At 43.0% G+C, this 121,896-nt stretch overlaps 2 protein-coding genes across 2 annotated transcripts; one reads left to right on the top strand and one right to left on the bottom strand.

Moving 5' to 3' along the window:
* Nucleotides 1-882: 882 nt before the first annotated feature.
* ptgis (prostaglandin I2 (prostacyclin) synthase) lies at nucleotides 883-15,361 on the bottom strand. The gene is made up of 10 exons (XM_038970647.1): nucleotides 15,219-15,361; nucleotides 14,469-14,592; nucleotides 12,211-12,386; nucleotides 11,792-11,938; nucleotides 11,433-11,560; nucleotides 10,747-10,934; nucleotides 7,941-8,106; nucleotides 5,572-5,753; nucleotides 2,568-2,719; nucleotides 883-1,305 (listed from the first exon to the last, which is right to left on the bottom strand). Exons 1-10 carry the CDS (start codon nucleotides 15,287-15,289, stop codon nucleotides 1,155-1,157), a joined length of 1,485 nt encoding a protein of 494 aa, XP_038826575.1. The 5' UTR covers nucleotides 15,290-15,361; the 3' UTR covers nucleotides 883-1,154.
* A 17,098-nt stretch (nucleotides 15,362-32,459) lies between these two features.
* LOC120021596 (SLIT-ROBO Rho GTPase-activating protein 3-like) lies at nucleotides 32,460-85,237 on the top strand. Its single transcript, XM_038965398.1, has 22 exons — nucleotides 32,460-32,531; nucleotides 43,078-43,129; nucleotides 46,756-46,951; nucleotides 50,051-50,213; nucleotides 52,119-52,181; nucleotides 54,804-54,989; nucleotides 55,319-55,447; nucleotides 56,108-56,329; nucleotides 58,419-58,520; nucleotides 60,074-60,271; nucleotides 62,649-62,733; nucleotides 71,171-71,198; nucleotides 72,653-72,755; nucleotides 74,887-74,947; nucleotides 75,283-75,360; nucleotides 75,900-76,034; nucleotides 76,228-76,333; nucleotides 78,038-78,265; nucleotides 78,472-78,726; nucleotides 81,589-81,762; nucleotides 82,014-82,329; nucleotides 83,298-85,237. The coding sequence occupies exons 1-22, from the start codon at nucleotides 32,460-32,462 to the stop codon at nucleotides 83,793-83,795; spliced, it is 3,450 nt and encodes a 1,149-aa protein (XP_038821326.1). The 3' UTR covers nucleotides 83,796-85,237.
* Nucleotides 85,238-121,896: the final 36,659 nt, after the last annotated feature.

Genomic DNA, 121,896 nt, shown 5'->3' with positions numbered 1-121,896 from the left:
CTATTCATGTAGAGCAGGCCTATATGACTGTATTAAAAACAATGATATTAAATAAATAACAACAGCAAGTGAACCATCTAGCAATACTTGCTTTATAAAGGAAACCAACAAATAGAACCTGTTATTTGACTATTCGGAACAAGCCTCCCACATACCTTAACTTCAGGCTGGCTCATCCGACGGCAGCGAGAGGCAGATATGAAAACATTCAATCGAAGAGGAAAAAGGAAGAAACGTCATTGGTTAATTAGCCTATTCCTGGGAACGGTTTCTGACCCATTCGGTTTCAAGCGGTGTTGCCTCGGTGGCACGTTGGATCTCCTCCGCCTTGGACGTGGTTAGATAAGGGATCCTATACACTGATTTAGTCCGCCTACCATGTTACCCGCCCACTTTACTGAAAATAATCAACAATTATGTATATTGTGAATGCACACGGTTTTCTGCTCCGGGGTCTTCCCCCGTCCGCTGTCTGTGAGAAGGGCGGCGCGACTGGTAGCTGCGCAGGTGGATCCGTAGCGCGGCAGGCAGCTTCATCGCCCGGCTTCACGTTAAGGCGTTTAACCCTTACATTACAGGACTAAGGACATGCAATCTTATTCGCCACAATACACCATGTTGTTTTCCACAAAAATAGCGCCACATGGAGTACTAATTCCCTCCCAATTCATCCAGACAGATATAATGTAACTGCACTGAATTCTATCATCTAAACCCCCCTCATTCTCGTCGTGCTTCAAAGCCTATTTGTTGTCATGTGTGCACTTCGCCATATGGGTAAGGTTATGATGATGTGCAGTTCATTCAAGGCATTTGGTCTTGAGAGACAAGCAACACAAGCAAGTAATTCAGATACATTATTTATTATTCAGAGATATACAGTACAAGTGATATAGTTTGAATGTAAAAACAATATTAAAAAAAACTATAAATAAAAACATGAAACTGATTTGTATTGAGTGCAGTCAGTGTCAGGAGGATGTAGGAGGAAGTCATGTCCTAGCCTGGTCCCAGATTTGGTTGTGCTGTCTTGCCAACTCCTAATGCCATTGTCATGCCAAACATGGCTGTACAGCACAAACAGATCTGGGACCAGGCTAATCATGTCCTAGTTCTAGTGCAGGATGCAGGAGTCAGAGGTTAGGGGTCGTGTCCTAGTGCAGAGTCTTGAGTCTGTAGCGGACCTCCAGGTCTCCGTCGGGCTGGAGCATCCCGAAACCATAGCGACTGGGATTGACCGGAGGGACGATGGCGGTTGGGTCACACAGCTCCAGGTCTAGCCGGGAGAGGACCATGAACACAAACCTGAGAATCACATAGAAGGAGAGTAAGGTTAGTTAAGTCAATCCTCTTGACCCCCATTGGGAGTATAGGACGTCTAGCATGGCTCTGGAGGCACGAAGAACACTAGCTAGCAGAAAAATAATGACAGGTGACCTCATATTATATAACTGTCTGTAACAATATCAATCACCCAGCATGCATTGAAAGGGTTAAAGAATAATGTACACAATGCCTGCAGAAATACATCTGGATGTAGTCGGCCATGTAATACACTATTTGCATATCACACATATGGTAAAGCCTAGAGGTTGCGAGCACATACTGTATGTGCACAGCTGTTCCACCATCTTCCCATATTATCATCTGGCCTCTTACTCTCACTGTGGATAACTAGGATTTTACCTTTGAACTACAGATATCTGGCACAGAAAGACACTGACATTTGTAATGTGATTTTCTTCAAGGACCCTCTACCCCTCTACTGCTGTACATACAGTACATACCAGATGAGGCTAGTGTTAACCTAGTCAAGGGCTTTATGATCAGTTGACGATTGGAATCAGGTGTGCTAGCTCTAGAATAGTTCAAATACATGGAATGGCTGGGCGCCCCCGAGGCAAGGTTTGAAAACCACTGCCTTAGGCTATGTTTGTAGCGTGTAGTATATCATATGAACAACTAAGAAAATCCACTTCTCAGATCATCCCTTTATCTATATTGATCGTTCTGTCTGCTTAGCTGTTCTGTTGTATGGTATCTCTATTGAGTTAAAATGTTGGCTTGAATTATTGAAATGGCCGTTAACGACTGTGAGTGTGTGCTACAGTAATGGTACATGTCTCAGAGGACAGGCTCATTGTAATGGCTGGAATGGAATCAATGGCACGGAGTCCAACAGGGGTTTCCATGTGTTTGATGTGCTTGGTACCATTCCATTGATTCCATTCCAGCCATGGCAATAAGCCCATCCTCCTATAGCTCCTCCCACCAGGAGATGTTTGAAAGCAACTGGCCTAAGGCAGCGATCTTCAGGTGATTGTAAATGCCTCATGAATCATTAATACCTTGCTAATGAACTGATTCATTGGGGGAAACGATGTATGAACAACGTTGGGTGGTTTAGATGTACTTAGGTGAAAGGTAGCCTAATTGTGCTGTCTTGCCAACTCCTATGGTCATTGTCACGTGACAATAACAACAGAAGTTAGCAAGACAACACAAACAGAAGTGGGACCAGGCTATGTGTGAGGGAAAACAGGTGGAGAATGTCATATCACACTCACTGTTTGATGCCACTGACTGCAAAGTTTCTCCCTACACACATGTTGTTGCCTGCACCCCATGGCATGGTGTAATACTTTAGTCTCTCCCCGCCCTTATAGAACTTCTTCTTTTCTGTCCCGTCTGCATTTAGGAAGCGGTCATATTGAAATGTCTGTAAAGCAGAGAAGAAGAAAAAACTCAAGTTATTGTGATAGATAGATGCCACAGTACATTAAGTAGCTCCAGTGATGCTGCATACAAACACACACACACACACACACACACACACACACACACACACACACACACACACACACACACACACACACACACACACACACACACACACACACACACACACACACACACACACACACACACACACACACACACACACACATTACAGCCTTTAACCAGCTAATCCCCATGGGATCTCCTTTCTTAGCCCTTTAACCTTTCCATCATGTAATCCTGGCGCCATTTAAACACTGCGTAGTACAACACTGTGTATGACACACGCACTCACACCAGATGAGGCTGGTGGAAGGAGCTATAGAAGGACGGGCTCTTTGTAATGGCTGGAATGGATTAAATGGAACGGTATCAAACACATACGGAAACCACATGTTTGACTCTGTTCTGTTGATTCCATTCCAGCCATTACATTACAATGAGCCCTCCTATAGCGTCATTCTATTCAAATCATTCTATTTGAGTCATTCTATTCAAATCATTCCATTAGAGTCGTTCTATTAGAGTCGTTCTATTTGAGTCATTGTATTAGAGTCATTCTATTAGAGTCGTTCTATTAGAGTCGTTCTATTTGAGTCATTGTATTAGAGTCATTCTATTAGAGTCGTTCTATTAGAGTCGTTCTATTAGATTCGTTCTATTAGAGTCATTCTATTAGAGTCATTCTACTAGAGTCATTCTATTAGAGTCATTGTATTTGAGTCATTGTATTTGAGTCATTCTATTTGAGTCATTGTATTTGAGTCATTGTATTTGAGTCATTGTATTTGAGTCATTGTATTTGAGTCATTGTATTAGAGTCATTCTATTTGAGTCATTGTATTAGAGTCATTCTATTTGAGACATTCTATTTGAGACATTCTATTAGAGTCATTCTATTAGAGTCATTCTATTTGAGTCATTCTATTAGAGTCATTGTATTAGAGTCATTGTATTAGAGTCATTCTATTAGAGTCATTGTATTAGAGTCATTCTATTAGAGTCATTCTATTAGAGTCATTGTATTAGCTCAGCAGACAAAGCTTGATTCAGTAGTACTATACTCAGTACTCAGTACTCAGTACTATACTCAGAAACACTTTCACCCTCACCATGTTTGTGTATTTTTTTATATATTTTTATTTTATTTAACAAGGCAAGTCAGTTAAGAAAAACATATTATTTTCCAATAAGAGTATTTACTTAATTCAACAGATTGCTGTAATGTATTGTATTGAGAGGTTGTTTCAAGTTTTAATGTCACATGCACAAGTACAATGAAATGCCTGTCTTGCAAGCTCCAAACTCAACAATGCAGTAATCAATATCAATAGCAATGGTCCCCATGCCTGAATGCCAAGCGTCACGTCTGGAGGAAACCTGGCACCATCTCTACGGTGAAGCATGGTGGTGACAGCATCATGCTATGGGGATGTTTTTCAGTGGCAGAGACTGGGAGACTAGTCAGGATCGACGGAAAGATGAACGGAGCAAAGTACAGAGAGATCCTTGAGGACCTCAGACTGGGGCGAAGGTTCACCTTCCAACAGGACAACGACCCTAAATACACAGCCAAGACAACGCAGGAGTGGCTTTGGGACAAGTCTCTAAATGTCCTTGAATGGCCCAGCCAGAGCCCGGAAATGAACATCTCTGGAGAGGCCTGAAAATAGCTGTGCAGCGACGCTCCCCATCCAACCTGACAGAGCTTGAGAGGATCTGCAGAGAAGAATGGGAGAAACCCCCCAAATACAGGTGTGCCAAGCTTGTAGCATCATACGCAAGAAGACTCTGGGCTATAATCGCTGCCAAAGGTGTTTCAACAAAGTACTGAGTAAACGGTCTGAATACTTATGTAAATGTAATATTCCCGTTTGTTTTGTTGTAAAACTTGTTCTTGCTTTGTCATTATGGGGTATTTTGTATAGATTGATGAGGGAAAAACTATTGAATCCATTTCTGAATAAGGCTGTAACATAACAAATGGCTTCCTGCCATCCAGGACCTCTATACCTGTTGGCATTTATAAAATTGTACCGTAACTTCCTGTTTCCATTACAGCCGTCTTGATTTTTTAAAATGTGTTTGCTCGCATGAAAACTTTGGATGGAAACGTAGTTAGTGTAGTATTAAAAATTGCAAGGTCGAACAAAATCACACAATAAATAAAAATAAGAAATAAGAATAACAGGAGAAAGTAAGTAAGCGTCAGTTCCACTACCATATTGACAATGTGCAGGAATACTGGAGTGATAAGAGGTAGATATGTATAGGGGTAAGGTGACTAGGCAACAGGATATATAATAAACAGAGCAGCAGCATCCTAAATTATGAATGTATGTGAGTGTGTGCGTGTGTGTGTAGAGTCAGTATAAATGTGTGTGCATGTTATGTTTGTGTTGGAGTGTCAGTGTCAGTGTCAGTGTGCATGAGTGTATATATTCCTGTGAGTGTGCATAGAGACAGTGCAAAAATAAAAATACAATGGTCAATTCAGATAGTCTGTGTGGCCATTTTGTTAGCTAACTATCAGTCTTATGGCTGGGATAGAAGCTGTTCAGGAGCCTGTTGGTGTCAGACTTCCTGTGCAGAAGCAGAGAGAACAGTCTATGGCTTGTAGGCACACATTCGTAAAAGCTTTTGTCCTAGGTGCTGGATTAGACTGAACAGTAATCTAAATCTAAAAGAAATCTGTACACTGGCATGCTGTACACTGGCAGGTGTTCCATTTATTCAGACAATATTTCAACACCAACTGGGTCTTTGTCAGGTAACAGTATTGTGTTGTATTACCTGTGGATCGTGGTGTATCTGGGGGTCCATCTGAGGGCTGAGGAAGGGGAACATACACACCCTGTCCCCCTGTCTGAGGTCATATGCCTGTCCACTGGCCAGACGAAGGGTCTTGTCCTGGACCACCTCTCTGGTGATGATGGCAGCAGCAGTCAGACGCAGGGTCTCACTCAGAACACTGTCTGTGATTGGAGGGAGGAACAATACGTATGATGTCAGAAGGGGTGGCTGCCGGGTGCATGTGAATAATCCTGTGAATAATCATTCACCTTCAATAATCATGATCATTACCCTTGTCCCAGATCTGTTTGTGTTGTAAAGCCAACTCCAATGGTTGACAGCAGGTCAACATTCACAAGGTTGCAGGGCCAGATGGATTACCAGGACGTGTACTCCGAGCATACGCTGACCAACTGGCAATTGTCTTCACTGACATTTTCAACCTCTCCCTGTCTGAGTCTGTAATACCAACATGTTTCAAGCAGACCACCATAGTCCCTGTGCCCAAGAACACTAAGGTAACCTGCCTAAACAACTACCGACCCATAGCACTCACATCTGTAGCCATGAAGTGCTTTGAAAGGCTGGTAATGGCTCAAATCAACACCATTATCCCAGAAACCCTAGACCCACTCCAATTTGAATACCGCCCCAACAGATCCACAGATGACGCAATCTCTATTGCACTCCACACTGCCCTTTCACACCTGGACAAAAGGAAAACCTATGTGAGAATGCTATTCGTTGCTCAGCGTTCAACACCATACTGCCCTCAAAGAAGCTCATCACTAAGCTAAGGACCCTGGGACTAAACACCTCCCTCTGCAATTAGATCCTGGATTTCCTGACAGGCCGCCCCCAGGTGGTAAGGGTAGGTAGCAACACATCCGCCACGCTGATCCTCAACACGAGGGCCCCTCAGGGGTGCCTGCTCAGTCCCATCCTGTACTCCCTGTTCACTCATGACTGCACGGCCAGGCACGACTCCAACACCATCATTAAGTTTGCCAATGACACGACAGTGGTAGGCCTGATCACCGACAACGATGAGAAAGCCTATTGGGAGGAGGTCAGAGACCTGACTGTGTGGCGCCAGGACAACAACCTCTCCCTCAATGTGATCAAGACAAAGAAGATTATTGTGGACTACAGGAAAAGGAGGACTGAGCACGCCCCCGTTCGAATCTACGGGGCTGTAGTGGAGCAGGTTGAGAGCTTCAAGTTCCTTGGTGTCCACATCACCAACAAACTAACATGGTCCAAGCACACCTAGACAGTCGTAAAGAGGGCACAACAAAACCTATTCCCCCTCAGGAGACTGAAAATATTTGGCATGGGTCCTCAGATCCTCAAAAGGTTCTACAGCTACACCATCGAGAGCACCCTGGTGGGTTGCATCACTGCCTGGTATGGCAACTGCTCGGCCTCCGACCACAAGGCACTACAGAGGGTAGTGCATACGGCCCAGTACATCCTGCCATCCAGGACCTCTATACCAGGAGGTGTCAGAGCAAGGCTCTAAGATTTGTCAAAGACTCCAGCCACCCTAGTCATAGACTGTTCTCTCTGCTACAGCACGGCAAGTGGTACCGGAGCGCCAAGTCTAGGTCCAAGAGGCTTCTAAACAGCTTTTACCCCTAAGCCATAAGACTCCTGAACATCTAATCAAATGGCTACCCAGACTATTTTCAGTACCCCCCCTCTTTTACGCTGCAGCTACTCTCTGTTATTATCTATGCATAGTCACCTTAATAACTCTACCTACAAGTACATATTACCTCAATTACCTCGACTAACCAGTGCCCCCGCACATTGACTCTGTACCGGTACCCCATGTATATAGCCTCGCTATTGCTATTTTACTGCTGCTCTATAATTATTTGATATTTTATTTCTTTTTTCTTTTTTTGTTAAAACTGCATTGTTGGTTAAGGGCTTGTAAGTAAGCATTTCACTGTCAGGTCTACTACACCTGTTGTATTCGCTGCATGTGCCAAATAACATTTGATTTGATTTGAACAGCCATAGGCGTTATATAGCACAAACTGATCTGCCACCAGACTACACAATCATAAAACTATAGGTATGTCCTTCTGGAATGCTATGGATCACAAGAATATGTTCTAATATCACCCTGTGGCAAGCAAACTTTAACCTTATCAACCACAGCAAAAAAAAAAATATTTATCAATCTTTACTCATTCAGCTCTCTGAATCTTCCCTTTTTTCACTTTGTTATTCCACACAGTTCACACGAGCTTCAGTTCAATATTTCACTGTATGTCTTTGGCTGGACAGGCAGAGCCTTGAGAGCCCTGAGGTGGAAGAGAGTGTGAGTGAGTAATAGAGGAGGTTGCTTGAGCTCTTACCGAACACAGGTGTGCTGTGGTGCTCCAGTGTGTCCAGAGGGTGTCGCTGTAGAGAGCAGTCCTCCTGTAGACGCAGGCCTCTGATCTCCTTCCTCACAGCTCTCATGGCCTCGGGGTGCGTGAGCAGGAAACTCAGAAGCCAGAAGGCAGCAGGCCCAGCGTTACCCTGGAATGAAACAACACAACATAGACTCACAGTCAGTTCAGAAATGGTTTTGCAGTTCCAGAGTATGTAGTCAAAGACAGTGAACGCGTTACCGAGCATGGAGAGGTAGATACCTTGCAGTTATAGACAAATCCACAACAGGTACTGTACAGTGTGAACACGCTGCAAGAAGCCCCCAGGGGAAAATGGAAGAAGGTTTAGATACATCTAAATCTCTCTTTTTTTTCTCTTTCTTTCAGTCTCACTTTACTTTTATTTTCTCTATTTTTTTTATCCCACCCTGCATCATGATACTGCTGTACTGTACTGTAGTGATCTGAGGAGCAGTGAGGAGCCATCAGAGCTGTCAGGGCTGTGTAGACAGGGCGTAGACATCTGTCTGAACCTGTCAGCCAGTAATTGCTGTGGGCTCAGGGAGCTTCTCTCCTCACCCCCTTGCAGGCCAGGTCTTCACTGATCGACTGACAACCAGGGCTAATGCAAGATGAAGACCAGGTCCAATGGATCTCTGGTTGACTCACTGGCCTGTCCCGTCACAGATCCGTTACGACAGACACTAGGCTACACAAACTGTGTGAGGCTTCATCTCTTGTTGTCCCAGTTTGCTGTAGGGGTTACAGTCGAAGTGTTGCAGTAGAAATAGTCATTTCAAATGCTGCACGTTCTTACCAACACTGTATAGTTTTGTTATCAGATTGAGACACTTTGAATTGCCATTGAATTCACTATTAGACGTGTACACGGTAAGGAACTTTACCTCCTCCTCCACTCCTCTGAGTGTGTATTCGTACACTGTGTATTGGTGTAGTTGTGTTGAAAGCAAAGCCGCAGTCAGGTGTGTGATGGACTGAATGTGACACAGGCTCCCTGGGGTCCATCATAGGCATATTGACATTGGACTGGAGCCTCACTGACAGGCTGGTTCAGAGATTCACTGGACTGTGGAACTGCCTCCACCCCAATCCCCAACAACACACACAGAGCCAGAAACATAAAGTTCTCATAACTTTCTTGCAATATCTAGCGATTGTGTCTGTTGTATGAGAGTTTGTTGTATGTAGACAGCATGGAACTGCATTTGGAATGTTTGACTTCAGTGACATCTCTGATTCACTCAGTATTGTATTGTTACTGAGGAAGCCTACAGTACCTCTGTACGACTGGTGGTGACAGAGACAACAACCAGAAGATATTCTTCGTGGCACTTCCTTATACTCAGCCTCAGTTCTAATATGTTTCAGTGGTGATTGGTTCTGTCTGATTGTCTGTGACTGGAACAGTGAGTCTCTGTTCCAGAAAAGACATTAATAAGCAGGGAACAGTGATGCTAAGGGACTAGCTGTCCTCTCCTATCCCAGCCTGGCAGGTGAGCCAAGGTCCCCAGAGGGAGAGGCTCCATCTTGGCGAAGGACTCTCTACCCGCTCCCCTGGTCTGATTGTGCCGACTAGGCCTCCAGTGCTCCAGGCTGAAAGTAGCAGCCAAAGTCCCAGAGGGAGCAGAGAAGGCCTGGTACAGATGACACCTGTGGCTCTATTATTTTCTGAGGCTGGTGGTGAAGGCAGGTACCAGACAGACAGACATTACACTAGCTCCCCCATCTGGCCACACAGTGCAACAGCAGCTCATTCATAACAATTTGTTGGGATTGGTTTGTGACAGGAAGCCACAAGGAGCCTGCTATTAAACCGCCTCTGGAGCTCATAAATATAGAGTTAGATAATGCTTCATTGCTGTGATCTATATTGGATTTTGACATCAATATTCATTGATGTCTATTGCAGATGATACATCTAAATCAGTGGAGGCTGCTTAAGGGAGGACTGCTCATGATAATGGCCGGACTGGAGAAATGGAATGGCATCAAACACATGGAAACCATGTGTTTCATGTATTTGATAGCATACCACTTCCTTCTAAATCGTCCTACAATTTGTGTACTGTAGACCTAACGTTTGATCTAATTCTGAAATTAGACAGGTTGGTTTGGGCGACCCGCCAACTCTTCTTTTTTCAATAATGTTCTGGAATGTGTGGACCCATTGTCCCAGATCAGTTTACACAGAACTCCAAACAAGCCCAGGTGCCATGAAAACACATTCATAGAAACTCATGTCACATTCCTAACAATCATTACTTCTCACATAATGACATAACAAGTCAACTGTGCCAACAAGGAAGTCATGAGTCACTGGGAGAGAAGAATCCTGTGAACTTATTCATGCCAGGGCCACAGGTCTCAAAGAGGACACAGGAAGAGAAGGTATGAGAGTGACATCCAGGTGTGGCAGAACACTGTGAAAGCATTGGTCTTGGTTCTCTGTAATGTTGTGTGTGTGTGTGTGTGTGTGTGTGTGTGTGTGTGTGTGTGTGTGTGTGTGTGTGTGTGTGTGTGTGTGTGTGCGTGTGTGCGTGTGTGTGTGTGTGTGTGTGTGTGTGTGTGTGCGTGTGTGTGCATGTGTGTGTATGCTTGTGTGCCTGTGCTTGTGTGCCTGTGCTTGCATGTGCTTTTTGTGTGTGAATTTGTATGCTTGTGTGTGTGTGTGTGTGTGTGTGTGTGTGTGTGCATGCTCTTGCATGCTCTTACATGCTCTTGCATCTGTGCGTGTGCGTGTGAGTGTGTTCTTGTCTTTCCCACTCACCTGGGTGACCCAGAGCTGAAGCAGCATGGCTCGTCTCTGCATCTCCGTGTCCACTCCTTCCGTCTGTAGATGGCTGAGGTAACTCTGCTGCCAGGAGCTGCTCTCTGACCCCTTTCCTCTGCTCAGCCACGCTGGGGACAGCAGCTCCCACAGTCTCTCCTGGGACAGGCTTGCTGTCCTCTTCTCCTCTAGCAACATAGAGAGAGAGACAGGTTAGAGAGGAAAGATCACCCAGAGAGAGACAGGTACACTCTTAGAAAAAAAGGGTTCAAAAGGGTTCTTCAGCTGTCCCCATAGGAGAACCCTTTTTGATTCCAGTTAGAACCCTTTTTGGTTCCAGGTAGAACTCTTTAGGGTTCCATGTAGAACCCTCTGTGGAAAGGGTTTTACATGGAACCCAAAAGGCTTCTACCTGGAACTAAACGGGTTCTACCTGGAACCATAAAGGTTATTCAAAGGGTTATCCTATGGGGGCAGCCGAAGAACCCTTTTAGGTTCTAGATAGCACCAGAGTGACAGGTACACCGAGACACAGGCACACACAGAGACATGCACACGAACACAGAGAAACAGGTACAGAGAGACAGAAACGTATTGTATGAATAGATCCATTCCGTATTGATATAAGTGACGTACGACCACGTGCATTAGATGAAACTCGAAACTCGGTGTACGTGTAAATGTACCTTGCTTGAGGGTTGAACGAGCCAGTTTGGCGAGGAGACCATCAAACGTGCGGAACTCTTTGTAGACAGTAGCGAGTGCGGTGACGTCGTTGCTGTTCTCTGCACCGAACAGTGTGAGATACCCAGCCCTACGAGGACAGAAAGAAGCATTAACTCTAGGGTAAGAGTACGTCTTCCCTCTTGTGTAAGAGTTATGCAATTTTCTCCAGGTGTGATACTGTCATTTGAGCCTAAATCCACCCCTGGGCCAGTGACCCAGAGAAATGTCTGATGTAACCTGAAGAGCAGGATGACTGTTAAACACACAAACAGTAGCTGGCCAGTCCAGACAGAATTTGGTTCTAGGTTCTGGCTCTTACCCGAAGAGCAAGCTGTAACAGAGGCTGAAGAGGCCATCCTGCCTCCAGTCTGCTGGGCTACAGCTCCTCTCCTCATCCCGTAGCAGTGTCTGGAGGTGGAGGTGCATGGTGCTGCTTAATCTGGCCAGGCTAGGGCCCTGGAAGTGCCTGGACAGGGATTTTATGGAGAGGTCGAATTATTGCTACAACATGTTACCTCAGAGAATTAAATGAATTTTCAAGTAATCTATTCTGGTGGAAAATGATGTCTCATTACAATACCATATACAGTAATAGAAAAGAATAGAATAGAAACGGTATGGTCCTTGACAAGGACAGGTAGATGCAGCGGAATTGGATTAAGATGGCGTGTGTGGACAGGTGTGGATGTGTGTGAAGTCAGGCGTGAGGTCATGTGGATACAAGTCTAGAACACCTACTGTTCCATCCAGGCCCTCTCTGTGTCTGGGTTGTGATTGGGTAGTCTCAGGCTGAAGATCTTTTGCATCAGGACCTGGGCGTAGCGACTGAAGTCCAGAGAGACTGTGTCATCGAGGACCGCGTCATAGGAGTTAGGATCCAGCAGCACAGTGATGTAACGACCACAAACACGCACCTGGGAGACATTATTTGAAACGTTAAAGCCACGGCCATGTCTGTACACGTCTGTCGTAGTCACAATGCACATTACAAGTGTTTGAGATTGTTTGAGAAAGCAAAATGAGTAGTGAGTAGGAGATGCACATAGCACTACTCTACAAAGACGAAAGAAGCTTTTGAAAAAGAACCTATCCAGGTTCACAGCAACCCTTTCTATCTCAGTAACAAAGATATAAAGAATGTGTTGAAGATTGATGAGGTACTCAGGTACAGATACAGTATAGGATTGGCTGCTAGAATCTTGACTTAGAACCAAAGAAATTGATCATATTACTCCAGTGCTAGCCTCTCTACACTGGCTTCCTGTTAAGGCAAGGGCTGATTTCAAGGTTTTACTGCTAACCTACAAAGCATTACATGGGCTTGCTCCTACCTATCTTTCCGATTTGGTCCTGCCGTACATACCTACACGTACGCTACGGTCACAAGACGCAGGCCTCCTTACTGTCCCTAGAATTTCTAAGCAAACAGCTGGAGGCAGGGCTTTCTCCTACAGAGCTCCATTTTTATGGAATGGTCTGCCTATCCATGTGAGAGACGCAGACTCGGTCTCAACCTTTAAGTCTTTATTGAAGACTCATCTCTACAGTAGGTCCTATGATTGAGTGTAGTCTGGCCCAGGAGTGTGAAGGTGACGGAAAGGCACTGGAGCAACGAACCGCCCTTGCTGTCTCTGCCTGGCCGGTTCCCCTCTCTGCACTGGGATTCTCTGCCTCTAACCCTATTACAGGGGCTGAGTCACTGGCTTACTGGTGCTCTTCCATGCCGTTCCTATTAGGGGTGCGTCACTTGAGTGGGTTGAGTCACTGACGTGATCTTCCTGTCCGGGTTGGCGCCCCCCCTTGGGTTGTGCCATGGCGGAGATCTTTGTGGGCTATACTCGGCCTTGTCTCAGGATGGAAAGTTGGTGGTTGAAGATATCCCTCTAGTGGTGTAGGTAGCAGTGCTTTGGCAAAGTGGGTGGGGTTATATCCTGCCTGTTTGGCCCTGTCCGGGGGTATCGTCGGACGGGGCCACAGTGTCTCCCGACCCCTCCTGTCTCAGCCTCCAGTATTTATGCTGCAGTAGTTTATGTGTCAGGATGGAGTATTTCTCCTGTCTTATCCGGTGTCCTGTGTGAATTTAAGTATGCTCTCTCTAATTCTCTCTCTTTTTCTCTCTTTCTCTTTTTCTCTATTTCTTTCTTTCTTTCTCTCTCTCTATCGGAGGACATGAGCCGTAGGACCATGCCTCAGGACTACCTGGACTGATGACTCCTTGCTGTCCCCAGTACACCTGGCCGTGCTGCTGCTCCATTTTCAACTGTTCTGCCTGTGGCTATGGAACCCTGACCTTTTCACCAGACGTGCTACCTGTCCCAGACCTGCTGTTAACTCTCTAGAGACAGCAGGAGCGGTAGACATACTCTGAATGATCGGCTATGAAAAGCCAACTGACATTTACTCCTGAGGTGCTGACCTGTTGCACCCTCGACATCCACTGTGATTATTATTATTTGACCCTACTGGTCACCTATGAACATTTGAACATCTTGGCCATGTTCTGTTATAATCTCCACCCAGCACAGCCAAAAGAGAACTGGCCACCCCTCATAGCCTGGTTCCTCTCTAGGTTTCTTCCTAGGTTCTGGCCTTTCTAGGGAGTTTTTCCCAGCCACCATGCTCTTACACCTGCATTGCTTGCTGTTTGGGGTTTTAGGCTGGGTTTCTGTACAGCACTTTATGACATCAGCTGATGTACGAAGGGCTTTATAAATAAATTTGATTGATTGATCTCAATTTGATCACCCTGTTGCAGACAAACTTTCTTGCGATGCAGAATTGTTTTAACTTGTAGTGTATTTGAGGTTTAAAAAGGCTCGTAATTTTCACTTTGAAATGTTGGACTTGTGTTTGTTTCCCTTTGGAAAAATCTATCAACCCCTACAAAATTGTCCATGAATTATAATTCACATAATTTACATTTCCTGTTGCTGCATGGGATATTTTTCTGCTTTAGCAAACTGGCTTGTACACAAAAATGCATCGAGAACTCCTACCGTAAAAATGTCACCATGTTTTTGTTTCATCCGTGTTAGAAACTTTGCAGCATCTTTTCCAAACTCCAGGGCATGACCCAGCCACGGAATGAAGCCTTTGTCTAATGGTGGTTCATTTTTCTGTCTGGTGGAAACAGACGGACAGACAGACAGCAGACAGACAGACAGTTGTCAACCAAGATGAACACTGTTCAATAGAAGGAGTTAAATCACTTCATCTCCCAAACTAAACCAACTGGTTGTAGCGCCACAGTTGGCATAAGGACATGCCCTTAAGCAGTCAACTGTGTGAGCTGATGTGTGCAGACATAAAGTAGGCTAGTAATACACTGTGGAAATGGGAAATAGGGCATAATCAATGTGTACCATATAAGAAATGGTCTGTGTTTGAATGGTCTAGGGAAAGGTTATATGAAGAATTGGATAATCCACGTTAATGGTCTAGCCTGCACTTTCAGCGATGCTGTATGTTCAGTAAGGCATTTTTTACCCTGACATTTTTTTCATTAATTGATTTCTGTATAGAAAGTACATTTCTTTGTAAATTATTAAGTAAACAGTATGTGAGACGTTGGTTAATCTTTTCACCAAAATGTTCAATATCAGAGAGAGAAACTAAATTATAGCAAACGACATTGACTTCATCCTTGAAATATTGTAGGCTTATTCTTTTTAAACTCAAATAACGTCATTGATTTACAATGTATTGTTCTACAATCCGAATGAAAAAGAAATATGAAGAACATTTACCTTGAGCGGGAAGAGTAAAGAATGACGAGAGCGAGCAGACCATTGAGCAGTAAAAATATAGTCCATAACATTTTACCCGTTAAAGAGAGAGCTTGACAGTGAAATGAGTTCCTCTGGAGCTGTGGGCTTTATTGTCAAGTGGCTGCCCTACAGTAGATCCGAGGTGTGGGTTGGAGATGGGTGGGGTTTGTGACAGGTGTGTGTCATCTTAGATTCTCTCTGTCACAGAACAGACACTGGAGCTCTGCCAACAAGTTTTCTGCATGACAAAAAGGGAACTGAAATTAAAATCTCAAGAAGAGTTTCTCAATCACGATTTTTTTGTACATTTTAATATTTTTTAAGAAGGCTTTGGTCCTTCTCTGCAGTTATTCCTAACAGAAAAGTTCCTTGATTTAAGCATCTCCACACTTTAGTGTGTGAAAAATGGGAATTCAAAGTCCTCTATGAGTGTTTCTCAATTATTTTCTTTATGAAATCCCAGTTAGTCCTATAATTATTGGTCTTTGGTCTTTCTATTGCACTTGTTCCTGATAACGAAACTAGCCAATCTGAAGCATCTCTCCTCTGTTGACTTATTCTGTTGAACAGGCTACATATAGTACATAGTCTCACTCGGTCACCAGAGTAAGAACATTCCATTGGAATGAGAGAACCTAAGTAAATGGACTCTTCTTACTGTTGTAGAGATCTTGTAAAGACATGCCTCCCTCTCTACTCGTCTGTTTACCTCCCCCCCCCCCCCCCCCCCTCATTTTCAGCAATCAATCTTTGCAGCAAGGATTTCCACTGTCTTGACAACAGAGTTGTTTCCTGTCAGTTATTTCCTGTCTGTTTGACAAATGGATGTTTATTTCGTTCACACCTTGTTGATGATTAAGCTGGCATTGAACACCACACCAACCACCGGCGTTTATTTTTGTCACATGCATGTTGATTAAACTGACATCCCACACAAAATGGAACTAGCACTGTTAAAATTACGCAATAATGAATTTCCCCAGAAATGTTTACCACCACAGCTATTCACCATAGAAACGTACCTACAGGTGTAGAATCTTAATTTGAGCCAGTTTGCTACAGCAGGAAAATGATCCTGCAGCAACATGAATGTGAAATAATAATGGACATTTTTTGTAGGGGTTAATACATTTTTCTTAAGGACAAATCAAGTCTGACATTTTAAAGTGGAAATGACAATCGTTAAAAGCTTTTTTAAACCTTGAATACACAACAAGTTTTCATTTCCTGCAATGCAGGAACATTCCAAGAAACAAAATAGTGATCAAATTAAGATGGTTCATCTGTAGTTTCACTTCCCTAGTACACTTGCAGGTTTGTGACAAATTTATATCTGTTTGCATATAGGCCTAATCCTGCTAACTACTCAGCAGTATAAACATGGACACGTCTACTCAACTCAAACACACATATAGATGAGTTTGAATATGTGAAAGCCAACAATATTTACATAGAGTGGGAGAAATCCTCTTTAGACTTCTTGGCTGAGGTTCTGTATTCTGCTGAGTGTACTGTGGTGTGTACTGCGGTATGTACTGTGGTATGTTCTGCCACTGGGATGTGTGCTGTGTGCATTTGTCATGGAGATGTTCCCACATGAAGCATATTCCGTGAGTGTATTCTCCCCTCAGCAGAGGGCTGACTGATAATGGCTGGCTATGTAAGCACATACAGCACTGACATACAGTAGGCCACTGTGAAATGACTTGCTTTTTATCCACATCAATAATTTCCCCAAATCAATATCAGGAAATCAATTACATACGCTGATGAAAAACATGTGCATGATAAAGACTACTGTATGTAGAGGGAAGTAAGGGATTCATAGATAGCCTAAACCTATAGCAAGGCAGGGACTTAGACATGTGATAATACGATGATATAATAGTCTACTATTCCCACAAGACAACACCCCATTTCTTTGTTCTTTGGAGCAACCACAGCAAACGCTGACATTGCAAAAAGTACACTGGGATTATAAAATGTTATATTTTTAGAACTTCTTATTTTTGGAACATCTTCAAACAGTCGAGTCAATGAAGCACTAATACAATAGGGAGAGCTTTTTAAAATGTAACCGAGTTGACTTTGAGGCTGGTTGCCACTGAGACGTATTATTACACTTTGCTAAGAGGCCCTGTGGAGATTCCGAGATAACACTGTCAGTGAAGAAGAATACTACTGTTACTCAATGAGGTTATGTGCAGTCATGGAAGGGGTGGACTCATAAGAGCCGAACATGTGTCTGTGTCTGCAGTGAACCGTTGCTGTTCAATGTAGTGTGTTTGGTATAATGTGCATTGTGCACACAGTATTCAACTCTGAACATAGCACAGCAAGATGAGGTTACTATACACCTAGTAAAATGTATACGCCCACAAATGTTCGGCAATCTGCTGTTTTATAATTGTTTTCATTGTGTCCTAAGCTTAATATTTCATACGAGGAAATCCAAGTAATAAAGTTATCACTACAAAATCTTGATTGAAAAGTTATTGACTACAATCTCAATAATACTGTGGCTACATCAGCATCAAATCAGTGCTATAGTAAAGTCAATGTAAACGTGACAGATTCCACCCCATACTGAAAGGAAAGGAGACAAATTACAGTAATGTGTCTTGAAGAAACATTGACATTGTCATAGTTTTTCAACCTAAAGTGATCTATATTCATTATCTGGCAGTGTTTCAGTTGTCTAATCTATCACTGTGTTACTGTCCCAGGGGTCAGTTCAGGGTCAGTCATTAAAAGCCTGGGTGTCTCTCCTCCACTAATGGTCCATCTCAGGGGTCAAAGGTTGTCATATTACCAGAGCCTGGCTGTATTTGAAAAAATTACTAGCTGTCAAATCCTTGCTTCATCTGTCCTTGTTGTTGTCTGCTCCTGAGCAAGGCAGTTAACTCACTGTTCCCCGGGCACTGAAGACGTGGATGTTGGTAGCCCCCCGCACCTTTCTGATCCAGAGGGGTGTTTGGGTTAAATGTGGAAGACACATTTCAGTTGAATACATTCAGTTGGACAACTGACTAGGTACCTCCCTCTCCCTTTCCCTTTCCATTGTTCCCTATATCCAGGCTGTATCACAACCGGGCGTAATTGGGAGTCCCATAGAGCGGCACACAACTGGCCCAGCGTCGTCCGGGTTTGACCGGTGTAGGCTGTCATTGTAAATAAAAATGTGTTCTTAAGTGACTTGCCTAGTTAAATAAAGGTTAAATGTAAAACATTTAAACAAATTAAAAAAAATCTCATTTGAATTTAAAAAAAAATGTCTCCTCCCTCTCAAAGCTCATTGGTGGAGAGTCATACCTAATGTAAAAGTAATGATACCTTAATAGAAAATGACTCAAGTAAAAGTGAAAGTCACCCAGTAAAATACTACTTGAGTAAAAGTCTAAAGGTATTTTGTTTTAAACATACTTAATTATCAAAAGTAAATGGAATTGCTAATGTGTACTTAAGTATCAAAAGTGAAAGTAAAAGTATAAATCATTTAAACTTCCTTATATTAAGCAAACCAGACCGTCCAATTTTTAAAATATGTTTTTATTGACGGATAGCCAGGGGGACACTCCAACACTGAGACATAATTTACAAACGGAGCATTTATGTTTAGTGAGTCTGCCAGATCAAAGGCAGTAGGGATGACCAGGGATGTTCTCTTGATAAGTGTTTGAATTGGTTAAAAAGCTACTTTTGGGTGTCAGGGAAAATGTATGGAGTAAAAAGTACATTATTTTCTTTTGGAATGTAAGGGAAGTAAAAGTAAAAGTTGCTAAAAATACAAATAGTAAAGAAACGTACAGATACCCCCCCAAAAAAGGTACAAGGTACTGTACTGCACAAAATACAGAATTGGTTGCATTTTGGATGCAGCCACTGAATGGGAAATGGACAATGGATCCTTGTTGGGCCTCAAGAACAGCGATGATGCTATCGTTTTTCTCCTTCACTGCAATGCCTTTGGGATCAGAGTCGAGTTAGAAGAGTTTGGGGGTTCCCCCGGTTTGGAAAAGAGAAGATTCTCCTTCAAGAGTCACAAAAATGGTATTTGCAAATGCATGGTGATACATCTTGCATCTTGGCTAAGTTCAAAGTCCGGTTGATGGCTGCCACAGGCCAATATCTGGTTCCAAGTGTCTGAAAGAATGCTCTTCTAAAAATACCACTCTGGAACCATATGAGTTCATACAGTATACAGTGCCACTGTCAACGTAGCATTCTGATCCTTTCTTTTGCTGTGAAACCCTTCAGTGCATTACTGTTTATTTTGGATGATATTAAAAATAAGACTTAAAAAAATATATATATATATTGTTATTTAGTAGACACTCTTATCCAGAGCGACTTACAGGAGCAATTAGGGTTAAGTGCTTTGCTTAAGCTTTGCTTAAGGGCACATCTTCTGTGTTTCTTACCAGCAACCTTTCAGTTACTGGCCCAACGCTCTAACCGCTAGGCTACCTGCCGCCTACTGTGAATACCTTTACCTGGAGTAAGATATTATATCATGCAGGAATACAATTCTAGCAAACTCCACATATTATCAGTAGACACAAACCTTCAGACAATACAAATATGTTAAACATGTCTGTACACATGTATCCACATTTGATCCTGTGCACGAGGTTTTGACAATCAGCAACGGTCAAAAAAAGAACACCTGATGACACAGAATTGAGAAAGTGCAAAGTAATCTTGCTTTACTGGTAAATCTAATCTTCAAACTCTGTCTTTAGAATAAAGGCTACGAAGAAATGTGAGTCATTCAGCCACAATGACTCTCCCTGAAGGCTCATGCTTGGGTTGCTGAATAATACCTTCCAGCAGAGAGACAAGAAAAACCTTTAATCTTTCCATTTAGTCATAGCAATAATAATAACATTCATTCTGTGTCATTGACAATGTTTGTTATGTTATGACTGCCAAGGCTGTTGAATTATGAAACATACAGATATTATCCAACATTAAAACAATGTTGATATTATAATTAGCCTACAACAGTATAGCTCTCTCTTCTGTTATGAGGGTTGTATTCAGAGGGCTGCATTGAGGTCGGTAAAGCAGCCTGCAAATGTAGGTATTTTATGCCATCATTTCCAGGTCACCAGTGTCTGTGCTAACGATGATGTGCCTCTTTCAATCTCATCATTTAAAAATCTGTCACCATATATCAGCAACACTTCTAAATTGCTTTGTCACCACGTGCATAACCGCTGTACCGTAATGACCCTTTGCATGTGTGTAAGTGTGGGAGTGTGTGTGTGAGGGGAGGGGTGTGTGGGAGGAGTCTGAGATCACTTTTGCATCCAACTCTTGCTGCAGCAGACAGAGACCTCGCAAGAAAAGGGGTGGCTGGAAAGGCGTATGGAAAAGTGCACGATGCTATTCTTGCTCATGCACCCCACTGCAAGGCAGTGTTTATACTGAAACATATAATTTACCAAATGTAGTAAATGCGGATTCTTCATATTTTGTTGTTGTTGGGACATTCAAATATGTTATGTTGAGGAAAGAGGGGAGTTGTCCAGATCTGTTTTGCACTTTTAACCAGTTCAACGTCGCCTTGATCGCTGTGCAACCTCAAGTGCATTTTGAGACCCTGGAAATCTCTGAAACGCATGTAGCCCTCCCTGCTTCACGCATTTGACGGTTTTTGCCGAAGATATTTGTAGGCTAGGATACTTTGTGGTGTCGCGAGGCGAGGTGTATAGGTTTCCGTCATCTATTCCTGAAGAATCATGTCATCTCATACGAGAGTCAAGAAGGACAAGGAGATTATTGGGGATTACGAGACTCAAGTGAAAGGTTGGTATTTCCTAATCTAATTGCTTGTGTTTTGATGGTCTTCATTCAAAATGCTTGAAAACGGCTCTTGCTTTAAAATCGACCTAGACCCATGAAAAAAGCTCTCATTTAAAACCCCAAAAGTAGGCTACGATTATGTCACATCGTGATATGCATGTTCAAATACTTTTTTACCTGAACAAAGTATTATATTGCCTGCAAAAAAAGGGAATTAAGAATTTTCTATGCACTGCAAAAATGAACATGGACCAGAATGACGTGCTCTCTCTACTATTTATTGTTTCTGCTGTGAGGAATCACCATATTCAGAGAATTATTTAGATTTATTTCCAGATATTCGTTTTTAAACAACTCAAAAAACAGTAACAGTATGCAAATCTGGGAGCCAAATGAACGGCTCTTTATGTGATTCACCAAAAAGATCCGTTCAAAAAGATCCGTTCTTTCGCGAACGACCCATCGCTAGAGTAGACACTTGCATAACTTGCAATTCGAGAGTGAACGACATTGATGGCATCAACAGCATGTTTTTAGTTTATCTTGAACAGAAGCATTTCTTATGCGAATATTTTGGGCCGTTTTTTGTGAATATACATGGTCAGGAGGTCCCAGTAGCCAGATAAACATACATTTCCAACAGATAACTCTTATTCAACATAATTTGGTTAACATCTCCGCACAATGCACTTTACGTGAGTAGGTCTACTAATGTATGGATACGATACTTCAGACATTCCGATAGAATAGTGAAAATGCATAACACCACATTATGCAGCATTAACATGTTAAACAATATGTGGCGAAAGTTATTCTTATCCTTAACAAGGGAAAGATTATAACGTGTGTGAGAGAGAGGTTAAGGACAGCAGCACGGTTCATTCAGATAGCTAGTCTCTCAAACCAAGGCCAGGTTGTCTTCATTTTAGAGAATGTGATACATTGAGATTAATTTTTCACTAACTGGTATTTTGACCAATCAGACCAGGTCGATAGGAGCCGTTGTGATTGCTGCGTTCATAACCAAGCTGGACGGTGGTAATTACCAGCTGTGACGTCGTAAATACCAGTTGGATGCATTCAAGTGCTTTGAACTCGTTGAGAAACGCCAATTGTCAACAAGCCCTGTCAACCATAAACTAAAAGTACAGCTGTGATGCTTATAAACAAATGAAGGTGTTCAAAAACCATATTTGTAGATTGCTTTTTATAAATAATGTTTTACATTTAACTGCCAAAAACGCTGCAATCGAGGTCATTTCCTAAGTAGGTGACGTCAGAGTGGGAGAAGAAGAAGCTCGGATGATAGATGAGTTTCCCACTAGTAATTACGAGTTGGAGGGGCGTTGAAGTGGAATTTTCCCAGTTCTATGTGGTAAATATCACCTTCCCACTTAGTTATGAAGACAGCATTAGTGTCTCAGAGACTAAAGGTCATGACCTCTGACCTGATCACAGTCTGCTCTGACCAATGCGGTGGATCATTATGATGATGCATCACCACCTTTTCACTTTAGGGTCATTTCAGTAGGATAATTCCTCTAATAATGAGGTTGTTCCATATGATTTCAATCACTTTCTGACTGCACCCCTTTTGATTTAATCAAAACCTTCTATACCTGTTGGCCCAAGGTAGAAATGATCAGAAAGTTACTTTTTGGACCTGAATGCCAAAACATTCAGGAGATAGAGATGTTCTTTATTTAAAGTTTATAAACAGGGTTATCAAAATATTCTCAAATTTCTTGGAATTTTTTAGAAAATCATTTTTTGGGTCATTTTTTTTAACCGTTAACGTCAATTATCTAAAAAAAGGTTTGTGTTGTGCCCGTCATCGGTTGAGACACAGCATGCTCTAGAATACAGGGTGGGTGTCATTTCAATCATATAAATATAATTCATAGAATGGACCTCTCTTCAGACAACTGCGTTTTAGCTGGTACACCATTTAAATATAAATTGAATTGAACATTTAATTTCCAATTACTATCAGAAACATGGCCACTGGTCCATCCACTGTCAAATGTCTATTGTATTACCTAAACTGTACAAAAATATAAACGCAACATGTAAAGTGTTGGTCCCATGTTTCATGAGCTGATATAAAAGATCACTGAAAGTTTCTATAAGCACAAAAAGCTTATTTCTCTCAAATTTTGTGCACAAATTTGTTTATATCCCTGTTAGTGAGCATTTCTCCTTTGCCAAGACAATCCATCCACCTGACAGGTGTGGTATATCAAGAAGCTGATTCAACAGAATGATCATTACACAGGTGCACCTTGTGCTGGGGACAATACAAGGCCACTCCAAAATGTGCAGTTTTGTCACACAGCACAATGCCATAGATGTCTCAAGTTTTGAAGGAGCATGCAATTGGCATGCTGACTGCAGGAATGTCCACTTGAGCTTTTGCCAGAGAATTGGATGTTAATTTCTCTACCATAAGCTGCCTCCAACATGGATTTTAGAGAATTTGGCAGTATGTCTAACCGGACTCACAACCACAGACCACGTTTATAGGGTCGTATGGGCAAGCGGTTTGTTGATGTCAATGTTGTGAACAGAGTGCCCCATGGTGGCGGTGGGGTTATGGTATTGGCAGGCATAAGCTATGGACAACAAACCAATTCTATTTTATTGGTGGCAGTTGGAATGCACAGCCATACCGTGACAAGATCCTGAGGCCCATCGTCATGCCATTCATCCGCTGCCATCACCTCATGTTTCAGCATGATAATACACGGCCCCATGTCGCAAGGATCTGTACACAATTCCTGGAAGCTGAAAATGTCCCAGTTCTTCCATCGCCTGCATACTCCAGACATGTCACCTATTGAGCATGTTTGGGATGCTCTGGATCAACATGTATGACAGCATGTTCCAGTTCCCGCCAATATCCAACAACTTTTGCACAGCCATTGAAGAGGATTGGGGCAACATTCCACAGGCCACAATCACAACAACAACCAGATCAACCAGATCAACTCTATGCGAAGGAGATGTGTTGCACTGTATGAGGCAAATGGTGGTCACAGCAGATACTGACCGATTTTCTGATCCACTCCCCTACCTTTAAAAAAAAAAAACAGTATCTGTGACCAACAGATGCATATCAGTATCAACATTCATGTGAAATCCATAGATTAGGGCCTAATTTATTTATTTCAATTGACTGATTTCCTTATATGAACTGTAATTCAGTAAAATCTTTGAAATTGTTGTATGTTGCTTTTTATACATTTGTTCAGTATAGATTGCTAGGATTTCAATAACTTTCTTATGGAGGATTGGCAGTTTAATTTATAACAATGGGTTTTCCCACTTAAAGATGCACTATGCAGAAATCCCTCCACCATTTCCTGGTTGCTGAAGTTCGAATAGTCAGTATATGTAACAAAATAAGCAAGTATAGTGTAGAGCCTTCAAACTCTACGTTGGACCTCGAAGCCAGTTCCATTGCATTTTTTCATTGTTTCCCTGTAATCAGGGACTGATTTAGACCTGAGACACCAGGTGTGTGCAATTAATTATCAGGTAGAACAGAAAACCAGCGGGCTCTGGACCGCATAGGGTAAGAGTTCAATACCCCTGGTGTAGAGAATCATTGTACCATCTAAACTGCTGTGAAATATCTTTTCCACAACTCAAAATATTGTATTTTCAATTGTTTGAAGCTGGTGTACAAAACCGAAAGTAAAAGATGCAAAAACTACATTTAATAAACGGGAAGCATAAAATTTGCGGAAATAGAATAGATCTACTGCTTCTCAGACTTGCTTTCAATGAGACTGACAAATCTATAACTCACATTTCCATGTAAGTTACATATTGCAGCTTTAAGTCAACATTCTGTGATGTGTGGAACCCCAACCATCTTTGTGGTACCATTTGAAAGTAGACATTTTTAATTGTATTCACATGTTAATACATTTTTTAGCAAAAACATGATACCCACCCTGTATTCAAGAGTATGCTGTCTCAACCGATGGTGGGCACAAGACAAACACCTCAGATTATGTAAAATAGGGTATTTTCTACAACATATATGATCATGAAAAACATCTGAGTTTAGGTTTTTAGATAATTGACTTTAAACAAACAAAAAATACAAATTTGTGTTAAACTTTTTTTCTCATTTGACAACCCAGTTTGTAAGTTTTAAATAATGTGAAAGCTTAACTGTTTCTATTTTCCAGTGAAGAAGACAGATGTCTCATGAAGGGGTAAGGTATGCAACATGGGTCAATCTTGAGCACCTCTATCTCCTGAATATTTTGGCGTTTAGGTCCAAAAAGTCACTTTCTGACCACTTCTACCATGGGCAAACATATATGGAAAGTTCGTTCAAATCACAAGGGGTAGAGTCAGAAAGTGATTGAAGTCATATGGAACGACCCAATGTCCATCTTTTCAAATGTTATTTGTTACATGCGCTGAATACAACAGGTGTAGTAGACCTTACAGTAAAATGCTCACTTACAAGACCTTAACCAACAATGAGTGTTAAGTAAAAAATAGAGAATAAAAGTAACAAATAATTCAACAGCAGCAGTAAAATAACAATAGCGAGGCTATATGCAGGTGGTACAGAGTCAATGTGCGGGGGCACCGGTTAGTCGAGGTAATTGAGGTAATATGTACATGTAGGTAGAGTTATTAAGGTGAGTATGCATAGATAATAGGTGAGTATGCATAGATTATAGGAATTATAGGACTATTTCTCTCTATACCATTTGTATTTCATATACCTTTGACTATTGGATGTTCTTATAGGCACTATAGTATTGCCAGTGTAACAGTATAGCTTCCGTCCCTCTCCTCGCCCCTACCTGGGCTCAAACCAGGAACACATCGAAAACAGCCACCCTCGAAGCATCGTTACCCATCGCTTCACAAAAGCCGCGGCCCTTGCAGAGCAAGGGGAACAACTACTCCAAGTCTCAGAGCGAGTGACGTTTGAAACGCTATTAGCGCGCACCCCGCTAACTAGCTAGCCATTTCACATCGGTTACACCAGCCTAATCTCGGGAGTTGATAGGCTTGAAGTCATAAACAGCGCAATGCTTGAAGGATTGCGAAGAGCTGCTGGCAAACGTACGAAAGTGCTGTTTGAATGAATGCTTACGAGCCTGCTGCTGCTTACCATCGCTCAGTCAGACTGCTCTATCAAATATCAAATCATAGACTTAATTATAACATAATAACACACAGAAATACGAGCCTTAGGTCATTAATATGGTCAAATCCGGAAACTATCATTTCGAAAATAAAACGTTTATTCTTTCAGTGAAATACGGAACCGTTCCATATTTTATCTAACGGGTGGCATCCATAAGTCTAAATATTCCTGTTACATTGCACAACCTTCAATGTTATGTCATAAAATTCTGGCAAATTAGTTCGCAACGAGCCAGGTGGCCCAAACGGTTGCATATACCCTGACTCTGCGTACAATGAACGCAAGAGAAGTGACACAATTTCCCTAGTTTAATATTGCCTGCTAACATGAATTTCTTTTAACTAAATATGCAGGTTTAAAAATATATACTTCTGTGTATTGATTTTAAGGAAGGCATTGATGTTTATGGTTGGGTACATTCGTGCAACGATTGTGCTTTTTTTGCAAATGCGCTTTTGTTAAATCATCCCCCGTTTTGCGAAGTTGGCTGTCTTTGTTAGGAAGAAATAGTCTTCACAGTTCGCAACGAGCCAGGCGGCCCAAACTGCTGCATGAACCCTGACTCTGTTGCACAGAACGCAAGAGAAGTGACACAATTTCCCCAGTTAAAATAAATTCATGTTAGCAGGCAATATTAACTAAATATGCAGGTTTAATAATATATACTTGTGTATTGATTTTAAGAAAGGCATTTTTTTTCGCGAATGCGCTTGTTAAATCACCCGTTTGGCGAAGTAGGCTATGATTCAATGATAAATTAACAGGCACCGCATCAATTATATGCCACGCAGGACAAGCTAGATAAACTAGTAATATCATCAACCATGTGTAGTTAACTAGTGATTCTGTTAATATTGATTGTTTTTTATAAGTTTAATGCTAGCTAGCACCTTACCTTGGCTCCTTGCTGCACTCGCATAACAGGTAGTCAGCCTGGAGTGCAATGTAATCGGCCATGATCGGTGTCCAAAAATGCCGATCACCGATTGTTATGAAAACTTGAAATCGGCCCTGATTAATCAGCCATTCCGATGAATCGGTCGACCTCTACTCTGTAGTGCCTTATGGTCGGAGGCCGAGCAGTTGCCATACCAGGCAGTGATGCAACCAGTCAGGATGCTCTCGATGGTGCAGCTGTAGAAACTTTTGAGGATCAGAGGACCCATGCCAAATCTTTTCAGTCTCCTGAGTAAGAATAGGCTTTGTCGTGCCCTCTTCACGACTGTCTTAATGTGTTTGGACCATGTTAGTTTGTTGGTGATGTGGACACCAAGGAACTTGAAGCTCTCAACCTGCTCCACTACAGCCCCGTAGATTCGAACAGGGGCGTGCTCGGTCCTCCTTTTCCTGTAGTCCACAATCATCTCCTTTGTCTTGATCACGTTGAGGGAGAAGTGGTTGTCCTGGCACCACACGGCCATGTTTCTGACCTCCTCCCTAAAGGCTGTCTCGTTGTTGGTGATCAGGCCTACCACTGTTGTGTCATCGGCAAACTTGATGATGGTGTTGGAGTCGTGCTTGGCCGTGCAGTCATGAGTGAACAGGAAGTACAGGATGGGACTGAGCACGCACCCCCGAGGGGCTCCAGTGTTGAGGATCAGCGTGGCGGATGTGTTGTTACCTACCCTCACCACCTGGGGGCGGCCCGTCAGGAAGTCCAGGATCCAGTTGCAGAGGGAGGTGTTTAGTCCAAGGGTCCTTAGCTTAGTGATGAGCTTTGAGGACACTATGGTGTTGACCGCAGAGCTGTAGTTAATGAATAGCATTCTCACGTAGGTGTTCCTTTTGTCCAGGTGGGAAAGGGCCATGTGGAGTGCAGTAGAGATTGCATCATCTGTGGATCTGTTGGGATGGTATGCAAATTGGAGTGGGTCTAGGGTTTCTGGTTAAGGTTAAGGTGTTGATGTGAGCCATGACCAGCCTTCCAAAGCACTTCATGGCTACGTGAGTGCTATGGATCGGTAGTAATTTAGGCAGGTTAGCTTAGTGTTCTTGGGCACAGGGACTATGGTGGTATTACAGACTCGGACAGGGAGAGGTTGAAAATGTCAGTGAAGACACTTGCCAGTTGGTCAGCGCATGCTCGTAGTACACGTCCTGGTAAACCATCTGGTCCTGCGGTCTTGTGAATGTTGACCTGTTTAAAGGTCTTACTCACATCGGCTGCAGAGAGAGTGATCACACAGTCATCCGGAACAGCTGATGCTCTCATGCGTGTTTCAGTGTTACTTGCCTCGAAGCGATGAGAAGAGAGCTTTCGACGAGATGTCTTGAGGAGACAGTGAAAGAACCAGGGATGTCCTTTTTAATCAATAACGTTCTATAATGTTTGGCCCCGGAGTAAGTTTATTTTACATCATCTTCTTTAATTTTCAGACTCTCATAAATAAAAATGTGTTAGTGCTGGAACTATAGAGGGTCTGACTGGGGAATCTCTCTCTCTCCCGGCAAACAGTTCAGAAACGCCATAAATAATGTATGTTGTCAGCATGAATTATGGAACCATGAAATGGTTTTAGTGTCTCTCTGCTGATGCTAAATACAGTATGTGAGTGCATCCCAAATGGCACCCTATGCCCTACATAATGCACTACTTTAGGGTGCCATTTGGGACGTAACCTGTGACTGTTGAAGATGGGACCACCAAAACTCATGGAGGAGATTGAGAGAGAACTAGTAAGGGAGGAGTGTGTATGTACAGTAACCGTATCAGAACCGACAGACGTACAGTGTGGAACGCATCCTGCAGCCTGGGTTTAGGTGCCTAATTTGAGATACTCTGTTTTTCAGCTAACTCCATTTTGAACTCGATTTCCAACAGTCTGACTGACTGAGCCAGCCCTCATACCCCCTTCATTCCTATAATCTGTCTTAAATCAACCCAGCAGAGTTGAATATATTGTAGCTGGTTGTAGATCTTTCTCCTGCTCTCCGCTAAAACCGATGGCTTCTCCAAGTTGACACATTAAGAGGATGAAGGTACAGTACATCCTCTTGATCACGTACCTGCCAATTAGCATACACTTTTACCCATAGCCACTTACATTATAGTGAGTGCATACATGTTTAGTAAGTGTATGTGATCCCTGCAATAATTGAACTTACAACCTTGGCATTGCTATAGCCATGCTCTTACCAACCAAGCCGCACAGGCCCACATATAGAATCCTCTACCCTCCAACCTGTTTGTAGAAGAATAGAAAAGATAGGCAATATAGCCCTCAAGACAAGTGGCTGATGAATTCCACAACTAAATAGTCTGATACATGCCACAATGGAGCCCCTCTGTTAGACATGTTTCTAACAAACAACATCCCACACACTTTTTGTCAGTCAATCTACCTTGTACTGAAGTAAGAAATCCAGTGATCTTTGCTCACAACTAAAGGGTAAGATGCTGTGTCAAGCAGATGCCAGACACGTGTATTATCCTACTTGGATTGAAATATTGTAACTCATTTTAGACTGTGCTTGCAGCAAAGACACTGAAACCCTTTTATCCCCCCTGGAGCAGGGTGTGACCATAGTGCATCATGAAGAAACGAAGCTGCTCTCACTGCTTTTTAATGAGAAATGGAGCTACACACTGCAGCATGTTGCTGTAGTCTGCTGAAGTCTTGGTTGGCTCTTTGTGTGTGTGTGTGTGTGTGTGTGTGTGTGTGTGTGTGTGTGTGTGTGTGTGTGTGTGTGTGTGTGTGTGTGTGTGTGTGTGTGTGTGTGTGTGTGTGTGTGCACACGTGCATGCATGTGTGTCTATGCCTGCGTTCATACATGTCTGTGTACGTGCATGTGAGTGCGTGTGTATTCACGGCAGTGTGTGTGCGATAGGGCCATCACAGCTGAGAGGACGTCTCAGTTTCAGGAAAAGCTTTTAAGCTGACAGCTTAAGCTCGTTTGCAAGGCTGTCTGGGATCAGTTCAGTTGGGAGTTATAAGGGCTATACTCTGGCATCGGGGTCTAATAGTGCTGAGTAGGTAGCTGACTAAACAACATTTACTGTAGTGCAGTCAGCCAGCAGCCCTTTATTGCTGTCTATTTCCAGGCCTGCAACAGATTTCTGGACATAGATTATTTCTTGGTTGCCTGGTCTCAGATCTGGTTGTGCCGTCTTGCCAACTCCTTCGGTCATTGTCACGGCTCCAACATGGACCGTATGAGTTGGAGAGACAGATCTGGAACCAGGCTACTTTCTTGGGAGAATTTGACTTGAACATACCATAGGGTGGCGCACAATTGGCCCGGCGTCGTCCGGGTTAGGGGAGGGTTTGGCCGAGGTAAACCGTCATTGTAAATAAGAATTTGTTCTTAACCGACTTAACCGACTAGTTAAATAAAGGTTGTGGTGGGGAGTCGACTCCAAAATAATCGATTCCTCGACTCCTTGCCTGTTGACTCCCATTTCTGGGTGTCAAGCTTCAGTATTTTTGCAATTGAGAAAACTAGTTGCCTTAGGCTACTTCCGAGAATACTAACTCTCGCAACTTTTACAGCAAAGACAGAGAGAGCTTGCGAGGGGGGGGGGGGGGGGGGGGGCACAGCCAGGCACCGGTAGGCATGTCGGCTACCAGGCAGACAGTCAGAACCATGCATCGGTAATCAAAAGATGTATAGGCTATTGCAATGCTGTATCTCTCAATTTCTTGGCTTGCAATGTTTCGCGCAAGTTCACTAAAGTACGGGCTATCAATTAAGTTTTTGGAAATGGCAAAGTTCCCTTTATCATCCATAAACGCATGTTAAATGCAAATGCAGTTCAGCAGCTCAAATCAGCAGGATGGGGGCATTGTTATTAGGAGGGACATCTACCGTGGATCGCTAAAATGATGATTATGATCACACTTCATCAATTGAAATATTAATGGGGACACCTATACATTTGGCAGCCAAGCTCGAGTTGTCAGTGTATAGCCTATTATTATCATTTAGACGTGACTGTGAGTGCGCGGCATCATCCCATGGGATCTGTCAAGGCTGCGCACAGCGGAAATATCACTGAAATATTCTAGTTCCTACAGATCACCTTCTATATTCAAACAAAATTAGGCCTTCTGAAGGCTAAGTTGATGAGGAAATTTGCAGCATCATGCTCATGTCAGTCCTCTGGAATGCAAATGTAGTCTTCCTAGTAGGAGACTGCAATAATGAGGTGGTGTGTACGTATCCGTTTTGGTCGTCGAGCAAGAGTCGTGCACCAAAAATCCTGGAGTCAAGCACCACTACTTGAACAGTGTTGAAGGACCAACCAACTTTCCGTAACCATGACGAAGAGTCAACGCTGTTAAACCTATAATAACTGCGTTGACAGGTCATGACCGATGACATCATTATTTACCTTGTCATGACACTGGCTGTGGTATGTTGTCCAACCGCTCATTAACCTAGTCACTTCCTATGAAGGATGTGTCAACTATTGGTATGCGTCAGAATGAACCAAAACTAACCTCCATTAATGGTGTCGTGTGTGAAAATGTTAATGAAGAAGAGTTCACAAGTCGCACCACCGCCTTTATACACCTGCCCATGATCCTTTACACAGACAATCAAATTTACTCATGATCAAAACATGTATTAAAATGTCTTTAGTCCTTGAAGCATCTTGGTGATTTTATTACAGTAGATTTATTAGAATAATATTACCAATCATTTTTATTAACCTTTTATTTAACTAGGCAAGTCAAATTCTTATTTACAATGATGGCCTACCCCGGCCAAACCAGGACGACGCTGGGCCAATTGTGCGCTGCCCTATGGGACTCCCAATCACAGCCGGATGTGATACAGCCTAGATTCAAACCAGGGACCGTAGTGACACCTCTTGCACTGAGATGCAGTGCCTTAGACTGCTGTGCCACTCGGGAGCCCTAATATACAGTATAGTACATTACAATACAGTGTGATTTATCCAGCAGGTAAAGCGGTCAGACTGGAATAGACCACAGTTCTTTGTTCTGTGCATAGCTACTGATGTCTTTGTATGAGCGTATGTATGGTTGACACTGTGCATGAATGTTTATTGAATTACTCAGCCTGTTTTCATATTCGTGTCCTATAGTAGCTGGCTATACTAGCCAGACTTGAGAAAACAGTTTGATGTGTTTGAAGTGGAACCCAGCTGCAATCTGTTAACTGACCTTGGTTTGCATCCATACACATATTTCCATGCGTTTGAAAGAATCTCAATGGATCAGCTCGACTACAATTCAGTCACAGGCCATTAAACAAACCTCTAGATGCACTGCAGCAAGGCACTGCTGTTCACCCTCATCTACCCCTTCTACCCCCCATTCCTTCTCAACTGGAAAGTAAAACCCACTGAATGAGGTTTGATTGACCTGGATCATGGACCATTTCCCCTCCCTCTGTCATTAGACTCATTTGGAGTCCGTCCATTTAGGTCTTATGCTTAAATGCTTCATTTGGTTGGATCTAATTTGATGCATAAACAATTATTAGCCAGATAATGATAATTGTGTGAAAAAAAACAAACAAGTTAGACAGACCCACAGGCCTAAAAATGGACCAGCCTATCTGGCATTTGTCTGAAATGCCAGATGTCTAGTCCGTCCCTGTGTGGCATTGAAGTATGGTGCGCAATGTGTTAGTAAGTGAAGGTATGCTAGCCTATTATTTACAGTAGTCACAGAGGAAGACATTATTGCAGTTTAATTTCATTTGATCAGTCTAGGAGAAGAAGACGCATGAGAAGGTGTGGTGTGTGTGTGTGTGTGTGTGTGTGTGTGTGTGTGTGTGTGTGTGTGTGTGTGTGTGTGTGTGTGTATAGCCTGTGTTCCTCCTCTCTGTCTCCACCGTAAAATACATTTATTGCAGTAGATCTGCATTCCATGACTGTCTGGGTTGGTTGACGCCCCTCTGCTAATCAGTATTCATCATGAAGAAAAAATGCCTTGACCTTTCACTGTCATGAGATCATGACAGTGTAAGCAATAATGTAGCCTGATTCCCAGATCTGTTTTTTGTCTGTCTTGTAAACACTTGTGGTGTTTGGCGTGACAATTACCATAGGAGTTGGCAAGACTGCACAAAGAGATCTTGGACCAGGCTAGTAATAATGCCTCAACCCCCTCACCCCATGTTCCACCCACCATGTGTGATATCCTTTCACCCCTCTCCCTTTTCTCTCTCCCCTTCTGCACTTCTGCTTTTGTCTTCTATGGTAATAACAACAACGCTTATTGCAAAAATCAGCTACAGATTAAGGCAGAATTGTGTGTCGAGACACATCTAGACATAGGAAATCAATGTGAGGTGATTGTTATGGCCATCATAGCTGAGCCCAGTCTGTCTGTCGCCACCCTTTCCTCCTGTCGACCTCTATCTCTGTCCGTCTCTGCCCCTGTCACTGGCTGGATGCTGATGCCCTCATTAAAGCCATTTGTTTCCACAGAGTGAGATAGACATTGGAGGATTACAGCGAGACATAGAGATGCATTTGTGAATTCAACCAAAGGGTGTGTAAAGACATGCCATAGCAATTACGGCTCACCCGAGACAAGCGTTCACAGGAAACTGCCTTGCTTTGTGCCAACTGATGTCGGAGTGTGCGCCTGTGTAAGGACGCATGTGACCAGCCACGCGTGGATAACAGCAGAGAGAGAGAGAGACAAGCCCAGAGACAGTGCCACTCACTCAGCCCCCCCCCCACCCTGTCCAGAATCAGGGAACATCCCGCGAGAGAGGAGGGAGAGGTGCATTATAATAATAATAACAGTCCCGCTCTAAATGCATCTGCTACCTACCTAATGGACAGTGTTACAGAGGGGAATCAAACACTGAACTGACTGAATAGGTGTCTGCTATTACAGTAATAGATATATTTATAGAGACACTGGTTATGGCCATTGTGATAGAAATCACCTCCTAATTGGGAAAATTCCTCCGTATATGTTAGCACATTTGTTCTGTAGCTGTATATCTACACCATAGCACCCCTGCTGCGGTAGCACCTGCATTGCGTCAAACAATACATGTAACTATATCCACACAAATCCCAACTGCGTGTGTCTGTGCGCCTTTGTGTGTGTGATGTGAAACAACAACTGTACATATCCACGAACTTAGCACAAAGCAGGATCAATGAGTTAGCCGGCTAACTTTGATAAGCAACCAGAAATAACTATTGATTTTATGCTTCATTAAAAAAGCTAAACTTAAGGGACTTTCACACTAAAATGGTTTGTTGCGTTTCTTTTCGGAACTCTGGTGAGTTTACCCCTTAGTTCGGTTTGTTCTATCTGCACTAAAAAAATCACCTTGGTTCGCTCAAAAAGGGTGGTCTCTGTCCGATTTAAATTCTTTTCATGGTGCGGTTCGCTGCCAGTGAGAATGCAGTCCGGACCAAACACAGGAAAATAACCAAAGTTGCATATTATTATTGGTTGTTTGACTGTGAACATTTGATGAAATCATAACTTGAGAGCTCTGAAACATTCTGTGACTAGCAGCACATTTAGCATTTAGCGGGTAGTGTTGCTCTGCCTTACATGCTACCTCAGTGACGCCCCTGCCCCATGCGAGTCTCAGGCTCAGCTGGCTCCGGTTGACAGCACCCGGTTAGGGCCTCCAACCAGGGTTATGGGAAACTTTAGGGTAGACTGGGCTCTCAAACCCTGGCAGGCAGCCAGTCTAGGAGATGGACAAATCCAATTACAAAGCCACACGTCCTCAAAGGCTGACCAAGCGGATACAGGAGTCCCATCTCCCAAACGTCTGGAAAGGCGGATGAAGGCGGCAACTGATAACTGGCGAAATTGTATGCACTCACAACTGTAAATGACTCTTGTGCAGTTTTGCTAAATTACTATAATGTATATTTATGAGTGCATCCTATGCAGATTAGGGGAGATGGGGACTATACCAGGGAAATAGGCTACTGAATATAGCCTATTCACATCGCAGTCAGAGGCTATTGGGCAGTGTCCTCCCACATGTTGGAAGACCAAAGCGAAGGTAACTACTACCAATTGGATCCCCCGAAATTGGGGAGAAAAAAGGGGTAAAATATAAAAAATTTAAAATAAACACTTTCAAAGCAGAATTACTTTCCCATTGTTCCTCAACTGTAGTGTATGATATACGATTTTCTAGCTCTGAGTCTCTACTTTCATCCAATGTAAAAAAAAAAAAAAAAGAACACTTTCAAATTTTGCTGCATAAGACTGAATCGAGCCGGTCAGTCACATATGAAGATTGGGACACGCAAGTGATGCTTCATGATAATCATAAATTTATTTATCCTTAGTGTTATTGTCCAATAAACAAATAACTTGCATGGACACGTGGTATTGTTTCGGAATTTTGGTTCATTTGACATTTGACAATGTGGAACCAACCAAACCAAATGAAAAAAATACAATGTAACAAATAGTCTAACTCAAACTATAGCTCAAAATTATGTTTGAAAACGACATTCAATGTCTTTTTGTTTGTTAAATCAAGTAGACCATGCCCATTTCAAGCTTATCTTTCTACAAAATAAAATGTTTTATCAGAATATTTAGAAAAGTGAGCTGACTAACTCCATAATCCTGCTTTTTGGTATACCCCCTCTGAGGCTTTCTTTCTTGTTTTTCATATTTCGCTGTGGTTTTAAACCGGTGTCTGGGGGTAATTCATATTTGGGTCCAGAGCTGTAGCCACTGAGCTTTTATTGAGGAAAACAAACACCTGGCCCAGAATTCAACAACAGATGGGTTAATTGACATCTCACTGACTGTGCTATGGGCTCTGGAACATCTGAGTCATTTTGGCAAAATACATTAGCTACCAATAAAAATAAAAAAAACTCTAACTACAGTGATGCCTGACTAAACTAAACAGAGCACATGTTTAATTCTAAGATGGAAACATCGAGCCATACATGCTTATGACAAGTAATTTGTACAACACATTATAATACATTATACCTGCAGGCTTGAAGTAAAGTCAATGTTACCAAAATATAGCTATTTATTCACCTTTCCTACAAGACTGCAGCTTTTAGAGCATAGTTGTAGATCAGTGGAGGCTCCTCAGAGAACAAAGGGGAGGTCCATCCTCAGTGAATTTCATAAAAATAGTTAAACATTAAAGTTATCCTTTTTAGACAAAAGTATACTAAATATGCCACCAAATAATTGATTACAATACACTTTTGCAATGAAGGTCTACAGTAGCCTCAACAGCATTCTGTAGGGTAGCACCATGGTGTAGCCGGAGGACAGCTGATTTCTGTCCTCCTGTGGGTACATTGACTTCAATACAAAACCAAGGAGGCTCATGGTTCTCACCCCATTCCATAGACTTAAACAGTAATTATAACAACTTCCGGAGGTGCAACCTGTGCATCGATTCTGTATGGGTTTCAAGGGCAGTCCTGTAACTCTGTAGAGGCCTGCAGCATCCAGAGAACTGTGCACAAACTGCACATAGAGTACCATCCTTCCATAGCCTTTACTGGCCATAAATAACTAGAGCTAGGGCTCTAGGAAGAGAAGGCAAACATCATGAGGCTATTATCTTGATCACACTGATAACATTATAGTATCAAACAGTCATTTTGATCCTGTCATAGAGTGAATTCTTAATGGCACCCTATTACCTATATGCGCCTTGGTCAAAAGTGTTGCACTATGTGGACGATCCCATGCCAGCGGGAGCGGAAAATATTTTTGGTATCTCAGATTGTTCTCGCAATTATTACATAGATACCTCATTGAGAGGAAGAATGTTTGAAATGCTTTTTGGGCATTTCCACGGTAACAGAATTACGCTTTTACTCTCTTTTTACACTTTTTAAAACTGTATGCAAAACAAAAAACATTTCAAAGCTTAACAAACCATACAACTCTATGTACAAGGACTACTTTTAACATTTCCACTGACATTTTTTACAAAAACTAATTGAGTAGAAGAACAGTACAGATGCAAACTTTGGTAACGGAATTATGGTAAAATCTCCCTCAGTTTGTGAATACGTTTTCCCAAAACTCTGTTAAATATCGGCTCCAAATTAAGATTCGAAGATGTCTGCAGAAAGAATGGGTTATCAGCTATGACATGGCACCTTGAGTTTGAAAAATAAATTTTGTTTATTGAACTACAGTAAGTGAAGTGGTTTTACACCTGGTAATTGAATTACGGTACCGGAATTATGTCATGGGTGCCTGATCTGTTCTACACAGAAATGCATAATTAAGGATATGAATTCTTCTCATGTTTCACAAGTTTGGGCATCACAGCGCAACACAGCAGAGCACAGTGCAGTACAATACAGCAGAGTAGAGTATAGTTCAGGACAGTAGAGTGCAGTACATCGCATCGTAGAATAATAGTGAAGATGAACTACGAAATAACAAATATGGAATAATGTAGTAACCAAAAAAGTGTTAAACAAAACAAAGATTTTAGATTCTTCAAAGTAGCCACCCTTTGCCTTGATGACAGCTTTGCACACTCAACTAGTTTCATGAGGAATGCTTTTCTAACAGTCTTGAAAGAGTTCCCACATATGCTGAGCATTTGTTGGCTGCTTTTCATTTACTCTGCGGTCGAACTCATCAAAAACCATCTCAATTGGGTTGAGGTCGGGTGATTGTGGAGGCCAGGTCATCTGATGCAGCACTCCATCACTCTCTTTCTTGGTCAAATAGCCCTTACACAGCCTGGAGGTGTGTTGGGCCATTGTCCTGTTGAAAAACAAATGATAGTCCCACTAAGCGCAAACCAGATGGGATGGCGTATCGCTGCAGAATGCTGTGGTAGCCCTGCTGGTTCAGTGTCTTGAATTCTAAATAAATGACTGACAGTGTCACCAGCAAAGCACCCCCACACCATTACACCACCTCCTCCATGCTTCTCTTAGTAGTGGTTTCTTTGCAGCAATTCAACCATGAAGGCCTGATTCAAGCAGTCTCCTCTGAACAGTTGATGTTGAGATGTATCTGTTACTTGAACTCTTGAAGCATTTATTTGGGCTGAAATCTGAGGTGCAGTTAATTCTAATTAACTTATTCTCTGCAGCAGAGGAAACTCTGGGTCTTCCTTTACTGAGGCAGTCCTCATGAGAGCCAGTTTCATCATAGCGCTTGATGGTTTTTGCGACTGTAAATTTTCAGTGTTGTCAAAGTAATGATGGACTGTCGTTTCTCTTTGCTTATTTCAGCTTTTCTTGCCATAATATGGACTTGGTCTTTTACCAAATAGGGCTATCTTCTGTATACCACCCCTACCTTGTCACAACACAACTGATTGGCTCAAACACATTAAAAAGGAAAGAAATTCCACAAAGAACTTAGAGAGAGAGAATGTTTTCTAATACTCCTTTTCCATCTGTTTATCCAGAAATCCAAACCTTTACTTATGCCAAATTTTGAAGATGGAAAAATTTTGAAACATGTATTTATGCCTTCATTTCGCAAAAATATAAACTCTTAGCTTTCATTTTACACCCAATTGGAAATTCATGTTGGTGCTCGTGGGTCCTTTTGGATGGAAATACCCTTTAAGTGGAAATTTGGGGATTTTTTTTTTGCATCCTGGAAGACCCGATAATCTGTGACCCCCGTACATGATACAGAACAACATCTTGGTATCATTGAACTTCTTTTAGTGTTCTCTAAAATATTTCACATTCATTTATTCAACATTAAAAGTATTAATATCTCAAAACGACCCTTTTTGATTTTGTTAATTTTAAGACATTGTATGGAACTATATACTCCACAAGTACACTGAATTCCAGAGTGGGCTTTCTGCAATTTCTGAAGGTATGATACATTTTATGAGCACCACCAACACAGTGAATTCGCACTGAGCTAAAGGGTAGAGCTACCGCTTTCAAGGTGCGGGACTCTAACCCGGAAGCTTATAAGAAATCATGCTATGCCCCCTGACGAACCATCAAACAGGCAAAGCGCCAATACAGGACTAAGATTGAATCGTACTACACCGTCTCCGACACTCGTCTTATGTGGCAGGGCTTGCAAACTATTACAGACTACAAAGGGAAGCACAGCCGCGAGCTGCCCAGTGACACAAGCCTACCAGACGAGCTAAATCACTTCTATGCTCTCTTCGAGGCAAGAAACACTGAGGCATGCATGAGAGCATCAGCTGTTTCGGACGACTGTGTGATCACGCTCTCCGTAGCTGACGTGAGTAAGACCTTTAAACAGGTCAACATACACAAGGCTGCGGGGCTAGACGCATGTGCTGACCAACTGGCAGGTGTCTTAAATGACATTTCCAACATGTCCCTGATTGAAACATGTTGGTATTACAGACTCAAGCAGACCACCATAGTCCCTGTGCCCAAGAACACTAAGGTAACCTGCCTAAATGACAACCGACCTGTAACACTCACGTCCGTAGCCATGACGTGCTTTGAAAGGCTGGTAATGGCTCACATCAACACCATTATCCTAGAAACCCTAGACCCTCTCCAATTTGCATACCGCCCCAACAGATCCACAGATGATGCAATCTCTATTGCACTCCATACTGCCCATTCCCACCTGGACAAAAGGAACACCTAATGTGAGAATGCTATTCATTGACTACAGCTCAGCGTTCAACACCATGTTACCCTCAAAGCTCATCACTAAGCTAAGGATCCTGGGACTAAACACCTCCCTCTGCAACTGGATCCTGGACTCCCTGACGGGCTGCCCCCAGGTGGTGAGGGTGGTAGCAACACATCTGCCATACTGATCCTCAACACTGGAGCCCCCCCAGGGGTGTGTGCTCAGTCCCCTCCTGTACTCCCTGTTCACCCACAACTGCATGGCCAGGCACGACTCCAACACCATCATTAAGTTTGCAGACGACACAACAGTGGTAGGCCTGATCACCGACAACGATGAGACAGCCTATAGGGAGGAGGTCAGAGACCTGGCCGGGTGGTGCCAGAATAACAACCTATCCCTCAACGTAATCAAGACTAAGGAGATGATTGTGAACTACAGGAAAAGGAGGACCGAGCACGCCCCCATTCTCATCAAACGGGCTGTAGTGGAGCAGGTTGTGAACTTCAAGTTCATTGGTGTCCACATCACCAACCAACTAGAGTGGTCCAAGCACACCAAGACAGTCGTGAAGAGGGTACGAGAAAGCCTATTCCCCCTCAGGAAACTAAAAAGATTTGGCATGGGTCCTGAGATCCTCAAATGTTTCTACAGCTGCAACATCGAGAGCATCCTGACTGGTTGCATCACTGCCTGGTATGGCAATTGCTCGGCCTCCGAACGCAAGGCACTACAGAGGGTAGTGCGTAAGGCCCAGTACATCACTGGGGCTAAGCTGCCTACCATCCAGGACCTCTACACCAGGCGGTGTCAGAGGAAGGCCCTAAAAATTGTCAAAGACCCCAGCCACCCCAGTCATAGACTGTTCTCTCTACTACCACATGACAAGCGGTACGGCTTGTCATGCGGTAGTAGAGAGAACAGTCTATGACTGGCTTCTCAACAGTTTTTACCCCCAAGCCATAAGACTCCTGAACAGGTAATCAAATGCCTTTCCGGACTATTTGCATTGTGTGCAACCCCTCTTTTACACTGCTGCTACTCTCTGTTTATCATACAGTTAATGTCGGAAGTTTACATACACTTAGGTTGGAGTCAATAAAACTTGTTTTTCAACCACTCCACAAATTTCTTGTTAATTAGGACATCCACTTTGTGCATGACACAAGTAATTTTTCCAACAATTGTTTACAGACAGATTATTTCACTTATAATTCACTGTATCACAATTCTAGTAGGTCAGAAGTTTACATACCCTAAGTTGATTGTGCCTTTAAACAGCTTGGAAAATTCCTGAAAATGATGTCATGGCTTTAGAAGCTTCTGATAGGCTAATTGACATCATTTGATGTCCTCAATTGGAGGTGTACCTGTGGATGTATTTCAAGGCCTACCTTCAAACTCAGTGCCTCTTTCCTTGACATCATGGGAAAATCAAAAGAAATCAGCCAAGACCTCAGAAAAAAATTGTAGACCTCCACAAGTTGGTTCATCCTTGGGAGCAATTTCCAAACGCCTGAAGGTACCATGTTCATCTGTACAAACAATAGTACGCAAGTATAAACACCATGGGACTATGCAGCCGTCATACCGCTTAGGAAGGAGACGCGCCCTGTCTCGTAGTGATGAACGTACTTTGGTGCGAAAAGTGCAAATCAATCTCAGAACAACAGCAAAGGACCTTGTGAAGATTCTGGAGGAAACGGGTACAAAAGTATCTATATCCAGAGTTAAACGAGTCCTATATCGGCATAACCTGAAAGGCCGCTCAGCAAGGAAGAAGCCACTGCTCCTTAACAGCGATAAAAAAGCCAGACTACGGTTTGCAACTGCACATGGGGACAAAGATCATACATTTTGGAGAAATTACCTCTGGTCTGATTAAACAAAAATGTAACTGTTTGGCTTTAATGACCATTGTTATGTTTGTAGGAAAAAGGGGGAGGCTTGCAAGCCGAAGAACACCATCCCAACCGTGAAGCACGGGGGTGGCAGCATCATGTTGTGGGGGTGCTTTGCTGCAGGAGGGACTGGTGCACTTCACATACTAGATGGCATCACGAGGAAGGAAAATGATGTGGATTTATTGAAGCAACATCTGAAGACATCAGTCAGGAAGTTAAAGCTTGGTCGCAAATGGGTCTTCCAAATGGACAATGACCCCAAGCATACTTCCAAAGTTGTGGCAAAATGGCTTAAGGACAACAAAGTCAAGGTATTGGAGTGGCAATCACAAAGCCCTGACCTCAACCTGTAGAAAATGTGTGGGCAGAACTGAAAAAGCGTGTGTGAGCAAGGAGGCCTGCAAACCTGACTCAGTTACACCAGCTCTGTCAGGAGGAATGGGCCAAAATTCACCTAACTTATTGTGGGCAGCTTGTGGAAGGCTACCTGAAACATTTGACCCAAGTTAAACAATTTAAAGGCAATGCTACCAAATAGTAATTGAGTGTATGTATACTTCTGACCCACTAGGAATGTGATGAAAGAAATAAAAGCTGAAATAAATCATTCTCTCCACTATTATTCTGACATTTCACATTCTTAAAATATATTGGTGATCCTAACTGACCTAAGACAGGGAATTTTTACTAGAATTAAATGTCAGGAATTGTGAGAAACTGAGTTAAAATGTATTTGGCTAAGGTATATGTAAACTTCTGACTTCAACTGTATATGCATATTCACTTTAACTATACATTTGTGTACATACTACCTCAATTGGCCCAACTAACCAGTTCCCCTGCACATTGGCTAACCAGGCTATCTGCATTATGTCCCGCCACTCACCACCCGCCAACCCCTCTTTTACGCTACTGCTACTCTGTTTATCATATATGCATAGCCACTTTAACCATATCTACATGTACATACTACCTCAATCAGCCCGACTAACCGGTGCCTGTATATAGCCTCGCTGCTGTTATAGCCTCGCTACTGTATATAGCCTCGCTACTGTTATTTTTCACTGTCTTTTTACTGTTGTTTTTATTTCTTTACTTACCTATTGTTCACCTCATACCTTTTTTGCACTGTTGTTTAGAGCCTGTAAGTAAGCATTTCACTGTAAGGTCTACCTGTAAGATCTACACCTGTTGTATTCGGCATGTGACAAATATACTTTGATTTGATTTGAAAATGGATTCAAAGGGACCTCCCTCTGCTGGTGACTTGTTGAATATGCAATTCTAAAGGAGTGCTTTGATTGGTTTTCTGTGTATAAAATTAGTCATATCATTAAAAGTACAGGGCCCCCTCTGGAAATTTGATGTGTTTGAAGAGTATATTGTTACAAACAATATGCCAAAAAATAAGCTAAATCTAACAGGGTAGTTTTGAGAGTCTTAAAAGGGGCCTAAAATGGGATACAAATGTAAAAAGCATATTGAACATCCTTCCTGCCAATGCAGATCCAATGTGAGAATTGCCAAAACAATCTGAGATTCCAAAAATGTTCCACTCCCACTGGTTTGGAATGCACCCATTGATTACCCTCCATTATCTGATTTTCCACTTAGATGTTCATTTATTATAAATTACCCATAATCTGATAGTTGGATGCGGGAAGTATTACGGTTACATAATAAGAGGAAATCATGTTGTTTGATGCTCTATTTTTACACATGGGGTAGCGAGGCTGGCTGGCAGCAGGACCGTCATTTTTTCCCACTGACTCCTTTCAGCAGCACATACAGTTGAAGTCGGAAGTTTACATACACCTTAGCCAAGTGTATGTAAACTTCCGACTTCAACTGTACAGGCTATTAATTGTTATTGAGAGACTCAGAATGTGGTCCAAATGGCACCCTATTCCCTATGTGGTGCACTACTTTTGACCAGAGCACTACATAGGGAATAGGGTGCCATTTGAGACACAACCTCAAAGTTGCCCTTGTCCCAGCCCATTATACCAATAAACAGAAGGGCTTCTGGGAGGGAACGGAACACAGAAGTGGAACACAGAAGTGGAACTCTGGCCAGACTAGTGGAGATGTATCCAGGGTTCCTTATCCAGGCAGCCATGGAGACCATGAGGGATACATTTCCAACAAGCCGGCCAGGAAATAGAAGGCACACACACACACACACACACACACACACACACTCTTGCTATTTTTGTGCTGCTTTATTCATCAATACAAAAACCCCATTGAGAAGTAAACAAAAGTGCCTTTTATATGCAAGGGGCAGTATAATCTGGTTCATTGATACATTTCTAAAGACTTCCTGTCTGTTTGCTGGGTAGTGCATGATGGGTAAAGGCTGCCAAGCTGGAGACTTGGAAGGGTTCAATCATGATCTCCATATTGCTTAATCACTTGGACTGGTTCTGTTAAGGGAATCGAGAGAAAAGATCAGTTCATCACCACATTATGGAAATGCCTTGGACCATCTGTTCATCTACAGAATCTAAAATCTTAAATACTGTTGTTTTTTACATTATTATTTGGATATTTGTACTGTGCTACTAACTGCGCTGTAAGTGAGTCATTGGATTTTACAGAGCTGCATGTGTGTCTCTGTCTGCATGCGTGTGAGTGAATGTCAGTCTCTGTGTGTGTGAGTGTGTGCTCGTAGCTGCAGAAGGAGCCTTTAGACGCGAGATGCATGTCTGGCTGATTTAGGCAGACAGGATGGAGAATAGGATGTAGGTCAGGGCAGCCTTCTGAGATCTACACATTGTTCTGCGAGCGACCACAAAGAAAAGTTTGTCATTTTAAAATGGCACACATTCTTTGAATTACAAGCTTTCGGCGGTTTGGAAACTATGCTTGTATTCAAAGTCAAAGAATGGGGGAAAATGCCAATCGTTTTTGGTCAGCATTCTTCAATTATAATCAAAATACCTGAGTGGGATTATGAGTTAATGGCGTATGGCTAAATTGAACCTAAAATAACACGCAATGTAGAAACCTTTGCAGTCTCACATCGCCATTGATTTAAGTGTATCTTTAAGCAGCATATCAAACTAGGGTTGGGCGCTATTCAGATTTTCATATCGTCATACCGTCCTTCTTTCATCCCGGGATATACGGTATTACCGGCTTTGTACACAAGGGTGTTCCAATAAATGCCCATTGGTCGTCTGTTACCAGAATGCTAACAAAGTTAGCACAAGTAATATAGGTAGGAGCTACGGAATTTAATTTTTGGTGAGTTTGGACATCTACAAGCGAACATGAACAAGCGACATTATGCAAATTAACAAAGTTTTGACGCATGCTTGTTAGAAGGAAGAACAGTACTGGCTCTGGAGCAGCATGTGTAGAGTGGAGTGGAGTCTGGATTCGCCAGGGCAACAGGCCTACCTGCTCTGCTCAGAGAAGAGGAGGGATGAGAAAACTGTCTGAGAACGGAGAGGAGAAAAAATACTATTAAATTAAGATATTTGTACAGCTGCCACTAACTCATATGAAGGGCTTTGACGTCTCAAACACGGCAGAAAACTAACACAATATGATGCCCCGTCACTTTATTAATTCAGCTACTTACTTAGATAACTAGCAAGGTAAACTTAGGGGTCACGGTTAACACAAGATTCTGCGTTTTTCATACAGGAAACAATATAAAATGCGTAAGAAATATCTTGCTGCCCTTTGTAAACACAGATGTAAAATGCTTCTTATTGTAATTTCTGCTCTGCATCAGACACATTTTGTGCTTCAGTTGCACTTTTCCACTCAGATGAGAATTCACAAACTGTCATTCTATCGGCAGACAACGCTCGAACTGATGTGTAGCTACTTGTCTCTGGTACTTCTCTCAGTGTAGCCAGCCTACTTTTCTCCTGTAAAATGCAATATTAACTTTAAGCAAAACATTAGGAAATGTAGCTGGCTACATTATTTCAATGTTAAACATTAGAAATATAATGGCCATGCATCGTTTTTACAAAAAAAGATCTTGCTTTTTCATTGTAAACTCATTTACTTGTGTGGCTGCCAGCCAAATAGCGTTGCACTTCTGTTGTCTTCTGATGAAAATTAAGCTTTTTTTCTCCCGAATGTGTTGCACTAATGTATTTTCTGTGAAGGAAAACTAAAGTTGCACATCCCTGATCACTCTATTGAAGCAAAAAAACACTGTTGACTTTCGATATAAAACGCGACCCCTGTCAATACACAGCTGGACTCACCTGCTCCCGTTTCTCCTGTTGTGCTATTTGCAAACAAACACATGACTGGCTCAACTGTTCTGGGGAACTGCGGTAAGCTTCATAATGTTAAATAATGTGACAGGTGAAATGAAGAACATCATCTGCTTTATCTCCTAACGTATTGCACAAGTTGACTGCAGGTATTTATTTCAGCAGCTAAAAAATACACATTTATTGAAAAACTTCAAATAAATAGTTTCAACGGTATTTCCAAATACCCCGGTATACTGTGTATTTGGTATACCGCCCAAGCCTATACTATACGCTATAATATTTGAAGAGGTTACCAATAGGAATATTAACACAGCTTTGCATAGTAATCATCGATAGTTATGTACTACTATGTGCAGCTACTGAATGCCTGTATCTCCAAAGCCCTCACATCAGCAGAGCCACACCAGTGCCACAGTGGCTTACTGTGACTTGAGTCCCTAAACGATGATTTAATGTAATGAGGCTTGTGATCTATATGGGCTGACACAGTGTGAGGGGATGCTGATATAGTCTGCTCTCTATCTCGCTGTGCTGGCTTCTGGCTCACAACCCTGGCTTGAGCAGGCCAGCACCTTAGCTACAGTATTCAACAGCAAGCATGGAGAGCCCAGCATAACACATTATAGACAGTGACACCCCAGCAGGAAGCATAGAGCACTCTCCATAGGCAGAGGACAGCAAGATCCAACACGTGCACACACACTTTAAACATTTATTTGGAGAAATGTGTTTTTGTTTGTTCTTTTGTATGTACCTTTGCCTCCTGCCTGCCCACCCTTACGTCCGCAAGACACGTTTACCTTTTTCACACTGCCCCTCTTTTGAAGGTGTGCTTTCCTCATTTCTAATTGTCAGAGATCCGTAACCAGTTGGTGGAGCAGTTCCGATGTCTTGAGCAGCAGTCGGAGTCCCGGCTACAGCTTCTGCAGGACCTGCAGGACTTCTTCCGCCGCAAGGCCGAGCTGCAGTTGGAGTACTCCAGAGGCCTGGACAAACTGGCCGAGCGCTTCTCCGGCAAGATACGCTCCTCCAGGGAACATCAGCACTTTAAGTGAGTATTGTTGTGTGTACTGTCTGTCTGGTAATCCTGTAATTGTGCTATTGTCTTATCATACGACTGTATGATAAACAGAAATGGTATATACTTGACAAAAATATAAACGCAACATGTAAAGTGTTGGTCCCATGTTTCCTGAGTTGAAATAAAAGATCCCAGAAATTTGCCAAATGCAGAAAAAGGTGTATTTCTCTAACATTTTGGGCACAAATTTGTTTATATCCCTGTTAGTGAGCATTTCTCCTTTGCCAAGATAATCCATCCCCTTGACAGGTGTGGAAAATCAAGAAGCTGATTAAACAGCATGATCATTACACAGATGCACCTTGTGCTGGGGACAATAAAAGGCCTCTCTAAAATGTGCAGTTTTGTCACACAACACAATGCCACAGATGTCTCAAGTTTTGAGGGCGCGCGCAATTGGCATGCTGACTGCAGGAATGTCCACCAGAGCTGTTGCCAGATAATGTTAATTTCTCTACCATAAGCCGCCTCCAATGTCGTTTTTGAGAATTTGGCAGTATGTTCAACCGGCCTCACAACCACAGCCCAGGACCTCCACATCCAGCTTCTTCACCTTGTCTGAGACCAGCCACCTGGACAGCTGATGAAACGGAGTAGTATTTCAGTCTGTAAAAAATCCCTTTTGTGTAGTAAAACTCATTCTGATTGGCTGGGCCTGGCTCCCCAGTAGGTGGGCCTGGATCCCCAGTGAGTGGGCCTATGCACACAGACACACACAGAGAGAGAGAGAGAGAGAGAGAGAGAGAGACACATATATATATACACACACACACACACACACACACACACACACACATACATACATACATACATACATACATACACACACACACAGAGACACATACACACACACACACACACACACACACACACACACACACACACACACACACACACACACACACACACACACACACACACACACACACACACACACACAGAGATACACCCACACATGCAGCGAGAGAGAGACACAGACACAGAGACACACACAGACACAGAGACACACACACAAAGACACACACATCCTTATGCACTCTTGCACTTGACCTGACTATGCATCCTCTTGCTTGACATCCTCGTTGGTTTTTGAGTAGCTTCCTCTATGGTCAATTGGTTTTAGTGGAATCTATATGGATGAGATACCGTGTAAACTATCAGAGAATACATGTATCATTCTCCCCTCTTTCTCTAGTCTCCTCTCCTTCTCTATTTTCATATCTTTCTCTAGTCTCCTCTCTCGACACCCCATTGTCCCAGTTGCACCCTCCTCACATTAAATGGCAATCATTATTTCTGTCTTTCAAAGGTGGGATTCAGAACTCACCTAGTGCTGCACTCACTTGGCTGCTAGAATCTCCATGTTTTTAATAATTCCATCCATGCCTCCCTCTCCTCCCGCCCTCGCTCCAGAGCGCGCTCTCTCTTTTTATTTCCTCAACCCCCCGGTGGTCTCCTTCCCTTTTTATCCGTTTTGATCTTTTCAGGTTTTCATTTCAGTGTCAAACTCAATAAAAGAAGAGGCACATGACAAACAGAAAAAACGTTTTCAAGTTGCTCGAGAAGAATGCATGCATGGGGAAAAGGGTCATTATACCATCTCCAGTTCCGTGCAGTGCAGATCACTGCAGTGTTGCTCCCCTGCTAGTAGTGGTCTGTTATCTGCAATGGACAGCTCAGAGACAGCTCTTAGAGTATATAACCTCTATAAGAACGTCTTAGACTATAATTCTGCCAAGATAGTTTACTTTTGATTTAGTGCAGAGCTACTTGCTGGGTCGGGCCCCAATTGAGTTCCTGGAAGCCGACTGTATGTCCAGGATCAATCATTCACATCCTCCACCACAGATAGGGAAGCTATGGGGACTTTTTATTCAAAGGATGCTGGATAAAAAGGAAGGAGCTGACGAGAGCCTCAGATGTGTGGGCTGTGGAGTAGCCTAGGCTACCTGGAGCAACATATTAAAGCGAGTCTCTTTTAACTATCCACGCCAGGAACTTCTTTCCTTATTCTTTTTATTGTCTGTTTTGACATCTTTTCACTTGTATGGTTGGAGAGACAGGAGTCAAGAGCCCCCAGAGTGGGAAAGACTTTGAGCAGGGTTGGAGTCAATTGGAAATTGAAGGCAGTCAATTCAGGAAGTAAATTCTCATACAAAAATACAAAAACAGGTTTTGCAATCACTTCTCTATAAACTGAAAAGTAAATGCAATTTAAAAAAAATTATATATATATTTTTTATTATTTTAAATTCAAATCCCTTCTTAAATTGACTGCCTTCAATTGGAATTGACCCCAACCCTGACTTGGAGAGACTGACTGAGATCAAGACTCTGCTCCTGTAGAAGACTGATATGCATTATGATGTGTCAGTAATAATTAAGGAGAGGAACCTCGACCTGTACACTATCTTTTCATTATAACAATTACATCGCATTAAAGAAACGGGCTCACCGTCATCTTGAAGCAATGTCATGCAGTTTATTCTGAGTGGTGTAGTGCTATATGACTGGTTAGCTTGCTGTTGTTGTGCAGACTCCTTCTAAGTCACTTGTTCATTACTCAACCTGTGGTTATTGATGTGTTTGTAGAAAAGACTAGAGGTTCCTTCTCAAATAGGCTTTTGAGTGTGATGTGCAGAGCGGTGCATGCTTAGCAAAATTTCATAGTATAAAAGATACCTCCCCCCTCACACAATGTTACTTCAGTCAGCATGCTCAGCAGACGACGCCTATCTGGCCCTGTGTGAAGTTATATAAAGAGAGGTGCGTGCTCAGCCAAAGATGCCTATCTGACTGTGATGGTGAGACTTAGTTTCCATCTTTCACTGTGTGCTACTTCCTTTTCCTCCTCTACAGGAAATGAAGAGAATGTGATAAACGTATATCTCATCTCCACATCAAAGCTTCATCTCACCTACAGGCTTTCATTTAACAACACCTCACCTTCTCAGCTGTTAATTTCCACACTAGTATCTGCTAAACTACACTGGTAGATTCCAAAAGCTAAACGATATTGGGGACAAACAATAATATTGGTTGCATTAACCCCCCCCCCGTTATTTCCAGGAAGGACCAGAACCTGCTGTCGACAGTGAACTGTTGGTACTTGGTTCTGAACCAGACAAGGAGAGAGAGCAGAGATCATGCTACCCTCAGCGACCTCTACAACAACAATGTCATCTTCCGCCTGGCACACGTCGGAGAGGATGTCATCAGACTTTTCAAAAAGGTCAGGACACCCCCCCCCCCCCCCCCCCCCCACACACACACACACACCACAAGCACATGCACACAGAAGCTGGAGGAGGAAGCAGGTGATACAGGGAAAGGGAAGGAAAGGAATTTGAAAGTGGGAAAGGTGAAGAGGAAGCACATAGGGGTGATTACACACACACGCCTGGGATACTAACCTACAGTATGTGCTGTCAGGCTGGGCTAGTACCAACCTCGTCTACCTCTGGATGTCAGACCTACAGCTGAGAGATGTGTTCCCCACCTTCAAATGTATTTTCTTCCCTTTCTCTGTGTCACCTGCTCCCTCCTCCAGCGTTTCCTGTTCTTCACAACATCTTTGTCTTTCTAAAGTGGTAAACAAACTACATCTGGTAAACAAACTACAAGTATAATCTCCGCTTCTATCCTGCAATTTTTATGTCATTAAATGACTGAAGGATACATTGCTGCATGAAATGTCCCTGTTAATCTTCACCTAAGTATACACATTAGCTATAGCCTAGGACCCATCAGAGCTATAAAGCATGTCTCAGAGAGAGAGTTAGAGCAGAGAGTGGCCATGGTTCAGGGACTGCAGTATGATGGAACAATCTGGCTGGGGGAAGCACAGATCAGTATCGATCCACAGCAACCGGCTGAGGTCTCACATGATTTATGTCCTCTGGGAATGGATATGCTGTCAGGGGGAGCCGTGATGAGGCTGGGTTACTCTTTCCTGGTGGGTTGTTCCTGCCTGGTGGGCTGGGCTGCCTGGTGGGCTGAGTTGTTACTGCCTGGTGTGCTGAGTTGTTACTGCCTGGTGGGCTGAGTTGTTACTGCCTGGTGGGCTGAGTTGTTGCTGCCTGATGGGCAGCTCAGAGAGAGGTGGCTGAGTAATTGCCTGTTGAAAAATGATAAAATCTCTCCCACTGCAAGAAATGGGGAGTTGTGGTGTAAAGTTTGTTACAATGTCAAGGATGATAGCAGTAGCACCATCTATGCCAGGGTTCCCCAACTGACGGATTTAGCCCACAGGTGGTTTTATTTGGCCCCTCAAGTTTTCTGAGCAAAAAAAATATATAATTGTCATGGTTGCACCAAAGACTGTAAAAACACCAGGAAATCAGCTTCAAGTTGTTTTAATTTTGGAAATCTGTCCTCAAGTATTCCCACACTAAGAGACCAATGTTAGCATGGTTTGAAATGGTTGTTTCAGTGATATATTATATCTGTTTGGGCTTCTTGAGGTCAATTTGCAGTCAACAAATTATTTGTAATTATGTTCCGGCCCGCCGATCATCTGCTCAAGACAAAATCGTCCTGATTACCGATCTATGCATTCCATACCACATACCATCCGGGTTCAATGTAGAAGCAAATATTGTGCAACATGAATATACTAAACTAAAAATAATGTTAATGAATACTGTTTAAGTTGTTCTTATGTGTAAATGTAGTGTTGCTGCCATAGCACCAATCTCTGATGAAAGTGGAGTTGATTAGGCCTAACTCACTGCTGCTGGGCATAACAACCATGGCCGTGACAACCTACCATCACTGACGCCTAAATACTGCACTTTTAACCTGTAACACACTGTAGTGTATTACTGAAGAGGAAAACCGTTCCTACTCTTACAGGATTATTTAAACCACTCTGCCTTCCATACTTCCTCGTCTATTAGCTGCCTTCCTGTACACAGCCTTTTCATAAATAGAGAGAAACAACATGTCGTGGTGTTCAGTCATCTCCCATACAAACACGTCAAAGGGAAACGCATCTCTTCCATACAGACACATGATCCCGGGAAACCGATGTATTCATGCCTCAGGGAAACAACCAGGTCTGTTAATGGTAAACATGTTCTTCCTGTCACCTGTGAGATTGATTTGCACACTTCATGCTTCCTCTGCTTCTTTTCAGAGCAAAGACATCGGGGTGCAGATGCATGAGGAGTTGGTAAAAGTCACGAATGAGCTCTACACTGTGAGTAAACAACATGTCATTCTCTCGCTCTCGTCCCTCTTTTTTTCTGTTTCTCTCTCTCTCTGTGGCCTCTCTCGCCCCTCTTTCTTTCTCTCGCTCTCTTTCGCCCCTCTTTCTTTCTTTCTGTCTCTCTCTCGCCTCTCTCTCTCGTCCCTCTTTCTTTCTGTCTCTCTCTCCCTGTGGCCTCTCTCGCACCTCTTTCTTTCTCTCGCTCTCTCTCGCCCCTCTTTCTTTCTTTCCTTCTTTCTTTCTGTCTCTCTCTCTCGCCTCTCTCTCCCTCTCTCTCGCCCATCTTTCTTTCTGTCTCTCTCTCACTTGCCCCTCTTTCTTTCTCTCGCTCTCTCACGCTCTCGGTCTTGCTCTTTTTTTCTCTCTCCTTCCTTTTCTCTTCCCGATATCTTTTTACTGTACAGTGTCTCCTTCCATCCACTCCCCATGTTTGTTAGTTAGCCTCCTGAAGCTAACGCCATTCCGCTAGACCCACCTCAGACCCTCTGACTCTCTGCTCTGTTGTCTCTGGGTTGCCCAGGATATGCCCAGAGCAGAATAGCTTTATCAGCACTCCAGCAGCACAGCCTTGCTGCACAGGTCATTTCTTTCTGCCCTGGAGGACATTAAGAATTAGCATTTTTCCTCCCGCTGTGAGAGAAGTTGTAGTTGAAGGAGAAACTGTACTTGCCATTGGCTCTGCTCCAAGCCAACTCAGCAGTTTCCACTGCAGTGGAGGTCTGCTCACTGCCAAGGTGTATCGTCACATATTTACATATTCAGCCCATGCTACACAGGATCAAACACAGATCTGTTGTTAAAGTTAATTGGCATCCTTCTCTTCTGTCTGTAAATTGACTGTGTACATGAAGAGTATGCATAAGCAAGCACACGCACACACAATAATGAATGCTCAAAGACACCTGTCCCAGGTTGTTTCAGTTTGATTTGATTAAACCAAATCAAATTGCATTTGTCTCATGCGCCAAATACAACAAGTGTAGACTTTACCGTGAAATACTTACTCACGAGCCCTTTCCCAACAATGCAGTTAAAAAGTAAGAACATTACAAATGGATTAAAAGAAAATAGTAACACAATAAAATAATAATAACGAGGCTATATATCAGTTATATACAAGGAGTACCAGTACTGAGTCGTGTACTGGGGTACGAAGTAGTTGGGGTGATTGATTTAGGTAATATGTACATGTAGGTTTGGTTAGGTGATTGATTGATTGAAGTACAATGTACATGTAGGTAGGTGTTTAATTAACTGTTCAACAGTCTTATGGCTTTCGGGTAGTCCACGATCAGCTCCTTTGTCTTCCTGACGTTGTGTGACTTGATGTGTGTGCTTGTGCATGCGTGAATGTGTGTGTATATCTGTGTGTGTGTTTGTGACAGGAAGGCACTCATTTGTGAAATGTGATGCCTGTTTCTGAAATGCCAGGGCATCGCTCTGTAACACAGACAGTATGGACTCTATCGGCTGTTTAGCCAGAGTCCTGGATTACAATCAATATGTAGAGAATGACATTGTCCACCAGCCAGACAGCTAAACCAGCAGTCACGTTACAGAGGCTGGTATTATATCAATTGTATTAGAATGTTGATCCTGTTTGTTTGTTTTGGTTGGAACACTGTGTTGAAATGGATATAGAATGGCTGTGACTGACTAGTGTCGACACATGCAGTGTCTGTCCATTCACATCCCTCAGATAGATATTTAAGTGTTGTAGGCAGGCCAGTGAGCATTGGTAAAATAACACGACCACACTGTGCAGCAGCAAGCATGCAACCAATTGAAAATGCCTGGGCTTTAAATACACTAAATGGCCGCATGAGGAATGATTCTGCATGACATGCATCATAATGATGCCGATTTTCATCGATTTTGCTTTTTATCATGTGTACATCGGTGACATAGTTAATAGCTAGTACTTGTACATACTTGTACATGTTTTATGTACAGTGTTGATGCATAATGCACAATGTGAGAGCCAGCTTGGCTTCAACACGTCTCCAGCTTGATCTGACTTCAAGTCAGAACCAAAGGCTCCTCTCTTGTTTCACACCCAGCAGCAGCCAGAGGAACGAGGAAAGGTTCTCTGTGACTCAGCTCGAGAAAAAGATCTCTGTAACTTGGCTACGACAATCTTCCTGCTGGTTTCACTTGCACTCTCCTCACATCGATTACCTCAATCAGAGTTGCTAGGAGACGTGTAAGAGAGAGGGTGAGTTTGTAGTGCGTGAGGGGAGAGAAACAGAACAGAAGTAACCTAATTGTAGCCCTCGGTCACAAATCCTTAACAGATTTGACAGTAGCTGTCTTTCTGTGTTCTCATTCAGTTTACAGGACACGCGGATTAGTATGCTGAATCCTAACTTTAGATATGCACGTCTAACCAATCTCCCATCGACAGCGTCTGTTACACGCTTATCGTGAGTTTTAGTGTGTTGCCTCGTTACTCCGTCGAGTTAGTCTCATGACCAATGTCAACGTCCAGACCAAGAGCCTTGACGTGAACTTAGTGTACATGTAGTTGATTTTTAATGTTCTGTACAATGTCCTGTTTTAATGTTCACACAGACACACCGCTCTAACCCTTGTCGTCCTCCTGTCCCCGGGTAGGTGATGAAGACCTACCACATGTACCACACCGAGAGCGTCAGCGCCGAGAGCAAGCTGAAGGAGGCGGAGAAACAGGAAGAGAAGCAGATTGGCAAGGCCAATGAGGTCAGCACCAGCCTCTTGCGCCATGACGACCGCCCACAGCGACGCAGCTCCGTCAAGAAGATGGAGAAGATGAAGGAGAAGGTGTGGCTTGGGCTGAGTGTGTGTGTGTGTGTGTTCTCCCAATTGTCTGTAAAAGCTCTGAGGACTTGGATGCATTAGCGTCTGACATTTCATCAGTTAATGTATACACTAATGACCAGAAACGTTAACTGGTTTTGTTGCCGTGGTAAGACTGGACCTCTTGTTTCATGTGTCCCATGTAAATTATTTTGATCAGATTAGACTTCCATAGATGGAACAAAATGTTTTACACCCTTGGTATAAGAATCCTTTTAGAGAGAGATCATCTATGGTTTACTGATATTTATCTCTCTGTCTCCCTCTCTCTCTTCTTCTCCCTCTCTCCCCAGAGACAAGCCAAATACTCTGAAAACAAGCTGAAGTGCATTAAAGCCCGGAACGACTATTTGTTGAACCTGGCCGCGACCAATGCTCTGGTGGCCAAATATTACATCCACGATGTCTCTGACATGATAGATGTGAGTGGGTGGTACAGGACATGCTGATTACAACAACATGAGAATGGTAGAATCCATTTGATACACAAAAGCCCAGTGGCATCTTGTAATACAGGGTATTTTATTCAAAGTTAGCGTTCTATTGATTGCAATAAATAATAGATACAGTAGTTTGATGGATTGAAGCAGAGTAGCATCTGACACAGTATCTCCTATTTTGTTTGAAGTTAGCATTTTATTGATTGCAATGGATTTAATGAATAATTGATACAGTAATAGATGGTTTGATAGATGGACGCATAATAGCATCTTGTGACACAGTATCTCTCCCCATTGGTTTGGAACTAACATTATGTGCTTCCCAATGGTGGTAACCATAGAAATATAATTACTAGAACAGACATTTCCATTGTAGTTCTAAGTCTATGGTAATGACTATATTTGGTGTACATATTTAGTAGACATTTGAGGAACGGTTGTCAGGTTCTAGATGAAAAAAACCCAATGATTTGTGAATGTGACTTTAATGACTGGGCATTTTTCCTACTCATCTCAACCTGGGTGAGGTTTATGGTTATTGCTGTCATAATGACAGTGTATTTTCCCTGTCTGTGACCTGGGGAAGGGTTAGTTATTTCTATGGTAATGACTGTGTGTTGTGTTGTCCATGCCTCCCCCCAGTGCTGTGACATGGGCTACCATGCCAGCCTGGCGCGGACCCTGAGGACCTACCTATCTGCAGAGTACAGCCTGGAGACGTCCCGCCACGAGGGGCTGGACCAGCTGGAGGGGGCCGTGGATGCCATGGATGTCAGAGGGGACAAACACAGGGTCATGGACGTGCACAGTCAGATCTTCTGCCCGCCCACACGCTTCGACTACCAGCCACACATGGGCGATGAGGTGAGGGAGGTGGAGGGTGTGTGATTGGAGGGGTGATTGTAACAGCAATGCCAGGGTCAAAAATATACTGCTGAAAATTCTGGTTCTTTCAAGCAGATTTTCTCTCTACTCAGCCTCTCTGCCTCCCTTTGTCTGTCTTGACTTGAGGTTTCAAGTGCAACATTGTATCAAATCAATCAACTGGGTCTGGCCTGAAGCTGTCTCTAGTGAACTTTGCAACATTGTATCAACTAACCTATTCCAGGCCTTCAAGGTTTCCCATGCCAGTGAGCTTGGGTCAGACAGCTGTTTTTGTGCAAGGGAAAGGTATTTTATGACTTTTCCACTGGATATATGGCATCATCAGATCATGGTATTTTGCTCTTTCACACCGAGGCTTGGTTATTATTGAGGAGGAGATTGCTGGAAATAATTTTCAAATAGGAACGATTAGGCTATCATTTGCAAAGATGTAAAAAAACCTTTTAAAAAACAAGACTTCATTGACTTACTCTTACTGTGTGGGGTGAAGAAAAAATGACTGAAAAGCTCAGCTTATTAGTGTTGAATGTGGTAAGTTAAGAAAAGCAGAAAACATCCTCAAATGGGCACTTTCCTACATTTGTGCACAGCAGGCCAGGTAGGCTACTTCTATGCGTGCTCCCTCAACATTAACAAGACAGAGAAACCAGACCCATGCTCATTGCTCACACGGAGCACTCCAAACAAAAGACGATGAAAAAAGAAATGGCTAAACTCATAAATGATAGTGATGAAATAAACCTAAACTTGTTTCTCACAAGTGTAGCAGGTTGTGAATTCTGCAAACAGCGTTTCCACTCTGAGAATGAGAATGGTAAATGACTGTAGGCCTAATTAGTAATACAATGCGTTAACAGAACTTTATGCAACCAAATGACTGGGATTAACAGTACATTTACTACTGGTGACGTACAGTATGTAATGGGAATGGATCATAATAAACAATCAAAGGGCAATTAAAACAATGAATGTGCAAAATAATTGGTGGGAGACAGCTGAGAGCATTCTGGAGAGAGACGCACCTATAGTCTATTTTCGTCCCTTGTCTCACATATATTTGAGATGTTTTTCACTGACAGCCGCAACTCAATAATCAACTAGGCCTTTTGCCATGCGCACTGCCCATGAAAGACTTCCTCTTATGCCATTTCTCTCTTGTTCTATTGGTTTTCATATCAACTCTCTTTTGTTGTCCAAAGCCAAAGGTACAATCCTAGTCATATTAGCAACCCGTCCTAGTTGTTGCATCTTTAGAGTCACCCTCTTTCTAAGGAGATTTTCATCTCTGACATATACTGCTGGCATCAGGTGCACTGTTTAGAATTGTGTTTTCCCGCAAATTGCATTTAGGCAAATGTTTGAAAATTACGTTTTATTGGCTGCTTTATTGCAGGAGTTGCATGTTCTGTTAAAATGAATTACCATAATGTTGTTGAGTTATTACTCTAATAATCAGAACCTAACGGACACTGTGAAAGCTTAAACCAAGTTTATTCTTCCCAAAGGAACGAACAGCTGAATCGATGAAAACATATTCACCCAAGCACTATTATTTAACTCTTTCTCCTATGCTGTGTCTCCTCCTACCCATCTGAACAACCAATACAGAACCTTAGTAATATCTGTTCTTCCTCACTTCATCTGACCTGACCTCTACCCCAAAGTGCTCACTCCTCACCAACTCAAGGCTGTCATGGTGACTGGCACCAGACTGTCTCTCTTCTCCTCCCAGAGTTTCCCTCCCATAGGATCCCAGATGGCTAACAATAACATATCCTGACATAATGTAAACGTTATACACTACCCTCTCTCTCTCAGTGAAATGAAAAAGTATATTTCCTATTCTCAGAACCCAACAATGTAAATGTTATTTCTGTCATTCTGAGCACCGGGGGTAGACGCCCTAATGGGTTACGAACCCAATGCATATGGGTCCGGTAAATTTCTCAAATGGCCAGTAAATTTAAATCTTTAAATCACGTTGTCCGGCGCCACATGTTCTTAACTGAAAGCCTGATCTCTATCTACAGTATCCATCCATCCATCTAATCTAATCAATCCTCACCAGGTGTGTCAGGTGAGTGCCCAGCAGCCGGTGCAGACAGAGCTCCTGATGCGTCACCACCAGCTCCAGTCCCGCCTGGGCACGCTCAAGATAGAGAACGAGGAGGTGAGCTCTAACCCTAACATAGTCACATGGTCAGAGTCAGTAAACTTACCACCTGGGCCATGTTCAGTAGGTAAAAATAGTGGAACATTGTAGATAGGAATGTCATGAGTATTGTCCTTATTGTACATGTCAGAGAATGTTACAAAAAGGTACCACATTGTTGGTTCTTAATAGACAGAAATGAGCACGTGAGAACGATACATTTTACATATCTATGTTTTTTAAATGTTAAACCTACAAACCTAGTCAATCCCCCAAAAAATGAAGTCCAATGGTCACTGTTATCATATTGGCTTAGATATGATAGTAGGGAGATTTGAATTTAACATTGAGCTTCATCCAATACCTATACTATTGTGTGTTACACAAGTTGTGCCCTGCTGAACTTTTTAGGGAAAAACATGCATACAGGATATGGAAACATTCAGTATGTTAAAACTGATATACTGTCAGTCTTTTCTTGTCTCTTCAGAAATCCATCTAGGCAGAGGGCTATAGGCAAAATTTGTGACTCATGTTTAGATGCACATCATGAATACTCAAACAGACAGGCTTATATCCACTCAGGGCCAACAGATGACCCCAGCAGCTCTGGTGAACCACACACTGACTGCATTACTGTACTGTTGACCATGTTCATGTCGGCTGAAGGCGTTTTCCTACTCACACTATAATTATGCGCGTGCGTGCACACACACACACACACACACAGTCCCTCCCTCTCACAAACATTCACACACACAATAATGCATTCACGCACACTCTCTCTCACAAGCAAAGTGTAGCCCCTGGGATTGCCTCTCATCTAACAAGCGGGCAGGGGAGCCCCTACTGTATGAGGACTGTTACCCAAGCAGCGTTCATGCACAATAAATCTTCTAAACTGACGAAGGTGTGGCCCTAGGGTTGACTCTCATCTTCCATCTCTTCCCCATCGCCCACCAAACCAGGCAGGTAGCCAGGCCCTAGCAGCTAGCACTGCATCCAGGCCTCCAGCTACAGAGCCTGCCTGCCTGTCTGCCTGCCTGCTTGCTTCATGCTGCTGCAGTGATTCAGACAGATGTGTGTAAAGGTCACCATATTTGTGCTATGCATTCAGCTTATCTCCTATGAATATGGAGGTGCTCCCTCTGCTCAGTTCCTCTCCCTCTCACACAGACAGAACACCAGTTATCTTCCTAATTATCTTCACACGGTCACACACTCACACCAGAAAACATGTCCCCTACCGGGCTGACTGAACTTTACATTATATATTATGCAAGCGGTTGTAGGATGTAGTACTGTGATCAAGATGGTGTCTGCAGAAGTCATACTAGTGTAGATGTGGGACATTTTGTTCTTTAATTTGACATTTTGCTCTTAAAGGAAAAATCGACTCAAAAACTATCTTTTGGTATTTGTTTCATTAGTCCACTGTTGATACAGTCCCATACAGATTTAAGAGCATTATACAATTACAATTGAAGTCTCATTGTGTGCAAGGAAAACACTGTGAATATTGATGTTGTGACACAGTTTAATAATGACTCTTCCCTTTTTGTATTTCTTAGGTAAGAAAGACCCTGGATGCCACCATGCAGACGCTGCAGGACATGCTGACGGTCGAGGACTTTGATGTGTCTGAGGCTTTCCAGCACAGCCAGTCCACTGAGTCGGTCAAGTCTGCCTCGTCCGACTCCTACATGAGCAAGGTCAACGTTGCTAAGAGACGAGCCAACCAGCAGGAGACGGAGGGCTTCTACTTCACTGTGAGTGGCTCTGATAAGTCACTTGACTTAAGACTTCACTGTGATTGGCTTTGACAACTAACCATGCTTACAAAGCATTAGAAATGTTTTTTTTTCTCATTTGTATGAATGCTTCCTGGTACAGTACCTTGCAAAAGTTTTCATCCCCCTTGGCGTTTTTCCTATTTTGTTGCATTACAACCTGTAATTTAAATAGATTTTTATTTGGATTTCATGTAATGGACATGCACAAAATAGTCCAAATTGGTGAAGTGAAATGAAAAAAATTACTTGTTTCAAGAAATAAAATAAAAATTACAACAGAAATGTGCTGCATGCATATGTATTCACCCCTTTGCCCCTAAATAAGATCTGAAGCATCCAATTACCTTCCGAAGTCACATAATTAGTTATATAAAGTCCATCTGTGTGCAATCTGTTTGTCACATGATCTGTCACATGATCTCAGTATATATACACCTGTTCTGAAAGGCCTCAGTCTGCGGCACCATGAAGACCAAGGAGCTCTCCAAACAGGTCAGGGACAAAGTTGTGGAGAAGTACAGATCAGGGTTGGGTTGTAAAAAAAAATATCATAAACTTTGAACGTCCCACGGAGCACCATTAAATCCATTATTAAAACATGGAAAGAATATGGCACCACCATAAACCTGCCAAGAGTGGGCCGCCCACCAGAACTCACGGACCAGGCAAGGAGGGCATTAATCAGAGAGGCAACAAAGAGACCAACGATAACCCTGAAGGAGCTGCAAAGCTCCACAGCGGAGATTGGAGTATCTGTCCATAGGACCACTTTAAGCCGTATACTCCACAGAGCTGGGCTTTACGGAAGAGTGTCCAGAAAAAAGCAATTTCTTCAAGAAAAAATAAGCAAACACTTTTGGTGTTCGCCAGAAGGCATGTGGGAGACTCCCCAAACATATGGAAGAAGGTACTCTGGTCAGATAAGACTAAAATTGAGCTTTTTGGCCATCGAGGAAAACCCTATGTCTGGCGCAAACCCAACACCTTGCATCACCCCGAGAACACCATCCCATGCTGTGGGGATGTTTTTCATCGGCAGGGACTGGGAAACTGGTCAGAATTGAAAGAATGATGGATGGCGCTAAATACAGGGAAATTCTTGAGGGAAACCTGTTTCAGTCTTCCAGAGATTTGAGACTAGGACAGAGGTTCCCTGTGGAATGCTTTCGACACCTTGTAGAGTCCATACCCCAAGGCTGTTCTGAATATTAGGAAGGTGTTGCTAATGTTTTGTACACTCTGTGTATAAGTAGGGTTCAAGTGACTAGGCAAGAGGATAGATAATAGACAATAGCAGCAGTGTGTGTGTGGGTTTGAATGAATGTGTGTGTGCAGTTAATATGCATGTGTGCGCATGTTATGTGTGCATGGGCATATGTAGTGTGTGTTGGGGTGTCAATGTAGGTATGTGTGAGTGTGTGGGTAGAGTCCAGTGTGTGTGCATAGAGCAAGTGCAGGAGGTTTAGTACAAAAAAGGGTCAATGGCCAGTAGCAGCAGGTAGCCATTTTGATTAGCTATTTAGAAGTCTTGTTTAGCAGTCTTATGGCTTGGTGGTAGAAGCTGTTCAGGGTCCTGTTGGTTCCAGACTTTGTGCATCGGTACCGCTTGCTGTGCGGTAGCAAAGTGAACAGTCTATGGCTTTGAAGGCAGAATTCTTAGAAAAAAATGTACGTCTTCCTCTGACACCACCTGGTATAGAGGTCCTGGATGGCCGGGAGCTCAGCCCAGCTTGGCCCCAGAACATTGTCATCATGGGTTCAATTCCCACAGGGATCACATAAGTGTACTCTAAGTCACTTTACAAAAAGTATAATAGTGTCATACATTATTATTATTATTGTATTAACACAACTTACAGTGCATTAGAAATGCTTTTTTCATTTTTATTAATGAATTACATACTGATATTAGAGTACTTATGCTATTCAAGTTTAGTGGCTTTCTCCAGTGTTCATCATTATGCAGCATTATGCCCTGTGGAATTCAGACAGGCAACCATCTGCTTGTGAATTCATTTGACTGGTATTATCATCAGGCTTTGCTGATACAAGTCATGCAAATGAATTATGAAATTAACCTTTTGCTGTAATGCAGTACTGACTGTAGCCTACAAAGTGGGGTCCTGTGTGGCTCAGTTTGTAAGAGTGTGGCATTAGCTAGGATTGCCAAGGTTCAATTCCTGCAAGGAGTACATATTAAACATTAATTCACTCACTGTACTACTTACTATAAATTGCTTTGGATAAAAGTGTTGCTAAATGTCATATATTACACATTGTAAAAGTATTTCTCTCTCTCTCTCTCTCTCTTTGCATTCTCTGTCTCTCTGACTGTCTCTGTCTGCCTGTATAGAAATTTAAAGAGTACCTGAATGGCAGCAACCTCATAGTGAAACTACAGGCCAAGCATGATCTACTGAAGCAGACGCTAGGAGAAGGTGAGAACAACTCTCATGTTACAATGTTGTTGTGCCACTTCTGGATCACAATGCCGTTCATTGGGTCTTCACCGCCCCTTTAAAGCACTAGCAGAAGCTTGCCAATTGTAGTCTTCTTATGGTTCAAACATTGTTGTTTTATGAAATAAACTTAACTGCAATCAGCTACCAGTAAGAACCCATATTGTATATTCTCCCCTACGTATTTATTTGGACAGTGAGCTAAAACTTTACATTTTGGTCTATACTCCAGCATTTTGGATTTGAGATCAAATGTTTAATATGAGGCAACAGTACAGAATGTCACCTTTTCTTTGAGGGTATGTTCATACATATGTTTTACCGTTTAGAAATGAAAGCACTTTATGTATCTTGTTCCCCCATTTGAAGGTGTCATAAGTATTTGGACAAGCTCAATTATATGATAATGAATTGAATCGTTAATAATTATGAGTGACATGCTAACTTTTCACCATTACCAATAACATGAGAGGTTTGCATTTTATTGGGAGAGGGGGGGGGGGGGTTACGATATTTATGCCTCTAACTTTCTTACTCATCATTATTAACGATTCAGTCATGATTATCCATAATCATGGTAGTATCCACATTAAATGCACAATATGTTATTTACAATTTATTTATATTGGTCACAACATAATCTGAAACACAACCCCAACGAACTGCAAATGCATCCAACAGGTGTGTAGGGTCACAAGCTTGATGTAGTCATTGCGTGCTAGGAATATTGGACCAAATACTAAACTTTTGACTACTTTAATAAACATATATCTGAATTTGTCCAAATACTTATGACACCTTTTAAGTTGGGGGACAAGATGCATAAAGTGCTTTCATTTCTAAACGGTGAAACAGATGTGTATGAAAATACCCTCAAATAAAAGGGGAAATTCTGTACTGTCGCTTCATATGAAACATTTGATCTCAAATCCAAAATGCTGTGGTACAGAGCTGAAATAAAAGTTTTAGCCTCTCTAACATTTTGGATTTGGCACATTTTTCAATATATTGTTGAACATAATATACTCTACGGGCATATCAAAGTTCCAGAGTGGGATTTCTGCTAATTCTTGGAAGTCCAACAAATATTGCTGTCTAGTTGTAAATCACAGATGGCCTTGTATATTGTTGGCTTCCTCCAGCAATTCAGTATGTACTGTTTCAGTTTCAATGACTAAATCTTTTGGGAACAAAATTAACGAATGTAGCTAACTAAGGCTGGGAATGCCAATACAATCAGACTAGCAAGGGGAATGATCACAACGTGGCTAATATGCTAGCTTATCTATTTATGTAGCTATTTATTTGGTAAGCTAAAAGCACAGAGCCTAACGTTAGCTAGCTAACCAACTGCTGGGAGGATGTTATGTCATTGGACGAGTGGGTGTGTGGTCGACTTTTTCCCCCCCATATCATTTTTCTCTGGCTACAGCTAGAGATGAAGGCAGTGCCGGCACCAAAACTAATCAATTGGACGGGCATTTAATTTCTATAGGCGGGCCCGTTTTTTTCACGGGACCCCCTGCGTGCACACACTTTCTCAAGTTTGGTTTATAATAAACAACCATTAAGACCATAGGCAGCTTGTGACTTTCAAGTTCGGAGAGGCTTACAATGTATCCGCCCATTTCTATCGATCTGCGTGCCAGTTATAATTGTTGTTATATGTGCATTTTTGTAGAACAGTTTTATTTCAATAATAACGTTTTCGTTTCTCAGAATGATTTTCACGTGGTTAATCATAAAAATCTGAATTAAAATGATACAAATCTAAAAGTTAAAACGCAACTAATGCAAGAGCACCAGCCTTTGCCATATGGACACATTGATACACCGTGTTCCATTGGACGCAAAAAAAATTGCGCTTGGAACTCAGAGAGAGCCTGTAGGCCAGTGGTCCCCAACCAGTCGATCGCGATCGATCGCATTCCTAGTCGGTCACCAAGCGTTTCTGTAAAAAAAAAAGAAAAACATAAAGCCTTGCCTTCCTGTTTATTGTATTCGTTTCATGTTGTTGGCGGTAGATGCACTTGATTCTGCAGCCCTAGCGCCAGGTAAGGCAAAACGTTCCCATTTTGAACCATTTCATGTGTCTGAAGTTAGAACTTCACCTTCCCGGCAGACCCAGAGAGCAAATCAAGTGCACATATAGTCCTACCGCTGGCCAATCAGATAGCTCCGATCACCGTGTCTGCACAGTTTCCTCGAGCCATAGACTGGAAAAAGAAGCCTTGAACGCACAGCAAAGTTGATACTGAGATTTCAAAACTAGAGAGAGACAATTGAGTGACTCTCTCCATGATTAGAGAGAGACTCAATGAATATAGCAAAGAGCTGCTGTTTTTATGTGCAAGATCATGTTTGTTATTATTCAGTACTGCTAACACTTTTATAAGCCATAAAATATGCGTTCTCCCTACTTCCACATGCTACAACCAGCACTGCAGCTGCAATGAATGAGTATAGCAAAGTGTTCCAATAATTTTGCTTTATTATCAGCGTCTTGTGTCTTTTTAATATTCAGGAATTGTGCTGCCATCCTGTTAGAAGGTAACAGATTATTTTATTACAAAGGGTTAAGATGGATTTTCATTGTGTTCCATGGTGTTATTTGCCCCCTAGTGGAGCTTTCTGGTACTTAGACTGTACGCAAACAGGAAGTAGAGAATTCGTTCTGCACGCATAGAAGCAGCTAAAAACAACGCTACGGTGCAGGTCTTTCAGTGTAGTTATTTCTTGTCACACTTCAGCCTTGGAAAATATTTGTTTGTAAGTTCGATTCAAGCATTTAGCTAGTGATGATAATCTTGTTATTGATAGAGTTGCTTACATATCAATGTTGGTTGGTTGCATTTACTCACACAAATTGCAATGCCTTTCATGTATGCCGTTAGCTGTATTACGTTGCTCGTGCGTCATGCAAACGAATTGTAAAATATATAATACTGTAGTTTTGTTACCGATTCTAGTGTAATATGCTTTGTTATTCTACATAGATGGTTGTACATTATTAGAGTAATGAAAGGAGTTAGTCAATTACCATATGAGTAACAATTAGCTATATGGTTTGGCATCATGCCAGATGCATGGTACCTTAGCACGTGCTTTGTATTCATGCAACTTCAAATGTATAATGTACAGCTACAGTATGTCGGTCTGAATTGAATACTAAAGTATATTCTTTTCTGTATTTTGCAGTTTTACAACATAAACGTTTTCAATATATTCATTCAAGAAAAGTCACGCCTTGGGAGTTTTATTGAAGACTTAGTTGTTAGCTATCTGTCTAGTTTTGCATGGGAACGCAACTCAAGGGCAGAATAGGAATATTTCACTTTCTCTGGTCATAGGAGTAACAGCATGATTTGGTGCATTAGGCAGAAATAATTCAGTGCGACTTGAGTTTCAGCTGGAAGACTGTGTCCCCTTTTCTCAGCGGAGGGAAGGAGGGCGGAGGGACGGTGAGTTGGGTGAGAGGCAGCCTCACCGCTGCTCCCTCCCTCCCTCCCTCCCTCCCTCCCTCCCTCCCTCCCTCCCTCCCTCCCTCTCAGACTGACCATCAGATTCAGTCCAGTAAAAATAAGCACATTATTATGCTCACTTACAGTGGGGCAAAAAAGTATTTAGTCAGCCACCAATTGTGCAAGTTCTCCCACTTAAAAAGATGAGAGAGGCCTGTAATTTTCATCATAGGTACACTTCAACTATGACAGACAAAATGAGAAAAGAAAATCCAGAAAATCACATTGTAGGATTTTTAATGAATTTATTTGCAAATGATGGTGGAAAATAAGTATTTGGTCAATAACAAAAGTTTATCTCAATACTTTGTTATATACCCTTTGTTGGCAATGACAGAGGTCAAACGTTTTCTGTAAGTCTTCACAAGGTTTTCACACACTGTTGCTGGTATTTTGGCCCATTCCTCCATGCAGATCTCCTCTAGAGCAGTGATGTTTTGGGGCTGTTGCTGGGCAACACGAACTTTCAACTCCCTCCAAAGATTTTCTATGGGGTTGAGATCTGGAGACTGGCTAGGCCACTCCAGGACATATCTTGGATAGGCAAAGAGTTGAAAACCTACAAACCTCAGATTCCCCACTTCCTGGTTGGATTTTTTCTCAGGTTTTTGCCTGCCATATGAGTTCTGTTATACTCACAGACATCATTCAAACAGTTTTAGAAACTTCAGAGTGTTTTCTATCCAAATCTACTAATTATATGCATATTCTTGCTTTTAGGACTGAGTAGCAGGCAGTTTACTCTGGGCACCTTTTTATCCAAGCTACTCAATACTGCCCCCCTGTCCCAAAGAAGTTAATTAGCAAACCAGGCCAAAGTCCCCTCAGAGACACCAATACTCCTTAGCCGGCCCATAAGAATTGAATGGTCTACCGTATCATAAGCTTTGGCCAAGTCAATAAAAATAGCAGCACAATATTGCTTTGAATCAAGGGCAATGGTGACATCATTGAGGACCTTTAAGTTTGCAGTGACACATCCATAACCTGAGCGGAAACAAGATTGCATACCCGAGAGAATACTTTAGACATCAAGAAAGCCAGTCAGTTGATTATTGACAAGTTTTTCCAACACTTTTGATTAATTAACAGGGCAAAATAGAAATAGGCCTTTAACAGTTAGGATCAGCTTGATCTCCCTTTTAAATAAAGGATGAACTGTGGCTGCCTTCCAAGCAATTGGAACATCCCCAGAAAGGAGAGACAGGCTTGGCGATGATAGGGGAAGCAACCTTAAAGAAGAAAGGGTCTAAACCATCTGACCCAAGTTTAAGGTGCTCCTTTAGCACCTTGGACTCAGTGACTGTCTGCAGGGAGAAACTTTGTAGTGGGGCAGGGGAAAAAGAGGGAGAAGCTTCAGGGATAGTCGCATTAGAAGGGGTGGGAGATGAGGAATTATTGGACGGGCAAGGAGGCATGGCTGAGTCAAATAGGAATCCTGACTTAATGAAGTGGTGATTAAAGAGCTCAGCCATGTGCTTCTTGTCAGTAACAACCACATCATCAACATTAAGGGACATGGGCAGCTGTGAGGAGGAGGGTATATTTTCCAGGTCTTTAACCGTGTTCCAGAACTTCTTGGGGTTAGACCCACAGAGAGAGAACTGCTTCTTAAAGTAACTAACTTTGGCTTTCCGGATAGCCTGACTGCACTTATTTCTCATTTGCCTGAATGATAGCCAGTCAGCCTGAGTATGCGTGTGCCGAGCCTTTTGCCAAATGCAATTCTTGAGGTGGAGTAACTCTGCAAGATCACGGTCGAACCAGGGGCTGAACCTGTTTTTAATTCTCATTTTCTTTATGGGGGTGTGTTTGTTAACAATACCATTGAAAATAAAAGAAATGTATGTAACCAAATGATGGGGATTAACGGTACATTTACTAAGCCCACTGGTTACATATGTAATGGGGAATTGATAAATATAAACAATTCACACAATGAAACAACGAATGTGCAAGAATTGGCGGGAGACAGCGGAGCACATTCTGGAGAGAGACGGCCATATCTTCTTGTCTCAAAATGTGTATTATACTCAAGACACTATCTTCACATATTTCACTGATAGTCGCAACTCAATAATCAGCTAGGCCTTTTGCCACGTGCGCTGCCCAAATAGCTGGCTTCCCGAATAGGCGTAGGCCTATGCACTTTGAAACAATCCACAGCCATTTATTTAAAACAAATAAGCTAATGAGCCTCTGTGGCTCAAGCTCTCTGGTAAAGTATTTTGAATGATTTTATTTAGACAGGAGTAATTATATAATTTTGCCAATTTTTTAAATTTACTTTAGGGGAAGCCAGCATCCGCACTGTGCAACTTTCCTTTCTAAATTCGCTAGTGGCTGAAATCAGAGATCTGTATATAATGATAAGATGCTCATCTCTCCCCCCCAACAATGCGAGTCACTGTCTCAAAGGCGGGAATGCAGGCGACAAGCTTAGGTCTGCATATTATGCCCATAAAATTCAGGACAGATTTTCGCGAGAGTGAGTCCTCTCGCTTCGCCTCTTCCTCTCTTCTGAAACTAGTGAGCGAAACAGCGCACCTCTGTCTCACTATATGTATCCCATGTATCTGATGCTGTCTGGCCAGAAAAAGTATGACATGTCATGCTCCCTTTGTCCAGACAGCATCAGATACACGGTCTACACATATGGCGACAGAGGGACGCTGTTTCGCTCGATCGGATTCTTGATCTGAGATTGAGGCGTCTTTTATGTCGGCGCGCATCTTGGTCAAATAAATTATCAATATTTTTATATTTTATTTGGATGGGAACGGAGGTACGGTAGGGCGGGCCAGGTCCCCTAGAGCTCGCACATAATGCCGGCCCTGGATGCAGGTGTCATTTTGTTAGATAGCAAGAAATGTGAATCACTTTGCTAGCTAGCTATGCTGAACTTGAACTGTTAACCGCAGTTAGCATATCTCTTAGTTTTCAATCAAATGTTTTTGTCATCGATCAAATGGGCGGGCAGGGAGGAAAGTTCCCATTCAGTTGTCAAAACGTGTGTTGGGACAAGCATGCATTGGCAGGCAAGCTGCAGAAGGGCGAGCAGGCTGCTATTCCCCATCGTTTATCAGTGCAATTTAACTACAAGCTGAAAAAGTTTGACAGGGTTTATCTACTGTTGCCTCGATTTTAGCTCGATCTAGCTAGCATTAGTTGTTGATGTTGTTGTTTTTGATGTGCATATATGATAGCCTACTTTTTCATGGTTGTTTGATCTAAAGTCCCACTGTTGCTACTGCCTGTAAACACAGTCCAGTTCAAAATGAATGATGGCAGGCCCATGCGGCAAATCGCTTATTTGCATATATGCCTACTGTAGCTCTGATTGGCTATGGCGCACCGGTCTTAGTCCGGTCCTGGACAAGACAGATGCTTTTATTTACTGCAGTGTCTCTATTAATTGTCCAAACGCATGGCTGCTTTCACACTGTATATTGCTATAGAACTTTCACAAATGCCTTACTCTATTTAATTCCCAAACATTCTATGAATATATGAAAACGTGAAAATGACCATATGTAAGTACTCGCTTAATAAGATTTAATGTCACTTAAACGCTGTCATTTCCACTTTATAGGAGGCTTGGGTAAAGTAAAAATGTCACAAATGTTCGAACTTCTTCAATGAATTATTTCTCAATTATGCTTTAAGATACACATATCAAATATATGTCAACAATCCTTTCTCAGAAGGACCTTTCTATGAATACAATTTTGTAAAAAAACAAAAAAACAATTCCAGTTTCGTGAGGAATCACCCATGTACTATGCATTTTAAAATACAATTTTACAAGAAGCTCATATGATACCCCATAAGCAGCCAAACCGCTGGCTCCAGTATTTCCAGGACTTAGTTGTGGTTGGTCAAATAGACAGACAGAAGACCGACAGAGTGCTTGTTGCTGGAAGCTGCTTTATTTCACATGAGCCCTGAAATCAACAATACGAGTCCCTGATCACAGAGTGTTATCATGCTATGGGATATCATGTCATCTTGTATTCTTGTTACTTAACCTTGTTGCAACCCCCCTGTTGTATTCTTGTTGCAACCCCCCTGTTTCCTGGGATAACTAGATGACCAAAACCGGACTGTAAGTGATTTATTTTTTGCCCCCCCCATTATTTTTGGTCAAGAAGTGTAAAATCACCAGTAATTCAGCAAAAAATGTTTTTAATTTAGGGAAATCTGTTCCCAAGTATTTCAATAAATAAAATAAAAAAGAGATGTGATCATGCCAATGTAATCAAGGTATGAATTTGTTCATTTCAAATACAATTTATTTTTGGGCTTAGTTGTGGTCAATTTGCAGTGTACAAAATGACTATAGTTATTTTCCAGCCGCCCGACCATTTGCTACGACAAAAATCGCCCCCCGGCTGAGTCTAGTTGCTTACCCCTGACATCATGTTATATTACTACTGCACAGTTACTTCAATATTGTCCCCCCCCCCCCCCAAAACACTGCCTTCCTCACACTTCCCTCCTCCCCGTTGCCACTGGATACGCTAGCTTCCATTGACATTCTGCTCTGAGCTGGCAGGGTCCGCCCCCTCCGTCTCTCTCTCTATGGTTTCTAGGGCGACCACTGAATGGCCGCTGCCTGACTGGCTGTATGTGAGTCAGAGAGGCGGTCATGGCGCCCGCACTGTTGAGCCCGTCTGAATAGGTGCCCGTTTTCTCATCCCTCTGCCCAATCTGCCAGCTCTGTAGACAACCAGGTCTGGCTCCAAATGCACTCAACCTTGCCATTAATGCGTTGTTTCTTCTTTCTCTCAGAGACACATGCACGCAAGCGCGTGCAGACACACACTCATTTTCTCTCTCTCTCTTGCTCCCTCTCTTCTGCTCTCCCTCTCCCTTTATCCATTCCTTTATTTTAGGAGAAAGGGCTGAATATGGAACAACAAGGTAAGAAAAGAGGTTCAAAAGAGGAGGAAGAAAAGCGTGTCAAACACTTCCTGTGTTCCTGGAAGTGGCAGAGATGACGCCATGTTAAAATGAAGAGCAGTTTGGTCCCGAGGCTCTCTGATAAGTCAGGGGTGGGATTCCAAATAGGGAGAGGGGATGTTTGTCTGGTGATTAATTAATCAACTTCTGAGCAAACTCGAGTGTACAATGAAGCAGTCATGGGTAGATGAGCTGGCTGTAAGACCATCTGCCACCCATCAGTCACTACGGTGGTCATACGGAGCCTTGTTAAACACTACAGTATAGTACAGGCATCTGGTAAACAGAGCACTGCTGTATATTAAGCACAGACATGACTTAGTCTTACATCAGTGAGTTGAGAAGAATGAACAGTAGCGCAGCAGTCCAGAGTTAAGAGACATTAAGATTTGATATCGCCTCTCAGCTCCCATACCTGTTACACTATTTAAATCTCATTCTCTGTGTCATTAATCATGTGCTTTGACTGTCTTCATGTTTTTATGACCTGATTTGTTTGATAAGTGGCCCAGAGTCATTAGTCAGGTTATTGAGGGTTTAGCTGAAACAGTTGTGGTGATAGTGTAAGCATACGTCCTCTGTGACTGCACTTGTGTGTTAAAATAATGTTATGGTTTGTACTGCAAGAAGAGGAGAAAGAATAGGACATGCAAAGCTATCCAGAGCTATGTATGTATGTATGTATGTATGTATGTATGTATGTATGTATGTATGTATGTATGTATGTATGTATGTATGTACGTACGTACACACTGAGTGTACAAAACATTAGGAACACCTGCTCTTTCCATTACATTGACTGACCAGGTGAAAGCTATGATCTCTTATTGATGTCAACTGTTAAATCCACTTCAATCAGTGTAGATGAAAGGGGAGGAGACAGGTTAAAGAGACAATTGAGACATGGGTTGTGTATATGTACCATTCAGAGGGTGAATGGGCAAGACAAATTATGTAAGTGTCTTTGAACAGGGTATGGTAGTAGGTGCCAGTTGCACCGGTTTGAGTGTGTGAAGAACTGCAACGTTTCTGGGTTTTTCACGCTCAACAGTTTCCCATGTGGATCAAGAATGGTCCTCCAGCCAATTTTACAAAACTATGGGAAGCATTGGATTCAACATGGGCCAGCATCCCTGTGGAATGCTTTCGAAACCTTGTAGAGTCCTTGCCCCGACGATTTGAGGCTGTTCTGAGGGCAAAGGGGGGGGGGGGTCCGTCTCGATATTAGGAAGATGTTCCTAATGTTTTGTACACTCAGTGCATATAGATGGCTCTATATATGGCACTGAATATATCTAAAAAAAACATTGTCCCACTGACTATACAGTGTAAAATACATGTTTCAGTCCTTATTGTTTTATCATAGTTTATGTGTATCTGCCCCCCCCCCCCTCCTTAACCTCCTTCACCATCAGGCCCCCCACTCTTCCCCCTAAACCTGGGAGAATGCGGAAGCCTAGACCTCGCTCCATTTTTAATCATAAACTCTTTAATGGCAATATGGAGGCCTTCATCAAGGTACTGACTGCCCTTATTTGGCCCCCATGTGGTCTCTGTGTGTACGCTGTCTTTACTAACAGTTCTGGGGGCTCTACCTCTCTGTCCTGTCTGACTGCTTTTCTGTCTCACTTCAGCTCACTGACTTGCCCTTCCTTCATAGCCCTGTGCTGGGCACAACAGCTGTCTAAATAAATTGACTAAATGCCGAGACCCCTCTATTCAATCCTATAGGAAATTCTCGGACAGGACAGTCCATTGGCTTGACAGTTGGGAAAGGTATTGTTTGTCTCTCTGGTCTGGAGAAGAGTACTCAATTCTACAAATCTTGGGTTTTGAGGTTGTTTAAGTACAGAACGTAGACAGACTCTGGTCATATAAGGTTTGCTTTTGACATTCTTGCCCGTGTTTTTGCACTTGAACCCTGGCCTCTAGATGTTAAACACATTTTGGCGACGGGCCATTTGGCCCAGAACTAAGCATGTCAGGCTATGAAAATAAATACACAGGGCCATATATCCTCTGTGTAAGCCAGGATCCAACACTAGCACACTGACAGAAAGAGTGTGTACACCACAGCAGTGGAGGCCCGTGGGGCTGTTAGTGTCAGACTGTCATGGTTCTATGGCCTTGCCCCCTAACGTCTCCTCAGATGTATTCTCAGTCATAATCAATCGAATTGCCCCAGTCAACCTTGTTGTAAAAACTGAGCCACAGTCCCAGCGTCCTACAACCCACCCTATTCTCCACCATAGCCACCCACCCTCATCCCACATGGCCTCCCCAAGCTTGGGTCTCCCCCGTCCTCTACCTCGCCCCATCTCCACAGCACTGGGGCTTTTCTCTCAGGCTTGACCTCTGACCTCCTCTCTCTGGACGCACTTTTCCCCTGTGCTTCTCTAACCTTGTTGTGGTTCTTCTTGCCTCTCTTCCTCTCTGTTCTGTTCATCCTGCTGCTGCCACTGTTTTCTGCCTGCTCCAGGGGAAGACGGAATGCCCGCGCCCGCAGCCAGGTATTCTGGGTATTCTGACGTACATGAGTAGCCTGGTCCCAGATCTGTTTGTGCTGTCTGCCAATGCCAATATGAGTTGGCAAGACAGCATCAACAGATCTAAGAATCAGGCTAGGGGTGAATGGGTTTGGGTTTAATGTGTAAACTAACTAACCAACATCTCTCTGCCTGCCTGGTAACGCTGTCCTTTGTCATCTGATAACCAATGAATGATGTACAGTCACTCGTGAAAGTCTACACACACAACTTGTACAGTCTTCACATTTTTCTGCCTTGAAATTAAATCTAAAAAGGAGAGGTTTTATTAATTAGGAAAATGTTCTAGAATTTTCTTTCACTTAGAAAATGTGGAGTAGGTTGTGTAGAGCTGTAGAAAAGAACATCTAATTTAATTCCTTTTTAGATCGAAATTTAAGGCAGCAAAATCTGAATACTGCAAGGGGTGTGTAGACTTTCACTGGGCACTTAATGAATATATATAGTGGTAACCTTGTGAGGAAACAGGGGTATGGGAAGAACACCACAATCTCCTATTCCCTCTGCAGACCATACTGTATATTTGGCATGATTACACACGGAGTGTACAAAACATTAAGAACACCTGCTCTTTCCATTACAGATTGACCAGGTGAATCCAGGTAAAGGCTATGATCTCATATTGATGTCACTTGTTAAATCCACTTCGATCAGTCTAGATGAAGCGGAAGAGAAAGGTTAAAGAAGGATTTTTAAGCCTTGAGACAATTGATACATGGATTGTGTATGCGTGCCATTGATGGTGAATGGGCCAGACAAAAAATGTAAGTGCAAGTGGGGTATGGTAGTACATGCCATGCGCACAGGTTTGTGTCAAGAACTGCAACGCTGCTGGGTTTTTCATGCTCAGTTTCCCGTATCCAGCCAACTTGACACAATGCACCCCTACCCCTGTCCTGACGAATTGAGGCTGTTCTGAGGGCAAAAGGGGGGGTTCCAACTCAATACAAGGAAGGTGTTCTTAATGTTTTGTACGCTCATTGTACATTAGTCATTCTCTGTGCACAGTCAGATAATGAATTTATTAATGTGCTGTGTTCACGCTCATAACCTGTGGTAAGTCACCTTACCTCTCTCTACACCCCTCTATGCCTCTCTGTTAGGACTCAGGGCAGGCCATACCAGTGGTGGTTGAGAGCTGTGTTCGCTACATCAATCTATATGGTAAGAGGAACACAGTAATTAATTGATAGATACAGTATGTAGTCCATAGAGTTGAATATACTACAGTAAAACCTCCATTTTGGATCTCTGTGATGTAGTTTCTCATCTTGGAATTTTGAATATGGAAACTAGCATGTAGTGGACAGACTGAGATGATGTTACTAATGGTTGTTTGGGCTATGGACATATTACACTTTTTTAATGAATATAAATGTTTCCGTTTAGTTGTGTGTTTGTGTGTCTCTGTCTTTGTGTCTCTGTCTATGTGTCTATGCGTCTGTGTTGCCAGATTTGTTTCCATCTAAGTGCTGACTTGGGTTTCTCTGCTCCAACAGGCCTTCAGCAGCAGGGCATATTCAGGATTCCCGGCTCACAGGTCGAAGTCAACGATATCAAAAATTCATTTGAGAGAGGTCGGTCCGAGCGAGGCCCCATATCCTGCTTGATCGTTTTTTATTGCGTTTAGTCTGCCTCGGAATGCCACAGCCCCTCCCTCTAGGACTGTAAAGTGCAGATGGATACATAGACAGCACATATGTCATGTATGACACTGTAACGGACATGAAAAGCTAGTTTAGATGTATAGCAGCAGTAGCTACCACATTCTTAACAGAAATGCTAGTTGGGCGAAAATACTGTACTGACAAATATATCTTTGTTCTTTTTGTTGGCTAGCTAATGTTTGTCATGGACTATCTGATATCTATCTATAGGAAAATGTCTCGGCTTTCTCTAAAGACAAGTTAATGAGGTGTTATATTGTATTACATGACGGCTGACAGTGTTTTTACAAGCTTAATGCATTTCTTTAACAAAACATTCAGTTCACTAAGCAGATTAACTTTTCACACAAGCATGACTTGGGTTATATAGATAAAAAATGCACAGTTGAATATCCAGCAAGCTTACAGTAGTGTGACTGGATGGTTGACAGCTTGTGTGATGCCTCTAGGTGAGGACCCATTGGTGGACGATCAGAGTGACCATGACATCATGGCGGTGGCAGGCGTTCTGAAGCTGTACTTCAGGGGGTTGGAGACCCCACTGTTCCCCAAAGAACGCTTCCTCGACCTCATGTCTACCATCAGTAAGTATTACTACTGTACTGCTAATGTACAATGACCTCATAGCAACCATCAGTAAGGACTGGACTAGTGTACTCCACTGGGACGGATGCGGGATTTAGATAAAAATGTATTATTAATAATTGTTTGGATATTGATATAGTAAATATGTTTACTATAGTAAAGTAGATATGCCCCTCTCCCTGTCTCTCTCAGAACTAGACTCTGGTGCAGAGAGAGCTCATCACCTTCAGCAGATCGTTGTAACTCTTTCTCGCCCCGTCATCATCGTCATGAGATACCTGTTTGCATTCCTCAACCAGTAAGTCCATATATCAGTTACCAAGTCTATATATCAACCAGTAAGTTACAACGGTGATGGAGCCAGAGAGGATGGCTGCCGTTTTATTGGCTCTTAACCAACCCGTGCTATTTTGTTCGTTTTTTCACATTGTTTGTAACTTATTTTCTACATAATGTTGCTGCTACCGTCTCTTATGACCGAAAAGAGCTTCTGGACATCAGAACAGCGATTACTCTTCTTGAATTGGACGCATCATTTTTCTTTAATGAGTCAGACGAGGAAGATATACTCCAAACACCCGAACAGGCCCTCATCCTGGAGAAAGAGACAGAGATTTTGCAGAAAGAGTTCGGGGTGCCTTGTGAGGATCAGGCGACGTCCGAGTCTGTAATACCAACATGTTTCAAGCAGACCACCATAGTCCCTGTGCCCAAGAACACTAAGATAATCTGCCTAAATGACTACCGACCTGTAGCACTCACGTCTGTAGCCATGAAGTGCTTTGAAAGGCTGGTCATGGCTCAGATCAACACCATTATCCCAGAAACCCTAGACCCACTCTAATTTGCATACTGCCCCAACAGATCCACAGATGATGCAATCTCTATTGCACTCCACACTGCCCTTTCACACCTGGACAAAAGGAGCACCTATGTGAGAATGCTATTCATTGACTACAGCTCAGTGTTCTACACCATAGTGCCCTCAAAGCTCATCACTAAGCTAAGGACCCTGGGACTAAACACCTCCCTCTGCAACTGGATCCTGGCCTTCCTGACGGGGCCGCCCCCAGGTGGTAAGGGTAGGTAACAACACATCCGCCATGCTGATCCTCAACACAGGAGCCCCTCAGGAGACTGAAAATATTTGGCATGGGTCCTCAGATCCTCAAATGGTTTTGCACCATCGAGAGCATCCGGACAGGTTGCATCACTGCCTGGTATGGCAACAGCTCAGCCTCCAACTGCGAGGCACTACGGAGGGTAGTGCGTATGGCCCAGTACATCACAGGGGCCAAGCTTCCTGCCATCCAGGACCTCTTACAAGTGGTACCGGAGCGCCAAGTCTAGGTCCAAGAGGCTTCTAAACAGCTTCTACTCCCAAGCCATAAGACTCCTGAACATCCAATCAAATGGCTACCCAGACTATATGCCCCCCCCCTCCCCCCTCTACACTGATGCTATTATCTATGCGTAGTCACTTTAAAAACTCTACCTACATGTACGTATTACCTCGACACTGTTGCCCCCGCATATTGACTCTGTACCTGTACCACCTGTATATAGCCCCGCTATTGTTATTTTACTGCTGCTCTTTAATTATTTGTTGTTTTTATCTCTTACTTTTTTGGGGGGTATTTTCTTGAAACTACATTGTTGGTTAAGGGCTTCTAAGTAAGCATTTCACTGTAAGGTGTAACCTGTTGTATTCGGCGCATGTGACAAATAACATGTGATTTGATCACTATAATAATGCTATATGTTTACGGAGAAATCCAATAGGAAAGATGGTGTCCAGAGGTGGCTCATTCAGGGAGAAAGAGGAGGGTAGTCCTCATTAAATGAGGAAAAATGAAGATAACCCGTATAAAAAATAAAAAAAATTCAGTCAAAGTGTTCAGTCATTATAAAAACATGTGTTTATGAACAAACCCAATAAATATACCCATACTGTATTATGGATAATTGTTTTGTTTGTTAATTCCCCATTGTTTCTCTCCAGTCTCTCCCAATACAGTGATGAGAACATGATGGATCCCTATAACCTGGCTACCTGCTTCGGCCCGACTCTGATGCCCATACCTGATGACCATGATCCTGTGGCCTGCCAGACGCACGTTAATGAGGTCATCAAGACCATCATCATCCACAACGAGGTCATCTTCCCGAGTCACCGTGAGCTGGAAGGACCAGTCTATGAGAAGTGCATGGCTGGAGGAGAGGAGTACTGGTTAGTGATTGGATGGAGAATAACCAATGGAGAAAAGGACGTAAGGTCACTGGATCCAGTTCTGCATTTCAAATGACTTGACCCTCTTGTTGATGTAGTTTAGCCCAAAGCACTACACTGTGTCGTTCTTTATCATTATCCAAATCTATTAATCAATCAATGAATGTATGCATTTTTTCCCTCTATCTCTCTCCCACACCATTCAGTGACAGTCCCCATAGTGAGCCAGGTGCCATTGATGAAGTGGACAATGGTACAGGACCTCCCACCAGTGATGACGAACTGGAGCAAATCGAGGCCATTGCTAAGTTCGACTACGTGGGGCGTACTCCCAGAGAGCTTTCCTTTAAGAAGGGGGCATCCCTGTTGTTGTACCTGAGAGCCTCTGATGACTGGTGGGAGGGACGACACAACGGAGTGGATGGACTCATCCCACATCAGTACATCGTGGTGCAGGACATGTAAGTACAGAATGAGCACTTCATATGTCACATTTCTATGTAAGTGCTCGAATGCTACCAACTACTCAAATGCTACACGGTTTTGTTTAGGATAAAAACATATATTGTATTCTGAGTCGACTAGAGACAGACTCTGCACCAGGACACTGTGGTCCTCCAGGTTATGTGAGTCCATGTGCACTGTCTCATTCACCAGCTGTATTTGGTCAATAACAGGTAACAGATGAACTGTGCCCAAAGGGCATTAGTCTGTTACTGTCGGAGTCGGGATATACTGTCTGAGTCGGTCCAGCCATCTGGATTCTCAGTTCATCGCGCCAACAGGAATAAACATCTCTCCGGGAAGAAGAAGGGCGGGGGTGTATGTTTCATGATGAATGACTCATGGTGTAATTGTGATAACATACAGGAACTCAAGTCCTTTTGTTCACCCGACCTAGAATACCTCACGATCAAATGCCAACCATATTATCTCTCAAGAGAATTCTCTTCGATTATAGTCACAGCCTTGTATATCCCCCCTCAAGCCGATACCACGACTGCCCCTCAAAGAACTTCACTGGACTTTATGCAAACTGGAAACCATATATCCTGAGGCTGCATTTATTGATTTTAACAAAGCAAATTTGAAGAAAAGGCTGCCTAAATTCTATCAGCATATCGACTGTAGTACTCACACTGCTAAAACACTAGAGCACTGTTACTCCAACTTCCGGGATGCATACAAGGCCCTCCCCTGCCCTCCTTTTGGCAAATCTGACCACGACTCCATTTCCTCCTCCCATCCTATAAGCAAAAACTCAAAACGGGAAGTACCCGTGCTAAGGACTATTCAACGCTGGTCTGACTAATCGGAATCCACGCTTCAAGATTGTTTTGATCATGCAGACTGGGATATGGTCCGGGTAGCTTCCGAGAATAATGTTGACGAATATACCAAAACGGTAACTGATTTTATCAGGAAGTGTATAGGAGATGTTGTGCCCACTGTGACTATCAAAACCTACCCTAACCAGAAACCTTGGATAGATGGCAGCATTGGTGCAAAACTGAAAGCGTGAACCACCGCATTTAAACATGGCAAGGTGACTGGGAATATGGCAGAATACAAACAGAGTAGTCATTCCCTCTGCAAGGCAACCAAACAGGCAAAACGTCAGTATAGAGACAAAGTAGAGTCGCAATTCAACGGCTCAGACACGAGACGTATGTGGCAGGGTCTACAGACAATCACGGACTACAAAATAAAACCAGCCATGTCGCAGTCACCGACGTTTTTCCAAGGACTGTTGGCTCTCCTTCTCCGATGTGAGTAAGATATTTAAACGTGTTAACCCTCGCAAGGCTTCCGGTCCAGACGGCATCCCTAGTCGCATCCTCAGAGCATGCGCTGATAGCTGGCTGGTGTGTTTACGGACATATTCAATCTCGCCCTATCCCAGTCTGCTGTCCACACATGGTTCAAGAGGGCCACCATTGTTCCTGTACCCAAAAAAGCGAAGGTAACTGAACTAAATGACTATCGCCTCGTAGAACTCACCTCTGTCATAATGAAGTGCTTTGAGAGACTGAGAATTTGACAGAGGTAATAAACTGCCCATTGATCAGCACAGCAATTGAGAAAACCACCATGTTTGCAAAACAAGATTTTCTGAATTTATGTCAATATTACACAGGTAAGATAACGGTTACAGAAATCAGGCGGACAGGCTCTATAGACCTCTAGGTATGAGTGACTGTGTCCAACACACCACCACCTGGTGTTATGTTGGGCACCTACTGACCCCCCAAAAGATTTAATGAAATAAATTTTTTTTCTCAATGACATGTATTGCTAAATAAAAAGGTTTTAAGGAAATACAGGCAGGCACTACATTACTACAACCCTTAACAGCTTGTTCAATCTGGCATGATGGTCTTTTAAGTATAAAAGAAAAGCTTGTTTTCAAATAATTTCAAAAGTTTTAAAAGTTAGTGGAATGGGATTAGTGTGTGGTGTGTGAAGAATCCAATACGTTAACTTGCATGGGGTACAAATCCCATTATTGTGGGAGCACCTCCTCGTAGAGTATGAATTAGGCTGTTTGAGAAGGTTTGAATCCTAAGCAACCTGCATACACATTGTTTGAAGTAGAATAGACCAACATAGGTACTGTAGCATGTCAAAAATGTCTGCTGGAAAACCTTGGTAGAGCATGGGTGGAGAAGGCATTGTGGTGCTCATGTGAATTATCTTTTTTTTCCAGCTTCAGACCAATGCCTACTCCTCACTTAAAACAGTTTTTTGTTTTTATAATAAGTATAAGAGCCTCTCCTCATTCTCCGGAGGCAACACCTACTCATGACAAAGATGGAACGTTAAGGTCACTCTGTAACTGGTCATTTATCCTTCCAGAACTCTGCCCGACAGCCAATCACCATCCATCACTGTGAGACGGCATAATTAAACCCTAATTAGGGAGAAGAAACAGGATGTGTCCCAAATGGCAACCTATTGGCTTTTTAGTGCACTACTTCTGTTCAGAGCCCTGGTCAAAAGTAGTGCACTATAAAAAGAATAGAGTGCCATTTGAGATGCATACACACTCATCTCCAGCTGATCCTCAGGCCTATCGATTCACGTCACAAGGGGGCCCAGGGTAACCGGAGAATGGGTGTTGTGCTTGTTAATGATGCCTTGAAGTCATCTGGCAGCAGATGACATTGACATTTCATTATGAGTTAGATTCTGATTCTGAAGGACCTTTTATTGTGTTTGTTGAGATGTTAGTTGAGGATAGTCTTTGGTGTAAGGGTGTCCAGCAAAGTCCTGATCATTTGAATAAACCCTGTGTTCTCCTCTCTGTCTCTCCTTTACCTCAGGGACGATGCATTCTCAGACAGTCTGAGTGGGAAGGCTGAGAGTGAAGCCAGTAGTGGACCCCACCAGGAGGACAGAGACAGGACCTCATCCAGGAACCAAGACCATGACCGCAGCTCCCCCTGCGAACACACACAGCATACCCCTGAACACCGCTATGGAGCTGCTTTGGGAAGGTAGCGACTTGGTTGATTCATGCTCACCATTCACAGATTCTGAAGAAATGCAGATTAATACAGGTTTTCTTGACACATGCAGGATTACATGTTTTCCTTCCATGAGGAGTCTATAATAATGGTTCATTTAGTGTAGTTTTATAGACTGAACTATATTTTATATCTGCACCATGCCTACACCCTGTCCAGTCCTGTCGTTGCAATGATGCTGTCCTGACAGTCTGTCTGCTCTGTGTGTTGTGGCTCAACAGGGTGAGGGTTCGTTCAGATGGTGCTGCTATCCCTCACCGCAGGAGCACAGCCGACACCCACAGCCCCACCAGAGGTATGGACATGCCCTCTAGGGTCATACCTCGCCCCTGCAGCCCTCACAAGATGTCCGTCAGCAGGGGCCGCATGGACAGTCCAGAGAAACACCATCTCAGCACGTTTGGCAGCGCAGGAAGTATCAACCACCCAGACAGGAAGTGCTTCCCCGATGGCTCCGTCCTCAGACCATCCACCGGCTCCACCCGCCATGGTAGCCTTGGTGACCACAAATCACTGGAGGCCGAGGCCCTGGCAGAGGTGAGAGTCTATGAAGTAAAGCAATAAAGAACTCACAAAAGCCAAAAGGTGAGGTGCTGACTAACGGATGATAAACTAACCTATTGAAGAAAGAATGTTGCTCCTTGCTTGTGGATTTATTTAACCAAAGTTTTGGTTAAAGGGCCTTTATCAGGGTATGCAGAAGTGAGACTCTAATCACTGCAATAAAGACTTGACAGTTTAACAAATATAACGGTGGCTCGCTAAAAGCAACTGATTCAGTGGGTGAAGTCAGGCAAGACCAAACGGCCCTTTATTATTCATAATACATATCGGCTGTTCTTTTCATTTGACCTATTTCATGCCAAGGCAGCCAGGTTTAGAGTTGTTCAGTGGAAAGCTAATGAGGATATTCTCCTGTCTGTGGTTCAGAGACAGAGAGAGGCATACAGACTCTTAGGGAGAGAGACAGACAGACAGGGAGAGAGAGAGATTGAGAGAGGGCGAGAGATGTATTCTCAGAATGTGTCCAGTACATTCTATGGATCCTAGGCAGGACACAGAAGAACAAAGTCAAAGGCAGCAGCGGGAAGGATATCTGAGAGAGAGGCTCATTCTTTGACCCGTGTTTCTCATTTCCTAATTACTGTTCAGTCTGTTAGCTGTTGCTATCTCCACATTTAAATATGACTCCCTTTGTGTGCTTCATTAGAGAGAGAATATTGGAACCGTTTGTGAGGTGTTAATTTGTCCATTTATCCCTGCTTTCAACAAGAAAAGCGTTTAGTTTTTATTCTGAAGAGTTGGTACGTCAGTGTTTATTAATTAACAAAACGTCAGAGCAGATGTCTGAATGGGCCATTCTTTTTTTGTCATTTTTTTTTTAATGGTTTCTAATACTCTGTGTAGGAGAGTATCGTCATCATTGACTACGATGGACAGCCAAGATGTTGCAGGAAATAAGACAGGATTAATATCAGTATTTAGTGAAACTGTGTGTGTTACAGGACATAGAAAAGACCATGAACACCGCCCTGCATGAGCTACGTGAGCTGGAGCGTCAGAACGTGGCCAAGCACGCTCCCGATGTGGTCCTGGACACCTTGGAGCCCCTGAAGCAGCAGCAACCCTCCTCCTCCGGGTCCGGACCACCCTCTGAGCCCCCCGGCAGCCCCCTGCACACTAACACCATGGCCATCCGAGACCCTGACGCTGCCCTACGCCGTAGCAGCTGTTCCTCGTCCACCGAGACCATGAGTACCTTCAAACCGACTGCACGGAGGCCCATCGCCCCCCTGAGGCCACCGCCGATCAGACCCCTCCGGCCTGCCCCCATCCACCCGGGACATGGCCATGGACAGGGGCAGCACAGGTCCAGTAGTTCCAGCTCCTCAGGCATGGGTAGTCCAGCCTCTATCACCCCCACAGACAGGGTGTTCCCCAAGGCACCATCCCCGTCCCCCTCCACTTCCTCCTCGTCCTCAGACAAACAGGGTAACATGTAGCCTGGCTGAGCAGGCTGCAGCAGTCCCAGACAGAGCCCAGGAACTGTTGTATGAACTGACTGAGCCGGCTGCAGCATAGCCCTATATAGGACACTGTGTATCCACGCATGGCTGTCCTAGAAGGCTAAAATGGAGAGCCTGGAAAATAACTGGCTAAATGTTTTAGGGGGGGTTCGTGTTTCTGAAAATCCTGCTACTGAAGGCATATCTATATTCTGTAACTCCTTGTTCGTCCACACTGATAGTATAATGTGTGGATATCTGTAAAAAAAAAAAAAACACACAAAAAAACGGTCTGAGACTAACTTTTCTCCAAACCGGCAGCGTCTTCTTCATTTCCGCTGGCTGTGACAAAATAAACACTTTGATGCCTTGTCTCTGTGGGAACAATATCGACCACTAACTAGTAGGAGGTTGGATTCAACATGTAGGATGAGGGCTGATTAATTGATTTATTGACAGCTGAACATCCACCAGTATTGACTGTGTGCTTGTCGGTGGAGATTATGAATCACTCAGCAGAAACATGAACCCTACTATGATAATCATTATAAATGATGTTTCTACTCTCCCCACGTGGCACATAACTGCCACAGAACAAACCTGATCAAAGGGATGCACTGGATAACTCTTTGTTTACTGTTCTAGCCATAGAGAGATATCTGGGGTTTGTTTTTCAGAATAACAAACCCTCTCAAATGGAAGCTTGGTGTTTGTGAGCTGGGAGTCTGAGACTAGCATTTATTACTCTGCAGATTGTAATAAGTATTTCTATCTTTCTTTCTCCCTCTCTTTTTCTCTGTATCTCTCTCTCTGTCTCTCTTTCTCTCCTTTTCTCTGTCTCTCTCTCTTTCTCCCTCTCTTTTTCTCTCACTGTCTCGCTCTCTCCAGTTTGAGATTAGCGGTGGTACCTCAAGAAAAGAGCAAACACCTTGTCATGACCCGACCCAGTCTACTAAAGAGAATAATGCACTGATTTGATTTGGTCATTCTCTGTGAGCCTGAACTAGTTGGTCCTGCATACTGTATGTGCAGTATATTGATACAGTTATGTGTATGAAGACAAAAGAGCATCAGTGTATGTAACAAGGTTAGTTGTGCTGTTACATGTGGACCGGATCTCTTACCTGGTGAAGTAGATTGCACACTTACCACTGTTTTCTTGTATGCCTACTTTGGACTTGTACAGTATATAGATGGACTTGCTTGCTTGGTGGTATGTGTTCCTGTATGTATTATATGAGGGATCATTAATCAGCAAAACACATGTTAAAAGTGTTATAGATACATTTCAAATGGGAAAATAATATGCATAAAGTTGAAAACTACCTGTATGTATGAATAACATGGTATGATAGACACAGGATATATATATATAATCATTATATAGTAAGTAGATTTTGTAACTCTTAACCTTGCACAGGCATTAACAGAACAAGAAAATAAATGTGGGGAATCTGTATCTGAAATGGTCTTTTGGTACTCTTTTGTTGAAATTATACCACACTGACCCTTGGTGGTAAAAAGTTGCAAATACACGTGTTACAATACAGCAGAGTCAGATTGGTAATTTGGTTTGTTGTGCCACTTAGTGGTGAAGATAGAAACAACACTTCCACTTTAGTGTGGGCAAAGATTATCTGATGTATTGACAAAATATTACACTGACCACAATAAAATAGAAATACATGCCCTCAACGATGGAAGGCAGGTGAGATCAGGTGGAAACATTCAAGCCAATGAGAAGGCTGATAGTTGTGCCTGTTGTTCACACACGTAAGTTGTTTTTCTCAAAGTTGCCAGAATGCAAAGTGCATCCACTTATCAGTACATTTGGTATTTATTAGGGTCCTGGGGGTCCATACAAAACATAATACAGAACATTAAAAGACAACAACAGCTCAAGGACAGAACTACATACATTTAAAAATGGCACACATAGCCTACAGTGCATTCGGAAAGTTTAAAATAAATTTTAACTAGGCAAGTCAGTTAAGAACAAATTCTTATTTACAATGACAGCCTACCGGGGAACAGTGGGTTAGTTGCCTTGCTCAGGGGCAGAACGACAGATTTTTACCTTGTCAATTTGGGGATTCGATCCAGCAACCTTTCAGGTACTGGCCCAACGCTCTAACCACTAGGCTACCTGCCGCCCCAAATATTCAGACCCCTTGACTTTTTCCACATTTTGTTACGTAATTAAAAAAAAAAATCATTCAGTTTTAAAATAAGCCTATCTACACACAATACCCCATAATGACAAAGCGAAAACAGGTTTTTAGAAATGTTTGAAAATGTATTGAAAATAAAAAAACATACCTTATTTACATACTTATTCAGACCCTTTGCTTTAAGACTTGAGCTCAGGTGCATCCTGTTTCCATTGATCATCCTTGAGATGTTTCTACAACTTGATTGGAGTCAACCTGTGGTAAATTCAATTGATTGGACATGATTTGGAAAGGCACACACCTGTCTATGTAAGGTCCCTCAGTTGACAGTGCATGTCAGAGCAAAAACCAAGCCATGAGGTCGAAGGAATTGTCCGTAGAGCTCCGAGACAGGATTGTGTCGAGGCACAGATCTGGGGAAGTGTACCAAAAAATGTCTGAACATTTCTGCAGCATTGAAGGTCCCCAAGAACAGTGGCCTCATCATTCTTCAAATCAAATTGCATTTGTCACATGCAACAAGAGTAGACCTTACCATGAAATGCCTACTTACAAGCCCTTAAAACTTCTTATGGCTGGAATCCCGTTAACGGGATCGATATGACAACAGCCAGTGAAAGTGCAGGGTGCCAAATTCAAACAACAGAAATCTCATAATTAAAATTCCTCAAACATACATGTGTCTTATACCATTTTAAAGGTAATATTGTTGTTAATCCCACCAGTGTCCGATTTCAAATAGGCTTTACAGCGAAAGGACCACAAACGATTATGTTAGGTCACCGCAAAATCACAGAAAAACCCTGCCAATTTTCCAGCCAAAGAAAGGAGTCACAAAAAGCAGAAATAGAGACAAAATTAATCACTAACCTTTGATGATCTTCATCAGATGACACTCATAGGACTTCATGTTACACAATACATATATGTTTTGTTCGATAAAGTTCATATTTATATCCAAAAACCTCAGTTTACATTGGCGCCATGTTCAGAAATGCCTCCAAAATATCCGGAGAAATTGCAGAGAGCCACGTCAAATAACATAAATACTCTACATAAACTTTGATGAAAGATACATGTTTTACATAGAATTAAAGATACACTTGTTCTTAGTGCAACCGCTGTGTCAGATTTCAAAAAGCTTTACAGCAAAAGACCAATATTCAATAATCTGAGAACAGCGTTCAGCCACAAAAGGAAGCCATACAGTTACCCGCCAAATTGTGCAGTCAACAAAACTCAAAAAAAGCATTATAAATCTTCACTTACCTTTGCTGTTCTTCATCGGAATGCACTACCAGGACTCCCACTTCCACAACAAATGTTTGTTTTATTCGGTAATGTCCATCATTTATGTCCAAATAGCTATTTTTGTTAGCGTGTTTGGTAAACAAATCCAAAGTCAGGAAGCGCGTTCACTAAAAGCAGACGAAATTTCAAAAAGTTCCGTAACAGTCAGTAGAAACATGTCAAACGATGTATTGAATCAATCTTTAGAATGTTTTTAACATAAATCCTCAAAATGTTCCAACCGGAGAATTACATTGACTTCAGATGTGCGATGGAACAGAGCTCCCTCATGTGAACGCGCATGGTCAGAGCATGGTCACCTCATGGCAGACCTGACTAATTCCTGTCTCCTTCGGCCCCACTTCACAGTAGAGGCACCAGACAGGTTCTACAGACTGTTGACATCTAGTGGAAGCTGTAGGAAGTGCAAACTCATCCATATCCCACTGTGCATTCAATAGGAGCTGGGTTGAAAATCGACCAACCTCAGAATTCCCACTTCCTGTTTGGATTTTTTCTCAGGTTTTTGCCTGCCATATGAGTTCTGTTATACTCACAGACATCATTCAAACAGTTTTAGAAACTTCAGAGTGTTTTCTATCCAATACTAATAATAATATGCATATATTAGCAACTTGGACTGAGGAGCAGGCAGTTTACTATGGGCACCTCTGGGCACCTTTCATCCAAGCTACTCAATACTGCCCCTACAGCCATAAGAAGTTAACCAACAATGCAGTTCAAGAAATACAGTAAAGAAAATATTGACTAAATAAACTAAAGTAAAAAATTAAAAGTAACACAATAAAATAACAAAAACGAGACTATATACAGGGGGTACCGGTACCGAGTCAATGTGCAGGGGGTACAGGTTAGTTGAAGTAATTTGTACATGTAGGTAGGAGTAAAGTGACTATGTATAGATAATAAACAGCGTGTAGCAGCAGTGTAAAAATGAAGGGGGGTAGGGTGTCAATGTAAATAGCCTGGGGGACCATTTGATTAATTGTTCAGGAGTCTTATGGCTTGGGGGTAGAAACTGTTAAGGGGCCTTTTGGACTTAGACTTGGCGCTCCGGTACCGCTTGCCGTGCGGAAGCAGAGTGAACAGTCTATGACTTGGGTGACTGGAGTCTTTGAAAATGTTTTGGGCCTTCCTATGACATTGCCTAATACATAGGTCCTGGATGGCAGGAAGCTTCGGTCCAATGATGTACCAGGCTGTACGCACTACCCCCTGTAGCGCCTTACGGTCGGATGCAGAGCAATTGCCATACCAGGAGTCGATGCAACCGGTCAGGATGCTCTCGATAGTGCAGCTGTAGAACTTTGAGGATCTGTCGATCCATGCCAAATCTTTTCTATCTCCTGAGGTGGAAAAGTCATTTTCGTGCCCACTTCTTTCTTGGTGTGTCATGATAGTTTGTTGGTGATGTGGACACCAAGGAACTTGAAACTCTTGACCTGCTCCACTACAATCCCGCCTATGTGAATTGGGGTGTCTTCAGCCCTCCTTTTCCTGTAGTCCACAATCATCTCTTTTGTCTTGCTCACATTGAAGGAGAGGTTTTTGTCCTGGCACCACATTGCCAGGTCTCTGACCTCCTCCCTAAAGGCTGTCTCACTGTTGTCCGTGATCAGGCCTACCCCCATTGTGTCGTCAGCAAGCTTAATGATGGTGTTGGAGTCATGCTTGGCCACACAGTCGTGGTTGAACAGGGAGTACAGGAGGGGACTAAGCACACAGCCCTGAGGGGCCCCCGTGTTGCGGATCAGCTTGGCAGATGTGTTGTTGCCTACCCTTACCACCTGGGGGTGGCCCGTCATGAAGTCCAGGATCCAGTAGCAGAAGGAGGTGTTTAGTCCCAGGGTCCTTAGCTTAGTGATGAGCTTTGTGGGCACTATGGTGTTGAACGCTGAGGTGTAGTCAATGAACAGCATTCTTACATAGGTGTTCCTTTTGTCCAGGTGGGAAATGGCCGTGTGGAATGCAATAGAGATTGCGTCATCTGTGAATCTGTTGGGGCGGTATGCGAATTGGAGTGGGTCTAGGGTTTCCGGGATGATGGTGTTGATGTGAGCCATGACCAGCCTTTCAAAGCACTTCATGGCTACCGACGTGAGTGCTACGAGACAGTAGTCATTTAGGAAGGTTATCTTCGCTTTCTTGGGCACAGGGACTATCTGCTTGAAACAAGTCGGTATTACAGACTTGGTCAGGGAGAGGTTGAAAATTTCCAGTTGGTCAGTGCTTGCTCTGAGTACACGTCCTGGTAATCCATCTGGCCCCATGGCCTTGTGAATGTTGACCTGTTTAAATGCTTACATCGGCTACGGAGAGCGTGATCACACAGTCATCTGGAACAGCTGGTGTTCTCATTCATGCTTCAGTGTTGCTTGCCTCGAAGTGAGCATAAAAGGCATTTAGCCCGTCTGGTAGCCTCGCATCACTGGGCAGCTCGCAGCTGGGTTTCCCTTTCTAGTCCGTAATAGTTTGCAAGTCCTGCCACATCCGACGAGCGTCAGAGCCGATGTTGTAGGATTGATCTTAGTCCTGTATTGAAGCTTTGCCCTTTTTATGGTTCGTCTGAGGGCATAGCGGGATTTCTTATAAGCATCCGGATTAGTGTTCTGCTCCTTGAAAGCGGCAGCTCTAGCCTTTAGCTCGGTACGGATGTTGCCTGTAATACATGGCTTCTGGTTGGGATATGTAGGTACGGTCACTGTGGGAATGATGTAGTCAATGCACTTACTGATGAAGCCGGTGACTGAGGTGTTATACTCCTCAATGCCAATGGATGAATACCAGAACATTTTCCAGTCTGTGCTAGCAAAACAGTCCTATAGCGTAGCATCCGCGTCATCTGACCACTTCTGTATTGAGCGTGTCACTAGTACTTCCTGCTTTAGTTTTTGCTTGTAAGCAGGAATCGGGAGGATATAATTATGGTCAGATTTGCCAAATGGAGGGCGAGGGAGAACTTTGTATGCGTCTGTGTGTGGAGTAAAGGTTGTCTAGAGTTTTTTTTCTCCTCTGGTTGCACATGTGACATGCTGGTGGAAATTAGGTAAAACTGATTTAAGTTTGCCTGCATTAAAGTCCCTGGCCACTAGGAGCGACGCTTCTGGATGAGCAATTTCTTGTTTGCTTATGGCCTTTTACAGCATCGGTTTGTGTTGGTAAATAGGTGGCTACGAAAAATGGATAGTGTGGTCTACTGTACAGCTTATCATGAGGTACTCTACCTCAGGTGAGCAATACCTCAAGACTTCCATAATATTAGACATCGCACACCAGCTGTTATTGAGAAATAGACACACACCACCTCGTCTTGCAGGACGTAGCTGTTCTGTCCTACTGATGTACGGAAACCCAGCCAATTGTATATTATCCGTGTTGTCGTTCAGCCACGACTCTGTGAAACATAAGATAATACAGTTTATAGGATAGTCTCGAACGGAGCTCATTCAGTTTATTCTCCAGTGATTGCACGTTGGCCAATAGAACAGATGATAGAGGCGGGTTACCCGCTTGCCGACATTCTCACAGTGCACCCCGATCTCCGCCCCTTGTACCTCCGTCTTTTCTTCACGCAAATGACAGGAATCTGGGCCTGGTCTCAGAGAAACAGTATATCCTTTGCGTCAGACTCCTTAAAGAAAAAAGCTTTGTCCAGTTCGAGGTGAGTAAGTGCCTTTCTTATCCAGAAGCTCTTTTCGGTCATAAGAGATAGTAGCAGCAATATTATATACAAAAACACACAGAATAGCACAGTTGGTTAGGAGCCCATAAAAATGGCAGCCACCCCCTCCGGCACCATTATCATTCTTAAATGGAAGGAGTTTGGAACCACCATGACTCTTCCTAGAGCTGGCCTCCCGGCCAAACTGAGCAATCACAGGGAGAAGGGCCTTGGTCAGGGAGGTGACCAAGAACCTGATGGTTCTCAAGAGTTCCTCTATGGAGATGGGAGAACCTTCCAGAAGGACAACCATTTCTGCAGCACTCCACCAATCAGGCCTTTATGGTAGTGGCCAGACAGAAGTCACTCAGTAAAAGGCACGACAGCGCGCTTGGAGTTTGCTCATTTCCTGTCACTGTTCCTTTACATTTTGGAGATGGTTGTCATGGTAACGGCAGTTCCTGTGCAAAAAATACCATTTCAGAACAAACAAAAAAATCTGATCTGTTTACAGGAAACTGTGCAGTGCCATTTTCCCTTCATTTTCCTCCATTTGGGCCAGCCCCCTAGCAATGGAGTTCCAGCCGATGGGATTCAGCCCCTCACCATTTGAGTGACAGTTAGCAAGATGCACACACAGCAGAGTGAGAGAGAGTGAGCAATGACGTGATGCACATATGTGACGAGGTATGCAATTTTCGGGGACCACTTTAGACTTGTGAGTGCTACTTTCAGAACTACGTACTAAAAAGTATACACAATTACCGAAGAATCTCTAAGTAACACAGATGCAATGCTCACACTACTATCAAGGTAAATTAACTTACATACTAGCAAGATTGTTGCTTGCATGCAGGGCCAGGCATACATAGATTAGACAAAGGAGATGCTCAAAATCCTGGTAGTTCTCGATTTTTGGACTATTGTCTTTATTTTGCTTTATCATTGACTTAAGGAAGCCAAGCTAACGTAAACTCACTCACTTTTGTACATCGCCTTGGTTCGTACAATTGACCGTATTTTAGCGCCCCAAAAACGTAATACTTCCAGATCAACTGTAATGTCAATACCGTTGTAAAGCACACTTTCTCCCCTTTCCAACAAAATTAATGACATGACCTAAATGCTGCCCGTTTCTGCATGATTCAAGGTGGCAATGAGCCTCGTCGGGTCTTTTTAAAAATGGCGGGTGGGGAAGCGAAACTAATGCGTGATAGTGAGAAGGAGAGATGTTGTGTGGGAAAATAGCTTTTTTTCACTCGATCTGTCCAACTTATCACCTTATCGCCTCTAAAATGTAAATAAAACACTAAAGAGTTTATATAATGTGTGATTACATACCTATTTGAAGGTTTGTCGAATTTGAATCGGGTTTTTAGGACGGTGCTCTTCAGAAGTAAACTGTTTTTTTGAGAGTTGTGATCGCTTGCAGTGACGACGCAAAATATGACTAGGTATCCCCCCTTACCCCGTCACTGTCCATTTATTGTTTTTAAACGATGAGAGAAGTGCTACACCTGGTGGAGAGAGATTGTAAGACAGAAATAGTTGCTTTATGCGTTACCGCATGACACGTCACGATGTAACGGAGGGTCAGTTTTTTTTCAACTTTTCTCCAATACTATAGACCCATTACCATGTCGATCAACGCTTGAATAGAAACGTGTTCATACCCCAGATTTTGAAGTCAACACAGTCGCTACAGTCCCATTCGTTTTCTTTGCAGCCTCGTTTGAATGTCGCGGTTGCGCACATTTGTACGGAATGGGGTGAGTTTACAGCTAGTACTGAAACAGGACATGTTTTTGAGTTACGTTTTTAGCCCAAAGCCTTGTATTTAAGCAAAACAACTTAAGGTAGGCAACTTCTTCAGCCTGACTGGCTTTCATTTAAATGCTAGCGTTAGCCGCGCTACCTCGCGATTAGCATGAAGACACAGAAAAGCTCACATAAAGCAAATTTTGCTAGTGACAACCTTGTAAAACCTTTGCTAACATCTAATGTTACATGTCAGCTTTCGAAGAGAGTACACTTTAATGTACACGTTCACTTTTTGAATATATTCCATCTAAGCTTATTAGGGTAAAATAACTTCAGGCATATACCCAGTACTGATTCAAAGGAATAGGGTTCCCATTCCTTCTGCTTTATTTCTCACCGCACCGGGTCTGGCTCTCGACCCGTAACCTGCCCCTCCGCCTGCCCTGCCGGAAGCTGGGTTCGCGGTTTGTGGGGCCATTTAAAGTCCTGAGGAGGGTGAATGAGGTATGTTACAGATTACAGCTTCCCTCTGATTATCGTATTAACCCCTCGTTCCATGTGTCTCTCCTCAGGCCGGTGGTGGCTGGTCCGCTCCAGGAATCTGAGGTACGGGAGGTCCCTCCGCCCCCTTTGGACATCGAGGGGGCCCCGGCGTACATCGTTCGTTCTATCGTGGATTCGAGGCATCAGGTGGGGGGCCTTCAGTACCTCGTGGAGTGGGAGGGGTACGGTCCGGAGGAGAGGTGCTGGGTTCCGGTTGCAGATGTTCTGGATCCTGAACTGCTGCGGGAGTTTCACCGTCGCCGGCCGGATCGCCCTGCGCCTCGTCCTCCGGGTCATCCTCGAGGCAATCCACTAGTCAAACAGCCTGAAGGCTACATTTTATTCTGCACTTGCAGATGTTCAATTCTGTCTCGATGGCATTACTTTCAGTGAAGCTCTGCTACACAACCAACATGCTTTGAATTAATACAATTAGGTATGTCTACCCTACCGGTAGCTCAAAAGTTGGGGCCAGTTGTGTTACCGTAGGCCTACTAATTGCATTTCAAGGTCACGTGTAGCTTTCAGCATCAGCATAAACAATATCAATGGCGATTTTAGCATGTAACTCTTGGTGGGGCAAAAAAGTGGGATGCATGTCAGCCAAGCCACTACACTACACAACACAACACTAAACAATACATGAATTGTACTATAACGGTGACAAACGGTGCCCACAAACTGTTAGGGCCTACATAGAGTCCCAACAGCAGTCCCAACACCTTACCACTGCTACACCTGGCTAACAGCGGAACCTTGTCTGGCAGCAAAACACTTCATTCAGCCTCATTTACTTCCTTTTAAAAAAACATAGACGATATGGCTGACTTGCTTAAACAAATGTGGTTTCTACTGACAATTGAGATGTACAAACTATGGCATAAGGGAACGGCGAGCGGAAAAGAGGCAATGCGTAATTTCGATGGAAACATTAATGAGTAAGCTAGGCCAGATGTAGTCCATATAACTATTTGTTCAGCACTTTTGAAATGTACAGCGACAGAATTCAGAACATGGGCCGTTCTTAGTGATCTCCCTGGACATCAAGTCAGAACCGTAGGATAAATAAAGGGGACATATAAGCAGACAATGAAAGCTTTTACATTATTCGATGATTACATTTCTCAATAAAAGGTTATAGGCTACATGTGCACCACCAAGTCAGGACAGTAGGTGAAATTGTGGGCAAATTTTGTCATCGAACTTTGTCATCAGTCTGCCATTCTCTGGATTTATGGTGCTTTCAAGACAACTGGGAACTAAAAAAAAAGGTTGAATCATGATGATGTCAGTGATCTTCAGGTCATAGCTCTGGAAAGAGGCCCGAGTTCCAGATTTACAATCCTGAGTTGGATGAAAGTTCAAAATTTATTTTCCCAGTCGTAGCTCCATTTTCCAGAGTTCCCAGTTGTCTTGAACTCACTAAAGTCCGATTTTGCAGTTCCGAGTTAACAGTTGTTTTGAGCATGTCAGAGGCACAAATCATGCCTCTTTGACAGCATGGCCAATGTTGAGTGTTTATAATTTTAAACTAGGAATAGAGACCCTTAGACTTGGGACCACTTAGCCACTCCACCGAATACCAGGCAAATGATTGCTTTGCAATGCTTGCAGTTAGCCACTGTTTTCAGTGGTTACTCATTGTTAAATTTGCAAATTCCAACTTGTAATGTTTATATCCAATGGCCGATGAGCACCGATAAGTTTTATCTTTACTTTCTCTTAATTATTTATCTTCCAATGACAAGGATTAAAAAGGATTTGCCAGTAGATTGTCGACTCGATTCATGATGATGACTGTTAGCTAAGATTTTGAAAGTATGATGTTGACAGTCCAATCAAAGCTACTGTAGATATAACGTGATTTGACATTTTATCTGTGGCCAATGACCTTGAGCCTTCTTGGATGGGCACTTCTAACATAACTCTATGGCAGCACCCAATTGTTTAGCTCTACCCTTAGATTTGGCAGTGATGTAGTGTCCCCATGAGTGACAGAACACTAAGCCAATCATGGCGCAACGCTCCGTATTTTCTGCTGGCTTGCCCCACCACCAAAGAAAGCACCGAGCTAGGCTGAAACACCTGCATTTTGGAGCTGCCTTACTCAAGAAACCAAAAAAGAGACCATGTTTGTATGCAGCTTTATTAACTCAATGATATTAATATATTTTTTACATTGTTTGCAAACTGATATGTGGCACGTATTAATGCCAAAATGTGGGTCTCTAAACAAGTGGGGCTCTGTCCCACCTGCCCTGATTGACGGGTTGCCATTGAACAATATAGTAAATACGAACAGTGCACACATTCACAAGACACACACTGAGTATTGATGATTGATCATGGAGATAGCAGAGAAGGCCATAGAGAAGACAGATTTTGACATTGCATATCATTTAACAGTTCCATTTCACATCTTGCTGATCATATAAATAGTTCATTATAATTTACCTGTTTCTTGCAGTTATTTATCCCGAAGAACGGGAGTGTGATTCGGAGGAAAATATCGGTAACCCGGTTCCCGCTATAAACCCTAGGCAGACTCAAGCAAATGCTCAAAGTATTTGAACCCAGGTATGGTTAGGAATCAGTAATACGGTTGGCTGCGCCCGATGACTTCTCAGTCATGAGGTTCTGGTGGTGCATGGTCATGCCATGGGATTTACCATTTTTTAATCAACTCAAATACCTCCATCGGGGACACGCTGCTTTGCAAATAAATTATACACACTCCTGAAGGCATGGTGCAGGAAAATATCCCTATATCTTAAATTGATTAAATTGATATCTTAAATTAATTTCAGGCAAATTAACTTTTACAAAGCCACCCTCAGATCAAGATACCCATGCCACTTTAAATGATAATGAACTGATACATTGTATTGCTTCTCGGTATGAAACATTCATAGGGGGATTGGGGGTGGGGGGGTGGAAATCGATTTGGCAACCTTGTTTAGACAACACATGGCAGACATAACCATGTGAATGCCAGTGAGGGAGGCGTCATTATTGATGTTTTCATTTAATCAAAATGCATATGTATTTACAGATTGCTTAATGATTACCAAACCTCTGATGTGTCTTATTGAATTGTGGTCCCATTCTCGTGAGCTACTGATGTTGCTCTACTGTTTTGAAAGCACAAGAATCAGTAGATGTTTGATAGATATTGAGAATTCTATGTTTCTTGTTTCAGCAGAACCACAAGATGTCATATTTTGTTGCCATCTACAACATTCCTCTCTCTAGAAAGTCAATTTTATATTTGACGATAGATCCCAGCACTTGGGGACAAAGCTCAGGACATTATTAGTAGCACACAGCCAGCTACTACTTTTCAATCTTCTGTGGATTGTAGTTTGGAGAAGAAGTAGCTATACTGTATATCACATTCTCTGCCCCTTCTAAAGCTGCAGTATTTTTCACCCTTTCACAGTATGACTGTCCTCTATGTCCTCCCTACTACACTGTCCCAGGTCCCAGGGCTGTTTGGCTCCAGGGGCCTCGCCTCACTGTTTGCTCCTCCTCTTCCTATTTTTCTCTTCTTCCTCCTCCTCCCCCACCACCACCACTCCCCTTCCTCCACCAGCTCCCCCACCACCACTCCCCTTTCTCCTCTGCCTTGTTAGAAATAGTTGATGTAATTCATTGATAAGGATCTTATTAAAACAGGTCTGGCAGGCAGCAGTAAACTTCAAACTTCTTGATGCATTATTTACTTATGACATTGCATTAATATGACCATTGGATCTGAGAGTCGTCAGGACTCGGGAGTGTGAGTTATTCACTACCATAAACCTAATTGGAGACTGGAATTTCAGCTTTTAAATAGAAAGGCTGGCCTCGGAACAACAAGCTGTGATGGGAGGTAGGCTTGGGCAGTATACCATATATACCATATACTGGGGAATTTGGAAAAAGCCACAGGGTGTTTTTTCAATACCGTCAATACCATTAAAACTTTGAAGTTTTTTAAATAAATGTAAATATTTGTAGCTACTTTTAAAGTAAATACCTGCAGTCAACTTGTGGAATTAAAATAAAAAATAATTGAATCTTTATTTAACTAGGCAAGTCAACTAAGCAAGTCCAATCCAAAATTAAATCTAGAATCGGCTTCCTATTTCGCAACAAAGTATCCTTCACTCATGCTGCCAAACATACCCTCGTAAAACTGACTATCCTACCGATCCTTGATTTCGGCAATGTCATTTACAAAATAGCCTCCAACACTCTACTCAGCAAATTGGATGCAGTCTACCACAGTGCCATCTGTTCTGTCACTGCGACCTGTATGCTCTCGTTGGCTGGCCCTCGCTTCATATTCGTCGCCAAACCCACTGGCTCCAGGTCATCTATAAGTCTTTGCTAGATAAAGCCCCACCTTATTTCAGCTCACTGGTCACCATAGCAGCACCCACCCGTAGCATGCACTCCAGCAGGTATATTTCACTGATAACCCCCAAAGCCAATTCCTCCTTTGGCTGCCTTTCCTTCCAGTTCTCTGCTGCCAATGACTGGAACGAATTGCAAAAATCACTGAAGCTGGAGACTCATATCTCCCTCACTAACTTTAAGCACCAGCTGTCAGAGCAGCTCACAGATCACTGCACCTGTACATAGCCCATCTGTAAATTGCCCATCCAACTACCTATACCCCATACTGTTATTTTTTGTTGTTGCTCCTTTGCCCCCCAGTATCTATTTGCACATTCATATTCTGCACATCTATCACTCCAGTGTTTAATTGCTAAATTGTAATTATTTTGCCACTATGGCCTACTTATTGCCTTGCCTCCCTTATCTTACCTCATTTGCACACACTATATAGACTTTTTTCTATTGTGTTATTGACTGTATGTTTGTTTATTCCATGTGTAACTCTGTGTTGTTGTTTGTGTCGCACTGCATTGCTTTATCTTGGCCAGGACGCAGTTGTAAATGAGAACTTGTTCTCAACTGTCCTACCTGGTTAAATAAAGGTGAAATAAATAAATTAAGAACAAATTCTTATTTCCATTGACGGCCTACCGGGAAACAGTGCCTTGTTCAGGGGCAGAACGACATATTTTTACCTTATCAGTTCAGGGATTCGATCCAGCAACCTTTCGGTTACTGGCCCAACGCTCTAACCACTAGGCTACCTGCCGCCCCAAAACATTCCATTCTTAATTTAATCTGTCACATTAATATGCAGTTTACGGTAGTCCCCAGTCACATGTCACAACGACCGGAGACTGGATCCCTGTGAGTCACTCACTGCCGTGCAGCATGCCCCATGTAATCTAATTACTGTATGGAATTCACAACAAAATGTTTGCCCGCTACAGTAGATATCTTATAACTGTTAAGTGAACTGTCTAAGATGTGCTAAATGCTCTGCAGTTGTGCATTTGGTGTGCTAATTTAGTAGCTAGTTAACTATCTAGCTAAGTGGTTAGCTTCTTTAAAAAATCTAGCATTTTCTTGGTAACAGCAGAGAATCTCCTTCTGGATCAAGAGCCTTGCTGGCTAATATTTGTTTTCTGTGTGCAGCAGACTGTGAGTAGCATTTTTTTTTTACTTGTATAGTTTTGGTCTGAAAATACTGCCCCCTATCCCAAAGAGGTTTTAAATTAACTATCTAAGATGTGCCAAATAAATTCTCTCCAGCTGGGTTTTGCTAACTTGCTAAGTGGCTACCGTTATCTTGCAAGATCAAACTTCTTGGTAACAGCAGCAGAGACAATCCCCTCCTGGATGAAGATCCCTGCTGCCTAATGTTTGTTTTGTGTGTGCTGCAAACTGCGTTTTGAGATACTTGCATAACTTTATGAGCTGGGTTGTCTGTCCTAGTAGTAAATGTTTGTTAGCATTTACCTAGCTTCCACTATGAGGATTCCTTACTACTTGTTAGCATTCTGATAAGTGATGTTTTTGAGCTTTTTTAACATTTGGAAAATATATAGCGCCCCTTGTGTGCACTACCGGTATATTCCGGGATTGTATGATGGTATGGAAATCTGGATACCGCCCAATCCTAATGGGAATAGGCTACATGTTAAGCTGTGATGGGAGTAGAATGCATGTTGAGAGTAGGCTACATATTGAGCTGTGATGGGAGGCTGCATATTTAGGTTCAGGCCCATAAACTTTGATTTGATTAACATCTTGATATGTGCATGCTGTTGTGCATTATATGCACTCAGGCTGTCATGTGCTCTTCAAGGTCTATTGCACCCATCACAATCCACATGACAGGAATATAACATTTCCGGGATTGTGTTCATTAAGGTATTATATTTTTTTTAACCTTTATTTAACTAGGCAAGTCAGTTAAGAACAAATTCTTATTTTCAATGACAGCCTAGGAACAGTGGCTTAACTGCCTCGTTCAGGGGCAGAACGACAGATTGGTACCTTGTCAGCTTGGGGATTCAAACTTGCAACCTTTCGGTTACTAGCCCAACGCTCTAACCACTAGGCTACCCTGCCGCCCCAATATGGCTTTTTCTTTGCAACTCTGCCCAGAAGGCCAGCATCCCAGAGTCGCCTCTTCACTGTTGAAGTTGAGACTGGTGTTTTGCGGATACTATTTAATAAAGCTGCCAGTTGAGGACATGTAAGGCATCTGTTTCTTAAAACTAGATACTCTGATGTACTTGTCCTCTTGCTCACTTATGCACCGGGGCCTCCCACTCCTCTTTCTATTCTGGTTAGAGACCGTTTGTGCTGTTCTGTGAAGGTAGTACACAGCGTTGTACGAGATCTTCAGTTTCTTGGCAATTTCTCGCATGGAATAGCCTTCATTTCTCAGAACAAGAATAGACTGACGAGTTTCAGAAGAAAGTTCTTTGTTTCTGGCCATTTTGAGCCTGTAATTGAACCCACAAATGCTGATGATGCAGATACTCAACTAGTCAAAAATGGGCCAGTTTTATTGCTTCTTTAATCAGATAACAGTTTTCAGCTGTGCTAACATAATTGCAAAAGGGTTTTCTAATGATCAATTAGCCTTTTAAAATGATAAACTTGGATTAGCTAACACAACGTGCCATTGGAACACAGGAGTGATGGTTGCTGATAATGGTCCTCTGTACGCCTATGTAGATATTCCATTAAAAATCACACGTTTCCAGCTACAATAGTCATTTACAACATTAACACTGTATTTCTGATCAATTTTATGTTATTTTAATGGACCAAAAAATAGCTTTTCTTTCAAAAGTAAGGACATTTCTAGGTGACCACAAACTTTTGAACAGTAGTGTGTATATATATACAGTATATATACACTGCTCAAAAAAATAAAGGGAACACTAAAATAACACATCCTAGATCTGAATGAATGAAATATTCTTATTAAATACTTTTTTCTTTACATAGTTGAATGTACTGACAACAAAATCACACAAAAATTATCAATGGAAATCAAATTTATCAACCCATGGAGGTCTGGATTTGGAGTCACACTCAAAATTAAAGTGGAAAACCACACTACAGGCTGATCCAACTTTGATGTAATGTCCTTAAAACAAGTCAAAATGAGGCTCAGTAGTGTGTGTGGCCTCCACGTGCCTGTATGACCTCCCTACAACGCCTGGGCATGCTCCTGATGAGGTGGCGGATGGTCTCCTGAGGGATCTCCTCCCAGACCTGGACTAAAGCATCCGCCAACTCCTGGACAGTCTGTGGTGCAACGTGGCGTTGGTGGATGGAGCGAGACATGATGTCCCAGATGTGCTCAATTGGATTCAGGTCTGGGGAACGGGCGGGCCAGTCCATAGCATCAGTGCCTTCCTCTTGCAGGAACTGCTGACACACTCCAGCCACATGAGGTCTAGCATTGTCTTGCATTAGGAGGAACCCAGGGCCAACCGCACCAGCATATGGTCTCACAAGGGGTCTGAGGATCTCATCTCGGTACCTAATGGCAGTCAGGCTACCTCTGGCGAGCACATGGAGGGCTGTGCGGCCCCCAAAGAAATGCCACCCCACACCATGACTGACCCACCGCCAAACCGGTCATGCTGGAGGATGTTGCAGGCAGCAGAACGTTCTCCACGGCGTCTCCAGACTCTGTCACGTCTGTCACATGTGCTCAGTGTGAACCTGCTTTCATCTGTGAAGAGCACAGGGCGCCAGTGGCGAATTTGCCAATCTTGGTGTTCTCTGGCAAATGCCAAACGTCCTGCACGGTGTTGGGCTGTAAGCACAACCCCCACCTGTAGACGTCGGGCCCTCATACCAACCTCATGGAGTCTGTTTCTGACCGTTTGAGCAGACACATGCACATTTGTGGCCTGCTGGAGGTCATTTTACAGGGCTCTGGCAGTGCTCCTCCTTGCACAAAGGCGGAGGTAGCGGTCCTGCTGCTGGGTTGTTGCCCTCCTATGGCCTCCTCCACGTCTCCTGATGTACTGGCCTGTCTCCTGGTAGCGCCTCCATGCTCTGGACACTACGCTGACAGACACAGCAAACCTTCTTGCCACAGCTCGCATTGATGTGCCATCCTGGATGAGCTGCACTACCTGAGCCACTTGTGTGGGTTGTAGACTCCGTCTCATGCTACCACTAGAGTGAAAGCACCGCCAGCATTCAAAAGTGACCAAAACATCAGCCAGGAAGCATAGGAACTGAGAAGTGGTCTGTGGTCACCACCTGCAGAACCACTCCTTTATTGGGGGTGTCTTGCTAATTGCCTATAATTTCCACCTGTTGTCTATTCCATTTGCACAACAGCGTGTGAAATTTATTGTCAATCAGTGTTGCTTCCTAAGTGGACAGTTTGATTTCACAGAAGTGTGATTGACTTGGAGTTACATTGTGTTGTTTAAGTGTTCCCTTTATTTTTTTGAGCAGTGTATATTTTTTTACCCCCTTTTTCATGGTATCCAATTAGTTACTGTCTTGTCTCATCGCTGCAACTCCCGTACGAACTCGGGAGCGGCAAAGGTCGAGAGCCATGCATCCTCTGAAACACAACCCAACCAAGCCGTACTGCTTCTTGACACAATGCACATCCAACCCAGAAGCCAGCCGCACCAATGTGTCGGAGGAAACACCGTACACCTGGCGACCTGGTCAGCGTGCACTGCGCCCGGCCCGCCACAGGAGTCACTAGTGCATGATGAGACAAGGTTATCCCTGCCGGCCAAACCCTCCCTAACCCGAACAACGCTGGGATAATTGTGCACCGCCCCATGGGCCTCCCCAGTCCTTAATGATTACAAGCATACCTATAACATGATGCAGCCACCACTGTGTTTGAAAATATGGAGTGTTACTCAGTAATGTGTTGTATTGGATTTGACCCAAACGTAACACTATGTATTCAGGACAAAAAGTGAATTGCTTTGCCACGTTTTGCAGTATTACTTTAGTGCCTTGTTGCAAAGAGGATGCATGTTTTGGAGTATTTGTATTTTGTACAGGCTTCCTTCTTTTCACTTTGTCAATTAGGTTAGTGTTGTCGAGTAACTACAATGTTGTCAGCTTTTAATTTTTAATACATTTGTAAAAATGTCAAGGAACATAATTCCACTTTGACATTATGGGGTATTGTGTGTAGGCTAGTGACCAACAATCTAAATGCAATGAATTTTAAATTCAGGCTATAGCACAACACAATGTGGAAATAGTCAACGGGTGTGAATACTTCTGAAGGCACTGTAGACGCACAATTGGCCCAGCGTTGTTCGAATTTGCCCGGTGTAGGCCGTCATTGTAAATAAGAATTTGTTCTTAACTGACTTGCCTAGTTAAATAAAGGTTAAATAAAAAAATAAAAACATCCTGTTCTGTGTAGGTTACATCCTGTTCTGTGTACTGTGTAGGTTACATCCTGTTCTGTGTACTGTGTAGGTTACATCCTGTTCTGTGTAGGTTACATCCTGTTCTGTGTAGGTTACATCCTGTTCTGTGTACTGTGTAGGTTACATCCTGTTCTGTGTACTGTGTAGGTTACATCCTGTTCTGTGTACTGTGTAGGTTACATCCTGTGGAACCATACTTATCCTACGTAAATAGCTATGTAGCGCTAAAACCCCACCGTGGTTCAGGTTTGAGATTTGATAAGGACACAGTTTCACATGTAGTCCTGCTCCCTCCCTGCAAGTGGCGCCAAGCCACGTCATAGTGATGGGAAACTCCCCAGCATCTCATCAATTTCATGTGAATCATCTGTCCCTGCCATTTCATATCAAATGCAGATGGGAGATTATATCCCTTTTCCCACATTTTATTTGGGAATTCCATCTGGTTTATGAAAGAGTTTGGAGATGTTTGTTTGTCCTCTGCTTTGTCCTCTTCCTGTGTATTCTTGTGACAGTGGCCTAGTTGTGGTGTATGTTTAGTGGTAGCCTGGTGACAGATCTGTTTATGTTGTATATAACCACCTCCTATATGGCCATTCCCCTATATGTTTGGCATGACAATGGTGATATAAGATTTGGCAAGACATCACGAACAGATCTGAGACAAGACTAGTGTGGGCGAGCCGTCGGGAGAATGGAAGGAGAGGAGGATTGACAGTGGGGTTGAGGTATTAGAGGTCAGAATATGTTTACACACACTTAGTCCCATTACACTCTGAACCCTGACCCCCATGACATATACTGACCCATACCCACTGCTTCTCAGGAATCTACTCCAGGCTTGTGCAACAACAACAAACTAAATATAATATTTGTGTTTCTCCATTACAACCATTTATAATTTTTTGAGATGTTAATAAAGTATTATTTTAAGAAGTCTTGGAGTGTCCTTGATTGAACTGTTTGGCTTTGCAGCAGCTTTCACAGAAGTCTGAATTGTATTACACTTTGTCACGTTCCTGACCTGTTTTCCTTTGTTTTGTATTTATTTTAGTTGGTCAGGGCGTGAGTTGGGTGGGTTGTCTATGGTTGATTTTCTATGTTGGGATTTTGTGTTCGGCCTGGTATGATTCTCAATCAGAGACAGCTGTGAATCGTTGTCCCTGATTGAGAGTCATACTAAGGCAGCCAGGGTTTCACTTGTGTTTTGTGGGTGTTTGTTCCTGTGTCAGTGTTTGGGCCACACAGGACTGTTTCAGGTTAGTCACGTTTGTTGGTTGTTGTATTTTGTAGTGTTTGTTGTTTTCCCATTAAAACATGAATACTTACCAATCCGCATCTTGGTCCGATCCATGCTCCTCCTCGTCTGAGGAGGAGAACGACTACGACAGCCGTTACAGAAACACCCACCATAACAGGACCAAGCGGATTGGAGAAGGAAGGCAAGAACAACAGCAATGGGGAAAAGAGGAATGGACTTGGGAGGAAATCCTAGACGGTAAAGGACCCTGGGCAGAGCCAGTGGAGTGTCGCCGCCCCAAAGCGGAGCTGGAGGCAGCGAAAGCGGAGAGGAGGTATTATGAGGCGAAAGCAAGGCAGAGCGGCTGGAAGCCCGAGAGGCTCACCCAAAAATTTCTTGGGGGGGGGCTAAGAGGTAGTGGGCCGAGGGCAGGTAGGAGACCTGCGCCCACTTCCCAGGCTAACCGTGGAGAGCGGGAGTACGGGCAGACACCGTGTTACGCAGTAGAGCGCACGGTGTCTCCTGTACGTGTTCATAGCCCGGTGCGGGTTATTCCACCTCCCCGCACTGGTAGGGCTAGATTGGGCATTGAGCCAAGTGCCATGAAGCCGGCTCTTCATATATGGCCTCCAGTACGTCTCCTTGGGCCGGCTTACATGGCACCAGCTTTACGCATGGTGTCCCCGGTTCGCCTACATAGCCCGGTGCGGGTTATTCCACCTCCCCGCACTGGTCGGGCGACGGGGAGCATTCAGCCAGGTAAGGTTGGGCAGGCTCAATGCTCAAGGGAGCCAGTACGCCTGCACGGTCCGGTATATCCGGCGCCACCTTCCCGCCCCAGCCCGGTACCTCCAGTTCCAGCACCCCGCACTCGCCTTATGGTGCGTGGCCCCAGCCCAGTACCACCAGTGCCTACACCACGCACCAGGCTTCCAGTGCGTCTCCAGAGCCCTGTTCCTCCTCCACGCACTCTCCCTGTGGTGCGTGTCTCCAGCCCAGTGCCTCCAGTTCCGGCACCACGCACCAAGCCTCCTGTGCGTCCTGAGAGCCCTGTACGCACTGTTCCTTCTCCCCGCACTCGCCCTGAGGTGCGTGCCCTCAGCCCGGTACCACCAGTGCCGGTACCACGCACCAGGCCTATAGTGCGCATCGAGAGTCCAGTGTGCCCTGTTCCTGCTCCCCGCACTAGCCTTGAGGTGCGTGTCTCCAGTCCGGTAGCACCAGTTCCGGCACCACGCACCAGGCCTACTGTGCGCCTCAGCGGGTCAGAGTCGTCCGTCTGCCCAACGCCGCCTGCACTGCTCGTCTGTCCAGCGCCGTCTGAGCCATCCGTCTGCCCAGCGCCGTCTGAGCCATCCGTCTGCCCAGCGCCGTCTGAGCCATCCGTCTGCCCAGCGCCGTCTGAGCCATCCGTCTGCCCAGCGCCGTCTGAGCCATCCGTCTGCCCAGCGCCATCTGAGCCATCCGTCTGCCACGAGCCATCTGAGCCATCCGTCTGCCACGAGCCATTAGAGCCGCCCGTCAGTCAGGAGCTGCCAGAGACGCCAGCCAGTCAGGAGCTGCCAGAGACGCCAGCCAGTCAGGAGCTGCCAGAGACGCCAGCCAGTCAGGAGCTGCCAGAGACGCCAGCCAGTCAGGAGCTGCCAGAGACGCCAGCCAGTCAGGAGCTGCCAGAGACGCCAGCCAGTCAGGAGCTGCCAGAGACGCCAGCCAGTCAGGAGCTGCCAGAGACGCCAGCCAGTCAGGAGCTGCCAGAGACGCCAGCCAGTCAGGAGCTGCCAGAGACGCCAGCCAGTCAGGAGCTGCCAGAGACGCCAGCCAGTCAGGAGCTGCCAGAGCCGCCAGCCAGTCAGGAGCTGCCAGAGCCGCCAGACAGTCAGGAGCTGCCAGAGCCGCCAGACAGTCTAGAGCTGCCCTACAGTCATGAGCTGCCCTACAGTCATGAGCTGCCCTACAGTCATGAGCTGCCCTACAGTCATGAGCTGCCCTACAGTCATGAGCTGCCCTTCAGTCATGAGCTGCCCTCCAGTCATGAGCTGCCCTCCAGTCATGAGCTGCCCTCCAGTAATGAGCTGCCCTACAGTCATGAGCTGCCACTCAGTCCGGAGCTGCCCCTTATCCTGGTGCTGCCCCTTATCCTGGTGCTGCCCCTTATCCTGGTGCTGCCCCTTATCCTGGTGCTGCCCCTTATCCTGGTGCTGCCCCTCGGTCAGGTGCTACCCCTCGGTCAGGTGCTACCCCTCAGTCAGCTGCTACCCCTCAGTCTGTTACTGCCCTTTGGAATAGTGGGATTGACATGGAGGGTGAAGATTGGGAGGAGGCCACGGAAGCGGGGGTTGACTATGGTGGGGTGGGGACCACGACCAGCGCCAGAGCCGCCACCGTGGACAGACGCCCACCCAGACCCTCCCCTAGACTTTGGGCTGGTGCGCCCGGAGTTCGCACCTTAAGGGGGGGGTTCTGTCACGTTCCTGACCTGTTTTCCTTTGTTTTGTATTTATTTTAGTTGGTCAGGGCGTGAGTTGGGTGGGTTGTCTATGGTTGATTTTCTATGTTGGGATTTTGTGTTCGGCCTGGTATGATTCTCAATCAGAGACAGCTGTGAATCGTTGTCCCTGATTGAGAGTCATACTAAGGCAGCCAGGGTTTCACTTGTGTTTTGTGGGTGTTTGTTCCTGTGTCAGTGTTTGGGCCACACAGGACTGTTTCAGGTTAGTCACGTTTGTTGGTTGTTGTATTTTGTAGTGTTTGTTGTTTTCCCATTAAAACATGAATACTTACCAATCCGCATCTTGGTCCGATCCATGCTCCTCCTCGTCTGAGGAGGAGAACGACTACGACAGCCGTTACACACTTCTTCTGAAATATTTTATGAATATATGCAAATTAGGAAATACCTAATTAAATATGGGCATATTTGCATACCATGCAAATACATTTTTCTGGACACTGGATGAAGTCAGCCTAAATATTTTTGTTTCATTTTATTAAGACACTCCAGGACCGGACTTGTCCAGAGCAGATTGTGGATAAATACTTCTTTCATCTTTCTATCTGTAAAATACTAAAGAACTGCATTCTTTTGTGAATTTTTCCAAATAAAATGTTATCTAGAATAAAAAATGTAAAACATATCAACATTTCCCTCTGGGCAAGTCTGGGGATTATATTTAAGGATAACCACCCAAAATAGGTGAATGTAGATGCTACTGAAGCGGAGAATTTTTGGTGGGCATGTGGGAAGAGTCAAACTTTCAGGAAATTGCAGTTAAAGACAGGTACTATGAATTAAGACTACCAAACCCCAAAGCCTATTTAGACCCATCACCATCTCTGCAAAGTAATGCTGAGCGATAAACCAAAATGTTGGTTATTTTTCGGTTTTTAAACAATGAATTGATCAACTTCTTTTCGTTTTTTCAACAACTAATTTACTGACTTCAGTTCAATTATTTGGATTCCATAATTTTTTTTGGTTTTATTGTTGTTCTCAATGCGCACATTGGGTTGCAGTTTCTCTAGAAATAAATCAGATCATGCGCGAACTGTGCAAAGTAGTAGGGAGTTGTAGTTTCCAACAGGCTAAAGTTCTGCATAGTTCAGCGCAAAAAAACATGATAATTAGCTAAAATGACCATAATCCATTGCGTGCCTACTTGTCCGGCCCGTGTTTCTTTTATGCCTGTGTAACGGATGTGAAATGGCTAGCTAGTTAGCGGGTACGCGCTAGTAGCGTTTCAATCAGTTACGTCACTTGCTCTGAAACCTAGATGTAGTGTTGCCCCTTGCTCTGCAAGGGCCGCGGCTTTTGTGGAGCGATGGGTAACGACGCTTCGTGGGTGTCAGTTGTTGATGTGTGCAGAGGGTCCCTGGTTCGCGCCCGAGGTCGGGGCGAGGGGACGTACTAAAGTTATACTGTTACATTGATGCTGTTGACCCGGATCACTGGTTGCTGCGGAAAAGGAGGAGGTTGAAAGGGGGGTGAGTGTAACGGATGTGAAATGGCTAGCTAGTTAGCGGGTACGCGCTAGTAGCGTTTCAATCAGTTACGTCACTTGCTCTGAAACCTAGATGTAGTGTTGCCCCTTGCTCTGCAAGGGCCGCGGCTTTTGTGGAGCGATGGGTAACGACGCTTCGTGGGTGTCAGTTGTTGATGTGTGCAGAGGGTCCCTGGTTCGCGCCCGAGGTCGGGGCGAGGGGAAATACTAAAGTTATACTGTTACACCTGCTACATAAGAGACAGAAGCATACGCGATCAAGAGGGGATACGTAGAGCAGTTGCTTCGCGAGGTATTGGTACTCAGCAGTCATAAAAGTATGATCAATCAATCAAATGTATTTATAAAGTTCTGAGGGGTGGCCAGTCCTCTTCTGGCTGTGCCAGGTGGAGATTATAAGAGTACAATCAATCAATCAATCAAATTTATTTATAAAGCCCTTCTTACATCAGCTGATGTCACAAAGTGCTGTACAGAAACCCAGCCTAAAACCCCAAACAGCAAGCAATGCAGGTGTAGAAGCACGGTGGCTAGGAAAAACTCCCTAGAAAGGCCAGAACCTAGGAAGAAACCTAGAGAGGAACCAGGCTATGAGGGGTGGCCAGTCCTCTTCTGGCTGTGCCGGGTGGAGATTATAACAGAACATGGCCAAGACGTTCAAATGTTCATTGATGACCAGCAGGGTCAAATAATAATAATCACAGTGGTTGTCGAAGTTGCAACATGTCAGCACCTCAGGAGTAAATGTCAGTTGGCTTTTCATAGTCGATCATTAAGAGTATCTCTACCGCTCCTGCTGTCTCTAGAGAGTTGAAAACAGCAGGTCTGGGACAGGTAGCACGTCCGGTGAACAGGTCAGGGTTCCATAGCCGCAAGCAGAACAAACTGGAGCAGCAGCACGGCCAGGTGGACTGGGGACAGCAAGGAGTCATCAGGCCAGGTAGTCCTGAGGCATGGCACTAGGGCTCAGGTCCTCCGAGAGAGAGAGAAAGAAAGAAAGAGTGAGAGAGAGTGAGAGAGAGAGAGAGAGAAAGAGAGAGAGAGAATTAGAGAGAGCATACTTAAATTCACACAGGACACCGGATAAGACAGGAGAAATACTCCAGCTATAACAGACTGACCCTAGCCCCCCTGACACATAAACCACTGCAGCATAAATACTGGAGGCTGAGACAGGAGGAGTACATGGCTATTAAGGCCAGATTGTTCTTCAAGATGTTCAAATGTTCATAGATGATCAAATATTGGTCAAATAATAATCACAGTGGTTGTAGAGGGTGCAACAGGTCAGTACCTCAGGAGTAAATGTCAGTTGGCTTTTCATAAATAAGGCATATTTCATAAATATGCCATATTTACTTTGAAGAACTACTAAAATAGTGATTTTAAGAACTACTAAAATAGGGATTTTGTAAAACAGCATAGGCAGCAGCTCTGAAGAGATGAGATGATGACTTGAGTGAAATGATTAAGTTATCAAATAAAACAAATGTAATATGCACAACAACTGCAATATTTTATTAAAGTAATGTGAGTAACTGCTGGTTAATAAGTGATGGGCAGTCACTACCATAATGGGACTTCAAAAAAAGTTGTATTCTGTGTTGTTACAGCATTCAACCCAAGCAATGCCTACTGCATTTAATGTTAAAAAAAACATAATATTGTATTTTTCACATGCACCGAATACAACAAGTGTAGACTTTACCATGAAATGCTTACTTACTAGCCCTTTCCCAACCATGCAGTTAAAAAGTAAGAAAATCAACAAATAGATCAAAATAAAATAGTAACAATCAAATATCACAATAAAATAACAATAAGAGGCTATATATAGGCCATTTAAAAGGAGTACAGCTACCGAGTCAGGGTATTCGGGTACGAGATAGTTGGGGTGATTGATTGAGGTAATATGTACATGTAGGTTTGGTTAGGTGATTTGATTGAAGTACTATGTACATGTGGGTAGGCAGTGAAAAGCAGAAAGTCTGGGTAGCCATTTAATGAACTTTTCAAAAGTGTTATGGCTTTGGGGTAGAAGCTGTTCTGGAGCCTTATGGTCCCAGAAATGGTGCTCCGGTACCGCTTGCCGTGTGGTAGCAATGAGAACAGACTTTGACCTGGGTGGCTGGAGTCTTTGACAATTTTTAGGGTCTTCCTCTTACGCTGCGTGGTATAGTGGTTCTGAATGACAGGGAGCTTGGCACCAATGATGTACTGGGCCGTACGCACTGCCCTCTGTAGCGCCTTGCAGTCGAATGCCGAACAGTTGCCATACCAAGTGATGATGCAGCCAGTCAAGATGCTCTCAGTGGTGCAGCTGTAATAATTTCAACAAAACCAATCCGACCTCAAAAAGCACTAATCGCTGAGCACTAATTCAGTGTAAGATACTAAATGTAGTCCAGTTTGTAACATTTTCTATGAAATGGGCTTTGAAATTATGTATTTACTATATGCCCATTTTAAAGTGGTTAAAATTCATTAAAATGTTGATGACGGTATTATGATAAACTGAAGAAAATATACATTTTCATGAAATTTTTGACATTTTTATGCTTACTTTTAGAAAATACTAATATTAATGGAAGAAAATACCAACAAATCACAAAATTGATAGGTAGATGAAACATTTTAATATCAGCCAGTGGTGGGTGGCCTTAATATTCTGACTCAGACGTTTTTTTATAATAGCACATTTATGTATTTAATAAAGTATGTTCATAATAGGTGAATTTAAAACTTTCAGTGAACGGAAAATAAAAAAAACATACATTTTTTTTATGGACTAAGTATCCCGCCGTCATCAAAACATTTGAGTTGCCCATTAATCGGCCCATGCTCAAGTCTTGCATTATTTCGCTGCACCTTTTATATCTGCTGTAAAATGTGCATGTGACGAATACAATTTGATTTGATCTTTCAAATCGTTTCTTTCAAATGAAACTTTACCCAATTCCACTGACACTAATCAAACTTGTCACAAGTAACAAATACATAGCCAAAAATCTATCCAAACAAGTGGAATTGTGCCCTCTTTAGATGACATAAATGATAACAGGTGTCTGTGTCTGGTAAGGTATGCCGAATTGGAGATTTGATTGTCAGGTGAGGGAGGTAAATTACCACTCCCAGAGACAAACCAATGAAACAAGGTGTGGGGTAACAAGGCGAGACGGCTCATCCATTGCAAAATAGTTAGTGTTTGTGACTTTACCTGTCTGTCGGAAATGAATCATGTACAGTATAGTATATCTATGACTATCTCACGGTTATATAAAGATGAGTCACAAGAGTGTGAGAGAACACATCACCTGTAACCCTTGACTCCTGGTCTTAACCTGTGATCACTTGACCTGTGTGACCTTTCCATCACCCGCACCTACTCCTACTCACCCAATTAGCGCCATCCCATCCCATAATCTCGTCAGCATAAATAATCCAAGATAAAACCCCTTTTATCAATAACGCTACATTCCACTTACCGGCTTCTTGAACCACTTACATGACTTACATCCAGTGTAGCATTGGGTGTCTGCTAGTGTTCAAATGAACTGCTGCTTTATTGCGCGCATGGTAATCTATATTTTAGACAAAGCAGGACATGTACAGGTGGCCCCAGGAGGCCGTCTCTATGGGAGCTTATCAGTGAAGCAGCAGAGAGCAGACCACAGTGGGGTATCATCATGGCTGGGATGGGCCAGGCCAGACGTCATTCGCTGATAGACAGGTAGCCTGGAAGATTGAGCACTATGATCATGAGATTGTATCAGCTTAGGAACAGTATATTAGGAGAGATAGGGAAACAGCAGGGACATATCTGTGGAAGAACAGTCTAGAGTTCAAGGGCTCTCTCTTGAGCATATTTTCTTGGACAGAAGCAATGAACATAATCCTGTAATTTCATTCCATACCTTTTGCTTGGAATGCATATGGACTTTTCTCGACCTCTATCCATCTCCCTACAGCACATCTCTCTCCATCTCCCGACATCTCTTTCTCTCTCTGGTTTGTATGGGTTGTGTATCAAGTGGTTTTAATAACCATAGGAGTCCCCCCCCCTCTCTCTCGCCCTCTCTCTCTCACCTCTTATATAAGTCTATTTAACAGTAGTTTGAGACCTGTTACCAGTGATACTGTCCAATGTTGTGGCTACAGCCTCAGAACCATATTGCTCTAATGTAGTAGAGATTTTTCACAAACATAACACGACACGTAGTGAAACAGACCATGGGTGCGTCCGAAATGGCACGCTATTCTCTACATAGTGGGCTACTTTTGACCAGAGCCTTATGGGCTGGTGCACTATAAATAGGGTGCAATTTGGGACGCCACCCATGTCCATGGTCAGGCCCACCAAAGCGAACGTACTTCAAGGCTTCAAAGCTTCCATTGTACTGGTTCAAGGCAGAGGCAGCTCACAGAGGTACCCGTGTAGAGCAGAAAGAGCAGGGAGAGCCTCAGGGTCTGTAGGTCTGGTATTACACATCACAGGAAGCTGAAGAATATAAGCCGTCCAAGCACAACAGACTGTGTTGCTCTGGAAGGTAGCCCACCAGTTCAAAACTTCTTACGTTTCCTGATTATCAAGTATTTTCTGTTAGAGAAAAATACTGTTTAATTAGCTTTTAGACTAGTTCATATGTAAAGAACAAGACTGGAATACTAAACAAACTATAACCCCTGTGGTGCAATGTATTTGGCTTCGCTCTGCCAAAACAATACAACTCAATTCATGTTTGATCTTTTCTAAGAAACCTCCTGCAAACCGTGTAATGGATTGGACTCGGATTCTTAGGGAGTAACACGCTAGCTTTGCATCTCATTTCTCTCTCACACTATAGTTTAGTTTAGGTTTAAATAGAGTTAAAGCTACGTACGTGTGATGTGAGTCAGGGAACACTCTATATACAGTTAACGGGAGATACTTCTCTCTGTAAAACTATTTGAAGAATGTGATTCATATCAAATCAATTCCAGTTTCCCAAACACTTCATGTCTTTGACATAATCTGTAGCACATAGTTAATTCACAAGAAAACCCCCTACAGTAAAGTTAAACATTTTCTTTCCAGGATTACAGCATGTGACTGATCAGGTGCAGTATATATTTTTATTTATTTAACTAGGCAAGTTAGTTAAGAACAAATTCTTATTTACAATGACAGCCTACTGGGAAAAGTGGGTTAACTGCCTTGTTCAGAGGCAGAACGACAGATTTTTACCTTGTCAGCTCTGGGATTAGATCCAGCAACCTTTCGGTTACTGGCCCAATGGTCTAACCACTAAGATACCTGCCACCCCAAGTACCGTAGAGTGAGCTCATCAGATGTACAGTAAGGGGGAGAGAGAAGGGGTTAACTGTGGTGCGGATTATGGACACACTCAGGTGGAAAATGGTGTGTGTTTACCAGAGGTGGGACCAAGTCATTGTTTTACAAGTCACAAGTAAGTCTCTATTCTTAGCACTCAAGTCCCAAGTCAAGTCCCAAGTCAAGACAGGCAAGTCCGAGTCAAGTCTCAAGTCAAGTCTCAAGTCCTAAACTTTGAGTCTTCATGTCCTAAACAAGTCATAATGTGCTCTTCACCAAAGGTAATACCATTTCATATTTTTAACAAGAGTAATAGTTAGGATATTACATTTATGCAAATCATCATCTTTCCAAGGGCTCCATCTGAATTCCCCCACCGATGTTCCTCTGCACTGCCATACGTAACTTCTTCTCAGCTGGCACAATTTGATTGGCTGCTGTCCGATTCAAACTGTAATCCGTTAAATGAAGAGTTGATGCGCTGCACACTTTTTTAAATAGCATCATTTTTTATATTTGGGGGGTATCAAGTCAGTTCGAGTCAAAAGGCTCAAGTCCAAGTTAAGTCACGAGTCATTGGTGCTAAAGTCAAAGTCGAGTTGCAAGTCTTGTTACTCGAGTCTGACTCGAGTCCAAGTCATGTGACTCGAGTTCACACCTCTGGTGTTTACAGTACAGACTTCCACCACTTTCGTCCTACCTGGCTGTATGTGAAGTCAATATGTGAAGCATGGCACTGGCATCCTGACCATGCCTGGAACTCTGGAACGCTCTCCTGCATCCAAAATCACACTCTATTCCCTATATATTGTACTACATTTGACCAGAGCCCTATCGGCCCTGGTTAAAAGTAGTACACTACATAGGGAATAGGGTGCCAGTTGGGACCCTGGAACGTCCCGGCATCAAGTCAGCATCTGGAGGAGATGGAGATGATAAATGAGGGTTATTATTTCATTTCTCTCAGATATGCTTCTGACACAAACAGAAGCTCATGTTTCTGCAGCCTCAACCCTCTTTCTCTCCTGCACCCTTCCTCTCCATCAATTACTAATCTCTAGCAGTGTCAACTTGGAGGGAGAATCTCTAGCAGTGTGGAGGGGAGGGGGGATGGACACCACATACCACCTGGCATCATAGGAAGGGTCTGAACGCCAACACTACAGAGCTGTGAAATTAAAATGAGGAAATCATCCTTCAAAAACGTGTAGGATCCTGAGTTCTCCTGAACTCGAGATTAGGCAGACACTCCTTTCAAGACGTTTAATCTGACCATTGACAAATGTAAGGCCTTCTCTCTCCTGCTCCAGGTTAAAAATCACGACCCAGGTATCAAATCAAAGAACATTTTCAAGATGGAAAAGAAAATGCTTTCAACAATGTGATTTAAATTTGTTCAATACTTAACTAACATACATAGTGATGAAAATATTGACACATCACAGTACCCTGAGTACCCTAGATTAAAGGACCACAAAACAACTTCAGATACTGTATGATTTCATCCATTACAGTATTATACATGTAAATACTCCTCCCCATGTCAAACTATATGCAGGAAATGCTCAATACATTACAGATATAAACATAGATTACAGTTGTTAGAATATTGTGGGAGAGCTGTTGAGTACACACTGCCTGTCAAACAGGGTTATGGATAACCTCATCACGTTGGTTTGATTAATGACAAGAACATATTTAGATGAGTGGAGACAGAGCTGACCGTAGTCTTGATAATCAGTCTGACAGTGATCTATTAGTGTGTCAGACTTGGAAAAACACTAACCTCAAATTGTAGTCAAGCAACAGTGCTCAACATTTTACTAGTTCTACAGCACTAGGTTATTATGATCTCACAGGAAGCGTAAACATTCTCATATTCGCAAAACGATTAAGGGCTGGATTCAATCCGTATCGCAGAAGTATAGCAGAAATTTAAAGGCGTTCGCGGAGACTGCATTCACGGTAACTGCTGCATATGTCGGCAAAATGTTGATGGGAATTTTCCAAAATACGGATGGAATCTAGCACTAATATTTATATGCAAGTGCGAGAAGGCATGCTAGCGAGTGGGGAGGGGTTAGGGCAGGGTGAAGCCCGCACCAGCCAAACTTGGCCCTTGACAATATTTGGATTGGCTTGCCAAAGGATTCCAGAAGAATCTTAGGTATTTATGAACAAGCCCCAAAATAGGTTAGAATACACAATTATGTCAAAACAAAAACATTCCAAAGTTCTAACAACAACAAAGTTATTAAATATTATCAATTCAATATTATCCCCAACAAGTTCCAATTCAAATTAAATTCCTTTAGGCTTTTCAGTCTGATCATGCCACTGTTCAGACAGCCCAGTTACACTGGAAATATAGAAAAACAAATAATTTCAGTATTTTTTTTAATACTAAGTGCATTAATTCCATTAACTGGGAAATGTACACAAATATTGAATTCCAATTCAATTCCAAACCTTAAATGTTTTTTACAATTCAAATTCAATTCCAATTCAAAAAGTCCAAACAGTCTAATTCCAAATCAATTCCATAACTTGAATATAGTTGAAATTTGAATTGAAATCAATGTAAATTATCCACTTCATGAGTGAATTCAATAATTGAATTGGAATTTCAAATGAAATTGATCCCAACCCTGGTGCATATAACAATGAACTGGTTAAAATGTTCTGTAAGGCTGGGGTAAAGAATGATTGTCCACGGACTTGTGACTTCAGATAAGACTCAAGGTTTAATTAGAGCAAGCTACAAAACTTCAGGAACAAATAAAATATAAGGATTAAATAATATGAGTAGAGCTGGTACCGGCTATGGCACAAAACTCTAAAATACAGCTTGCTCTTTATAGCCCAGAGCACCAGCATCCAGTATCAAAATAAAACTCCAATTACGCTCCCACACTTTTTTACCAAACGGAAGACTCTAAAGATGTCTAGAAGCAGACTATCATAATATCACATAGTATTCAGAGGCCTTTTCAATGAAACCGGTATACATTTTCAATACGAGATATCCCATTACACAAAATAATACATTGATCAAATGGCACAACTCGTGGGAAAAGAGGGTACGTGCTTCTCGAGCATCCGCGGGTAAACCCACACATGTCTGCGAGCGCGCCTCGTAGGAGAGCTTCGGGTCACGGACGTGCACCATCGGAGTTTCGAGGATGTGGCAACAACCACCAGACAAACTCAAAGTAAGCACTGGAAATACATTCACCAACTAAAGTTGAATAACTTCACTCGAATTACACAGATAACTGGTGCACTTGCTAGCAATAAGGGCAGTATTTACTGTAAGGTAGTGTACACTTATTACCACAAAATTATTAATGGGGCACCAGTCCTTTTCAAATTTTATTAGACACACATTTTGTCACGTTCCTGACCTTATTTCCTTTGTTTAATCTTTGTTTAGTTGGTCAGGACGTGAGCTGGGTGGGTATATTCTATGTGTTGTGTCTCATTGGTTTCATTGCGTTCTTTGTTTTACTAGGTTCACATGTTCAGGTCTGTAGCGTCGTTGGTTTCACGAGCGTTACACATTTGAATAATAGTAATACATTGATTAATCTGAGGATATCAATTAAATACGTTCTCTGTGCGATCAACATTTAATAACGCTAATCAAAATGTACAAAAATAATGAGAGTGATCATTAAAAAGGTAGGAAATATATTGAAAGACAAGACGAGCGACCTCGAGATATTTGAATATTATGAGTGTTATACACCGTCTGTGGGCAAAGTCTTTGATCCTTGAACTTGTTGCCTGCTGATGGAAGTGTGTTCCTTGGGCTGCTCCTTTGGGTTGGGTCCCTTGTTTCTCTGTTTGTTGGCTTTTTCTTTGAGTTGCAGAGGCTGTGCTTTAAAATGGCTTCTTCTTTTCTTGAAGAAGGTGAGCTTAAAGATACAGTTCTGGCTACACTGAGACTGTTTAGTATATGGGCTCTTCCGTTCCAATTCCCATACTGAATATGTACTACTTCCCTAAAAAAGTACTTTCCTTAACTTCTGAGAAATAGCTGAGCCCAGCGCAGGGCAGAGAGGACAAGGAGAAGAGAGGCTAAAGGCGTTCGGAACAGTTTGTGCATATATTATGATGATAGTTTGTGAAGTTTTTGTTCGTTTTGGTCTTTGGCTGTTCGTGCACACATTTATTTCAGAGGCAAGCTGAAGTCGGTAGCCGAAGTCTACGCCCCTTCATTGGTGATAGGTCAACAGTGGGGATTCTTAAATGTAGTGTTTGTTGTCATTCAATGAGAGACAAATCGTTTTCATGGATATTTTGTCAGTTGAGAAATACTGTACCAAACATCTTAGTTAAATGTAAAATTGCGTGACTAAGATCTCCTCTACGAAAACGTCAAAATGTCTCTCTTATTTTGGAACTTGTCTGAGTGTAATATTTAATGTTCACTTTTTTATTGTTTATTTCACTTTTGTTTATACATTTCACTTGCTTTGGCAATGTAAACATATGTTTCCCATGCCAATAAAGCCCCTTGAATTGAACTGAGAGAGAGAGGGGGGGGGGGCGTGCTTTTCTAGTCCTGTGAGGTCACGTGATATCTAGGTGCGAAGAGCAACTTTCATGACCCCTGTATATTAAAAAACACATCGCTACATAGTAATATTGACATGTCATAATTAATTCAAGAGCACACAGGGGAGATTTGACTTGAGTGTGAGTGTGATGCGCACAGGTCAGGCACGCCTTTCGCCTCCGTCTCCCATTGCATTTGCTATCAGTACACACTGCATGGGTTCCATCTCCATCACTCAGTCGCGTCGTTGCTATCAACGTTCTACAGATGCTGCAGCCATGTTGATGCTCAAAAGAAGACTGGGGGCTAATGACTGTTTCGTCTAAATTACACAATAGTTGCTTGGAAATACGATGACATTGCTAAAGTAGGCAAATATTTAGTAGGGAACAGCTTTGCCATTATCATCATGTTGTCAAATTGGTAATAACTACAACATAGTCTATCTGACAAGTTATTGTCTAGGCAGATGTGTGGTAGCCTGCATCAGTCAGCTATTACTATGTCACAAATTGTTTACCCAGTAAAAATTCCCCGATTACTTTTATGAATGCTTTGAAAACCTCAATGGCAATTTGTGTCTGTGCTGGTCCTGATCTCTCCACACACCCTTATCAGAATCAACCAGCTAGCCTCGCTAGTGCTAAGTCAATTTTTTATGCCCTATGTTGGGTTGAGGATGTTCAAACTGGCATTGAAGATGGGGTACCCTGCCTAGAATATCCTCTGCTATCTCCTCCTGCTGTAAAAATTTAATGAATGGGGGTGGCAAGGCAACAATACAGTCAGAGAGATAAGCCTCATTCTAGGACCCACAGAGACATGTGAGGAGGAACTGATAGAGTATACACTCTCTGCTCATCCAGGAACAATTTTGACAGGCGTGAAGTCTATTATCTGAAACAGAAAGCCCCAACCCTATGGAAAGCCATTTTAACATACAGTACCAGTCAAAAGTTTGGACATACTTACTCATTCAAGGGTTTTTCTTTATTTTGACTATTTTCTTCAATGCAGAATAATAGTGAAGACATCAAAACTAGAAAATAACACATATGGAATCATGTAGGAACCAAAAAAGTGTTAAACAAATATATTTTAGATTTTAGATGCTTCAAAGTAGCCACCCTTGATGACAGATTTGCACGCTATTGGCATTCTCTCAACCACCTTCACCTGGAATTATTTTCCAACAGTCTTCCTTCACTCTGCGGTCCAACTCATCCCAAACCATCTCAATTGGGTTGAGGTCGGGTTATCTGATGCAGCACCATCACTCTCCTTCTTGGTCAAATAGTCCTTACACAGCCTGGAGGTGTGTTGGGTCATTCTCCTGTTGAAAAACAAATGATAGTCCCACTAAGCTCAAACCAGATGGGATGGCGTATCGCTGTAGAATGGTGTGGTAGCCATGCTGGTTAAGTTTGCCTTGAATTCTAAATTAATCACTGACAGTGTCACCAACAAAGCACCCCCACACAATTACACCTCCTCCTCCATGCTTCACAGTGGGAACCACACATGGGGAGATCATCTGTTCACCTACTCTGCATCTCACAAAGACACAGCGGTTGGAACCAAAAATCTCAAATTTGGACTCATCAGACCAAAGGACAGATTTCCACCGGTCTAATGTCCATTGTTCGTGTTTCTTGACCCAAACAAGTTTCTTATTATTATTGGTGTCCTTTAGTAGTTGTTTCTTTGCAGCAATTTGACCATGAAGGCCTGATTCAGGCAGTCTCCTCTGAACAGTTGATGTTGAGATACTATGTCTGTTACTTGAACTGTGTGAAGCATTTACTTGGGCTGAAATTTCTGAGGCTGGTAACTTTACTGAACTTATCCTCTTCAGCAGAGGTAACTCCGGGTCTTCCTTTCCTGTGGCGGTCCTCATGAGAGCCAGTTTCATCATAGCGCTGGATGGTTTTTGCGACTGCACTTGAAGAAACTTTCAAAGTTCTTGAAATGTTCCACATTGACTGACCTTCAGGTCTTTAAGTAATGATGGACTGTCATTTATCTTTGCTTATTTGAGCTGTTCTTGCCATAATATGGACTTGGTCTTTTACCAAATAGGGCTATCTTCTGTATACCACCCCTACCTTGTCACAACTGATTGGCTCAAACACATTAAGAAGGAAAGAAATTCCACAAATTAACTTTTAACAAGGCAGACCTGTTAATTTAAATGCATTCCAGGTGACTACCTCATGAAGCTGGTTGAGGGAATGCCAAGAGCATGCAAAGTTGTCATCAAGGCAAAGGGTGCCTACTTTGAGGAATGTAGAAAATAGTAACAATAAAGAAAAACCTTGGAATGAGTAGGTGTGTCCAAACTTTTGACAGGTACTGTATATTCATTGAATATTTTATATCAATAATTGTATTTTATATGTCAAAAATTTAATATTTTACATCAATAATTCTAAAAACAAGGATTTGAGACGAGCATCAGAGGGAGAAAAAACTATGTGATTAAAAAGGGACGAATATGTAACCTGATTCAGGAAACTAAGCGTATGTTGCAAGTCACGACTTCACAGGAGGACCGTTTGAACATAAAAATATGCCTTCTCGAACATGTGAACTTTCCTGTGCCTTAATAACAAACGTGTATGTCATCTGTAAATATGAATACAATTATTAAATTACGAGCCTTGTTGGTTAACTCAGCCACGCCTCACAAGTCCTCTACTGGCAGCTTCATTAAATAGTACCCTCAAAACACCAGTCTCAACGTCAACAGTGAAGAGGCGAGTGTCCAGTGTCTGTCCAGTGTCTGTGTTCTTTTGCACATCTTAATCTTTTATTTTTGTTGGCCAGTCTGAGATATGGCTTTTTCTTTGCAACTCTGCCTGGAAGGCCAGTATCCCGGAGTTGCCTCTTCACTGTTGATGTTGAGAATGGTGTTTTGCGGGTACTATTTAATGAAGCTGCCAGTTGAGGACTTGTGAGGAGTCTGTTTCTCAAACTAGAAACTCTGATGTACTTGTCCTCTTGCTCAGTTGTGCACCGGGGCCTCCCACTCCTCTTTCTATTCTGATTAGAGCCAGTTTGCTCTGTTCTGTAAAGGGAGTAGTACACAGCATTGCACGAGATCTTCAGTTTCTTGGCAATTTCTCGCATGGAATAGCCTTAATTTCTCAGAACAAGAATAGACTGACGAGTTTCAGAAGAAAGTTATTTGTTTCTGGCCATTTTGAGCCTGTAATCGAACCCAAAATTGCTGATGCTCCAGATACTCAACTAGTCTAAAGAAGGCCAGTTTTATTGCTTCTTTAATCAGATTAACAGTTTTCAGCTGTGCTAACATAATTGCAAAGTGTTTTCTAATGATCAATTAGCCTGATTAACTTGGATTAGCTAACACAACGTGTCATTGGAACACAGGAGTTATGGTTGCTGATAATGGTCCTCTGTACGCCTATGTAGATATTCCATTAAAAATCAGCCATTGTCACGCTGGTGTAAAGGATTTGGAGACAGGAGCAGGGATACATCATCTGGGTTTTTAATACACCCAATACAAACACATATACAAAATCCGGGGATGTATCCAAACAAAAGAGCGAGGGTAAACTTCGTAGAACGACACGGGACGTTTGTCGCCATTATAGTGCAATTAATGTATTGTTTAGTGTTGTGTAGTGTCTTTGCTGGCATGCATCAAAAAACATTTTTGGGGGGGAGTTTGCCCCAACAAGATTTACATGCTAAAATTGCTACTGACAGTGAGTAAAG

Source organism: Salvelinus namaycush, chromosome 2, assembly GCF_016432855.1.
Source record: "Salvelinus namaycush isolate Seneca chromosome 2, SaNama_1.0, whole genome shotgun sequence".
Taxonomy (NCBI): domain Eukaryota; kingdom Metazoa; phylum Chordata; class Actinopteri; order Salmoniformes; family Salmonidae; genus Salvelinus; species Salvelinus namaycush.
Note: the sequence above shows the minus strand (reverse complement) of the source record. Positions and strands in the feature narration are given on the sequence as shown.

Coding starts and splice junctions, on each gene's coding strand:
- LOC120021596 (XM_038965398.1), top strand. CDS start 32,460: ATGCACTGCAGCAAGGCACTGCTGTTCACCCTCATCTACCCCTTCTAC. Junction 71,199..72,652: donor GCTGAATATGGAACAACAAG/GTAAGAAAAGAG, acceptor CTTCACCATCAG/GCCCCCCACTCTTCCCCCTA. Junction 76,334..78,037: donor CTGTTTGCATTCCTCAACCA/GTAAGTCCATAT, acceptor GTTTCTCTCCAG/TCTCTCCCAATACAGTGATG.
- ptgis (XM_038970647.1), bottom strand. CDS start 15,289: ATGTTATGGACTATATTTTTACTGCTCAATGGTCTGCTCGCTCTCGTC. Junction 14,593..15,218: donor CTTTACTCTTCCCGCTCAAG/GTAAATGTTCTT, acceptor TGTTTCCACCAG/ACAGAAAAATGAACCACCAT. Junction 11,939..12,210: donor GAGAGGGCCTGGATGGAACA/GTAGGTGTTCTA, acceptor ATCCCTGTCCAG/GCACTTCCAGGGCCCTAGCC.